The following is a 117721-nucleotide window of genomic DNA, read 5'->3' on the forward strand; positions in this document are numbered from 1 at the left end:
AAGCCCTTCCAGCAGCCTGAAATGGGAGTAGATTTATCAAGGCCTGTCTTGAGACCATCCACTTTATATTTTGCTTTGTAAAAGCATCTTGGGAGGTCAGCCACACTAGAACAAGCTGCGCGATACTGAACTGCAAAAGTTGTGACAATCATTTACCATTAGAAAATATAGTTTAATTTTAAAATGTAATTTTTAAACAAAAACATTTTTCACTTACTTTCTGACTTGATATGAAGTTCTAGAAGCATCAGCTTAAACTTTATATGGTTACAGTCATATAATCTGGTTTTGTCCTGTATCTTTTTGCATACACACAATTTCTTTGCTGTGATCAACACTTCTGTTTTATCCTTTAGAAGGCTGCTATGATACTTTATAGCACTACAAAAAATACATTAATTTAAAAGCTGTTATGTCCCCATACATGGCGGGGGCGGGGGGGGGGGGGGGGGGGGGGCACAACAACTACTACATACTACCATGAAGGTAGAAAAATATGTTGAATGCTACTCAAATAGGAATGTTATACTGGAATTTCTGAACAGTCAATAAAAACAAATTTAGCTTTATTCTGAATCAAAATGAAACATTCATAAAGTTTCCCATAAAAAATTCAATGCTTTGTTTTTCCAAAGTGCAAAAACAAATTCATAAATGAAACATTTCACAGCATTTCAGTAGAGGCACATATTATTGCAACTTATATTGGTAAATATTGCAAGTAACCATATGATTTAAAATATTATAATCCACGTTTTTGAAACTGAATCTTGAATTTCAAACTGACAGCACTAGTATTTTTCAAAGACAGTATGGCGAACATTTTTTAAAAATATCTTTGACCACCTCTGCTCTTGAACACCACAGCAGACCTTAAAGCTGAACACGAACAAAGCAACTGCCTGCCAATTCTGGTCTCCATAAAAAGCCTAGGGAAAGACATCGATTTATGTTAAAGGTAATGTGGAATTCAGAGTCAGTGTTGGGACTACAAAGCCATAAACAGTGAACCTATAGTATTTACACAGCTGCAAGTTCAGGTCCAACTTTTTATAAAACTTACTTATTTTAAACAAAGGGAACACTGATGGGATCTGGCTGTCAACCTGAGACAAGTATATCATCCTCTAAGATCTCCTTCAAATTGAGACTGTCTAGATCTATGTAAAAATACTGCATTTTTATGCTGTTAATAGAAGGGAAACACAAATAAAATGCTTGACTGTCAGTTTTCTCCTTCCTGTGAACAAGCACACAAAAAAGTTTGGATCATATTGAGAAATTGTTATAGTTCTACAAACTGAACCATGTCATTAGTTCTCCTGTCCCCTGCACACTATGACTTTTGCAGGTTTTGAATAATATGCGTTGAAGTAACTGCATTAAGACAATTCAACATCTCTTTCAAGCAACATGTGATTTCAGCCATTTAAGCTTAAAGAGCTTAAGCTTTATAGCAATGATGCAGATAATTGAGAAATACCTCTTCTGCTCACACGTGGTGCATTCGTGCACGTAGAACTTGCAGTCAGATTCCAGGACCTGTAAAAAGGAGGTTTTAAATGAGACATGTACACAACATCAGGAAGCTATATACCTGTTGCAATAGCTTAATACAACAGGTCTTTGAAATCTCGTGAAGCTAAGTAAGACAAGGTATGCTCCTGTATTACATTGACAGAACTTTCCAAGAGCAGTTGAACATGGTCCCCTTGCTGCCCAAACAGGGAATACTGAAGAGGTGAAACTTCTGAACCGAGTAGGCCAGTGTTCAGCTATTGTTTTGCTATTCCTTTACTGCACTTCTCTTGTTCTCCTATTTTGCTTTACATGGCACACAAAAGCTGAGCTTCTATTAGCATTCATTTACAAATTCAATTTCATTTCGCTCTGTAAGTTTCACAGCCTTCCTAATAGTTTTCCTTAGGTAAAAGTTCACCACCAAATTAAAATGAACCAAAGACGACAATGTAGTAGAATATATTTGTTTAGTTTCAGCACAAAAACACATCGTTTAGGCCCATTTTCTTTTTATTAATAATATAAGGTTCTATAATCTCTTAACATTACAACTGAAGTTTACAGTTAATCTCACACTAAAATGACAAACACTGTTTGGCTTTATTTGCAGAAAGTTAAATTACAACCTTGATAAACATACATTTCCAAGACTGAGAAGCAATTTATGTTTTCTGATGTTTTCTGGATTTCAGTGCTAATGTATCCCTGCCTTTGAAATTGGTTTCAGTTAATTAACATTACTATGGAAGAACTATTTGGCCTGGCCTCTGCTCACAGCTGTAAGGCAAAGAAGATGTCTCTAACTCAACCAATATACTCTAAGCCATGTCAAGAAGAGACACGTTTTTCTCTGACTGTAAGATTTAGACCCTGGATCAATTTCTAACAGATTTTCTTCTTTCCCCTCAAAACTTTTATAGAAGTCTCTCTAATGTAAATACATTTTGCAGTCAAGTCATACTCAGGCTGCACCTTTCTTCCTTCAAAGAGAGCGGAAGCTGTGTAATTGGAAGTCATGAAAGCTTAATTAAAACTGCTTGTAACTTACATATGGCCAAAATAGTCACGCAAATGAAAAAGTAATGTGTTATGCCAAGATACACTTCTGATCTGCATGGATCAAACTCCATTCTGAACAGGCTGCAGCTATGGGAAGTGAGGTCTTTAGAAAGAGAATAATACAGAAGGAAGAGTGGTGGAAGACTTTACTATCAGAGAAGGGAAGATTTCTTTTGAATAGATAATGATCTGTATGTATCTAGGTCTGAACTCGCACTACACTTTATTTTCATTAGAAACTTAAATGTGAAATTAAAGACAGTCAGTAATACATGCTTTTCAACTGCAGTTCATAAGATAGAAAAGTATTTAGGAAGACAGCAACAGGGTGGCCATTAGAAAAAAATATCCATTACATTTGTAGTTAATCTTTTCCTCAGAGCTATCCAGTGACATTGCTTTGGGACCCTTATAGCCTGTTATTTCACCTTCCCATAGGACAATGGACATGCAGTAAAAATCTTTACTGCATTTTAAATCACTTCAGAAGCCAGTGGCTATTTAAAGGTTAGAAATAGAGTATAAGGAGTTTTTGCCTGTGTAATTTCAGGACAAAAAGAAGGGATGAGGAAACTATAATCAGAAAATTATGGACTGAGAAGGATGTCATAGAGCTGTGCTGTACTTTAAGTCAAAATCTTGAGACAGGTATTACTGACTATGACTACTTGTTTTAGTTCTGTTTGCGCTGTCATTCTGCAAACAACTTCATGTACTTTCCTTCAAAATAGATTCTTCATAGTTAGACATATACTTTCATTGAACCCTTCATATTTACCAGCCCCTAGAAAGGTCTCTATACCAGTCATCAGCAAGATGCCAGCTGTAGCCATGTAGTCACCATCATGCAGCATGCGAGATGAGGAAGTCCCCAGCATAAACATGTACATATTCACTTTGCTGAGACACCATTGTGTACTTAAGGAACACTTAACCACAGTGCAAAGACTCAGTTTCCTAAAACAGACTATACCTATTGTTTTGGTTGCTGTTAAAATATGAACTCTGGGGGCCAAACCTCAAAATAGTAGATTAGTTGAAATGTTGTGAAACAAAGACCCTTCAAAATAAATATAGCTGCATTGCAAGTATCACATTAACATTCTGTTTTATAACCTGCAGATGATAAAAAGTTTTCCGTAAGTACCTTGACAGCATGCATTTTAAAGTGATGCTTTGAGTGTCCATGTTTTTTGATCATTTTAATTAGAATTGAAATCTGAACTTGTTTCAAGATTAAGTTGTCTGATATGCAGTATTTCTTTAAGCATTTTGTACTCTTTTGGTATATTACCAAACCAGAGCTAATTAGACCATACTCTAAAAGTTTAAAAACAAAAAAGCAATTTTATCTTTTTCTCCTCAATAAGGGAACTATCAATACAAAAGGTGTCCAAACTGACACTAGAGCTGTGAAGCAGTTGGCTAGAGACAGTGTCCTCAAAGGATAGTCTTTATTTTTTCTATCCTATGCAATCATACACATTAACTATCAAAAAGTTGGATAACTTGCTTTAAGAAAAGAACCCACCTTAAAAATGGATCATGAATATCGACAAATACTTTGTTTTACTGATTAAGATTCAAGTTTCAATGTAAAAACGCTTACTCATATGATACTGATCAAGAAAATATTTCATTTTCTTAAAGTTCAAGGGACAATTAAAATTGTGGCTACTAGTGAAATCAATAAATGATTCACAAAGGCCATAGGAAACTGTACAAAACTAAAATGGGAAATCTCACTTTCAGGATGACAGTATGTTGTCCATTTAAATGTTTTATTAAACTGTTGAGACTGTTTCAAAAGACAGTGCTGGGCAGTTCCATTTGAATAGCCAAAACTTTTTTTTTACTGAAAAAGATGTTTTGCATCTCTGCAAAACAAACAAAACAGGAGCAAAAACTATACACACTAGGACTGAAGTACAGATAAACGCAAAATTTTGTTACAAACCTGTTTTCAACATACAGTGAGAAATGTCCATTGTACAAAACTTATAGTGACTGACCTACAATTAATTTAAGATTATCCCAGCAATGCAAATACAACTTGGAACAGCTCAATTACATAAGATTTTTCCAATAGTACTACAGTAGGATACTAGTGAGTTTTTAGCAGTTTGACTTACATTCTCTTTTGATCAAAGCCTACATTTGTACTTCAAGTATTTGCTGGTTACAAGTCTGTTACACACTTAATGGTGTTCTTGGTGTTCTCTCATCTGTCTCTTAGCAGCTTTCCGTTAGCAAGAGGCTGGATTGAGCAGCTGCTTCTGTAGAAAACTGTTGTCAGTCTTTGTTCTCCTCGCAGGGGATGCTCTAGTAAGAAACATCTGGCAGTATCCAGCATTGAAAAATACTGTCAGCTGTGTTGCCTAACCAAACTTGGAAAACCAAATTTGCATTTCCTGGCTGGTAATACACTTTGTGCCCAGTGGGTTGTTTAAGAGTTTAGGAGCATTGTAAGTAAAAATCCATAAACATTAACAGTGATGTTTACACTTTATTGGGGGGAGGGGGAAGGGAGTGGCAAAAATCAGTGTGTAAGTTACTAGTTTTTAAAGTTTAGTCTATGTTATATTTGATTACTGGGATATCAATACAATGAAAGTGGAGGAATTTCAACAGTAATTTTGAAGTTTTAATACATCATGTTGCGCAGGGCTTTATAAAAGATTTTTGTTTCCAAAGATGTTATTGGGGTCCACATATTCTTTAACAGATCTCAGCATTCCCAGGCCAACATCAGAGATGCTCTCCTTCATCCAGCGCTTCCGCAATTTGCCTACTGGAAAAACAAAAACAAAGTGTTTCAATATATGGCAGGATTCTAGGAGCCAATCAATCTTGTGACCGTGAATGAATAAACACTGTGTGATAAATGCTTTTATTCAAAAATGAGAAATGTTTTGCTTTATTTGATTTATTGAGCCCACCAGACTATCAAGCTCATTAAGCTCAGCATACTCCCAGAGGAAGACTGTGTTCCACACTGTCTACTTTCTTTAGAAACTATGAAATTTAGATGAAGCTTAGGCTGAAATCACATGTTCTATTAAAATAGGGAAATTGGTAATAAGTTTTAAAAAGCCACCAAACTAATTTTAAGTAGGAAACTGTAGAGATTACTAAAAAGCAGAACCCCACACCTTTTTTTAAAGCGAAAACCTAACTCAGTAATAAACTTAAAAGAGTATTGGTTTAAATAGCAAAAATTGTTTTCTAAGAAGGCTTACAGCCTAGTTTTAGATCAACAAAATATCTTATTTCATTCAAAAACTTTTAGACAGGCTGGCAATTGCTCATACCATTACACAAGAGCTTAGTTGTCCATGTAAAAATAGATATTCACAACATATACTAAATACAAAGCAAAGCTGAAACACCAGCCATTTAAGAACTCATTTCACCAAAGTCTCACAATAGTCCTGTTAAATGGCCGAGCGTTCACATAATAATTAACCAAGTCATCAACTCTGATTTAACAGATCTTCAAAAATAAAGGACATTTTTTTCATTAAACACAGTATAGCATTTAACTTGTCATCCTGAAACACAATCCATTTGTCAGTATGATGCGATATAGTAAAGGTTTGAGAGACAGATGCTTTAAGAGTATCTGAAGCTAAATTCAAGCCATCTTTTGTGCCCTGTTCTCAGGGTAACCATCAAACTGTCATCAGAATAATAAATTACAGGGACACCTCTGGAGAACAGAATATATTTGTTTATACCTTAAGGAGTATGAGCTAGTCACAATGCCAACTGAAAAAGCAAATAATGTGAGAAAGAATGAAATTTGCAGTTTGCTAGAAAACAACTATTAGCAGCACGTGTGTCGAGAGCAAAGATCATGACTGAAGGACAAAAGAATTTGTCATGTGGTAGGAACTGTGGTTGTATTTTACAGCCCAGCTCAAGAAAAAAAAAATCGCCATCTATAAATATACCATCACTACAATTTGCCTGTGAGCAAGTTGATGTAGTTGAATTTTATCTGGGGAAACTTTAATACTACTGCTACAAAAAGAAGAATCATGGATGTGGCTTGACCATCACCTCAAGTCACTCACACTGGCTCTTACACAGGCAGCTGAAGAACAGTCATTACCATTCTCAACTGTTATCTGTAATATAGTTTCAGTGAATGTGTCCTGTGGTTATGGATGTAATTGTCCTGAAAAGACTGCAAACAACTGCTTCAACAAGATGGAGCACATTAGAATCACAGCAGGATGCCCAACAGCTAGCATGCCTGCCTCTTTTACACCTCCAGTAATAATGCAATTCCACAAGGAACTGAACTACTGTCTGAGCAGCACCAAACAGTCGTTGCATATTTAATGAAGTCGCTCACCAAGTGCTGGAAAACAGAAGGTGCTTGGAGTGCATCATTAGTTCTGTCAAAGTGATAATTTACACATCTATCTTGTCAAATTTTCTATGGTTTATACTTTTGCAATAATAAATCTAACATACATTTGATTAGTGAACTGGAAAGAAAAAGCTGTACTACAGTTACCAGCAGTCCTTCACAAACATGTTCAATGAAAAGATTTTAACCCCTTGATAACAGTAAGTTGAGGCCCTGCTCCTACTGTTCATGTCAGTAAGATATACATGGATTCTTCAGCTACTCAAGTTTTCATATTAAACAGCGTTGAAGCAATCGCACTCTTAGAATTCTAAGCTGGTCCATCTGATTAAATGGAAAATAAACCAAGTGAAGGAAAGGCTCTGTACAGATGAGAGCACCACTTAGAAAAACAATGTTTCTATTTGTTTCACTTCAAGTTAGTGCTGCCCTATAAGTACTCTGTTCCTCCTCCATAGGACAATCCCATTAGCTTCTACGATGAGAAGGGAAAAGGAGGAAGAAATTGCCACTTGGAATTATTTTTACATTCATGGCGACATCTTTTACTATTATGGCAAAGTTGCTTAACTCCACACTAAGCCTAGCCAAAGAACGGCTTTGGGCTCAAGGAAACCTTGACTTCCCTAACAGTAAAAGGTCTCAATTAAACCTGATCTTACCCCAGACTAGAGAAAAACACCTTTTCATTTCTAGCCTAGAGAAAGTAGACTTTTTAGTTTTAGGCCTAGATGATGCCATTTATCTAGAACTGACACGAGACAATGCACACAACCAGATTTTATCCAAGCATCTACCACTTACGGGCTCTCAACATGGTATATTTTTCTCAATTAAGAAAAAAAGAGATCAAATTGACCTAATTCTATATGCTACATCATAACATCATTAATAAGGTTCTCAAATCAGCATAACATTGTACAATCAATTTGTAGTAGCTTAACAAGTCACTACTTGTCAACCCAGCTATACACACCATTACACACACAATCCTTGTTTCCCTAACTGGAAACAAGTACAGTCCTTCCTTCTCGCATCTTCTTCCTCTGAAGATACCTAATCTTGCATCTTAATTATCCAAGATGACATGCAACAGAATTAGTTTTCAAGTGTTACAAGTGGCAAGTGTCCTGGTCCTGAGGTGTGCTGAGCAGTCTAATGCCTTAAAACATTCACTGCTAGGAAGCCAGAAGTCCTCAAACTGAAGCCCAGCCTATTACATAGAGTACAGACACCCTAGCGAGACAGAGTCTACCACAAAGTACTTCAGACCAGAAAGTCAAGAAGCTTGTTCAGTAGCAACACTCCAACACAGTCCAACATCAATTTTTGCAGGATTTTCAAGTTTTATTATTATAGTCCATATATGAAAGAAAAACATGTGAGCTAGCTGAATAACTTTTTCCCAGTTATGATACATACTGGTCCAGCCCTTAGCTGGTTTCATTAGAAAAGTTGTTCACGCTTCCAGTGCCCTTTTAATCTGTTAGGAAATAAAATACACTTTGGTGAAGTTCAATCATACTCTATGCTGCTCCCATAGAACCCACCCCTTGGGAAAAAAAAAAAAAAAAGAATCAAACAAGCAAACATGCACCAACATGACATTCTCTGCCAAAAATGACTGTAGTTTCCTAAGTGCATAGTTTTTCAAAGAGAAGTTCATTAGATAGGTAGCACATACCTGCTGGCCACAAAGAAGATAAAATGAGAGTACAGTTCTCCTGGCTCATAAAGGCTACACTTGTTCATCTTTGAAAATGCACCTGGATAGCCACAAAAAATCTGGCTAAGGATGGACCTAGCAAGCAGCAGGCAGCAATTGGTTTTCTTACTGTTGGAATATGAAGTACTCGGGCACACATAAACAGTCTTGTAAGGAAAGTTTTAATGTAGCTGACGGAACCCAGGAATAAGTCTACACCCATGCAGAACAGATTTATAGCACTGCGTGGTCATGGTGGAAATAGGCTCTAGTACATGGCCCTAGTCTTCCCCTACTCCAGTCCTTTCAACTTAGAGATAGTTATTGCAGAACAATAGCCTTGCAAGAGGAGAAGCAGTAGCAGGTCATAAGAAGGATGGGGCTCTTCTAGCTGTTTCATGCTCTTCCTGAAGCTGGTTATCTCTATGTAAAGCATCTCTCTACTCTTAGAAATTGCTTAATTGGTTACTACCCTTCCAGAAAGAGCTTTGCAATACTGAGAAAGGTCAGTGCGTTAATCTAATACTGTGGTAGTGCTGGAGTATATTGGACAAGTGGGGTACCTGAAGTCTACCACATAACTAACACTTACCATCACCATAACATAATGCACATTTTCACTTAATATCTAAACAACTTAACTACTTTCAAGTTCTGTGCTGATGAATCAGGAAGTCCTTTCCATTTATTTGGTGGAAAAGGCACTGAAGATGACTATTCTATTAAGACTTTCAGACCAAGGAGGAAAATATAAGTGTTATTTTATTTCACATAAGATTACTCTGTGTATGACAAATGTCACAGTTTAAACCCATTTTAATCTGTAGAGCAAGCACTAGTTGTAAGATGAAAATATGATCTGTCTCCAGTGCTTAACTTAAAGCTAATAAGATACTTTTCCCATGTAGAAGAGAAAAGATTGTGTTCAACTCCACCCATAAGGGAATTTTATAATTCCAGATTTTTTAGTTTATGCAAGTTAACTACTGCAGCATATAGCTTAAACCACAGCCTCTTAATGATGCCAAGCAGTTACAATGAATTGCCATGTCAAACTGCAACTGAATAGCAAGTAAGGTGTGTGGGTTTTTTGGTTATTTTTTTTGGGGGGGGGTGGGTGGGGTGGGGTGGTGGTGGTGGTTTGGGTTTTCGTTGTGTTTTGGATTTTTTTTTTTTTTTTTTAAGTTTTCCTACGTAAACTGCCAGGAAATTGATACTATACCTAAATCTGTGGAGCCTGAGCTACTTGCTTAACCTTTATTCTAGCCAATTTGTCTAGAAAGCAATTTGTCTAGAAAGTGGAAGAAAATCAGTTCTGTTAAGTGGCTAAATGGGGGTATTTTCCTCAAACCCACAAGCTAATAATTGTTTCCTGAAGTAACCAGTTTTAGCTAGAACATTCCCTGCAAGGGAAACAATCTATCACTAATTTTTACACTGTTCCTTAATTTTACATGGGTGCTTAGCTTGGTAATACAGAAGGAATCAGGCTCAAATCCAGCCAGCTCTCTTCTGACGCTGTACCTCAAAAGGGTTGTTACAGTTGCATTTATACACCAGTCATACCTACTGATACTTTCTCAGCACATGTTATTTTATGTATACAAAAAAGGCATGTATTTTATGAAAAGGAAATTCAAGAATGCAAGGTGTGACACATCATATGGGTGGTTTTAGGGCTTGCCCTAAATTAGAAGAATCATTTATCTAAATTTAAACTGGTATCTACAAGAAATTGTCATTCCTAGTGCTGCTTTTTAAATGTTCTGTTTCTAAAAGCTAACTGTGGCTCTAGCAATCCTTACTGGCATGACTCTCAAATCTAAAGGTACTTGGCAGCCAGAAAAGCAGAAGGATCAAAGCTGTGTTCAGAGATGTGCACTACCCCTTTCTAAAGTGTAGGATGTAGTCAAGGTAAGGTGAAAACTATAAGCAAGACTGTAAAATCTCATGTAGGAAATGAAGATAAGGAATGCTACAATTAGAATACCTAATTCCTGAATACCTTTCAAAACTTTTACTAAATCACAGATTATGTCGTAATATTAGTTAAAATGCTATGTTAAAAAAAAAAGAAGGCATAAGAAACCACTTGTCACACATTAAAAACTACTCTAAAACCACTAAGAAGCTTTTCAGCAGTTTGTTCACAACAAATTTATCAAGAAACAGACCTACCACATTTAGACAAGACTGCCAGGATCATAAAGAAAAAAATCTGATAACCTCTTCTGTAAGGGTCAATTTCTGATGCACTGAAGAATGGCTGACTTCCTTGTGCATAAGTGCCTATCTGATCAGCTATGTATTTTAGGTGTATTTTTATAACAACACGTATGCCTCAGATTCTTCCCATATGTAAACTCTGTTCAGTACATAATCCAGAAACATTTAGTGTTAAATAGTAATATTAAGGTAGGAAAACCATTCCTGACACCAACCAGATTTAAATATTCGAGTCAAGAGTGAGAAAGACTTCAAAAAGAAAAGACAATTTGATTAAAAGGACAAAGTAATTTAAGTTGCAGTATCACAGAAATTATATCCAGATTTATAAAAATAAAAAAATTCAGATATTCTACCCCAAAATACAAGTAATCGTTACATTGAAAGGATAAATTTATTACACAGATGTGTATGTCTGGCTTTGCTACAGCTTCTTGTCACCATGAGATGCTTGCTGTGCAAGGCTGGTATTGATAAACTTCCGCAATTTCTTTGCTGGAATGTTGTTGTTCTTACATATTGCAAGGTGTGATCTTTAATGTAATCCATTAAACAAATAAAAGTTATGCTTCTTATGAAAACTAATCGAGAGGGATCTTCTCACAGTATCTTTAGTGAGCCGTGCCTAAAAGTTACAATATCTCCCATTAGCCTGGAGGGAGGGGAGCAGAGAAGAGATACTGAGATTAAAACAGAATCCAAAGTAAGGTCCTTCTGAAGTTACTCTTCATAAGATTAAAAGCATCATGATTTCAGTTCTCACTGTAGATTTTAGCTATGTGTCTACCCGCAGGTAGTACTTCCCCAGATGTGAAGTAATTTAGAGCTTTACATATCTCAAACTGTCATATATGACCACTTCTTCACTCAAGGAGTGTATGAAGATTGACTTAAGCAGGCTTTGTATTTCCTATAGCCTCAAGTCCCAGACTACATCTGTTTTCTTTGGTACACAAAACCAGAGTTAGAATAGCTCCATTTATCATAGTGTGATTGTAGGCAGACAAACCAGCCTGTCTGTTTCCAGATAGTGAAAACAACTGTTATTAATCACAATTACAAGACAAATACTAAAAGAAACTGCACCAGTATTTTACCACACACAACAGACCAGTCTTAGCAGTGCTAAGAGTGACAAGGTCTGAAGGTCAGTAAATAAAACTAATACTATTAGGCTAATTCTCAGCAGCACATCCACTTAAGCACTGGAAAAAACAAATCTTGAATACAGTACACAATGAACTGCCAGACAAAAACACTTAAAGCAGAAAATATTTACCAGTATAAGAGGCAGTCATGCATACAACAGAAGCATAACAAGTCTAACAGAACCAAGTTTCCCATATCTGTGGTCAGAAAGTTAAAGTGTGCAAGGGTTTGAAAAAGCTGTATTTTTTTTTCTTGTTCAACATATGCCGCACGCAAGGTTTCATATGGTGAAGGCAAATACATCCAAACATGTGACAAGCTCCAGCTGCATGCAAGTTAATGGATGAAATGCTAGTCACAGTAAAATACAGCTGCCACAGCAGGGGAGAGCACAATAGTAGATCAAGGGGGTAATTCCACATCCCACGTGCAAGATTTGACCAGTCTACTATACCACCACATTAGAGATTTAATCAGAGGACAATAAGCATATTAATCAAAAAATACTGAAACTGTTTTCACTCATGTTATCACCACCTACACATCTTTCAATATCATGATATTGCTAAAGCAGAGTCCATTTCAGTTTCTATCAAACCTATATGCCTGAAAACAGCCCTAGCTAAAAGTTCGAAGTCCAGGAACTCACCAGTTTCTGCCCTTCAGTTTTTCCCCACACAGAGCTGTCTTAGAATTACAAAATTTTTATCTTGTTGATTTTTATCATGAGACTTCCTCTTTGCTCTTATTTCTGTGGCCAAACAGTGCCCCAAGAGAGTAGAGAGAAGTAATGCATTAAGTTAACCAGTTTCAAGAAGCTAGCTGCACAAATCAAACTGACTTCACAAGTCTTCCTGACATCTGAGTTTACAGCATTATATAGGACACATGCAATCAAATTAGGCTATCTGGATATGTGGGAAAAGCATATGTAAAGCATCAGGTATATGAAGTTTCACTTATACATTATATTAGTTCTTAAACATAATATAAAAACACAAAATAGCTTGCAAAAACTCAGGACAAGTAATTCCCAAACTCCAAGAGAAGAAACTGAATAATCAGAAGTTAGCAGATAGCAAGCCAGTAATATCAATACTTACATAACATCAAATATGCAACAAATGGTAGATTGCAACATAGCCCAGTTTAAAGTCACTAGCTCTTTTATGCAGATACTTTCACTAAGTGCTCTAGAATTATGGCTAATAGCATTCACATAGTCCCAAGGGACACTAAACTGTCTTAAAACTGTGAAACTCCCATTTGAGGTCTTTAACTGACTATACCTCTGCACAAGGTTCAGTAGAATTTGCTAATGACAAACCAATCGACTACATTTTCAGGTTCTCAGACAGCCTATAGACTTCCTATCAAAGGTTTGAAGCTGGTGCTCATAAATACACATTGTGTGACTCAACATTAAGCAAACCAGGACCAGGGACACTTTTCCCTGAAAGTCTGACAAACGGGTGATAAGTTTCTAGAAAGAAAGCCAGGAGATTCCCTCCCCCAGTAATTTCAGTTAATGCCTGTGAAATATTTATTCAAAGTTCTATTACAAACTATTTTATGTATTCATGAATATTTAGCAGTATCAAAGAGACTAATATTAGACTGAGAACATTACCTCCATGGTGATGTGACAGACTTCCTCCATTGGCGAGTATTTCTTCTCTAGCAGCCCTCTAAATTGGAAAGATAAGGTTTTTATTCAACAACAAATGCACAAGATTTTTGTTTTCAGTGAAATGCTTGCTATCATACGCATTTACACAGGTGTATGAAAAGTTTCAGAAGTAACTAGGGTACTCAATACAGATAAACATTTTGGCTCAAGTCTGCAGATAAATGTAAGTGGGGATTTTCCACATAAGCATTATCAAAGCCAAGACATTTCAAATGGCATCTGCTACAACAAATCTATTATTCCAGAATGGAATATTCCCCCTTGCCAAAACTAAAATAGTCTAGTGACTGGGATGCTCATCTGGAAGATGGTTAATGCCAGAGTGATTCAAGATTCTTACTCAGACCACAGTTTAGACCCAGATCTCCAAGACTGTGGTTGAGGAAATGAGGTATTTTACAACTGACAACCCTTTCATGGGTGAATTTTGTGACAGAAAACGAAATTTAGATTTTTATGTTAAGAAGTATATGAAAACTTTCAAGCTCCTTCCCATCCAGCTCTGATTATTAATATTTAGACAGCTTAGACGGTATAACTAAGCAAGGTTTCCTAAGCACAAGCACTAAATCCTTTTTCAAAGAAGCGTACTTTTTCTAAGAATAACGTATATAACCATACTGATGCAGTTAGAGATATTTTTCAGTCTGCCACAGAGTGCATATACTTGGTTGGCAAACTCACTTTGTTAGGTTAAATTTAGTCACCTACAGTGGAAGACATGCATCTAGGTGATCACACTACTACTACTGTTTATTGGAATTAGGTGGTATCTAAGTATTAATAAAGTTTCATTAAATAAGCACTCAAGTATGATGTTTTCCAATGCCCTAGAGTCAATAGCATGGAAGTCTCAGAACTTGTAGATAAAAACTTGCATCTGCTTGCCATGTTCAAGAGAAATTTCTAAATAGGCATGGGAAGAACAATATCCTAGTTATAAACATAGCCTATTTCTCCACAGTCCTATTAGCAGTTTTCTGGTGCTGAAGGTTGAGCATATGAACCAAAAGGCAGGATGAAAAGCAGTTTGGCCATAGTCCTTCTACATCTAAGTATTAAACCTTCAAGGTAACAAGGTAAGCATAGTGTTTCACCAGTCAAAGTGTTAAAGCAGAGTTAATCCAGAGCTTTGCGGTAAATGTCACAGCAGACTTAGACTGGCACCTATCTATGTTTAAGTAGAAATAACCACAGCAGTTCATTCTCCGAAATAGCACGAGACACACCCTCACACTCATTATTCTCTACATGCAGCACTATTAATAAAGGATAATCTTGACAGTTTTACCATGTATTTTAAAGACTAATCAAGTGAAAGAAGCAGCTTTGTAAACAATGGAACCAGGAAGTCTTGTTTCCCATGGATTTGGGTTTTATGATTGATAGTTTCTGCCATCCAAAAACAAACTCCAGTTCAAGATTTCCTATACTTTAGCCATTCATTTACTGATGAATACTCTACATAAGTATTCATTTACTGATGTCTAAAATAGTTACCTGGTAGTCTTTGCTGTACTTGATGCGCTATTAGTGTGCACCTCTTTCCCTAGCTGCTAATAATGAAAGCCTTATGAACAGATTTTGAGATCTTTCCTGCAAAATTCAGTTATCTTAGCCAATGGGTTCAGCATATATTATGGGACATCAGCTTTGCCCCCTCCCCCTTAACTACTGTTCTTACATACATTACCTCAATTTGTTCGTAGACATGAATAGGATCACTAATTCCTCTGTAGTTAAAAGCAAAGTAGAAGTAGACACATGCACCTGCATCATAAGTCTGTGTCACCCTGTTGAAGAGAACTGCATTATAAACAAAGCTTTATGGTATTAAGCCAGCCACTATGTGTCATTACACAATTCATTAGGTTACTCAACTTATTTGAAAGGGTAGCATTTTTTTTTTTAAGGAGTTTTGTATCCTTTTTGCTCATACTTCATGAGTGACCCAATGCTGACAGAGTTGAAGCTCTTAAATCATTACACTTGACTCGTGCACATAAGAAGAGTGTCAAGACTAATCAAGTGTTACTAATCCCTTGAATTACTCACTCTTACATGTAAGCCATTTGCATGTTAAAGAGGAAGGTCAAGATTACTAGTGTTTGCAATATATGCACTTTACCTACTAGATAGCATGTGTAATGACCTCTTCCTTAGTTCTCTTACTAATCAAAAATTCAAGAAAAATGATTATTTAAGGTTGTTACGTGGCTTACCTGCAGGTGGAAAGAGGAGCAAACTGAACACCCTTTTCTTTGCATTCTCTTACTATCCTTTCCTTCACATTCCTACAAAGATCCAAAACCCTGTAACAGAAAACATGCTAAATATAAAATCTTAGTATATGATTTTATACAACTTCCTAAAAAACACAACTTCAAAAAGTATAATCTAATAAAACAGAAGATTCCCTTCTAGAACTGGTTTTAACTAGCTTAGATTTTGTTCTAAGAATAGTCCTCATCAAGACTTCACTTGTATTGCTTTTTCTGTATAGAAAGTTTACTCTGATGCAGAGTACATAATGAAAGCTCTTTTTCATATGGAATAGGATTCAAAAGTGTTCAACAGAAAATGGAGGTTACCTACTTCTGTATGTCTTTACTTACCTTCTCAGTAAAACAGCCTCAAATTTTTGGCAAAGTAGTCGACAAATACAGCTCACAATAGAAAGCCTGAGAACTCTAAGGCCTTGTATACTCTGCTAATACCATACCTTTGTTATGTTGCAAGGCCAAAACTGGAGATACTGCAGCTGTGTACTACCTTGCCAGCTTGAAATGTTACAGTTCTAATATGGCAAAAAGCTATTAAACCTTGTCATAAGCCATACTTGTTTTGCTTTTATTATTTCTTTCTTCTAGGGCAGACCCAGGTGCATCCAAAGTGCTGAACAATTAAATCACTGTTTTTCAAATGATCATTTCTTCAGTTACATGTTCTCCCACAAAGGTCTGCGGTGCTATACTGTACAATTCAGATTAAGATATTTTACAGAGATTTAAAAATACTTTGCAGATTGATAGAAGTAATGCACAATAGAAATTTATCCATTCAGTGAGTAAGCAAGTAGAGTAAATATTTCATTCAAGTATCTTTAACCTGTCAGGAATAAGGTAGCTAACTGATTTATGGAAAATTACGTGGTTCTTGTGAGTTAGAGCAGAAGAAGGTTTCTGAAAACATTTGCTTTTATGAGGACAATTTAAAATATTCTCTTAAATACTTAGATAAAAATTCATTCTCTCCTGAAATGAGAGAGGCGCAAAACAAATTGGTGACTAAACAGCACACTTCAAAATCTATAAAGTTAAAGTAAAATAAAGAGCAATTTTGCTTTAAAATTGTCCTCAAATTTCTGATAGCTATTTAAGATACTATGCCAATTTTCAAAGCAGAGGCTGGAACTTACTACCGCCACTAATTTCAATAGTAAGGATACAGCCTTGCCAGCGTAAATCACCACACTTTGCACAATTTCCACTGTAAAGCTTTAACTCAAATCACCTTAGATCCTGCTTAAGAGGTTTCTGGCTTACCAAATGGACAGAAGCATCCAAAGTGATTTCATATATTAAACTGTTGTGATCAAGTGTTTGTCAACCATAGCTACCATAAAATAAGCTTAGGAAAAAGATCTTAATCTTGAGCAAAAGTTATCTTTTTAGTTTTCATTTCCCTGTATTACTGGGCAAAGAAAAAACTTAAATATATTTAAATTTTTTTTTTAGATCTTCACCACAAACTTTTCTGTTTGAAATACACTGTTGATCCCACATGTGTGACTGCTCATCACACAATACAGTTATTGTCACCATTGTCCAGCCTCCTAAGCTGGTGCAATTTCCAGTCCTGAATTTGTTACAGTAAGCTACCCTAAGTAGAAATATTACTGACTGCTTGCATACATTGCATTTACAAAATCCTGATATGTAATTTACTAAGAACTTTAGCAAGAACACACAGGTGCAAGATTTGACGCACATCAGGGAACCTCCAGTACATAAGGCCTAAATTAAATTAAGTTTCCCCATGAGCAAGCATGAGTTAGAAATAATTTGAATGAAGTCAAATACAAGTTTTAAGTAATTCTAAAGAATAATCACAGTTTACCTATCCCAAGGAACAGATGTCTCAAATGATTCTCCTATTACATAGTAATCCAGGCCCAGGTCCTAATAAATAGAAAAAGGAAATTATCAGCAACATTCAGCATCAACATCTGGAACTACGGTCTATGCTACACAGCTAACAGTTGAGCAATTTTGGTTTGTAAGAGGAAAAACAGAAAGTCTATTTAGCAAAAACACCCATCTGTCCCACTGACATTAGTTTATAATTATGGAAATAGGGTAGCCCTTCAAAGACACAGATGACAAACATTTTGATGTCGTGGCTATAGTGAGACAACTTGTCAGACTGTCAGTATGCCTAAACTAATCAAATATTTGTATCACTACAGCATCAAGCCAAGAGCTCCAATGTGCTAACCAATGTAATACCTAGTAGAAATATTTATTTGGAATGCAGTATCTATCTAGGTAGAATAAAGACAAACATTTTGTCCATTTTACATATAGCCTGCTGAAATAAAGGGAAAAATCAGGGATTTGTCCCTGACTATAAAAGCCAAATAAAATCTAGCACTCAGGATGTGCATACTATTCTGAAAAAAAGAACCAAAAAAAAAAAAGTCTCTTAAACAGACTAAAGTTCCCGAGAACAGCTGCAGCAGTTCAGACTAAAGGTCCATTTGTCCTGGAATTCTGAACTACAGCCATAAACAGATGTCCAAAGAAGAGTAAGAGCTGAGTGAGCACATGAGTATTTCAAGTACTCTCCCAGCCTCCAATTACATTCAACCTGTGTATTTATAGGACTGATCTGGTTTATTTAGAAACTGCTAGTGGATTCTTCAATCTAGTTTTCCCTACCCTGTATCAGAAACTATTTTCTTAATAAGCACATAAATTAATGTCTTTATGGTGTTTTGCAGATGAAGTTCCACGAGTAAACACTAACCAGAAATGGAAGAGATACAACCTCTGGGAGAAGGTCAATGTATCATCCAAGGCAACATGCATTTAGACTTCAGAGAAAGCATCTTCAAAAAAGACATCTCTGTTTTATTAATTAACAAAAGTTTCAGCAGGCAGACAAAAGGTGACCTACCCGAAGGTAAGCAATGACAAATGTCAGCATATACCCTCTCTGTCCATTATCTTCTCCTGCTGCCAAGCCACTGCAATTAACAAGAATTTAATTAACTTTCCAGCAAAGTAGTCACTGGTTTCCAAAAAGAATTAAAAAAAAATAATACTCTGATTATCAAACATATGTGCAAGTTTAGCTGTCTCCAAGCTGTGTTACAATAGTTGCAAATAGTAGGGTCTCTTCTTCACTAGAAATGAGAAGTTACTTCAGAACAGACCTCTAACTCTTTGCATTTCTCTTTCCATCCCATAATCTGAAGAGATGAACAATAACAAAACATCTGATGTGATCTTTAAATAGCAGTCTTCAAACATCACAAAAGAGCAGGGGAAACATATCTAGACACAGTATATCCTTGATGTTCATTCACAGGAATATGTGTATCTACATTTCTAAGCATGCTGGAGTTGTGCACTTGTATGCTCACAGTTCATGAGAGCAAGACTACTGCCTTAAGATCCCAAAAGTGTAAGTGATGTGAATGGATAAAAAAGACACAGCACTAAAGAAAAAGGAAGTCTTGCTTTCACCAGTCAATCAAGTTAGGAGCATTATGAAAGTCTTTGTTTTTAACTATTGGTTTCTGAGAACAAGAAAGTGCTATGTAACTATAATCAGCCTTCCTAGAAGCTCCTGTATATCCAGGGAGGGCAGGAATCAGACATCCTGAAGGACAGAATTAAAACATTAAAACATTTTAGACCATTAAATGGTTTAGCACTTTAGACCAGGTTAAACTATTAAACATTTATATTAAACACCTAACTAATAGCCTTAACCAAGCAGAACAGATAGCACCATCTTCTAACAGACCTAACATAGGAAAGTTCCCCCCCCATATCAATACACCATCTTGAAATACCAAAATATAAAAGGATTCACAGTTGAAGCCTTTTCTTGCATAAAACATTAAACTAAAATGCTCTTTAAGATCAAGAGCAATGTAATTCTTATCACTGAATGTTAGCAAGCTGCTCACGTGAAATCCCAATTTTAAGCTGTTTTAAGTGGTAGAACAAAAAGCACAAGGAAACCCCAAATTTCAGAAGAGGATAGCCTTAAAATGGATAAAACAATACTTATGTATATTTGAATAGTTGAGACTAATACTAGCAATAACTTTAAGAAGTACATTCTTGACAAATCACACTTTTAATGATGGTTTTCACTCAATCACACTTAATCAAACCAGGACAAACTATGTGATGATTACCGAACCTGCCACTGCAATGAATGTTTTCTGTTCCTTTGTAAGAATAGAAAACAGTCTGTGGGACAGAAGTTCACTGCACTCCTTTAACTGAACACAGATTCTTCTTTTAAACAAGCTTCTTGTATTCACATGCTCACATCAATTTTGTAAAGATTTAATATTACCCTTATGATTTTGTCTTCCAGTTCTGTAGTTAAAATACAGTCTGGCATTGCAAAACAATCAGCTTCCATGCCTATAAGCAATTACAAGGGCTAGTCTCCATTTTAATAACATCAATTCTATATTTAGTTGAATAGTTATTTTTCTGTAATACACAGACAGCATAAGTTTTTCAGTAAAGGTATCTGTTAAGAGTTAGCATATTTATCAAAGCCATATTTATCAAAGGGAACAGCTAATTGATTATTGCCACTTCAAACAAGTAAATTGAGAACATATCCATACAGTAATCACTATAAAAATATGGTAATCCTATTTTCTCCTGGACAGTTAACTCCCATCTTTTTCATATAAAGTTATTTGAAAAGCATACCCAAACTTGGTGGCAATATCATAGACTTGCTTTTCATGCTGAAGAACCTTCTCTCTGTCACCCTCAAAGAGCAAGGTCGCAACACACAGTATGTTGGGATCAAATCCTTTAAACTGCAAAGACAGAAAACCTTGTATTATGTCAATGTCTACGTGGCAGGATACAAGCAACAGGTTTACATAGCTTGTGCTCTGGTTAGTAAGTTGTTGCAACTAAGAGGAAAGGTTAGGAAAAAACATCTTTCAAAATTTTACTCCCAAAACAATCAAGATTTTCCTTGACAGGACAAACATTCACAAGCCCACTGAAATAGAGATTATCTGTCACCTTTTTTCTCCTGTTAAAAAGCAGGATAGACATAACAGTTGTCTACCTATGCTGAAGAAAGAACAGGCCTTAAAATCCTTTGAGCAATAGGGAGACATTTATATTCTGTCAACTATTCCTGTATTAAAGCAGGAAGATGACTACGATGACCGTAAATGTCACTGCTCTCAAAATAGTTGTATCAGCAGTGTGCCACAGAAAATCTCTACGCTGGGAAAAGCACTACGGAAGGAAAATAACTTCTAAACTTGTAGCAGGGAACATATCCCAGTGGAAATGGGGAGAACACTATTAAAGGTTTAATAGTAATGCAGTGAGACTATCTGTATGGCTTTGTTTCAGGAGTAACAGTGAAGAGTCATATCTTTGCAACTGGTCCAAAAAAGACCCTTAATTATTTTCTACATACCTTTTTTATTATTAATTAGCTCCAGTGAATGACCACTACTAAGAAGGTTTCAGACAGAATGGAGATGAATGCAGAGTTGTAATAAAGTCTAACAATTTTCCACAGTCAAAAAGGGTAAGAATTTATGATTTAGAACAACATATTCTTAATATGTATATTGACCAACAATTATGTTTTTAAAGCCTTTCCCTTTCCAGTGGCATTCATCTCCTCCAGTCTCCACTCTGATTGTGGTAACTTGTTACTTAAGCACCAAGCAAGGTTATATGAAGTTACATTAATAGACAAGAGATTCAAATTCATCCTTTATGTGCAACAGCTATGCTGAGAAAAATCCCAGTTAGTTGCTATTCCTTTTATTATTCCCTTAACTGAATAGATTAACTGTACTGGAAGTTAACTGAAGGTACCAGGATGGTCCAAAAAAACAGCAAGGAGGCAAAGTATCTTGGGGTGGCTCAGTCCTCCAGCCAATGAGCTCAAATCTGTATGGTGAACCCCAGTCAGAGACATCCAAGTTAGTATTTCTGAAAATTATATTGCATCCTACCACCCCAACAAAACGCCACCATGAAAAACACTGTGAAACAGAATATACCTCCCCAGGCAAAGGATCTGTCTTATCTATTAGTACTACAAAATCAGCATAGCTAACAAAGAAATATTGTTACTACAGTTATAAACTCCAAGGACACAAATAAAGGTCTATTAAAATGCTATTTACAGTCCCTTCTTGTTCTAAAACCACTTGTATTTGATCTAGTATGAATCCTTTCATCTATTCTGCCACCTTTTGGCTGTAATGCTCAGGTAACACCTTACAGTTCTCTTTAAGAGGCACTGGAGGAACTAGATACAGTGTGAATTAGTAGACAAACACCACCTAGAGCATTCATCTGTCAGTAAACAGTCCCAAACTACATGGAGTAAACAAGAAAGACTGTCCCTATCAGTTAACGACTACTCCATTCATTAAAAGAAGCGTTAGTCTGATGTGTTCTGTATTCTGATGTTTACTTTTTTTTTAAACATGGGGAGCAATTGACAGATGGAAGTAAATGTAAGATGGATTTGAGAATCTTGGTCCCAGTAACACCTGCAATATCAGTCTCAGGGTCATTAAATTTGCTCCTTTCTATACTCCTACTTCCTGTCCCAGCTGGGAGTTTCTCTGACGTAGAAGTTGCTCATATACACCAGGGGACTGAGCCCTGACGTAAGAACTGCAGATGGGTCACCAACCTCGAATCTCTGCATCAGTATTACATTGCATTTGCCATTTCTTCACATGTTCTTTTTCTCCTACAGAGCTGGAAGAATTGGAATTGGCATACAACATCCCTTGGTGATACAACATCCCAAGTAGTGATGCTTGTTGCTGACTACATAAGCAGTATACTGCCAACCAGGAGTGCTCCAAACTGACAGCAAACTTGTTGCCAAAACAGTTACTACTTTAGATATTCCTGCACTACAGCAGATCAGGGAGGGAAGGCAAAATTTTGGGTTCTCTGAGACTAATAGGTATTCCCTAGCAAAAGAAGTCCTAAAACACATGGCATCATCTACTTCAGTAGCACAAGAAAAAGCAGCAGAACCAACACCAGCCACTATCTCTCAAATAAGCCCGCTCCTTGAACACACTCAATGTTATCAGATCAGAATGGAATGTTTACCTCCTATCTAAGTTATATAAATCCAGGATAATACAATTTTCTAGATTTGAATACCCATATTTGCAGGAACTCTCCAGTTAGCTAATTTGGAGGAAAAAAACAGTAACAAGACAAATTATTTAATACAAAAGTCTAGGTGAAATCATTTTAGCAGCAGATAATTCCGGATTAAAATGGATATTCATTGAGATGAATTCTAGAAAGACAAAAAAGCCAATCCATACGGGCAATTCAAGAAAAATATCTTAAGGTTCTCCCAAAATTCTAGTCCACTGTAATAACAGGGTAGATCATTCCTTGACAAGATCTGAGAGAAGGAAAAGATAAAGTGGTAGCCTCGCTCCATCAGTATTAACTGATGCTCAGTGGTCTGCAAGTTAAACTGGTTTCAGTCTTGCTCTGTCACCAACTCACTGTTAGACAAGGCACATTAATTTCATCTACAGATATGACCAGTGAGAACAGCTCTCATGGAATAACTCCTCAAACAGATAACCTCATTTTGGATTGAACCACCTTGAGAATCTCGAGCTAACTAATACTACAATGTAGGATCTATTACACTCAAACTCAGCTGCATTAGAGACAGTATACCAGAAAAATCTTGAATTTTAAGAAAAGCATGCAGTTCCAAACAGTATTAAACCCCAAAAGTTACCTTCGTGATGTAGAATTTTTTCAGTCCATCCAAAAATGATGTAAAAATGGAAGCAACTTGTGGTTTAAGAGCATGACCTTTGGCAAAAAGTGGGAAAAGGTGTGTTAAGGCAAACAGTACTCAAAAACCCTACTTCAATGGGCAAATAAAAGAGTAGCTTCGTAGTCAAAGTTGCAAGAATCACTTAGACCACTTTGATTATCACAGACTTCTCTCTACTCATTTAGAAGATAATTTAAGAAAAGTTTATTAATTTTTTAAAGGCATATATATGTGCACAAATATTTCATTTGACACTAACTAAGGCTGACCTTCGCAAGTATATGGCATATGGAAAATTTTAAAAGAGCACTTCATTAGTTTTTATACTACAAAACTAAGAAAAATCGGTGGCTTTTTTAAAAGTTATGCCAAAACCACTGAAACCTATAGCCAAAATTGGTGCAAGTTAGGAGTTAAGCAATTATTTCCTTAACGGTTATGTCACTTGTGCAAAATTTTCTACATAAAGCTAGTAATTGCTTCCTTAATCACATACGAGGAACTAAAATCACCAGGATATATAAATGGTGTCTTGGAGTCTGTTAAATTAACATATCTGCCTCAGGACTGGGTTTAATTGAGATGAAAGTCTTTCAATGTTTGTTCCATTGTTTTCAGTCACAAGCAACTTCTGAACTACCATTACTGCTTCACTTTAACCGTCTTGCATCTGGCCTACATGCTGTGAGCCCAATTCATAAAAGTTATGCACCATTTACATGATACTTTGTGAAGTATTTTAGAAGGAAGTATTTCCTCCTGAATAAAGCATGAACTTCAGCAATTGATTACTCTCCTTCCCTCTTCAGTATAAAAGAACTCTCCTTGCAGATATGAACAAACCCCAAGGAGTACCCCTCCAAGCACACTCAAGTAAGCACATAAAAAAGCACCAAATAGCAGAAGGGCATGAATGTATTAAATCACAATCTGTAAAAATGATTGGATCTAAGCCTACTTAATAATGACTACAAGAAAAATCTATATTGACACAGCCAAAACTATGTTTTGCAAGGAACCGTATAAGCTGCAACCTCAGATCAAAGCTAAAAAGTAGAACAATTTATTCAACGTTGGGTTTAAAGCTTATAATTGGTCAAACTTCTTCCCAATTAAAAAGAAAGAAAAATGCATCTGCCTTCTGTTGTACGTGCCAGCATGACCAAAGCAAGCAGCAAGGCTTGCTGGGCTCTCAGGTCTTACAAATCCTGATTTCCTTGGTTTGAAAAACAAAGCTCAGCTTTCTTAACACCATCATATTAATGCCATTTGAAGTCAAGATTCATCACCGAGGCTTCTGTCCAAAACAAGTTTCAGAAATTCTGACTTGTTCAAGTGGTATTAAAATAGAGGTTTTCAAGGTAAGTCACAGTTCACATTTCCATCTTCTGGGTACAGAAATAGCATGGTCTCAGCAAGACCTTCAAGTTCTGTATTAGCTTTTGGGTAGTGGAACTTTGTGTTCTGGCCCAAGACACTCTCAAGGAGAACCCATCTTTTGCCAAATTTCCTACAGTTTAAAATTACAGCTTTCCCTAAGAACTCCTCCAAAAATATTGTCTGCATGTCTGACATTGTCCTATTTAGCTATTTGAACTAGTTGAAATTTCACAGAAATCTTTGTGTTCAGTAATCTTCTAGTAGCTTCACTGACTTTCTATACTTAAGCTGTAGGTTTTTAGTTCTATTTGCATACAGTTACGGCATTTACTACACCTGAGCTTTTTTAAAAATAGACAGCTCATTTTGGACAAGTATGTCATTGCCTCTCTCCCACCTAAACAATCATTGCCACATCAGAGTATTTTCAAAAAACCTGCTATTTCTAGGGAATCTGTACACCACTTCCGATGCTTTTATGAAATTTAAAGGAATCAACCAACTTATCTTCAAAGTAAGGTGCCTGCATTCTGATTTTTTTTCATACCTGACTTCTCATTAGTACTCTTAACAAGAAAACATTTCAAGTACTATACTGCAACACTATTATCTCTGCTCCTTTACAGCAAAATAGAGGAAGTGACTCCAGAATCTCAAACCTTCCAGTAGATTAGATGCCAAGAATGGAAAGGTAGCAAAAAAAAAAATCCTATGTATTTATATGCACAGCATGGCTCTTTACTGACTGTTGTAGCAGATACTGTTTTCCCAGAGACAAAGATAGGCTTCTGTTTTTGAAAGTCCACATTATGGCACTACCTGGAGTTTGAACTTTGGGTTCACTGCCTCCTTTGTCTAGTTTTGAGGAAAAGAATTACCACCCAAAACAGACTTAAGCTACTAAAAATCAAAACCCCCTGGAAAGAGATATTCGTCCAAGATGATCTACTTACTTACCAAACTGAAACTGTGCATTGTCAACAAGACGAATTGATGCAGGAGCACATCTCTTGGGGGCAAAGTCAAGGGAATGAGAGGGAGAAACAACAAAAAGATTATGCACACAGTTTTGCTGAAACCCATGACAATCAAATTTTCATTTAAGAAGAGCATACAAGAAAGCACACTTTGATCCCAGAGACCTATGGCCATCATCATCAAAAAGGGGTGACTATAAGCTTGTTTTCACTTGAATAGCAACACCTAGGTATGTCTAGATATAATGCACTGAGAATTTTGTTTAACCTCAAGCCAACAGAGGAACAGTCCAAAGACCTTTGACCTTCAAGTACTGAGTGTTTTTCTAAATTGTCATATGCATTAAAGATACCATATTTGATTAGAATATTAAGCTTATGTTGATGTGTGATCAAAGATACACATACATTATAAATGCATGGAAAAAGTCTAATTGTTGTGGGCTAATCCTGGCAGGCAGCTAAGCACTACACTCTCACCCAGTGGGATGGGGGAGAAAATCCAAAGGGCAAAAGTGGGAAGACTCATGGGTTGAAATGAAGACAGCTTAGTAAGCAAAGTGGGAAAAAAACACCAAGAAGTGATGCAAAAAGCAATCAATTACCACCAGCTGACCAGTATCCTGCCACTCTTCAAGCAGTGACAACTCCTGAAAAACTACCCCTTCCAGTTTGACCATGATGTTATATGGTATGGAACACCCCTTCGGTCAATTTGGGTCAGCTGTCCCAACTGTGTTCCCTCCCAGCCTCTTGCCCACTCCCAACCTACTTGCTGGTGGGAGGAGAGAGTGAGAAACAGAGAAGACCTTGACACTGTGTACACACTGTTCAACAACAGCTAAAACACTGGTATGTTAACATTGTCTTGGTCACAAGTACAAAACATAGCACCACTCAGGCTGCTATGAAGAAAATTAACTCCATCCCAGCCAGACCCAGTACACTAATGTTCTGCCATCAGACTGCAATTAAAATCCATATCTGGGTCCAATCTAGATTCTATACTGTATAGAAATCTGAAAAACAGCAAGAACAGCTGCCTTCAATTAGGCATGCTTCTGGTCATACATATGCCTACACCATGTAATCTGTGATGGCCATTTCCAGTCATACTGAAACGTATGGCCAGAGGAATATGACAAAAGCCTGAGTTTTAGGCTAGTCTTCATCTAATCACATGGATATGGAAGCACTCCTCTATCACTTGGATTTGACATGTTTACCTTCCAACATATCATTAATATATACTTGGTCACACGATAGGAAGGAAGAAAATGAAGAACTAAGATAGCTCACCAGGCAGGTTGACAGAAGAAGGCTGGATGAGTGGTTTTAAATGAGATCAACCCACCCACAACCTCCAGGTTGGTTATTCTTACATTAAAGTAGACCAATACAGACAAGAAACAGCTTTTCAGATAGCGATCACTGTAATTACTACCAAGATTGATGCGAGGGGCAACAGAAGAGAGGATATAAGTAGTTCAGGCTCAAGTAAGCAGTGAAACAGCAGCAGCAGCAACAGAAGCTTAGAAATGGAGCAACACTAAGTGGCTAATAGTGCCTTTTTTCCCTCTTCTAACTAAGCCCATAGCTAAGGAAAAGACACTAATTCCTTAATTAACTTAAAATGTAGATCAGCCATATGATTAAGCATTCCCAAACAGTCTGCTTAGGTACCTTTAACAGGAAGAACAAGCACTAGCAGTAGAAGCACGACAGAAGAACTGGCAAGTGCTGCTGACTAGCATATACATGTCATTCACATACCAGTTTGAACATCTGGCTTGGAACATTAAGTCATTAATTTAGACCAATCACTGGAAAAAATGTAAAGCTGTGTTTAGTTTGGCATTAATTAAAACATTTCTGAAATTACTTCCCCAATTCAGGGTATATTCTACCATTCATAGAAACAATTTAATATGTTTTGCACAAAGCGAAGAAAGGTTAGTCTAAGAGAGTGAAGAAAGAGGCTAGCCAGTGTAAGATTTGCTTGGAAGCAGAGCCATGAGGAAAAACGTTACACAATTTGGATACCCATGTCTGAGTTTTGCTACCTGAAACTATCTGACCACACCACTCAGAGGGCTCTATTTAAATACTACAGTGTAAGCACAATTCCACCTCAAAATATCCAGCTCACCTGAACGTGTCACTGTGCTTCAGAAAGTATTTTCTAAACACAGGTCATATCCTTCCATTGCATGACTTTTGTTCCTTTGTCACTTCAGAGCCATAAATTTAGCTGCCTTTTACTTGTATGCTGCAACTTCATTCCTTTAAATGCTGGTCCCTTTTGCATAGTCCTGAATTAATCTAAGGACAAAGCTCTCTGTTGAAGGAGATGCAAAGCCAAATTTTCTGTGCCAAGATATGCAAATAACTCCCACTGAAAAAAAAACTATCAAAAGGCACATCCACAATTTGGCTTAGAATCTCAAGCAAATTCAGAACATGCTTAATCCTCGACCACATAATTTCCAAAAGCCTCATGGACCATATACACTTACGAGGTTTGTATTATCTCAAACCCTTGGTTATCAATTGCCAGAAATACTGGACCATCAGCACAGGCCTAGTGCTAAAATTTGTGTTCTTGAGTGAAGCCAACATCCAGCTTTTCTTTACCTGCTTTGCCACTTCCCTTAAGCAGGCCACCCCTCTTTCAAAGTTGGGGAAGACCACAGAGCCATACTTCTGATATTCAGGGACTGGGCGAATCTTTATCGTAACTTCAGTAACTACTCCAAGAGTTCCTTCAGGAAAAAAGAAAAACTAAGTGTTGCAAGATGTACTTCACACAAGTAACCCAACTTCACAACTGTTTACCAGGACACTGTAAGTTAACAAAGCAGAAATACCAAAAATTCAGTATTGCATTAGCAGGTAATTTATTCCTGACATGGTGAGTTCTTACAAAATATCCTCTAAATCATGTTTGTCACCAGACTTGTAGGTTAACTCCACAGATCTGTTTCAAGCACTTTTCAGAGTTGCTTAACCTAACAGTCCTAATTAAGGTCTCAATGTGTTATCCCAACACAAGAAAATCATGCCTGCATAATGCCACCCATAGACACACTGGAAGTCACAGCATTAAAGATGCTCAAATCATCAAGCCATTACAGAACTTGAATTAAGATGCAGTTATGTGAAATTACTGTGTTTATACCTTCAGATCCCATAATGAAGTGATGGATATCAGGTCCTGTTGACATGCGAGGTACTTGGCAGTTTTTTTCTACTATTCCTCTAGGAGTTACCATTTTTATATGAATCACCTGTTTAAACAATATGCAATGACTATAAATGCTAGCATTAAGCACAGATTTTTTTTGTATGATATTTATTTTCTACAAAATGTTTATTAAGCTTGATACAGTTCAGCTTTGTAGACTTCAGACGTCCTGCAGGTAGCCCCAAAAACTTTTGAGATAATCTGAGGACTGTTATCAACAATTATATCTAACACAGCACAGTTTGCCCACACAACAGATTGTTTCCAGTTCTATGCCATATCAAATCAGCTGTTGGCTACATGCAGGCAATATCAGTTAAAACTGTGTTGTTTCTCAGTACAGAAGTACTTTGAATACTAGGATTTTAATTCAGAATACACATAGCACTTCAGAAGAAAAAAAGCATGGGTTTAAATTTTGCTTTAGAACTGCTGCTTGATAACCGATGACTGAATTATATTGGCTTTACTACAGAAATATTTCTATTAGGAGGAAAGATGGAAGTAAGCTTTGTGAAACAGATCATCAATACTAAATCTGCCGTAAGACTGATACATACGTAAGGCTAGAAGGTTGTTTTTTAAAAGTGTTTTTCAATGTCTTTGCTTCCAGCTTTACTCATGCTCATTCAATACAGAGCCCAAATTGTTTTTTTCTAATCCTTTATTCAATTATTTTATACCAAGGAAGGGTAGGGTTTGGGTTTTTAGTGAAGCCTTTAAATGAAGCAAGATTACTGAATTTCAACTAACAGCTTTAAAACTTTCTAGCACAGGTAGCTAATTAATTTTCATCCTGCTCCAAGTTGTTCAAGAATTTCATTATATGCATTTTATGAACTGTTGATTCTGCACTAAGTGGATTTTAGGCATCTTGTATAACACACCATTTGTAGATATAAAGTTTCCTCAAAAGATAAACACTTCCCTGAAACTTTCTTACCATGTTATTTTGAAACGCGTGAACTGTTCTGAATCAGTTTTCAATCCTATTTCCTCCTAATGAAAATTTCAGAAGCTGTTTTAGCCTGAAGTTATGCTTCCATGATAGAAAAGCCTTCTGCTTCACATCCCCCAGTACAAGCAAAACCATACCACTCAGTAACACATCAGGCAGTAGGGGACCAGTGACACTTTGTAAGTACTAGTAGTTTTAGTTCAGCCAGGTCTACTGAATAAAAACTGTGTAGTTTCTGCCAAGCTCAGTCACTTGATAGTAAAGTGTCACAACTGTGCAGAAAACAAACATGTCTGAACTATGAGCTGACCAAAATGCCTGAAGTGATGGGGATACCTTACCTTGCTGCAGGAAAGAAGGAAAAACCCACGTGTGTGGAAGGGCTACTGTACAAACTACAAGAGAAAGCTGGAAGTTTGAAGCAAAAAGGCAGGCAAAGTCTGAACAGTGATGATTTAACTTCAGTATACTCAATGTATTTGTTGTAACTGAAAAGGTGGATTTTTTTAATCAGAAAGTATGCTTCAAAAAACAAGTTACCTGGGTTAATATAAAGATAAACCTTTTTAATGCTTAAAACAGATTCAAGAGTAGAACCCTGCCATTCCTTCCTCAGGGTTCCTACAGACCATGTGGTGGACATTAGATTTCACCACATGGTAAATTAGACCACCCTACTGATTTGAAAAAACTACTAGCCTAGGGGGAGGTAGGAAGGTGGGAAGAGCTAGCTTGCTGTTAAGAGTTAGATAATCCAAGTAGACAACTTCAGGAACACACAACAGGTAGGAGAGAACATCAGCCTTTTGGAATCACCCTGTAAATTTGACAGGATTATTATACTGGATTAGTAGAGAGCACAAAACAGTGAAAGAAAACAGAGTGATGACATGGTGACAATTCCTTAAGGTAGCTAGTGATTACCAAAATGAAACTGACTTTTAAATCAGTAATAAGGATTATTAGTATTAATACCAAACACAAGCAAACAAACACTCAGTCAAGATCTGATGCCAGAACTGTTTCACTTGTTAGAACTGCAATTTACTATCCCTTTTCCCCTCTCATTGTGAGTCATTATAAAAGTTAAACCTCCAAACAGAATAAATTAATTAGAAAAACTATTAGAACTATTTACCAGATCTTCAATGTTTCCATAGATGTTTTTTTTCATGCCTGATGCTCGTGTTGCTACCCATCCTCCTAGCGAGCTGAACTCCATGGAGTCTGGTTCATGGCCTGTACAGAAGCCACTTTCAGCAAGCTAAAGAAAGAAAAAACCCACATTCTACAAAGCCTGCATTGCTTAGTACTCCAAATCTCTCCTAGGTTTTCTTTTTTAAAAAAAGAAGTATCCTGACCACATACCCATTCATTCAGGCACAAGTTTTGTCTTTGATAAGTAAATGAAATGCAAATTGATTCTGCTTCTACTGTGCATATGCTGTGCTACACATCAACTTATAACACTCCTCCCCCATATATTAAAACTAAAATCTCTATTGTTCATAAGAAGCTGCAAATTCAAATACATATGGAAAAAAATTATAACTAAGTAACTGCCAACTTTGCACAAATGCTGCCAATAAAGCTCTTAATCTCTTGTTCTTTCTACTCTAATGCGATATGCAGCAGGTCTGCAGAAAACATGAGCAAATTGCCTGTACTTAATTCTCTCAAGGAGTGATGTGTTTTAATATACAGCCATCTGGCTGGGCTTCCTGTATGCAATGGTGTCAGCTATTTGTGATGCAGATCACACATTCCTGTACATTAAGTAGTCACTTGTTTCTCATTTTTCTATATTAGCTTGGCTTTGCCATCTGCACAGCACCTGAGGTTGATTAGATGCCCTTAGAATCACAACACCAAAGCTGTTGGACAGGAAGAATTAAAGGCCCAACAGTCTCACATTAAGTGATAACTCTGTTAGTGCATTTGAGGTGATCAATTTGCACTGACCAGCTGATAAATACCTATGTCTAACTGGATTGTTAAGTATGCCACATAATGTGCATCATTAACTATGCTCTAACTTAAATTATTAAAAGTCACTTCTACGTAATGTCTATGGTGATTCATATAGCTCATGGTCCTCTTATAACAAAGGAGCTTGTGACTTTATATACTTACTGGTCATATATTCAGGAAGGGTTGGAGCCTGCACCCTCCTCATTCCCAGGACAACGAGAATTTTGCTTCAGTCACAACTTACCAATTTCTATGAGTTGTATAAACACAAGCACAGCAGAAAATCATGCTTTTGAAAATTTGGATCTGACTATGTATGTACAAAGTATTTTGTCTAAACTCCTCAAATCCTGTTATATGAACAGCATGTGCTAAAGGCACTTACAGGACACGGGAGAGATTACACTATGTACTTTGCAGATGCAAAAAGACAGCCTCATCCAGAAAATATAGGCATGTACTAGTTTTTTCTATAGAATCAAGACCTGATTGATAATGTTTATTACAAAAACCAAATATTATTCTATCTTCATTATCCTTTTGTCACCTTTAGTGCTCATCTGTTGGCTATTATTCCATATTCTGTTCCAACAAAAACAAGTAACTTGAGGCTTCTCTGTAGAGCCCACTAATATCTGGAGTTCTCCTCCCACAGAAAATAGTATCTTAATCACACTAGAGTGACTAGCTAAGGTAGACAAAAGTGTGAAGTGCACATTGATTTTGAATGTCTCCACTTATAACTTTTGTCAAATATTAGGTTTTCAAATCTGTTGTTTAGAATTCAGCTCTTGATTTTAGTTACTATAAAGTTTATGGTATCTGAAAATGAGATAGCCTATTAAGTAACTTCAGCACCCAAAAATGAGGAACACAGTAAGAGGCACCAAACCTCTTCACTGCAACATAATTCCTAGATAATGCTGGTAAAGTCTCTTAAAACAACATAAACTGGATTAGCCTCCAATCCAAAGCTTACTTAATGCTAGAAAGCTGCAATCCAAAAATACAACCAACCACTTTCAAACAGTTTCTTCTTTGCACAGTCCAAATGCATATCTGCATTCCACCTGTTCTTCAGTGGAAGTCTGTATTGTCATTAATATAATATTAAATCATAGTTATGCTCAGATCATACCACACAGAACAAGCACAACTTGGAGTCCTAGCTTTATTCACATCCTATTTGCTAGCAAGTGGAATTCCAGTATATGTAATAAGATTTTTAAAATATATACACACACACACAATGTAGATGATCTGATTTTGTATTCTTTGTACATTGAAGGAATTGCACAGAAGTCCTCACGTGCTTAGAATCACTCTGTATATCAAAATCTTTGCACAAATACTAATTTATATTCAATATTGAACAAATTGATAGCCAGTGCTCTCTTCATAGTCAAACGTGATTGAAAAAAGCTTTTTGATCAAAAATATTCAAAAAGAATAAACTGCAACAGTAGTATTTCAGCTCGTAAGAGCTATAAGCAAGAAGGAAATATTGCCCCTTACCCTAAGTGAAAGGAAAAACAGTGGCACTTAAAGGATAGGTAGTAGTGAAATATCAAACTATTACCACAGAAAAATGCAATTTAAATGCAGAGAATATTCTCTTTGCATTTTAATTCCAAGCTTGAAAGAAACAGATCTGAGAAGGTTAAAATATGACATCAAATGATATAAGGGAAAATAAAGTAATAGGCAGGAAAGTCCATCTTTCCCATCATAAACAGATCTGTTAGTCAAGTATGATGAGTTTTCTTCTAAGAAGTGTCTGGAAAGAACTGTTCAAGAAACCCTTCAAATCTCTGCATATTTGTAAAGTGTATTTAGACACTGAGAAAAGTTTAGACATCATTTAGCTATCAAACAAGTCAAGTCCTAGAATTATTTTTTTTTTTAAATAAGCGTAAGTGCACATCCTGAAGAATAGTACCAAACATCCACAACTTGCTTGATTATAGGGGAGCACCAAAAAAAGACCCTGAGAAGGGTGCTGTGGCTCTTCTGATAAACTGCAATTAAAAGCCACTAGAGGTCACTTCGGAATGAAGGTGATCTACATCTTCCACTGGACACTTGTTTTGGGCAACTCTCCATCCTTTCTGCTACTCTCCATCCTTTCTGCTACTCTCCTGTAGCTGGCCCTAAGAAGCAGCAACAACAGCAAATCTCTTACATGCTCTAACCTTTTTGAAGAAACTACCTCTGGCCAAAATGACCAAAACATGCATCACAAAATGACAATTTGAACTTTTCCTGGTAACCTGTACCAAGTGTCATGCCTTGCAACCACAAGGGTTTATCTAAGGTTTGAAACAGAAAGCATAGCATTACATCCTATGAATTGTCAACTTACTACTGTAATCACATTTTGTGGCTAGAGCTAAAAAGAAAAAAAATTAAAATATTCATTAAATACAGCATTCAATGTGATATAGTTCACAGCCATGCATATAATGCTTACCACACTAGTCTGCAGGAAAACACACAATGATTTACACAAGACATGAGAAACAGCTAAGAAAAATACAGAGAAATACTGGATGCTTAACAAGTTAATACCTGTTTTTCCAGATCTTGCCCAACAATGCCAGCTTCCACACAAGCCGTTAAGTTTTTCTCATCTATCCAGAGAATCCGATTCTGTTGAAAAGTCAATCAAAACTAAGAAACAGTGTTAAAGATTTTTGTTTATTTCCTTCCCTAATGCTATAGGATCAACATGCTTGGTCATAAAGTTTACTATTAATACAACTCCAGTTATTACAGCAGTGGAAGCTGAGCCCCCTCACTCCCTCAAACACCTACACAACAGGTTACAATTTATGAAGTCACCACTATAAGAAAGTAACATGCCTATTAGTCAATTTATATTAGGAATGTTTACAGAAACAATGCGGAAAAGCCAGAAATAATTAAGTCAAAATTCTCACAGAAGTTAAGCAATACAGTGATTTTCAACATTAACATGATAGTCCGATTCAAGCACCTTCAATCTGGACGTTAAGTATACACCAAGAAAAGTATTCTTAAACATACTCCATGGGTTAAAATAGACTGCATTCAGTTATTCCAGTTCAATTCTTGAATTTTGACACAGTAAGCTAGAAGCAAGATACACTACAGAATGTCAGAGTATGTACACACTTTAGAAATTCAACATAATTGGAAGGATTACATCATTTTATCTGATGAGACACTTACTGTCCCATCAGTATATTCTACTAATCAGGAAAAGTAGTAAACACAAGTTACATGGTCCACTAAGCATGAAGGATAACAAATATGGTTTTAGCTTTGTTTATAGTAAGGACACCACAGAAGCTTCAGGTTCCACTCTTCAATCTTTTTAAGTACACTTCTAGTGTCCTTCTATAATTTTGTGTACTAACATTGTATAGAAGGAAGATAGCTCTAACATCCCTTTGCCGTGATTTTTCAAATGACAGAAGTGTGGACATCATGTAGTCCAACCTAAACTATGTTTTAAAGCAATTGTCTCCCCTCACAACATCTGGACTAATTATTCGAAGCCAGCTATTTCAGCTCCTTTCAGACACCTTCAGTTTCAACATAAACTGCTTAACGGATCTAAGATGCTTATGTAAATCAGTTTTATGCAATATAGACCCTACATAGAAGATTAAGATACCCATTAAGTGTCTATTAAAATAGTAAAGCTTAGACAATCATCTTAACTGCTCTAAGACACACAGGTTTCAACTCTGACAATGCTTCTTTTCACCTTAATTTCCTTATTTTCCCTCCTTATTAATGGTTATAAGAATTGGCTGGCAGAGTCATTCAAGACACACGAAAGTAGTCTGTTTTCTGGCTTGGTGTATACTTACATATCTAGCTGACACAAAAGCATGATAATAAAATAGTTAACCACATTCCTTTCCCATCCCAAACTAAACAGAAACCAAAGCTGTTGGCTATGAATCTATGAGTTCAAATGGAGGACTGAGTCAGTACTGTAACTCTTTGGATTTCACTCCATGTAGACACCCAAAGAGCTTCCTTCAATATGCAACTACCACCTTTGCAGAAAAGATCACTCTGTAGACAGACACACTGAGAAGCGAGAAGGTTAACTGAACCACCACTAAGAGAAAATGGAGTCAAGACCCAGGTCTTGCCTCAAAGCTAAAGGAGTTAATAAGCTCAGCAGGTGCTTAGAGGCAGTAGTGTCCTACATCAAAGATAGATCTGTTTTAAGCATCTCATTACCATGTGATCATAAAACTATAATTTTAAAAGTATCTAAACTATAATTTTAAAAGCTTCTTCATATTGGAAAGATGAAAACTAGCACTAAATTTTACAAAACTTCTAGACTGCCATAAAGCTACGAACTTCACATTCTCAGGATGCTATCTACACAAAAATCTAGGTTTTTCTCTTTAAAGTTGCTCCCTGAAGTTGATTTATACATATTAGGTCAGCTTAACAACCTTTGCTTTAAGTGTTCTTAAGTCTGCAAAAACTAATGAAATTTGCAATAACAGGTAACTTCCTCCTAGCCTTTCATTTAACTTCAGAAACAAGTTCCAACATAGAATAGTAGCTTCCTCTGATTTTCACGCAAAACTGCTACAAGAAGGCTTAACAGTGACTTTTTTTTTTAATTAAATACCTGCAGGTCATATGAAGTAGTACAGGGCTAACATCAGCAAAATATCACTTAAACTGAAGGAGTACCAACTTAATCATTCACGGTACAGATTAATACTTCCATCCCTACTTTATTCTTGCAAAGAAATATCATTTGCTAGCGACCACCATTCAAAGTAACTGTAGGATAATTTAAAAAAATAAAAAATTGAGAGACATACCATTTGTGATGTATCCAGTGAGACAATTGTTCTTTTTTCTTCTTCAGGACATTCAAGGGCACTAGAGACACTTGTCCCTCCTGCAAATATGGGACTGACATTGTGATCATAAAATTCTCATGTAGCTTTTCTTCACATACCATCCCTCTCTCCCTCCTTTCCAATATTGCACTTAATAAAGATCACTGAAGTTAACTGTTTGAGGCTAGTGATTAGCTTTTTAAGGCCGTCCCTTCTCCCAAACTGGGTTTCAGAAAATCAAGGCAGCACCGGAGTTGACAATGCTTTGACAGCACTCAGTAACAAACCATGAAATTCTGTGACCATCTCAGCTGCTTCTGTTAAGTCCAGAATAGGTTTAAAACCAGGAAGGGTAAGAAATAACAAAGCTATCCAAGAAAGAGATACCTATGGATTTTTTTTTTTTTTTTTTGAGATAACTATGGAAGACACTACACATCTGCCTAGAAAGTTGGCTTAAGAAGTCTACCTAATACAGGAATGCAATACTTAGATTCATAGAATGGTTTGTGTTGGAAGGGACCTTAAAGATCACCTAGTTCCAACCCCCCTGCCATGGGCAGGGACACCTTCCACTAGACCAGGTTGCTCAAAGCCCCGTCCAACCTGGCCTTGAACACTGCCAGGGAGGGGGCAGCCACAGCTTCTCTGGGCAACCTGTTCCAGTGCCTCACCACCCTCACAGGAAAGAATTTCTTCCTTATATCTAATCTAAATCTACCCTCTTTCAGTTTAAAACCCTTGTCCTATCCCTACCCTCCCTGATGCAGAGTCCCTCCCCATCTTTCCTGTAGCCCCCTTTAAGTACTGGAAGGCTGCTATAAGGTCTCCCCAGAGCCTTCTCTTCTCCAGGCTGAACAACCCCAACTCTCTCAGCCTGTCCTCACAAGGGAGGTGCTCCAGCCTCTGATCATCTTTGTGACTCTCCCCTGGACCCACTCAAGCAGGTCTATGTCCTTATGTTGGGGGCCCCAGAGCTGGACACAGTGCTCCAGGTGGGGTCTCACAAGAGTGGAGTAGAGAGGGAGAATCCCCTTCCTCAACCTGCTGGCCACACTTCTCTTGATGCAGCCCACTTACCTGAAAGCAAGAAAGAAACTGAAAGGGTATAACTATAAAAAAAAAAAATGAGTAAAACCAAATGTCAGACTTCTCTGGATATTTCTAATGTATCTTTATAGGGTATCACAGAACAGCCTCCAAGAAGCCTCTGGCTTCTTGAAGAGTACCAAAGCCATAGGAAAAGAGATACTAGGATACTAAAGAGATCCACAGCAAGCTACCAGAGCCACCATCAATGGCAAGTACAGAGACTGTGACAACTAATAAAACACTACCCAAAAGCAGTAAAGCCCATCACCTTTGTTTCCAATGATAGGAAAGGTGGCATTTTCCTTAAACACCAACCCCTACAGTAATAACTCTAGAAGTTGACCCTAGTTCAGCATAAACAGACTTGGAAAACAATCTGAAGATCTTTCTGTATCCTGGTCAGTGAACAAGAGATAGTCAATATTGCTGCTTTCAGCTATATGAATTTACTAGTACCAGAGATGGCTTGTAGCAGTCTTACAGCTCTCCAGATGTATCTGGCAAGGGTGAGAGCATTTTAGGGAGAAAACAGCCTCATCAGTTTGATGTTGTCTTCAAGTGACATGCTCATCTTCTCAAACAGTAAATTCCCTTCCTACAGGGGCTACACTCCTACAGGATAAGGAAGTACCAAGTAAAACACGCAGATTTATCTTACCTAATTAAGAGTGCTTGACAAAAGCTTCTCACAGGATGAGCTCATGAAAGCCAACATCCCGTTGTTCCCTGACCTCCAAGTCAAACCAAGGTAGCTCACCATTCTACTTCAGCAGGCTTAGAGGAAAAAGCATCCATGACTACAAACCTGAAGTCCTTTAGGCTGCAAAGGACATAGATTATACAGGCCTTTACCTGTACTCTGTACCTGAAAACCCCTTGCCACAGAAGTCTCTACTCTAACCCTCAAACTGAACAATATCTAAAAGGAAATTAGAACTATGGTCAGCGATTTTGCAGTACAGTGTCTGACTACAATTCTCCCTGGACCTATGAGCTTCAACAGTGAAACAAAAAACCTAATTATATGTATCTGTGGGAACAGAGCACAAGTAATGCATCCAAAAACATGATACCTCTAACAAATCTCTTGACTTATTTCCTAGAAGACTTCCCAGGCACAGAAGTAGATTTCACCTTCATATAATCACTCCTCCCGCACATTCAATATCCAAGATGTTGATGTACTTTTACTGACTTCCACTAAATTGAATATAGCAGCTTTTAATACTGCAAGATCATAAAAAAATTAAGACCACACTTAAAATACTACTAAAAAATAAAATATCTAACTGTTGAATTGTTGGTACAATATATTACTAAGATCACATAATTAAATTAAATTCAAGTAGAATACATTTTTACTAGTAATGTCAAACAGATTTGAGATTTCATAACACTTACCACCAAATGGTATAATGCAGAGATTGTGTTTGCAGGCTAATTCCACAATTTTAACTACGTCCTCATGGCAAACTAAAAAAGTTCAAACAGTTAAAAAACAGGATTTATGCTTAGTACTGTTATTTGTGCTTAGCACTAAATATTGCAGTCTGAACAAGCAGCAGCTCATTTTCTGACACCAGCAAGGAAGACATTTCAAAAAGCTAGGCACTATGTAAGAGCTGGGCTCAGAAGTATGAGTTCCAGAGTAAAGTTTACACCTGAAACAATTCTACATTTCAAGAACTAACTACAGCTTTAGTCTCCTGCTCTACTCATGGATTGAGACCCCCTGCAAATTTTCAGGGCAAGATGGGCTACCAAAGAGTTATCAATTAATCTAGCTATCTTGGAGGACAAATCAAGTTTAAAACTTTTCTTGAAAATAGTCTGTCCAATTTATTTTAAGTGAGAAATGAGACTCTTCTGAGAGCTGAACAACACATCTTTTTCTTCCTAGCTGACATTCAGTTTCAAAACTAGAGTTGCTGGTGAAATTTACTTTTTCAGAATGCATTCTGTATCTGGTCAAACAGGGAAGCAGAAACACTTATGCAGACACAGAAAAGGAACAAAAAAGAGATCAAATACAGTACATACTGTATTACATTATACAGTTCATGCAACAGCAGAGAATGAGCAGGACTGAATAGGCTTATGAACTCTGTTTACTTTGCTCTTGCTATACAGAGCAGCTTTAAACAAAGGTAGTCAATCATTTTATTTCAGTTGCTTTTGGAGCTGCACAAAATAAAGCTGTGGCAAGTGCTGTTCACAGTCACCAGTGCTGTCATGTCAGTACCTGTCCTCAAGCAAAGTGATGTATCTTATAGTGCCTCTTTTTATGCTTCCCCTATTGTGATTTTCTCCCCTAAATAAAGGGAGCAAAACTGAGCTAAGACTAAGTTCTTATCAGAAGTTTGAGGGTTTCTAATGCAGTGCGGCTACCAAAGTATCAGAAAGAGTATAAAAGGTGAGGAAAGAGTTGGATTCAGCCAGCTGAACAGAAATGTGACAGGTACTTCGGTCAAATGACTCTTTGGTTAGCTACTGAAGAATGGCACGTGAAAAGTAGTTCCTAGTGACCAGAGAAACATGATTCAGATAGAAAATTCACACAACTATGCAAATAAAGTCATATCAGTTTAAGTATTTGTATCCTTTTACTAGATAGCAGCAAGCTTATTTTCTGCTACATATCTACAACAGCATTAGTTATTACTCTATTTAAAGTGAGCCTAGCCTGTAATCAGATCACACTGCTCTTTCTTCAAGTCAATGATCCTTTGTAAAGTGTTCTGATAGGAGTTACAGGTGTTATACTTTTTTTATTAAAGTACAGCATGTCATAAAACAAAGCTCTTTAATACAAAGATTTCACTACTCCTCTACCATCATGTACTCCTTTAAAAAACAAGATTGACTGCCATTTAGACAACTATTCTTGGTGAACATACAAATTCAAATTACACTGTGGTTACTTAAGTCATGAACTCTGCTGTCAACAGAAACTTTGGCTATATTTAATAATAAATTTGACTTCCCCAAGAAATGATGGGATTTCACAGGCACAACCTGCAGTCCAGATGTTAAACAATCATGATTACCATTCATGAGAAAATTCCTTCAGTTTCTATAAAGACAAGTGTAGTCAGTGAACCAAGCGACAGCTTCCCCATGACAAGAAAGCAGTTTAGTAAACAATGGCCTCCCAGATCAGAAGGAAGAATAAGATAATTAAAGCTTACCAGGCCATACAACTATATCAGGAATTCTCTTAAACATTCCTTCCCTGAGTACAAATATCTCATGTAGGCAGTGACCTGAAACACAAACAAGTTAACAAGTTCAAACAAGGAAACACTGAAAGCAGCAGTTACATAAATGAAGTTCTCTTACCGTGAGCTCTGAATACCCTATCTTCTGCATCCTGCGAATATGAGATTTTAGTGGCTCTAAGATCCTGAAGAAATTCTTCATTTACAATGGATGGAGGTACATCGCTAACATTTAAGGATGCCTACAATACAAGAAAATAAGTTCATTAAAGGTAGGCTCACTTACCACATTTCTGTACAACAGAAATAAAAACAGGTCAACACTAACTGATACCCAAACAGAGCTATTCAAGATCAAATACAGAAGTTCTCATCTCCATCTTCAGTCACTGATCCCACTTGTCCTACCTGGTACTCAGCTGACTAGATACACACAGGAAGCTTTATTTCAGTAGCATGCTTTTTTTTTTCCCTCAAAAATGGAGCCAATAAATTCAGGTATACTTTTCTATGGGTAATCTCCCTAAAGGAATATGTCTTCTATTACAAATGGCCTCTAATTAAGGAGTTCTTTAATTAGATATAAAGCTTGCCTTATGACTGAAAACTAACTTCGACTTCAGCTCCTATTTAGAAAGAAAATGTTGGTCAAGAATCTTATTTCTAGCTAAAATTCCCTCTCGTTTGAGAACAGAACTGAAAGTTTTTCACTATTACATCTTTTATTTTAAATCTATTCTTAAAAATTAGGAGTTGCACAAAAATTAGTTAAAACATAGTGCAGTGCTTTCAAACTTTTGTCATGAAAACCTTGCTGGCAAATTAACCAACACCACCTTCAACTCAAATAGAAGAACATGCTTGCAATTTTGTTATAAAGCTATCAAGACAGACTATGGGCTGCCTAATGATGCCAGAAAGAGCTTGCTTACAGCCCAATAACCAGAAAGTAGTTTGTATAAAATGTTCCCCATAGTCAAAGAAACTTAGACATGTCTTTGATGAACCTAGCCTATGCTGCTTCACAAGTACAAAGAGAAAACAGCAAAACTGAATTCACTTTTCTTTCACCTTCTGAAGTTTCAGCCTTCCAGGAAAAAAAAAAAAAGGATACTCACCCACCCAAGTTTTCTTTCCTGGAATGGAATTTTGCCTATCATTGCTCTATATAACCTCTAGAACAGCTGATACCTTTTGCAAATATGCATATCTTAGATAAAAGCTTAGAGGATAGCACTAGTTACCAAGCTAACAGCAAGGAAATTAGAGATTAATAGTCTCCCATCCACCACCATGGAAGCAGTCTATTCTGAATGAGTTGAGCCTCAAAGTTGTGAGAGCTGAAGGGAAGATTTAAACTTCAACAGGAAAGTTTTCAGGTAGTTAGAAGATCCACAGTGATAGAACTTGCCTACCAATGCCCACCATATAAGAAACAAATTGAGGTTCTGTAGAAATTAAGAGTATTTACAGGGATAATTCAGAAAGCAGTATCTGCATGGGATATGTTCATTACTGATAGCTAACAACATTTAGAGGTTCAAAAGGATAGCCAAATGTTTGTTTTAGAGTTTTCATATGAGACACATGACCTAATGAAAAATATAGTTTTAACAATGATTTGGCTTCTGGAAGGGGATATGTGCTGTTCTGACTTGCTTTAATGATAATATTATACTTCTTCAAATAAGGTGTCTGACACCTGAGAAAAAGACTTTTCCCACCAGCACATTTATTTTGTCACTTACAAACACAGAAATTGAGATTAAGTGTTGTTCAAGCAAGAGGCACACCGCCACTAAGAGATCATGATTTTAGGGGCCAGTCACAAGCACAGAGGAAGTCAGGTCTTGGATTGCTGCTCTTAGCTCTTACTATTCAGCTGTTAATGTCCATTTACACAGTGCTGTTTGCTAATCCAAAGAGCAGAGCTCTGACAGAAACTTGGGAAACATGAGAAACAAACAAGCAGGTACCAAATAAAGATCTTTAAACCACTTTAAAAAAAAAATCTTTGCTAGTTATGCTTACATTTTCTATTTCAAACTTTGGTTTCTCCATGGATTTCCATAGACAGAACTATTTCATATCATTTCAAGTTGAACACCAAGTACTTGAAGACCTTTGTTCTCTGTAAGAGGGACACAAACTACTTAAAGCTGTAACAATTCCTTGCAGATGGCTTTAAGTATCTTGATTTTTATCTCTTCCACAAGTATTTCAATCCTTTAGTTTTCATCTTCCAGATTGAAAAGTCAATATTCATCTATAAAAATTTTATGTACAATGCCAAACAAAAATATACCTTTATTTATTCTTATGGGACTGAAACATTTTAAGATTTGTGCACTAGACTAGACAGGAAGCCTGTGTGAACAAGGTCTAAACTGCTGTCTGCGGTAAGTCTAGTCTGAAAAAGGAAAAAATGTCATCAGGCCTTAAGCATCACAGAAGCAGACACCTTAACTATTTTTACTTATAACAAGAAAGTTGCATGCAATAGCAAACCCTCCAGTTTTGTACAACAGAGGCAGAAAGAGCTGAGATAGACAAATGGACCAAGAGATTCCTCTCCTACTGCTATTCCTATACCCAAGCTTCTTCATGCGCTGATGACAGAAGATGAAAAACCAATCTAGCATGACAACCTGAAATACAAACTCAGAACTACAACAGAGACATGAAAATGGGGGACCTGCAGTAGTAGTTGGGAATAGCTATGAGAAGTTCAGAGATATACTGGAGACTCCAAATTTGGAATCCTGTTCTGTGTCAAGGTAGTCAGCCCGTTTCAGATCGCAACAAGAACATCAGAAGCAGAGGAGGATGACATAACAGGAAAGCATTCAACATTGCTGGCAGATATCCTGAAGAGCTGCTTTGCAAGACATACTGTGGCATCAAGATACTATTCAAGAATCTGCCCTTCTCCAACTCCACATTGTTCTACATTTCCTCTACATTTAGAAAAGGAACAACAGCTCTCAGGACCTCTGGTCACAGCAAGTTAAAGCAGCTGCCAGTTAAGACCAATTCTGGTCAAGGAAAACTCACATAAAGATTAATTTTTTCAAAATATATTGGCAGATGGAGATCTTGCAAGTCACAGCAGATGAAAGAATGTCTTGATTAACAGAAGTCTGAAGAAACTGAGTTTTCAGGCCCTATGAGATTACCCGCTTCAGAGAAAATACAATCTTGAACTCATTCAAGAAATGGGTAAAACTGTCACCCAAAGCAGGGTTGCTACAGTCACTGTACAAGCACAGCCTGCTTCCAACACCTCTTAGCAGCTACCTAGTCAGGAAGCTGCAGCCTCAAAGGAATTCTTAGAGGGAAGTCAGGTCTCCTGACTAGCAGGAGTTACTCTTTTTAAAAAGCAAAATATGGATGCTTCACAAAACCTATAACATTCCAAATGTGTTGTTTTCCTGAAAACATTCTGTTCAATCTTGAGTATTCTGGTAGCCAGTTTTCAGCACACAGACATGTAAAAAAATTACTGTCAAATAAGAACTTTGATATCATTAAACACACTGAAAACAGCAGTTTAACTTCACTGTATCTTCTATCTTTGTTACCATAAACAACATTGAAGTTACATAAACAACTCCCTCTAGGCTACAATCTTGAAAAGCAACCTACAAAAAAGGACAAAAACCTCCCTAAGTCAGAACTTTTCATGCCAATAAAATTACTACTAGTAGTTAACCTGGAACCACAAGGCATGCTAAGTCATTGAAGGTTTCATATAGTAGTTCTACATCAAGTACTTTTTTTAAAAACTCCGAGGTATTAATACACTATATTTAAATCAATTATGTGCAACATGACCTTCAGGATAACAGCTGAATCATCTTTAACAGTGTGGTCTTGATTATCACCAAGACTAATGTTCAAAGGAACTGGTTCAGCTATTTACTTACTCTAGAGGTAGTTTTGTGCTCCAGACTTGCTCCAAAGGTTTTTTCTATCCATTCCTTAAAAGTTGGTAATACCATACCACCTAATCTGTACCTGAAAAGTCAATATTACATAGGGTCATTTTAAATTAAAAGAATGTATGTCAGATACACTTCTTTCAATTCTATGTATGCACAGACAGAAGTTTAAAACCAAATTCTTTACCTACAAGCCTACAAAGCTGCACATTTAGTTTTCATGGAACTGCACATTTTGTTGCATTTAACTGTTTTGTACTTCACACAAAATCAAATTGTCAACATCTTAGGTATTACTTTTCTTCATGATTTTTGGGAATTGTGGCATAAGGATTTTCAGATATCCCACCTCCCATCTTTATGTTTAAGAAGGGTCTCTCCCTTTCAGTAGTGTAGAAAGCAGTGTCACAGTTCACATGCTAGTTACAGGTAGAGGACATGTGTAAGGACACACTGCAATGTAAACAGCAGTCTTAAGACACACCGATCCAGCTCCATACACCTTACATGTTTTCAAGAGAAACAGTGAAAGGTTCCTCCCTCATCATCAGAATGCATCAGAATCCATCAAGCAATGTAAAATTATTTCTATGACAAACTCTTTGGCAAGAGTTTAGTCATGTGACAAAGACTTACAGACAAGGGACAGAGAAGCTGTTTGTGACCATGTGTACCACATGAAAACAAATAAGGCTGGGAACACACTTAAACAGATAGAAACTACTGCTATTAATTGTATACATATACACCACCTTGTGCACGTTTATGTATGCACAAGCACTCTCTGAAGAGTAAAAGGACCTTTCTTTGGTATTAACAGTTTCAGCATCTGAAAATCCTTTCTATAGTTTTCATCTGAATCACTGCATTAGGCCTAAAGGGTCTTCCTTCTCAGATTATTCAATCACTTAATCCAGTTAGGACCCTGTCCTTCACAGCTGGTGCAATCAACTCTACAACTAAGTCACCTATTACACAAATCAATTCTTTTTGTTTCTTCATCTCAACTACCTCCCAATTCTCCTATTGCAAAAAAACCCTACTCTGTTCCTAGGGATAAAAGGCTACAACCATATCTCAACTCAAGCTAGACTCTTCACCTTGGAAGGCAGCATTCAGTTGTTCCTCACGTGACAGCTGTTACTGTTTCATCATACCCATAGGAAACAGTTAATTCTATGCAAAACAAAACGCAGTAAGCAATGAAAGTTTAACACATTTGCATCAGGAACTTGCAACAAAGGTACAGATGGACTCAAGTCAGTGTGGTGTGTCTTCCTCTCCAGACATACTTTTTGGTATTGCCAATCTATCACTATAGCTAGCTTGCGAGGGTAGCCTTCATCACTTATTCAAAGGGCAAACTAAAGCTAATCAGAAAACCAACAACTTAAGTCAAGACACAGACATAAGTCACAGCATAGAGGGAGTTAGTGAGTTTACTGCAGAGAATGTAAAGCATGGTTGCTCAGGAAGCAAGCTTTGTATGTACACTGATGGTGCAAGAAGACCCCCTAAAAGACCTCCTTCCCCCACACGCCCCCCAAAAAACAGGTTTAGTTGCTCCAACTAGCAAGTATCACCTATCCCTGGAGAGATGGTAGAGTCTATAATAAAGAGATTATTTCACACATGGAAAAAGCATGGTTTGTTGGGAAAGTCAACATAGCTTTCATAAAGGGAAATCCTGTTTCACTAACCTTTGGAGTTCTATCAGGGTGTAAAAAAAGAAAGTGAATAAAGGGGATACAGTGAATATTAAATTCCACACTCCTTTATACTTCCACAGGTGTTCACCCAAAAAGCTATTTAAGAAACTACACTGCTACAGTACTGAAGGAAAGGTTCTTCTACAGGCTGAAGGATAAGATAAAAAGCAAAGGGCAGGGTTTATTGATCACTGTCCTAAGACAGACTCAGGACTGCAGATTGTCACACACTGGTACTGGGACCGGTTTTACATAATGTCTTCATCAGTGATCTGGATTCATCAGTGGATTCTCCAACTAGGTGACTAATATTAAGCTCTTTTGGGGAGACAGATACACCACCAATAGAAACTCAGGACCTTAAAAAAACCTGAGCAGACAAACGAAGATGGAAGATAGGATGTAGATAATTGCAAAAGCAAAAAAAAAAACGTTACCTGAATATGTTGCAGAATCAGACTGGTAGTCAGTATAGGAAAAATCATGACATTTTCACTGACAACATACAGCAGCCAACAGCGCTATGCATCAGCTGGGCAGGTATAAGAAAGAAAACCGTTCATCTCTCTGCTGCTCTGTAGAACCCTGGTGTATCCACACCTGGAGTACTGCATGCAGTTTTTGCCCCTGTATCTCCAAGAAGATGTCGTGGAGCTAGAGATGGTTCAGAGAACAGCAACTATAAAGACCAAGGGGCCTTACAAGCAGAGACTAAAGGGCCCAGGACTCATCAGCATGGAGACAGAGTGGAAGAGAGAATACAGTTGAGTCTTACATAAATCAATAAAGCAGTAGATAGGCTGAAGAACTATCATTCACCTCATCCTGCAACACAGTAAGGGATACCTGGTTTAAAACACAAGTACTTCACAAAACAGTGACCTGGAACTTGCTGCCACGGGATGCTATAGAGGCAGACAGTATCAGCAGACTTGAAAGCTATTAGACAAATTTACGGACAACAGATCTGTAGTGCATACTAAAAGGATGAGGCATCTACACATTCGCAGATGCCTATTCTCACTTCAAACCCTCTCCTTTTACCACTGTGACAAACTATTCCATAGGAACTGCACTGGTGTGGCCCAACAGGGCATTTCTAAGATGACCTATCAGTTAGAGAGAAAGAACGCAGATGGGGGAAAACTGCCGTTCTCCCCCCATTCTAGAACAGCAGCCTCGATGCTTCCTCCTAAAAAAAAAAAAATCCACATCCAGCCCTTTATCTTTTTTTCCTTCAAAGCACACTGCATAGATTCTGTGCAGCATAACCTACCCCAGATAAACTAAAAGTATCAGGTGAAAGAATGAGTCACAAAGTCACAAGAGTCAGAATCCTGGAAAAAGGCAAGAGATCACCAAGATCTCCCTAAATTTACACAGTGAACTCAAGTGCCTAAAATAAGGCTTTGCATTTTAATCTGGGACTAAAAATTAAGAAATTAAGGATTGAAGCACTCAATATCCCAGTTAGCTTTTTGCAGCTTTGACTCAAACTAGCTCATGCTAGCTTACACAAACTCAAAGACCAGGAGTGAATTTTTCTGAAGAACTGTACTTATTTCAAACTTGTTTCTCTTCCCCATTCTTTTTCTTTATTCTTATAAAAAGCAAATTCTTTAAACCAGGGAAGAGACTGGAAGACCACTTTCCACTGAGGCAGGAAAAAACCTAAGATGTCAAGTGACAGGCTTAAATCCCACTGGAAGAAAGTTAAGAGATCCCCAAGTAGACTTAAATTTAATGTTATTTCCTAAAAAAAAAAAATATTTCTCAGAAAAACAAGCTTGCTGTACAAAGGGTTAGTAGGCAATAAATCAGAAGTGTTTGAAACACTGAAGAGCAGTTTTTTATATTTAAGCTCAGAGGATAAAGTAGCTCCATGCACAATAGTTAAGAAACCTAAAACACAAATTGGAAGTTTAATAGAGCAACTTGTTGATGCTCAAGAGATTCTCAAAACTACACTAACCTGTTGCATGTTATCTAAAGCTCTAGAATTGGTGCAGATTTTCAGTCTGATTCCATTCTCCAACGGAAGTTTAATGCACAGAGTATATCAAGTTACAGAGAAGACTCACATTAATTTGTCCTCATAATACTTTTAATAAACCTTCCAATAAGCCACACAGTCTATTTTAGTACATGTTAGACTACTGTGTATTGAATTTGGTAAACTTTTTAAATACAGAACAACTAATAACCTATTCTATGAGATAAAGCAAGTTTTTTGCCTTCTTTGGATTAACTAAATAGTGCAGTTCTTAAACTCTTTTCAAAAAACTACTAAACAAGGTACTTCAGTTATATTAATCTTCAACTTACCTTTTTCCTGTGAATTCTGCTTGACCCTTCTTATTGAAGATGAATTTGGAGTCATTATATCCCCATCCATTCCACTTCAGAAGTTCTTGCCTTAAAGGAAGAAAAATATGTAAGTACGAATGTTAGCATATAGTAAACCCAAAGTGATTTACAGATACAAAACTTTAGAAAAAAGTCTTATCAGAAAGCAATTCAAGAAATCAAGTACATATCAAAAGTGCATAGCTTAATAGAGCTAAAAATAATTCTGCAGCAACAACCATTACTCCTTCAGATTGCACCTTAAGACCTGAAAAGACAAAATGTTTTATAAAAACAACCACCAGCTTAAATCAATGCACACTGCATGGCATCATTCTCAAATTGGCAAGAGTAATGTTTGAAAGATGCTTGTTTTTAAGACTATACATAAATACCAACACAAAAATACATAATAGCTGAATATTTTCAGAATGAAAAAGACAGCTAGCATTATTATTTTCTGTCAAGAAAATAATTCTAAATTTTAGTTTGACATCACTATGGTAATCCCACTGCATTCTTAGTAAGATTCACTTGATGAGGCACTCAGACACGTCTAAATTGAAAATATATTTTGAAAAGTCAAAAAAAACCCCAAGAACTGCAAGAATAACATACTAAATACGACCTGAATGTGTCACCATAAGAAAGGGAATACAAAAAAACCAAGCACACAACTGCCAAAATACAACCACAAAATTGAAACACCTTCAGCACAACCATACCAAAACAGAGGATCTCCATTATGATAAAGTCAGAAGTAAATCAGTGTAAATATATTTAAGACTTAGAGATACACAAAGAGTAATTACACATTAATCTAACTTTGCCTAAAAAGTTTGCCATTTATTTACATTAGAAATGAAGTACTGACCTAACAATTCAATTTTAGTTAATAAAAAGGCACTTAAGTCTGAAAACAGATGGACTTATCTCACTCCACTATATACAGTAAATGTAGCTCTTTTCTTTGACTGTATGATGTAAGAGTAAGATGATCAGGGGTGACCATTTCAAAAAGACCTCATGATTCAGAGAAAGAACTGCCTCAAGTCAGTTGTAACTCCAGTATTACATATGATATAACTGGTTGATGATTGATTACCAAAGGCCTTCATTATAAAGATAATATTAACATAGGCTGCTGACATACTGTCAGTGTTATAATTAAAAAGACTTGGCTTAATCAAAATTCATTTTCTTCAAACTGCCTGTACACAAGGTTTTAATCAGATGGAATGTATTTCATTACAATTGTTTGAATCAGACATTTCAACAAGCCTTTGACAAACTTAGCACTTTAAGCAAACTTTATAGAGTAGTTTCAGTACCCAGTAACTGATACACTTTTGTGAAATAGCCAGTATATGTTGTTCTTCCACATTGAGGAATTGATTCTAAAATTTCAGCCAAAATTAAACTGTTTGAGCCGACATCTGTCCAGATATAGCAGCCCCTCTGGCTGCGTCCTCTCTCGATAGACTTAATCTTTAGACACGTAGTGTTCACTCAAAAAAGGGCACGGATCCACTCATGTTCAATAGCACAGGAATGCCCTGTGCTATTGCACTGACATGACAGGTTATGAAGAAGTGTTCTTAATGCACATTATGCAGTTTGCCTATTTTTACACATATTCCTATACTCTATATACCTATATTTATAAATATTGTGGAATTTCTTATAAATATATACAAAGACACTAAGTTAGACACAATTGAGCTGTTCCCAGCTGAGAGTAAACTGACACAAGTGGGCTAACTCAAAAGACATTTTAATTTTTTAAACCAAATGTTTCCCTCAAATCCCCATCATTGCAGTCTTCCTCAAGGCAAGATTTCTCCCTCTGCTGACTAAATGTAGTATTTCTATATACCTGATCTCTGTTGAATCCTGTAAAACAAGGACTGACTTGATATTAAGCAAAATTTGAGGAAGGCTCAAGCAGCTTCCCTCCTAATTTAGAGGTAAGTCCTCTTGCAAGGCAGTGCCAAAATAAGTATGCCAAGTATGATGCATGAAACAGGCTAGAGAAACTAGCTGCAAAGCTGGAGACAATCAGACAGACCAAGACACAAAAGACCAAGCTCTAAAGGAACTGGTGACATGACTGATAATGCACAGCTTTGAAACTATCATTAGTCCTGATGTCGGTACAGATACCTCCCACAAAATCCAGAGGAGGTACTATTAAGGCACTGAAGACCCAGATAGGAGGTCCTTCTGCTAAGATGACTGCATTCCCAGTTGTTTGCCTTTTCTAAAGGCCTGCTTTTCTAGGTTGGTGTTAAACTGCCCAGGGCTTTCATCAGGCTTTAAAATGCAGAACACAGGTTAAGAGTTTTAACCCTTAAGCATTGATTTTCAGGTTGAACTATTCCTGAGTAAAGTAAGTATACAAAGGTTCACTCTGCCAGACAACATATCTCTTGTCATTGGTGTGATAAGAACAATTAAGTTAAAATCTAACATAACAGTTTGCATGTTTGTAGAAGAAAAGCTGGTTCTAACACATCTCAGCTGCCTCAAACACATCAGGAGATTTACTCCCCACACCCACATAAGGGGCAGTATTATATCTTGTGACAGGTAAACATCACAACAAAGTTAAGCATTTAATTTTTATATTCAAAACTATACTGAGCAAGTCTGAGGTTTCTGTCTGGAGACAGGAAGGGCTGGTTTTGTAACGAGACACCTTACATTTATTCTTTTGTTCCACCATACCAGAGTACTGTCAGTTTAAGAACTGCTGTTTGATTTACTTATTGTAGTTCCTAGCACTTCATGCCTACATGCTAAGGACAAGTTAGAGGAAATGCTCCATGCAGGTCCCTAAAAAAGCAGCCTAAAAAGACCAGATTTTAAAAGACAGACTGGTTAGTCAGCTCTGATTTGTAATTGACATGGCCTGCAGGAAGACATAGCTGTTTAAATCTTCTGGCATACCATTTGAAAGGTATGCTCTTCACGAACAGAGCTGGTGAACCTCAAGACTCAAGAGAATTACCTTCAGCACAGACAAAAGCAGGAGACATCCAAAGGAGATCTGCAAGCGTCCTTGACTATCAAGGCAATGGCAGTGTCATACTGATACAATTCAAAGACCGTAGCAGATTTTTTTTTTTTTTTTTTTTAGGAAGAGTGTTATTTATTAGTTGATATATTATTCAGAAGAGGTGCAAGCAGCTCTGCAATATAGAAGTCAGGGCAGGATGCTGTTCTTCCCCAGGTCTGCCTCACTACCCCAGCTCCCTCAAGTATGGGAAATACACTATAACATACACCTGCTCTGCATTTCCTCGTCTTTCCAGCTTAAATCTGGAAACTAAAACTGTAATTTGACAGCATAATAAGAAGCAGAAGACAAACAAGGAAAAAAGTCTTTTTCTAATCACAAGTGTTGTAACAGCATTCCTCCCTCTTCTTCATTTTCATACTGCCCTTTTGCAGCTTTATTATACAGTCACCATTCCTTTGAAAAAGCTTTTCACATCCCAGCTCCAGTGCAGCACTCCCACTGTCCTCTGTAATGCCCCGGTGTAGTAATTAGAGCTACCTGACAGATTAACATTATGCATCATGTTTACCTTGGCGTCCAAGAATGATCCAATCTGTGACTGAGCAATCTATGTAGCCTTCTACATTTTGCAAGGTTTTCATTCCCAAAATCTCAGTGTTAAACTCATACTCCAAAAGAGTATAAAGGGCAGAAAGAACTGCTGAGCATCTGCAGACCTAAGCACACATTAAAAAGCTTGCTCCATTACGAGCAGTCAATGTATCCAAGCCTGGCTCTGAGACAAGGGACTCAAACTACACATTGACCTGCAACTAGTATGTACCACCATTATACCTACCTAGAGGATACATAATTTGTGAAAGTCTAACACTTCGGTATTTTGTACCACCTGAAACAAAATTTTCCTTGCAGTAATAGTTTCCATCCTCATTCTTCAAAAAAAAAATAATAAAGAATTTGATGGCAAAACAACAACAAAAAACCCTGAATATCATCTGAATAACTCAAAACATGTTAAAAGGTTTCATGCCTCACCCTGAAAAAGGAAAGATGCTCATTTTGGCTTAGTCAACTGACATGTTCATGCCACACATGTTCTATGTGTAGCAAGACATCATTTACATATCCTTCTATTTTTCTTCCCAGCCCCTGCTCCAAGCATATATATAGGCAAGACAAGTTCATCACCATTTGGTATTATTCTTGCCTTAAACTCGATGCTACTCAGCTCTGTATTGTACCTTAACTGTCTCATTTAAAGACAACACCTTTCCTACTCAGCAGATTGGCTTCAACAAAGTATCAAGCTCACTAACTCTACTTTCAACTTTGACAGAAATATGGAATATTTTAGCCAGAAATACTAGGCAATGCCCAGTTCTTTCTTGCCTTCTAACTTAAAATCCACTACTGAAATGTATGAAGTACTGTAAAGCAAAGCTTGTTTAATTTTTTATAATATAGATTTTTATATATATATACACACAAAATTATATTGCCTGAAGGGAAAAAAACTGAAAGTAAGTTACCATGGAAACAGTGACAATAGAAGATAAAACCAGCATGACTAGGTTAAGTGAACTTAAATATTTCACTTTTGGCACAATGCCCAATACTAAAATACTAGTTTGACTTGATGCAATAAAGATTTCCACAGCAAAATATTTGTTCAACAAGTGTTTTCTGCATTTTTCTGGAAAACTGGCTATGGAATAATCAAGGAGACATTGGGCAGGACACTGTTCAGGTCACAGCACAAGGCACTATATTAAGCCCCCAAATGACCACTAAGGTGCCCACAAACTGGGCAGAGGCTTATGAGATAGCAGCGTGCCCAGCCCAGGGAGGGCAGGAGGGTGGCCCCTGGCTGAACTAGTGCTCCCGTGGCATCCAATCACTCAGCTGTGCAGGTGGAGGCCTCTGGACCTACACTATTGCAACAAAACTGTACCTGCCAGCACCCTCCAAATCTCGTGTTTTAGTGCGAGGCACTGTGACTGGCTGAAAAAGTTCTTGTCTATCCCTAGGAAACAGAAGAGCAAGCACAGTGTCTCCCACAGGTATCCAAGCTCAGCATCCGAAGTTCAACCCATGTGGAAATTAAACCATGGATTTAATTTTTCAGTAGTTTCAAATTCACAAGTACATATCAGACAGCTGCATACGCAATTACAACTGCCAGTCAAGAAAAGTTTTATACTGCAAAAGTATCACCAACAGTTACAGAGCCTTTTACTTTCCAAGGTCTAAAGCACATTGATATTATAACACCAGAAGTAAACAAAGATTTTTCACTTATGATGAAGTTATGAGATTATGTTCAATGAAATATCAGAACCAAGATAGAGTAATGAATGAACTCCAAACATTCCCATCACGTGATTTAACAAAGAACAGAATTGCCTCATTACACAGACATACCATCTAAGCGCATAAATATCAACAAAACTTCCCCCTTCTCCAAAATAATCTGAAGATCTGGTACTTTATACACAAAACCAAGACAAATGAGCTAATTTACCCCAACGACAAGTGACAGTTTCATGTATTTTCTTCAAGGAAAAGCAAAATGAAAGTGCAGTTCAACCCAGCTGAATCAATGCAACTCAGAGCACAGCCAAGATGCTCACATCAATTTCCTCACAATAACCACCAGCATCTTCAATTCAATCACCAGCTGATGCTCAGCATTAAAAGAACGTATGCACAAAATACAGACACTCCTGTTCCATGATCCAAGAACCAGCACATTCTTGAAAATGAGCTTACAGTGGCAGTTTTAAGGGCTACCACATGGGCTAAAGCACCAGTATTTGCCTAATGTAACACTGCAAAAAAGTCCTGCAGGTTGTAGAGTTCTTGCAGAGCTCAGCACATTGGTGCAGTTAAGACTGAGGCAGTGTTATGGTGCTAAAGGCTTACAACAACAAGACATCACCCACCAAACAGTGACTCCTCAAAGCCTACCTCAGCTGGACTTTTGGTTACCAATTCAGACCACCAGCTGGAAATTCAGAACCCTTTCCACAGGTGATACCAGAAGGTCACTCTCCCTCTCCTCTGGAGCAGTCTCTCTGTTGGGGTTATATAGTCACACTTCTCAACCAACTCAGCAAGCCACTCCAAGAGCATTTTTGAAGCCAGTAGTAAATTAGCATCAGGTTCCTGGAAATTAGGGAAGGGAATGCAGCCCAAGGAATCCCTTCAAGAACTGCTTTGTGAAGGCATGATTTATCTGGAAAAGAATGCAGTGCTGCAAGCAGGGAGTGTCTGCTGTGTTTGTCCTCTTGGAGGATCTTTCCTGCAGCAAACCAAATGTAATCACGCTCAAGTATGAAGTCAAATAACATCTGTTTTATAACCTTAGACACATTCAGGTTCTGTAACCCACACTTTCAGCTAAAGCCCTGCAGCTGCACATACACCTGATTCAGTTGCTATTCTGTTTGCTGAATATCCGATATAGCAACACAAATTGGGATCCATATTTACAGTTTAAGTCTACAGTAAGCAGCCAATGCAGACACAAGATTTTAGGCATAAAACTTCAAGGGTTTAGGAACTCAAAAGCACAGCGTGCTTTTTTTTTTTAAAAAAAACTGTTCTGATAAAACAAATGTTAACTCTCCTTACATACGTTCCTAACCTCAACTATTTCACTACTCTTCATTTCACCACACTGTAATAAACAAAGCCCCAAGGAAATTGGTGTTTCTCTAGTGTGCTTTCATAGAAAGCTTAAGTCAATTACGGTGTATCAAGGATTCAGGAAAGCCAAGTCATTATAACTACACTTCTCAGTATACACTTAGTCAAATGATGATTCTTATGCAACAGAATACTTTACTAGAAGCTATCTCTATTCCACCTACTACTTCAGTTGACACCAGTTTCATTTTTATCTTTTAAGAGACTGCTCTACTACAAAAATGCACATACATGGCTACTTCCAGGCAGTAAACAAACACTGAAAGATTCTTCAAACACTACAGACCAGTCTTTTGAGAAGTATTTTTTGAAAGCTTGCAAAACCAGGAAATCTGCTTCACTATCTCAAAAAAAACCCCAAGTTAATGAAAGAATCAGCTGACTGCCATTTATTTGCTCAAGCAAAATATGCTCCGTTCCCGAACATGACTGTTTTACTTATTGCATAGAAAATTTTTAGCATGCTCTGTACATGCATTTTTAGCATGCTTTGTACAAAACAGTTCAGATCTCAGTAGGTATCAAGAAGCCAACCTACAAAATTCTTTCAGTTTTTGCTGTAAACTGCTACCTGCTTTCATATAATTATCCATATTGTACTTTACATATTAAATGTATTTTACACTTCTATCTAGGGTTTTTCTAATAAAATTTAACCAATATATCCAGTTTGGTTTATTTGGTATCAAATGATTTAACAATATGTATTACTTAAATTCTTACAGATTTCTTACATTTCATTAGCCTTGACTAGCAATTAACTGCTTTGATGGCATCACAGAGCCTTCTGTGAACTGCCACATCTTCCTCAATACAGCAGGCTCTTACTCTTCTGATTTGTTAAGTCTCTCTAGTGGCACCAGCCCTTTCCTTCTTTGCCCTAAGCTTCTACCACCTTAAGCTCAGAAGTCAGCTGTACCAGGATTCAGTTTAGCATCAAGTGTTGCTTAAACACTGTTGTCTAAAGAGTTAAGTGTTTATAATAAAGATTGCTCTGAGTATTGGTAAGATAGGAAGCCTCTGTGATGTTACTTGTTAAATTCAAGTAGTATCAACTGTTTAGAAGTTAATTCACATTGCTGCTTAATAAAGTTATAATCATTACCAGCAACTGTAGCAAGAATTGCGAGTCTGTATGAGGGCACGGCGATATTAATACATTACCCTAAGCAACCTGGGTGTGAACTTCACACAGAGCAGGCAGCTGGCTATACACTCACCCCTTGGTTTACTCCAGATAACAGTAAACCCATAATAATTAAGAGACCCACAAGCTTCTCTTCATCCCACAGGAAAGAAGCTTCTCCACAAAGAGATAGGAAAATCAGGAAGTCCTGCCCTGCTTTCTCTTGCTCCGGGACAGAAAAATTTTAAGCCTACAAGCTACTGAGTCAACATTTAGTTACACTAAATCAATACTCCCTTTTAACAAGGACTAATTGTTTAGAATAAGTTATAATACAAGCTTTTATGGCAAGATTAACATCAGTGCATGCTCCACCTCCGAGGCACGCACTTTCTAGCATTCATAACGGTTTACTCTGGTACAATCGTGTTCCTGGAAGTTGTAGCACCTTACTGTTTTCAAAGCAGTACAAGTTGAACACTTTGCTTACTTAATCTTCAAAATAACTAAGTTTTTAACTCAAGTCTCACCAGCAAACTGAGCTTACTAATAACCCGTCTACAGAAGTCAACAGCATAACATAAGATTTGAGGAAAAAGTCATTTCAAGGAAGAGTTCTTTTCCAACTCAATTTTTTTAGGAAAGTTTTTCAGCATGTGCATCATCCTGTTAAGGCTTCAACACACATTGTATAACTATAATCCCCATCTTCCACTGTAACACTGAATTAAAATACAAAATTCAGGCCAGGAATGCCAACAAGAAATAGTATCTCCGCACTCTTATAGTACCTAAGGTTCCCCTCAAGAGGATACTCAGATGAGTATGGAGTTGCTTGTCTTTTTAGGGGACTTTTCCCATCTCAGTAACCATCATTTTAAAAATTAGGAAGCATATTACAATCTTTAAATACTTCAATTGACAAACACATTGTTTAGCCTTCAAAGGCATTTTTATATGGAAACAGGAACAGTTAGATGAGCACCCACAGACTCTCAGTCAATTCCACACACTCTCCTTCCTCCCCTCACTGGTGATGAGTGTCTGGCTAAGATCCTCAACAGTTTGGTCTTTGAACTATCAACAAGAAAGCCATGCTTCTGGCAGGTCACTGTCTAATGACTATTGGCTAAAATTTTCTGTGATCAGAGACATACACCTAAAGGACTACAAAGGGGTTTTTTTGGTTTGAGAAAGTCTTCTATTCTGCAGAAGAAATGCAACATGAGGCGAGTGCACCTAAATCTGGTACAACAGTGTCTGTAGCTCTGACACAATTTCAAACACCACAAGAAAGATACAACTGGCATAATGAATGAAAATTTTGCTTAAGGTACTTTTGGCTGCAGCTTTGCTAGGAAAAATTAAAGTAATAGTTCAAAAGAGGCAGAAAAGCTGAATCATCATACAGAAGACTGCAAGAAAAAAGCATCTGGGTTTGGATTGTCCTAATGTTGCTGATAAAAGCCATGCAGTATCACTGTACCCACCTATAGGTCAGTTATTTTTACCAGATTTTTCAATCAACCTTCTACGTCTCATTAATAGACCAACCAGCTCCAGATTAGCTTGAAGTCACTAGAACAGGACTCAGGTGTTCACCACTTGCCACCTCCAAAACAGTACAGGCAACAGAATTGTCTTTCTCCCCATCACTCACTTCAAAACCTGGGTATTATCCTCAAACACAAATTCTACCTAGATCCTCATATCCAAGCTATATTTAAGTATCAGAATTTTCACATGCAACATCTCAAATGTGTTTCAACCTAATCTCAGATGTTTAGAGGGAATCTTAAAACAGAGATACAGCTCCCTTTAAGGTTTCTTTTGTTTCTATACATACAAAAAGGCTGGGCTCTACGTTTATCAAGACAGTTGTACCTATGGTGTGAACCAAGCTTTCCAGCGGCTTCCTTATACCCACAGCAAAGTATCCAGCAACTGTACCATTTTGATTATAAACTCCTTGAAGCAACATAATTTTTATTCTTAATCCAGAACAAGTTATTCAGAGTAAAAAAAGCAATCCATTATGATCCTATAGCAAATCCTACTATGGGAGAGCAACGCCAATAACTTGTAGAAGTACAGTTGTTAAATTCACTATGCCTGTGTTTCCACAGAGAAAGAAGCTGCCCTTGGGTTATACACATCTTCACAAAAGCCTGTCTCTCCTGCTCTTCAAGGATGCAATGACTGGCTGTAGAAAATATGCAATAACCCATTTAAAATAAAGCCCTGAAAACTAGCTAAACTGGTATTTTTTTCAGAATCAGTGATTTCTTCCTAAATTCAAACCAAAGAGAAACTCAATATGGAAGGCAACAATTTTGGAATGACCCATCTCTCCCAGTGAGCTACGCTGTTTGACACGCTTCTGCAAAAGCATCAAATGCCCCTCAGCGAGAACTAAAGGCTTTCAAAGTTGTTAACATCTGACTACGTGCCCATGACATTTCAGTCCTCCCAAAGCAGGCAGGCTCAACTTGTGGCCCTGGGCCACAAACAGCCTGTTAGAATAATTCAGGCTGTCCCTTGCTCTCTTGCTGAGGGCAAACTATGGGCTGAATGGATTTTCCTCAAAGGAGCAGCAACTCTCTTATCCACTACTTGCCCTATCTGTCTCTTTACTGCCTCCATACACTAACATACTAGTCCCTGTATGCAGCTCGATGGAGGGCAGTAGGTCATCTATAACCTAAACCTTAAAAGCAAGCCAACACACATATAGAAAACCCACACCTGAGAAATGGGAAATCACAAAACAAATACAAGTCCACCCCAGCAAAAAAGTGGGCCTCATAATGATAAATTACATGAAACTATATCGTGGTATTACAATTGTAGCATTTAAAAGAATCTACTAAAAAGATAAATCCGAGAGCCAGTGAAACAGTTCTGTACTATATGATTTGACTATTTGTCTTTCCTTGGTCCCATATGACCTGAGATTCCTTACTACAAAATATGGTAAGAAACAGAAAAGGTAGTTAATATGCTTAAAACTATTCATTTCTAAGAAACTTGAGTTAGAGCCTAACAAACGGGTACATTTTCAGCAGCATTCATATACAGCGAAGGTTTCGTATGTCTGTGAACAGAGGAGGACTGACAGCCCATACACAACCCTCGCTTTCCACACGTGCTGCATTCTTCACTATAGCAACCTCAAAGCATTTTACAAACACTGAACCTCTTCTCCAGTTATTAAGGTGACTACGAACCACTTCCCATTTTAACACAATTCCACTTACTATAGAAACAAGGAAGAGGCTGAAGACCACCAGCAGTGAATCGTTCAGCACTTGACCCGCGTTCGGGCTGGCCCTCGCCCTCCTCCCCGCCGCTGCCTTCCCGACCCCTCCCAGCCCTGCTAGCCCCGCAGCTCCCCGCACAGCCCAGCGGGGCCTCCCCCGGGCCCCCTCAACCCACGTCCGGCCCCGGGCGGGAGCGAGACCGCCCTCCGCAGCACACGCTGCCCTAACCCCGACCCGCACCGACAGCCGAACGCTCCGGGAGACCGCCCAGCCCGGCACGGACCTCCCCGGCGCGGCCCGGGGCCCGCTGCCCCGCGGGGACCCCCGCCCGCACCCACCGCTTCCTCGGGATGGAGCCGGAGGCCGGCCCGGCGGAGCCCCCCTGCGCCTTGCAGGGGTTCGGGGAGAGCGCCTCCCGCCCCGGAGCCCGCGGCGAGCCCCGCAGGTGCCCGGAGATGATGCGCAGCCGCCGCCGGGCGGAGGACGGGGAGCCGCCGCCGCTTCCCGCTGCCTCCTCCGCCGCGGCCGCCATCGCGCTTCCGTGTTGTGCCGCTGATCGCCGCCGGGTGAGAGGTCGGGCGGGCGGAAGGCGCCTCCCGGCGCCCCCCTCATATGGGCCGTCCCGGCAGCACCGCCGCCGCGCGCCTCCCGCCCCGCCCCGCGGGCCCGGCCCCGCGCGGCTCTGTCCCCTCAGCGGCGGCGGAGGGCGTTGCTTCCAAGCCGAGGCCTGTTTCCGTAAGCAGTCGTGCAGCCCGCCAGAATAGCTGCCTGCCTCAGCACTTCAGGGCTTACGTGACGAAACAAGAGAGAAAAAAGACTTTATTGGAGATTTCTCACATCTCGTGCTATAATTACCGCCCCTTTAGATCTCTTGATCGCAAAGGTGCATGCTCTGTAAAGATGAGGATTGCCTAAGTTAATGATGAAATGCTAATTAATGGCAATAACATAGGTGGGTTACTTAAGAAATAGGTTGGTGAGGTGACAGATAATCCTACAGGAGTTACAGGTTTTATCATTTTTGTTGACAGGGACACAAGGCCCTGTTGAGTGGAGGGCTGCTGAGCCAGGTGCCTCCGCCTGCGCAGCCCGGCTGTGCCTCCCACCCCAGACATGGCTAGAAGAGAGGCTGCAGGCTGCCGGTGACCCACTCCCCCGTGTAAACCCACACCACAAAGTGATCGCTGACTGACTGGTGGGAATATATCCCCTTCTGTAGCCAGGGCAGCCATCGCTGGGCACAGAACTGTCAGTCCTGACCGTGTTTGAGCCCTGTGGGAACAGCTGGGAGTCACCCTGTAGCATCACTGAAAAGGGAGAAGAACTGGGATTTAAGGAGAGATCCTGATGTGATGGCAACCCCAGGTGCTGCCTGCTACTAGGAATTTACCTTCATGCACCAGAGTGCTGTGGTCAGGTTTGAATTTCCACTTGGGAAAAGATGCGGAAACTGGAAAGGTTTTAAAGGAGAACAGATGTGAAGAGGGTTTTTTTCATCAGAGAATGAAAAAAGGTTGAACAAACTGAGTCCGTTCAAGAAGCCTATGGAACATAGGCTATCAGTCTTCAAATATGTAAGACTGCTATGAAGTGAAAGGGAGCAAGCAATCTGCCTTTCATGTCCCAGCTATGTTGGTGAGAAGTAATGAGCTCAAACTGCAAGATACAACTTCAATATTAGCATTAGACTACTTTCTAATGGCAGCGAAAATGAAAAACTGTTGTAGTCTAAGCAGAGAGTGAAGTCAACTCCATTAGCGTTAAGAGCAGACAACTTACATCTATCAGAGATGATAGCATTATAAACAGTTCTGCTCAGGGCAAGGTGATGGGCTAGATGACCTACTCAGAGTAATTCCAACTTTTTCCCTGTGACATGAAATACCTCAGACAGTTGGAGCCTACTCAGGTGTCCCACGGGACCTACTTTCATGATCAGCTTTTGCAGTTGGATGGCACCGACCAGCTTTTTGGAAGTTTTGAAGTGGAATACTAATATCTTTGTGTGATTACTAATACTTTTGTAATGACATTTTGCCTGGCGTTGATTTGTTTGTTCATTCATTCCTCATACACCCCTATGCTTGTTATGTATATGAAATAAAAATCACATGAAAATTCATAAAACTCTTACCTTACCCTCTTTCAAATTTCTCTCAGGGAACCTATTTCTCCCATGATACTTCAACATGATACCTTTCCATCAGCTAAGCAACTAGCAGAAAGTTCTTCAGGGAGCAGCATCTAGCCAAAAGTTCTCCAGGGAGCAGTACATAGTACACAAGCAGTGAGACTGTGGTTCAGTTCCCTACTTCACATGCAATACTGGTGGCTCTTTGAGTCATAGCTCCCCATTTATAAACCAGGGATAACAGCATCTCCCTAGAGAGACTGATTTGAAGATAAATACACTAAGGACTGTGCGACAATACAGGATCAACCCCTATAAGACCTACCAATGAAAAGCAGTACATAAAAGCCGCCCAGGTATTATTATATTGGTTTTGCTTTTATTCTCACCGTTGTTAATTGATTTTATGCCCTTCGTGTACTTTGACTAGAAAATAGTCTGTAGTTTTCCTGGGGCAGGAATTGCACTAGTTGCAATGGGGTCTCAGCTTTAGGTTAGGTTTCTGGTATTACTGCAACATAAACAGCTGTTCCGGCAGTTTGATAGTTTGGTTATGGAGTTAAATTTCTCCCCTGTGAATAATTTGTATACTACTTTCTGGATTAACTCATGCATATCCACATTTAACTGTCTGCTGCTGTGGAGGCAGCCTGTAGGGAACAAACATGAGTCTCTTGACTGAGTTTCCATTCACATTGTTTACTGAAGTTCTGGATATAGCTGGGGGGACTTCAAGCCACAGTCATCTAAATCTTTCCACATTGCTGAACGCTGGCAAAGAGATACTGGAGTCATTGTAGTAGGCTTCAGATTTTTCTGGAATGTTTCTTTGTATCACAGTCACTTGTAAGGAACAATAATGAGCCCATTGCTCATTTATGTGATCGTAGTCATAGTGGTTCCCAGTAAAAAACTGAATTCACCTCCTATCTGATAAGCAGTATTTGTCACCACCTCAGAACTCAATTCTCCAAAAAGTTCCCAATTAATTGTCAAATGTGTGTGTGGCTGGAGATTTAATGCGGTGGTAGAGGCATGGTGGTAGGGTTTGGAAACCAGTGAGAGCCCTTGTCTTAGGCAGAGCAAAGGTATAGCTAAGTGACACCTCGTTTTTGTGCAAGAAGGGTCTTTGTTTACAGTAAGAATGCTGAGTTCCTGCCAGTGCTCTGCACACAACCCTCAGCTCCCCTTGGAAGGTTGGCAATCTTCATAAAAAGAAGCAGTAACATAATGTACTGGCAAATCGTGAGGTCTCTGTTTCTCATCGTTTGCCTGAAGTGAACCACTGGCATATTTTCAATAAATATGTCTAATTGATTCATGTAAAGTCTATCTGATAAGTAGAAGTGCTGAAAAGAAAACTTAGGAAATGCAACAATTTTGAAAGTAGCATGGTTGTGACACCAAAGAAACTGATTTTGGTAAAAATACCAGCAGATCTACAATGTGGTAGTTTGAAGTATGCTGATCGTTGCTGAGCCAAAGCGGCAGCACTCACGGTTCCATGAGCTGTCCTTCCCACCTACCTGAGTGCATCTGCAAGCATCACTGAGATGCCAGCTCAATGTAACACTCCTCATGTCATCAAAGACCTGCATTTCCAGAATTCTGCACATTGGCATTTTCAAGAAACATAGCTTTAAAGAGAGTTTACAATGTAATACATAAAGTAGCCAAAATACTCCAAATTTTCAGAGAGGTCTTCATAACATGGTGTCTCAGAGCTCTATTACCCAGTAATCCCGTGGGAAAGCACCGAGGGAACATGCTGGTAAGGACAAAGGCTACAATCTTGTGCAACCCATACACAGACTGTGAAAAGACAAGACTCTTCTGATAACTTTTCTTGCCTTGAATGAAGTTCTTCAACAGATTGTTGAAAATCGCCTAATGTAGCATGAGGGCCATTGAGATGTAGGTATCAGATGTGGAAAATTAATTGATGGGATACACATCCAGCCTTAGAAGCTTCAGCAACTTTTAGGCTGCTGAAATAGCAACTGTACACATATCTAGAAGAGAAGGTAGAGTACTGTATTCAACTTAAAACTGTAAGAAGAATTTTGAAAAATTTCAAAGTTTTATTGAAACCTGAAAAAGTTCCTGGTCCCAGCTGAAACCAGCAGGAATTGCCAGTGCTGTAGTAAATGCCTGTGCTGTTCCTTTACTGACTAAATATCAGGAAAAGGTTGTGGGATTTTTAATTTATTTTTCACTTTTAAAGTATCACAGCTTTGAGTTATGAGATAATTCTTAATTCACCTCACTGCTTCTGAGGGCAATAGAATAACATTGTCATAACAGTAGCCAATGTGAAAATGAACGTAAAGAATCCTTTGCTTTCTAGAAAGATGGGAAAACAGAAACTGATTTTTTTCAAGAGTCTTCATTTCATAGCAGTACTTGCAAGGTCAGAACAGAAGAAAACGCCTACTTGAATAAGGTGTGGTTTAGATGTTCTTGCTTTCTCCAGTGCAACTACTATTCAGATGTGATTGACACTAATATATTAGAACACTTTTTTGTTCTGTACCCCTGTATAAAAATTCACCACCTACAGAAGAGGTGGGGTTTTGGCTCCCCTAGGTACAGGATGGGTGTGGGACACCACAGCTGAATCATGGGCTCAGAAGAAGCTGATGAGGCAATAAAAGGGGGAAAAGGACATAAGCCCTTGAGACCACCTCTGGATTAGTCATTTTTTCACCAGAGAAAAAAAAGAAGAAGAAAGTTTACACCCATTCATTAAGATGTCATTCAACACCAAGTAATTCATGCTCTGGGAGGAGTTTTGTTGATATTTGAATGGGCTAAGAAGTTTTCCTGAAAGGAACCAATTTGTCTAAGACCTACTTAGGCTTTGTGCCATTTTTATAGATTCAGCAGAGACCCTGGGGGACAGGCACTGCATCCATCCATGCACCACCACTTTATGGCATTATGAGGCTCAGCTTGCAGGCCTCAGTGCCACAGAACAAGAAAGGCCCAGGTCTCGGAGCTTACCGTTAGGGAGAAGCCTGCAGGACCTCAAGCCACTGGCAAGGATCAGCCTGGATTTGGAAAGGTTACACAAGCATAGGAGGAACTGAAACTAGGAAAAAGGTGATAAAAGCCTGTAGAGCATGGGCTGTGAATGAAACCTCCTATCTAGAGACCTCCAATGAGAAGTTGACCTTTTTTATATGGCATAGGTTAGTGGGCAGCATGTTCTCTCTTTAAACATACAGAAAATACAGATGCTTTTGTATACAGTGGTCAACTCTTTCCTGGTAAAGGGAGAAAGCATCAAAGATGATCACCTGTTTCAGCTTTCAGTCAACAAGATGATCTGAACAGCTTAAGAAATGCTAGACCCTAGTCTGTATCGGAACAAGAGCTGATCACTGAGAAGCAAGTGCTAAATCCTTGTCCATAATATATTAAAAAATGCATATCGACTCCTCTGTGTAACTGCTGTGACTTCACTAAGCCTTCCACTGGTGCCCCAAGGCAGAGTTATTAGTAATATATTATCTACATACTAGTGATAACTCCAGATCTGACTTTTCTGTATATCACATTTTGCATGAAAGAAAAATACTTGCTAAATTGTTAGCTGTATGCACAGATGCGTTTGTGCATCAATCAGTTCAAGGTTGGCCTTTGAAAACTGAGTAAGACACATATTCCTTTGTTTCTTCTGTTTACTTCTGGTAGTAAAACCAGTTAAATTCTATCCCTGGTAGCAGTAGTGGCAGATATGTTTATCAATGTACATGCTTCACAGGTTCCCAGTAAACTCATTTCACTTTCTTCATCCTACTGTAATGACAGTCCTGCTGCATCCAAATAACTGAAGGGAAGAAAGCTTCCCAGAAAACTCTGTGTAGAGATGTATAGCCCTGCCCAGTTTCAACTCTTCCGCAATGTATGGCAAAAGCCTGTCAAGAGAAAAAGTTTTCATATTTATTTATTGAGGCAATTCAGTAAAACCAAACATAGTTCCCATACATGGCTTCCCACAGTTTTGCTGGTGAAAGTAAGCATAATTTGACGTTTACAGACAATTAGCTTTCAAGGTGTGTATCCTAAAGGAGCTCAAGTGTGGTCTGCACACTCTTCCTCTCCTCCTCCTTTTGTAAGAGAGATGTCAATTAAAGTGAAATGTAACTGCCCAGCATGACAAGGGAGCTTCTGTAGAAGCTATTTGCCTCTACACTTGCCTGGTTGTTGCAACTCCAGTACACCTGCATTTTGTCTTGGTGACTTAATCTCATAACTATTCTCGGTTCTCTTTATTTACTTTCAGAACGTCCATTTTTCATTCCAGCTTTATGCCCTCCTGTGGAAGAGTCTGGCAGGAAGTGTTGCAACTCTGAAAATCCCCTTCTGAGAAGGAACATTGCCTTTTTCAGCCATTTATTAATTTCTCCTGAATAGAGTTGGTAGTTTCGTTTTAAGACATTTAATTCATCTAATTATGATACTCTCCTCATTTGGATAGTTATGTATGTTTGGAAAGGAAAGATATCCTTCTATATTTTCCCAAAATATATTGTTCTACTGTCAGCAGACAGTAGAGAAATGTTCCATGGGGAATTAAGGCAGGAAAAGCTGTATGTAGTAAACACTAATCATGTTCAACAATTTGTCCTGATAATCCTATATCCTAGTGCTCTCCTGTCCCCTGTGCTCTAATGCATATGGAGTGTGAGATCAACTCAGGATACTGCTAGGATTTCTATGTACATCCGACCCTCTGGGGAGATACTGGAAGCTAGATTGTATTGCAGCATTTTGTTAAATAATCCTTTCTAAGTATATAGTTTGATGCACTAAAATTCTTGCACTAAAATTCTCCCAATCTGCTGCAACTTCTCAGAATTTAGAGGAGGAAGAAGAAATTACTTAATAACGGCATTTGCTTGATTCTGTATTTCCCTTGCTTATGTTCCTATACATATCATTGGTTCTAATAACCATTGTTTTATTCCTAAGGGTATATAATATATAAACTGTGTCATGGAAGAGAATGTTGCTTGGGTTTTAATTAGAAACTCAGTCCCTGTCTATCCATATGAGAAGATTGTAGGTATGACAGCTCTACAACTTCTGGGTGAGAAATAGCATCTCAGAAGGAGGAGAAATACAAGGGTACGGAGAGGGCTGATTGTGCTTGAACGCAGTTTAAGTCTGTTGGATTTTTACTTGCTTAATTAAAATATGAAATGCTGATGAAAAGCCTAGTGTATTTGTGCAGTTCTTGACTGAATCTTGCTACAAGATTCTTTACTGCTGGAAAATGGATGTTTATCAGATAACTTAGCAGAAATCTTTGACATAATGCAGTTAAAGCTGTAACACTTAACTGTTGTGGCCAACTCAAAACAACCCCTTCCTAGATCAGATAGCACAGCAGCTGAACAAACAAATCAGCTATTACAAATCCTTCCTCAGAGTTTAATGAGAAGGAACAATTTCTTCTAGTGTCTATTACATTTTAAGACAATTACCTGAATATGCTCTAGGGAATACCAAGGTATGCAACATCAGACACACAATTAAGCAATGTAATTGCGTAAACACCGTATTCAGGACAGGCAGAGTGTTTGAATAGACCGTGCAAAAGCTAATCCCAAATGGAAGCTGACAAATAATCATGTGACTCTTTAAAGTGAACAAAATGCTCTTTAAATGTGAGTTGTATTTGACTGAAGTGTTTGATTCTACTTTTAGGGTTCCCTTTGCATAGTGCCATTGTTTTGGTCACTTTTCACACAGAACAATTTTTTTTTTTCCTTTGCTAAAAACAATAGGTTTTTCCATGATCTGGAGGGAACTAGATGTCAAAACAGAATGAAACATCTACAGCTTAAATTAAAACTGTTAACACCATCTGAATTATATTACCCTCATATGATCTTATATTACTCCATAATTATCTCCCACACAATAGTACAATTGTCCTGTAAAGGTAGCTACTAACAGAAAGTTAAGCTTATATAACTAATAAGAGAGAATTTTATTAAATCTGAATTTCCCAGTGCATGATAGATGCTTTGTGAAAATGGTAGGCAGAATACAACTACCCTGAAGCCTCTGCATTTGTTCTGATAGGCATGTAGGCACCCATATCCTTTTATAATTCACATCCAGTGTCTTTTAACACACAGCTAAGAGAGAATACTATCCCTGCCGTTCAGGTCGTGGGGTAAGCTGTGTCCTTATTGAAACAGCCACCATTCTTCTGATCCACAGTACTTGTATCTTTGTTTAGCACTCGGTGAGGTTCACTTCCCTCTTAGTCTGTTCCCCCAAAGTTTCCTGCAATGCTCTATTATTCCTTCTAGTTTGGCCCAGCTTTCCTCTGCATTGCCAACTCAGAGGTGCCTTCTAACAAATCAAAGATGTTTTCCTCTGTATGTGCTAACTAGGTATAGGGGAATAATACAATTCACCTTCATTTTTAGAGACATGCTTCAGGATCGTAAGTTTAGAAAGACATTCAAGAATACATGCAAAGATGATGAGAATAGATAAGAGTCGGGTAGAGTGTAGACAGAAACTGGTGGTGGTACTAAGCATCTAATGGTCTCTCTTCACATACTGTGCCAAGAGGGGATCAAGCACCCTAAGCAATTATGCAGCAAGATAGTGGAGGCAAACTGAACATCCAGCAATGGCTTTTTATGTGCTTGTGCCACAGAAAGCTTAGCAGGAGACTGCCAGTGCCATGAGCACAAGATCTTCTGTGTCTTTATACCAGGTTTCTTTTCTACCTCTGCTGTTCCCAGAGGAATGGAGTAACGGGAAAGGAGAATTGCAGTCACCAGAAGAGGAACCGGAGGCACAGAGCTGTGAACAGGGAACTTAATCACAGGCTGGTGAGCGCCATCCACCACATGGTGTTCCACTCATGGCTAACCACAGCAGAAAGGGAGTGAGTTCCTGGTTCCCATTCAGCTACATTATCATTATGTCAATACTATGGCATTTGCGTTTGGTTTGAGTGGAAGCATGCAGCTCCCACACCTCATTTGCATTCTCCTTTTCCTGGACCTTGGTCTAAGCTCTTCAGTTTTGCCCCATATGAGAAACAAAAGGCAGAAGGAGGAGACAGGCTGAAGTAATAATAATGAGATCAAGTAGTAAATCAAGGAAGTTTGAACAAATGTAGCTAATGCTGTCATTCTGTGAAACAAATGTTGATTCGACTATAACTTAGGCTGAACAGAATATTTGTACGAGTAAAAGCAACATTTCTGCTCAGATGCAAATCTGTTGCTGTTTTTAAAATACAGTTTTAACATCAGAGATGCTAGTAAAAAGAGATGATTTTCAGGATTTTGCAAATTACAGCACAGTATATTAAGAGGAATGAGTGGCAATTTATCTGAATATGCAAGGCTATAAACTGGTGCAGTTCAGCAGCTGCTCCACAGGCAGCTAAACTGTCTTTGTGATGAGAGCGAGAGCCTCCTGGAGAAGGGTAGAGTGGACAGTCATGGGTAGGAACCGTTAAAAAGCATCATTACCTATAAGTAAGCAAACACTGCTAGAGCAGACTGAATCATGAGAGTCACTAGCAGGCAGCCTGGCAAACTGTCTCCACTTCTGGAATTATTGGGTATTTGTTGATTTTAACTTTTTAAAATTTTGTTTCCTTCCTGATGATGATGTGATTTGAATTAATCTGCATATTTGATTATTGTACTGTAGAAGTCTAATTAAGTATATAAAATCAAATAGCTTCAGCTCATCCTGCAGAATTTGAACCAGCAGGACACCTTAAATGCTCCTGCTGCTGCTGCCTTGCCAGACCTGAGGACTCCAGTCTCAGGCACTGTCAAGCCAACGCTGTTCACCAGTGCTTTGTTTCAACAGAGAAATGTGGTGCATACAAGGGATAACAAAGGCAGCTCCTTTTTTGAAGAACACAAAATAGATTAAGCTGGTCTCAGCTGAAAAGGATGCCATCAATTTAGACAGCAGCCTGCTCTTTCAGCTGAAAACATGGGAAATGGAGCAGCACAAATGGGTGAACTGCTTGATTCTCCAAAATATTTGTGAGATAATTAATCTCTACTGCTTTCTTTGTTTGATAGGGGACCAGCTTACTGCTCCATTACATGCAGTGATATTGCTGAAGAAGGTAGGCATTTTCAAATGAAGACAAAACCAGAATTTATTTTCTCTTTAACACAACATTCTTTGTGTGTTGAGAAGTTAAAAAAACAAACTGTCCTTGTGTTCACGGCTCCTCAGCACTGCAGCACTGGAAGTTTAGGGGCAAAGGAACAGTTGTAAAACAGAAAGTAGGGGCAAAGAAAGCAGTGCCAAACTTTAAGGAAGAAAGTACTACTGTAAATATACCTAATGACTAGGCATAAAAAGAAGTACTGAGTGTTTCCTCATGCTCTTGTGAACTGAAAGCAGCTTGGTGAGAAACCTCAGGGCAATCATTCCCAAGCTTGCTGGAACAGCAAGACTCTAGGATAATAGTGTTGGCTCCCCTGCTAGAGCACTCCCTCCTGGCCAATGTATGGATTAGTTTTAAGAGGGCAGTTAAGGATAATAGTACAACCTTGTGACTGAAGGAAGAATAAAACCATGATAATAATTCAGCAGAGGGAGAGTTAGAAAATTGAGACATTTATCAGGACAATTGTCTTGCTGTGAGAATAGTAGTAGTTACCCTGAACATCTTGGTACAAAGTAGCTTGGGCCAAGAACATTAAAACTGCCTTACCCCTATTTAAATACCAAATTTCAGTTGGAATGGAGAGGGTGAGACTTCTGGTACACAGGGACACAAGACAGATCTGAAATGCCTGTTCTTCAGTCCCTAATTTGAGTTTTTCTTCCATGTTTGAATTTTTCCTTAAATGGCTAAAGATCATTTCTCTATTATTCTTCCAATAAGGTGTTTAAATTCCTCATTTACTGCTCAGGACATCATTCAGACTCTCCAACTATCAGAGCAGAAAACACTGCTTTTGGATATTCAGTGGAGGGTTCTCTGCTCGTGAAGCAGAAATGCAGAGACACAGCATATTCCTTCTACAGAAAGCTTTTTAGCAATTATTTGGTAGTCAACTGAAGTGTGTATTTGTTTATCAGCAAAGTATTTTCTAAACACTTTTGTTATAGTGTCTAAATATATTTTATTGTAGCTTCTAACCAGTTTCTAAACACCATTAAAAAATTAAAAAGGAAAAATTATTTGCCTCAGATTTCTTTTCCTGGTGGTACCATGTATCCCAGAATTGCCGAGCAATCCTACCTTCTGTAGCTTTTACTTGACTTGTTGGCTGTGTTAAAACAGGCAGACTTGGTCCTTATGCCTTCTCAATGTTACTTGAGATTTCAGTCAGTTATGTTTTCACTGGATTTAATAGAAAAGCTTCCCAATTTTTTTTTCCCCCTGTCAACCCTTCATTTTTCCCCTCCATCTTACCACGTACACTGCCCCAGGACTCTTTAAAATGTACTAAATGTTGGAGCAAGACTCCAGAGTCAGCAGCCCCTGCGCACAAGCATCTCCCAGACTTCTGGAGTGCTGAACTGTGATGAGCTGATTCAAATCAGCGCCTCTGTGTTGAGCTTTTGATGCAGTGTCCTCAGCCCTGCAAACCCCTGCAGGTAGTCCCAGCAGAGGCCAGACAGAACAGGCAGTGGGTCCTGGAGTCCTAGCTGGCACAGACATCTCCACATGTGCTGGAACGCAGAGGCTGAAGCTGTACCCCAAAATCTGGTGACATCTTTTCATTTGTCCTACCACATCTGGCGACAGCAAGAATCTTACGTAGACAGCATCTCTATGTGAAAGCCATTTAAAATTGCACAATACTGAGTTCTGATCTAAGGAGATCTGGTAAGCTGAGCAGGGTGGTTTAACGAGACATTTTCCAATCAGACACAGCCTAAACGTGTCATTGGCAAAGGACTGGGGTGTGCTATTTGTGACCTTTGCTTCCAAATGCACCAAAGCACAGCTTTCCTTTTACCCAGCAGATGGCCAACTGCTCTTGGTAACAGAAAATAAACCTAAGCAAAGGCTTTCTCACTAACATTTATAGCCCTGCAGATGGACACTTTAAAGGAAAGGCAGCTTTGTTAAAACATAAACCAAAAACCTATGATAACTTTAAATTCAGGGCCTGATTATTTTGTGCTCTGCTGTGGATCTCTTTTCTTCACTTCTTTACTACTTCCTCGAGTAGTAAAATACATGCAAGGCCTCTGGGAAGTGTAGCGTGTGCTCCAGGGATGTGTGGTGCTTTACTTCTACTAGGAGTGCAAAAGGCTGCAGTAACAGAAACAGTAGGCTTTGTATCCCTGGAAAAGCTTAGAAATATTAAGCTTAATTACAGGAGAAAATACAAATAAATGCTTTGAAGTTTTGTCCAATTAAACTTATCCGCCATTCCTGGATCTTGTTCTTTCTCTGAAAGTTCATTGCTGTTCCCAAGGGCACTGCAGGTTTAGCTGGCCCCAGCTGCACCCAGGAGTAGCAATTCTGCCTAATTCCTCTGACTTCAGGTGGTCGGAGGGTGCTCCCAGATGGAAACATGAAAGTCTAAACTTGAGGATTCAGGATTAACCCAGCAGCTCAGACATGGTACTGCAACATACAGTTATTCATCTGGAGGGGACAGGTTCAACTCACACGTTTGGAATTATCCCTAATGTTTTGTCTCCCACCATTAACTTTTAGACTGTAGGTAGTTACCAGCATGGGCAGGCTGATGGACAGTCATCTTCTAGCATCAGTAAAGGTCTTGCAATGGCAAAATGAACTAGCTAATGGAAAATAAACTAGGAATGGAAACAACAAACTTTCATCCACTGCTAGGACATTATGCAGTCTAACGCAGTATGGCAACCATAGGCTCAAAAAGCTCAAAAGGTGGAGCATAGGGTGCTTGAGAGGCTTAGACTGACCAGTCATGGGCTTTGTCAGCCTACATCTCTAGGAACTGAGGACACAGTAGACGTCAGTTCTCCTCCCAGACCTGCTCTGTTTGCAGTTTTCCCTCTTCTGCTTTTCCCATAACTGTTACAGCCAGTGCTATTCAGTCACCAGGGCAGTATATGTACACCCCATCAGAGATTACTGTAGTACAGAGATTACAGAAAACAGCTTCCTGCTTTATTTGATATAATTTCTAGCACAATTTGAGTTACTGTTTTATTATTCCTCATATGTAGCTAATTAGCTTTTTCTGTCTGACAAATCTCTCAGATGGCAACATAGCAAAGAATATAAATCAAGGAAGTATGACTATGCTAGAAAACCAGCAGGAATCTTACAGGCAGATAAAGCAAATAAGATAGCATCAACAATCTTAGCAAAACATTCCAGATTTTGAAATGACAAAGTCCTTTTCAATAAGCTTTTTGCATTACTTAAACACTGACTGCAATGTGTTGTGCAAACAGTTTTAACGTTCTCCTCTTACTGAAACAGGAGGTTATGCAACCAGACCGCAATACACACATTGCCTTTTGAAGACAAGTTTAAAAAGCAGTAAAGGATTGTAACAGTATCATTACAGGAGCAAAAGCTCTTTTGGATCATTCTAACTGCTCATTTCACAAGAGAGGGAAGGTTGTGATATATTACACACGTAAGCCATAAAAAGTAACCTTGAGAGACAGAAGCACTGCCTGCACCAGTCAATAATGGGTGCCACAAGCATTTGCCTTTCAGAGGTGGCAAATAATACTGTAAGTTCATATACAAAGTATGTGCAAATGAGCTAAGAGATGCCAAACAGGTGGAATGAAAGGTTTCTGGCATGGAAAGCAACTAACCTGAGGGGAACTTCTGAGCAAGTAAGGCCAAGTGTGCTTCTCTCCCGTGCTAATGTTCTCTGCCATTCTGCCCTTCTACCTTGGCATCTGTTACCTTGATATGCTTCTGCTATTTCCTGCCCTGCCCCAGGTGTCTCTAAGCTTAGTATTTGATTTTTGGCACCCTTTTCCCTATCTGGCTTATGCTTGTTTCAGGCAACAGCAGCTGCATGGAATAAATCCTTTGGGTTTTATAGAGCCATTGTTCAAAGCTGTGTTTAAGAGTGCTCCTACATGTTTGCAATAGTAAACAACTATAGAAAGAAGCTGGAATTAATAAAAACATAAAAAGGCAGAGCTAAATACTGTTATACAGTGAAAACAATTAGAAGTATCCACATACAAAAAGACTTCTTTGATTAGTACTTTATGAAGGAATTATCATTTTTAGAGGAAGAGCATGCAGTATTTATTTCATCCACCAAGATGTGTCATTGGGTTTGTGTTTTGAATCCAGTTTTGAATAAACACCATGGGGCAGAGATGTTAGATTCACTTTCTTAATTTTGTAAGTAAATGTAACTTTAGGTCCTCTTTCAACCAAGGGACCAGTATTCTGGTGCATCCTGAAACAGCCTCAGGGATGATTTAGCTATGTTCGGACTACAGTTATTCCAAATGGAGAGAGATTCCAGCTAAAAATAAAAGTCTTCCCTCTTTTCTATCATACCCCCTTTTTGCAGAAGAGAAGCGTTTGGCATACAACTCCTCTGGCAACTCCACACCTGCTCACAGGCTGCCTTGCAATAGAGCTATTCCTTGGAGTCCGTATTGGACCTTATTGCTGGAAAAAGAGAATGGCTTGGTTCTAGCAGAATTTTCTCTGTAGGTTGTTTTTTTTTTTTTTTTACTGGGTTACCCACAAATCACTAATTAAAAGAAATGGATCCTTAGAACAAATTAATTCAGATTTACCGGTGAGACTTGACTATTTTACATTTTACAAGAAAGAACATTACAGTAAACATCTTTTGATAAGCTTGCATGCTCCACTCATATAGCCAAGTCCTATCTTGTGAAAAGCTGTGTATGTACAGTGTGCATTTTTATATTATCTAGAACTTCAGAACACAAGATGGCAGTGTACATTGTAGTGATTTCAGGCTTCCAGCTGCCTCTGCTACTCAAACAGAGCATATAACATTTTATTCAGTCCTATATTAATCTGATCATGTACTTGTATTAGAAATAAACCTAAAAGTATTTGTCAACAGCTGAAACAAATGCAATTTGCCAATAAATGAATATTGCATGAACAAGTGTTAGGTAAAGCTTAATTCAAGATTTTATCGTACATAACAACACTCTGGAGACATTAAAAGCCTCTTATGGAACTCCTCAATTGCAATAACAAGAGGGTATCCCTTTATAAAGGAATGGAAGTTGGCTCAGGCGTAAGAGCTTCAGAGTAAAATTGGCTGCTGGGGAAAAGCACATAAGAGAGCTGGCAGCCTCTTATGTGAAAAGCTCAGGGCTCTCGGAGGAGTAGTGCAGACCACTGAAGTGGAACAGGCTGAACAGTATCTAAAATTGAACAGGTGCCTTTCCATGAAAAAAAACCAACAAAGCAGACAACTATTTGGCATGACAATTCAGAGAAAAAAATTCCCACTGAGACCATCAAATTAGAGGATAGGTTTCTGGCTGAGGACAAAATTGCTCGAAGAGCTTCAAGGAGTCGGACCTTTCTGTGCGTAACTTCAGAGAAACCTCCTTCAGAGTCTCTCTGGGTACCAGTGAGCAAAGAGAACTGCAGTAACAAACTTTGTAGGCAGCTAACCCCCAGTCTCTTTTCTTGGGTTGAACTGAATATTGGAATTATTAGGTGTAGCTAAAAAGTTGTCTTGGCTGCCCTTCTGAGCTGAACGCATAGTATTTGGTTATGCAAACATGGCCTTATTAGAAAGGCCTGCTACACAGTAAAAAAAGCCCTAAGAAAAATAATAATACTTCAGAGTGTAAAATAATCCTGGAAAACATTATCCCTGTGGGATGTGTAACACTGACAAAGTTCTAGGCAGTCCTGCCTTCTCCCTGGGGGATGTTCAGGTGATATTGCCTGCCTGCACCTGAACTTGTGGCACGAACACAGAAGATCAAAACTCAGCACCAAGGTTCATCATTTCTGGATACAGCTCTTAATTTAACATAGTTATGTGAAATTAAATCATGAAAATATATGTATTTCTCTCAGACAGGTGTGATATAACTATTTTCTATTCTTCTCTCCAGAATGGGAATATTTGTCATTGCACTAAGAAACGGAGAACCTCACAGCAGTGTGAGTGGAGCACGGCATACAGAACTTGACCAGCGTTTTTGATAGAAGGTGAAATTGGGAATGCTGGTCCCTGAGTCTACTTTTCTTGTTGTCATTAACCACGTGTAAAAATATCACTCTGTTCCCAATCCGTCAGTCACGGTCGCTCCAATGAAAAGTTGTGAGATTTTTCATGGTGGTCCACTCCTGTCATTACAATTGAATCAATTGCTGCTTGTATTGCCTTATGTTCCCACGCATAAATCACTGACTTTATTCCAAGACTTTTTTTCCCTCTCTCTTTCTGAGTTTGCATAAGATTGAATTTGGCATTGACTCAAATCAAATAATTCAAGTGTCATTTTTGCCTGGTATTTAAACTATGGCTGGGTGTGGGTTCGTGACTAAAATAAAGGGTCTTACCTAGCAGTTTCAGTCATTTGGTCCATTTATCACAGTAGATTACAGAAAGTGTGGCATGCACAGAATTATGCATGCACTTTTCAGCCATCTAAAATGGAGAATAAATTGAACATGTTATGGTTCTAGGGCAGTAATTTATATTGAGTACAAGCTGGGAAGGGACCAGAGCCAAAACCTCAGATCTAAATTACCTCGAGTTTCAGGGAAATTTTAATCCAAATAAAAACTTCACAGCTGTTCATTATATAATTAAGTGAATCAACAAGAGACCATGTCTCAGCACTCCCAAACTAAAGAATTTACACCAAAATTGAAACTTTGTGGTCAAGTCCACAGATGCTCTATACTGACCCGACCACTGAAGTTCTCTGTATGCAGTTACTGCCTCTTGACTTCTGCTGTCTGTTGTAACCACTCCACATGTCTCTGTTGGCTTTGCATATATCCACGTTCTCTGTAAATTAACTTTTTCAGCCCGAGTATTTCCTCACTGAGATTGTGTTATGAGGATTCACAAACACAAGATTTTTCATATATGGCCTACTGAAGTTGGTCTCATGCCCTTCTTTTTATTACAGGTGCTTAGTCGAGGTTTGATTTGCAAGGGTGCCTCTTCCCTTTGGCAACCCTGGGAATTGCCTGCCTTTCAAATTTCTGTGAATGCAGATACCACCAGTAATGTCCAGGTTTGAGAGGAGAAAGGAAAACATTGTCTTTTCTTGCTTCTTTTGCATGGTCTTCCCTACAGTCTGTCCAATCTTCTTTTGCTTCTAGTCAAAACCTGACCACTTTTTTATGGCAGTAATCAGCCCACATACAGTGAAATTCCTTCTTTAGGTAAAATAGTTCCTACTTTTCTATTCAGAATCATTCCTAATTCAACCTTCATTTACCAGGTGTAAGCAATTTCCCCATAATCAAAGCTAAGCTACCCTCCTCCCACAAGAAAATGTAGCTGTAACAGCCCACCCCCAGATTAAGCCCTCCCTCCCCAGTATTTCACGAAAGCACCTCTCTGACCTGACCCAACACAAATCAAAATTAATTTCTTTCCCATAGTCCAAACCAAATTCTTCCCAAAAATAAACTCTTGACTTTAAATTGTAATGATACTTGCAAATTCAGGAAGTCATCGTGCAGCAGAATGATAGTAATCCTAGAGACACTTTAACCTTTTTCATCATCCTTCTGACTTTCATCACAGAATCATCAAGGTTGGAAAAGACCCTGAAGATCATCTAGTCCAATCATTAACCTAACACTGACCGTTCTCAACTCCACCATATCCCTAAGCGCTATCATAAACCCATAATGTAAAAGGCAAAATCTGGTCTATGAGGGGATGGAGCAGGAAATGTCATCAGGCTGGAGATTGCTACCCTCTGGCCCAGCGCAGGCACCCAGGCTCCGGCTGGGGATTCAGAGCTGTTCAGGACAGGGAGTCACTGGGGAAAAGGATATTGAGGATTTTTGCTACCACTGATACATTCCCCAGGTAAACTCTGATTGTAATAATGAAAGTAAAAGGCAATATATTTAAAATTGGAAAAAGTAATACGCCTGTGAAACATGCTGGCAAATGGTATCATTGAGGCCAACTGCTTAGCAGGATTCAGTAAAAGGTTATACATACATATTCATACATTTATGTGGGGAATTAGATTGGACCTGATAAAAATTCATAATGGATATAAATGTTCGCAGTTCAGGGCATAAATCAGCCACCAGCCTGAGGTTAGAAAATAACTTCCCCTATAGTCAGGTTGTTATATAATTATCCATTATACTTGCGGAGGGGGGCAAGGAGGTTGAAGAATAGGGCAATTTCCTCAGAGACATCTGGGAATTACTATTGGCAGACAACTAATTTAGATTTGATCTGGTATGGAAGTTCTTATTACATCAAATAATGTAATTTAGAATTAAAGCATATGATTTATTTTGTATTTCTTACTCTTCATGTAATCAAGTTCATGCCTGAGGGTAACTACAACCCTTCCCCCTATAAGCCAGCCAAAGTTAGTGAAATTCACTGTGCTGCATTTTCTCACAGAACCTCCTTAAAATCAGCTTCAAATTTTCCAAGGAAGTCAGGCAGAGTTCCAGGAATTTAGTTTGTTGAAAAACTAGCCAACGAATATAGCCAACTTACTGTCTGTATTAGCAGAGAAAAAATGGCATGCATGAGCTGCAGTAAAAATCTTATATTCTGAAAAGTTCTCATTCTTGTTAAGTTTGCATAATAACCTAAAAAGACTTGCAGAGCTCCTGAACATCACACATTATAGCACATGGGCTACTCCAGGCCTGCTTTTTCTGCTTGGTATTGTCAGCTCATCCAAGCAAAACATAGGTGTTCAGTGGACTTATTTTCATCAAGCAACATACCTCCAGCTCTCTTGTTGCACTTGCAAACAGCCTGCAAGCTAAAATAACACATACCACACTCTAATAAAAACAACTTTCGTGACCTTGCAAACAGCTTGATTTAAAATCAAATTCTTAATTGATTAAGAAACTGTAAGTGAATACAGGAAATCATTTACGTTCACTGCAGGGGTCAAGGGATACTAGATGCATTCTGCTATAGTTTCTGGAATGCTTGTGATACACTTACTGTAATTACAGCATAAATTATCATCACAATAGATGTGGGAAACTGAGGAACATTTATTAACCAAATATCTCACCAATTTTCATGAGAAAAAAAAGAGTGGTACTTAGCATCAGTCTCTCTTAAGCATAATTTCTGTTCCTAGTGAGTAATACTAGAAACATTGCACAGTGATCGCTGAACATCTGGAAGGTTCTAGGGCCACAATCAACAAACACTCTGGTCTTATTAAAAAAATCTTGCTGTGCAAACTTGAGTGATCTGTTCAGACAGATTTATAAAAGGCATGTCTGAAGAGAAGGCAGCAGATGTAATGTAGCAGATTTTTTTAAAGGTTTCAAATCATATTCCATAAAAATCTTACTTGAAAAATGAATTCACGCTGGCTTTGCTAGGGAAGCTGTGAATTTGTTGCAGAGCACCTGCCCACTGACAACGGGCGAGGATGCCCCCTCCCAGCCAGGGCTCCCCCAGCTCAGTGCCAAGCTCTGGAGGTGTTGGAGGCAGGAGGCTTTGCAGGCTCTAGTTACCAGGCTGTCCTCGTTTAACACACAGGATCTGCAGAAGTAATGCGACTGCTTTATGTCTTTCTCGGAACAAATAGGGCAACTCCCTTAAGCACAATTAACTCCTAACAGTGGCAACGTTAACAGCCCTGCAGCTGAATCTCAAATGAGGGTTATGATCGTATGGGGTGGGCCTTGTTGAGACCATTTGACACCAGTCTTCTGCCAGTCACATATGCAGTTTTGTTGTGTCTCCTGCCTCCTTATGTCCTCCTGCTGCTACTACTGACACCCTGCCAGCAGCAAGCTATTTCCCTGGGAAGCTCTCGGGCTGCTTACAGCCCAGCTGCTTCCTTCTGCCAGCTACCAAACTGCTGCTCCAGCTCCCACATAAGCTTTTCCCTCTCAAAAACGGCTTACAGTAATGCTGGAAACCCCAGTATATACTGGGAACCTCAGTACAGTGTTGCAGAAACATGAGATGTGGATAGGCTGGAAGAGTGGGCTGACAAGAACTTCATGAAGTTCAACAAGGACAAGTGTAAGGTCTTGCACCTGGGAAAACATAATCCAGGAGTGCAGCACAGACTGGGATCTACCTGGCTGGGGAGCAGCTCTGTGGAAAGGGACCTGAGGGTCCTGGTGGACAACAAACTCAATATGTGTGACCAGTGTGCTGCAGCGGCAAAGAAAGCCAACAGGATTCTGGGTCGCATCAACAAGGGCATCGCCAGCAGAGATAAAGAAGTCATTATCCCACTCTGCTCAGCGCTTGTCAGGCCACACCTGGAATACTGTGTTCAGTTTTGGTCCCTGCTATACAAAAAAGATATGGACAGACTGGAGAGAGTCCAGAGAAGGGCCACAAAGATGATCAAGAGACTGGGAAGACTGCCATGAGAGGAAAGACTGAGAGAATTGGGTTTGTTCAGCCTTGAGAAAATAAGGCTTAGGGGAGACTCTGTCACCATGTCCAGTATTTAAAGGGTGGCTACAAAGAAGATGGAGACTCCCTTTTTACAAGGAGTCACATGGAAAAGACGAGGGGTAATGGGTACAAGTTGCTCCTGGGGACATTCCATTTGGACACAAGAGGAAAATTTTTCACAACGAGAACAATCAGCCACTGGAATAATCTCCCCAGGGAAGTGGTGGATTCCCCAGCACTGGACACTTTTAAGATTCAGCTGGGCAGGGTGCTGGGCCGTATTGTCTAGATTGTGCTTTTGCCAACAAAGGTTGGATCAGATGATTCTTGAGGTCCCTTCCAACCTGGTATTCTATGATTCTATGATTCTGTGATTCTATGATATATTGAACTGTGAGGATATGTTTGGGGTATGATAGATATGGGTGTGAGGGCTGATTTTTTAAAAATATTTTCATCAGGAAAATAAAGTAAACCAGCATACTGCTGGCATTTACAATTGTACATCACAAAATGCTACAAATACCAATGAAAAGAGAATTATAGATGGGGTGTAAAGAAATGATGCACTCAAAAAGTAATAGTAATGATCTAGAATAAGGCAAATTGGTAAATAGTGTACAAATAATTCAAATATTTTTTCAATTAGAAATAGCCTGAAAGGCATGAATTGGAAAAGAGAATGATGGGAAACTCTCCGTCTTCTCCTCTGGCAACTACCTGCGAGTTTGCACAGGATATGGCAAGGCAAAAAAGCAATGTCAATTTGGCCTCCACATGAAGAGCTGTAACAGCATCAGGTTAAGTAATTTTCTTTATGGTTTTGGCCTAAAAATAGTCAGTTCTATTCACAGCACTATCAAAAAGACAAAAGATAAATAAGAAAGAGTTCTGAAAAAAGCCAGAAAAACAATTAATGGCTGGAGACCAGATTCATTTGGAAATACATGTGTATGTTTAACTTGTCCAAACCTTTGGGTGATTAAGGGGAACTCATAATGGACAACTTCTTCTGGAACAGAATACTTAGAAATACAAAGTAGAAAAAAAAGGGTCAGCAGGTCATGGTCTGCCAGAGATCCCAACACTGCTTTGTTAGTTGCTGCTGCTGAGCAGCTGCCAAATTATTCTAGCAGCAGATCCCAAAAGAGTGCGTTTATATTCTGAGAATCGTGCTTAGTTTTTGTTTCCTCAGAAACTCACTTCCAGAGACAAACTTTCCTGTTTCTACTACGTATTTAAACTAAAAGTAGGCACACTGTCCAGTATAGTGCTGAGGATCACACCGATTGCTTGATACTGCTTCCTATTCAAATACAGTCTTTGTTCATCCCTAGGCCTATGTGTTACCCACTCCCTATAGCCCACTAACCGAGACGAGATTAGGAGTGAGGCTAATGGGTGGCAAGACCATGTACATAATGATATATTTAGGAGAGGAGAAAGAGATGCAAGTTAAATTAGAAAGAAAAAAAAGAAAAACCAGGCAAAATACCAACAGAAACATCATGACTCCAGGGCTTCTGCATTTCTGACTGTTGACTTCATACTGAGGCATAGAGGACACATTGACACTGGAAGCCAGTCTGTGCAACTTGTTCAAGATATTACCTCTGCTGCCTAGCTAGCAGTGAGGCTGCACGAGCATTCCTGTGCAGCACTGGCATCTGCCCTCCTGCCTGTGCCCATCTTCACAACCCTGAGCACATCTGGAAATCAGCACCCCACCAGATATATCACGACAGGCTCAGCACTGACGGTTGCTGATAGCTAACAGGCTGCCTGCATAACAGCCCCGCGGAGGAGAAGCAAAGCATCCTGTGCGTGCGGCTGCTCCAAGAGCAGCTCTTGCAGAACAGTGTGAATAGAGTCAGCAGGTTGCTTACATTTTAAACATGGTAAGTAAGGACTGCTTGCTGGGTTAGCAGAATATATGGGGCATGACAAGAGGCTGAAGGAGTAAACAACATATTATGTTCCCGTGTCATGCGACTATCAGGAGGAAAATCTCAAAAAAGAGAAAAGGCAAGAAAAAAAAAGTGGCAATAAAGCAGCCAGCTTCTTCCTTTCTCTTTGAAAATCAGAACAGGAAATAACTTGGGGTTTCCCCTACTTAGCAAACGCCTTTGTTATAGCAGAGGACATACAGGATCATGAGTTAGAGGAAGGCATTTTCTAGAAGAGATTATGAATGTATTACAGATGAAACACTATTTGAGTTATTAATTCTATTTGTATAGATACTACTAGTATACTAAAATCCTTTGATAGGACAGATATTCTACCCAATGTTTGTGTTATCTCTTGCATCAGAAAATGAAAGTCAAAGAGACGTCAGTATTATTCTTGTTTTCACACTCTGGATTTTTTGGGGGGTGAAAGGGGCAACAAAAAAATCCATGAACAATTATAGTATGTATTTGAGAAATGTCTAGGCTCTCAGAGCTCCTGGGAACACTTGAGAATTTAAAGGGCAAGATAGGCAGCTCACCTATGGCATAAATATATTCCAACACTTCAGGATGGTGGGGAGTTTCACAGCATATCAGACATGGGGTTCTGACTCCAAAGCACATGATGCACTTTAGACTCTTTGTAATATGTTTATTTATAGTTAGTCTGGCTTCAGCAATTGAAGTCACAAAACTAAGTCTTTTAAAACTATTTCCAGTATATTCAGTGCAATGCATGTTGCAAACATTTCTATTCACAGAATTTCACTTGGATTTTAAATCTCTCTATATATGGGGTCATTAATTCTGGAATAAGTTCCTTCATATATTTTAGCTTATTTCAATATTTAATTCTAGAACAGTTATTCTGTTCTAGAATTATTCCAGAATTGTCTTGGCTCCAGAAGGTCACAGAGGTATCTTTCGTCAAACATACTGATATTGTAGTATGCCCTGGGTAAAACAAGAATTAGGATTCTAGTTGAGTTAGGAGCACAGATCATATCATTTATTATCTGCAGATGCCAGGACATTAAAACTTTCAATTGTTTTCCCACCAAACTGAATGAGGCAGTTTGTTAATACAATTACCTCTGTATAACTGGAAACTAAATCAACGATGACTGCATGATTTGAATATTACTTTAAAAATAATTTCATTTTTATGATGCTATTTTTTTGTACGTGGTATCACCAAATAGCTTATTCATTTTCCTGCTGACTGTGATTTGAGTTTGTCCCTTTCTTTGAGAAGGAAAAAGCACATTTTCAACCTCTCTAGTTTCCTGGGATACAGTCTGTATTGCTTTTAATTATTTAGGCTGACACATGTTAACACTAAAAGTTCATAGTCCATAGTGACTGAAACAAGAGGGAAGGACTGGGTGGATTATAACTGCCCCAGGAAGAGGAGCAGACACCGGAGGTCTTTGGCAAGGCCCTTACAGGAAAACAGGAATTTGGGGTAGACAAACAGCCCAGAACTTGAGTGTTGTGAAGGATTTTCCCCTGCTCCTTTCAGAGGAGCATCCCTAGTCACTGCCTGCTCACTCTTTTGGAAAGAAGACGTTTTAAAGTATTTGGACAGGTAATAGGGAGAAGGGCCACAGGCCCTTCTCACTCTGTGTCACTGTCTGTTTGGATCTCTCATATTTACAGGACAACGTACTCTGTAAATTAAACTTTATTTTATGAGCTCATTAGGAGAGAAAACACTACAGACAAGGGCTCAATCCCTTTTGCACAGGCTAGTCTAGCACGTGAATTCACTAATTAATCACTTAAGTCATGAGGTTTCTAACTCACAAGTTCTCTAATTCATAACTCGCAATTCATCAACTCATAACTTGTAACTTGTGCACCTATGAGCTAAATAATTACCTAGCCAATGGTGAGAGCGCTCATCCTTCCTCCTCCACCAGGGTGCAGGCATCCCCTGTATCACACTAGGAAACACAGACATTAGTGCTTTATCAACACTGTTTTCATCACAAATCCAAAACGTAGCACCATACAAGCTACTATGAAGAAAATTAACTCTATCCCAGCCAAAACCAGTACAATTTCCACGCCTTATTCCATACAATTTACATCACGCTCAGGTCCCACACTATCCAGTAGATCCTCATTAGCCACTTTCCCCCTTTCCATCCTTTGATGGAACACAGAAATCATTCCTAGTCTGTCGACCACCCCTGTAAAATGTCCGTAAAATGTCCATGAAATGTCCATTGAGTTCATTAGTCCATGACTTGGATTCTGTCTGTTATGGTGGTCACTCAGGACAAGAGAGGTGGTGTGTTGCATGGAGTTATTGGGCACCAAAGTCAGCCAGGTTGGGTCACTGCTGCACTTGCACTGCTTCTTGTAAGGCCTGTTCTCCATTGGTAGAGGTTCCTACTATAGTAATACTATAACATGTAACTCAAATCATAGGTTACAATTTAAAGGTATATCCATTACAGTCTCTGCCTCTGGTCCCTTTGGACATGGCAGTGTACTTCTCCCCTTGCCGCTGCTCCAGCGTGGACTTAACCACAGACCCCAGTCCCTAAGGGGTGTACCTGCTCTGGTGTGAACTTACTCATGGGTCACAGTCTCTTCAGGGGCATACCTGATGTGGCCTAGACTCACTCACAGCCACAGTCACTTTGAGGCATACCTCCTCCAGCACAGCCTTATCCACGGGCCACGGTCCCTTCAGGGGTGTATCTGCTGTATTGTGGACTTATCTGTGGCCACAGATGCTTCAAGGCGTACCTCCTCCAATGTGGACTTATCCTTGGGCCATAATCCCTTCAGGGGTACACCTCCTGTGTTGTGGACATATCCGCACCCACAGATGCTTCTGCTCTGACATGGACTTACCCATAGCCACAGACACTTTGGGACATCCTGTTCCTGTGTGGACTTATCCACAGGTCAAGTCCCTTTGATTCAAGTTGACACTGGAGCTCCAGCCTGTCCAGCACAGCAGCACAGGAACAGCAGTAATGCCTTGGCTGTCAGCCAGCCCAGGCACATCGCTACTGCTGTTATCAAAATGCTCCCAGGCACAGCTGGGTAAGATGATAAGCCCTACAGCAAACAGCAAGAGCAAAAAGCAGCCACCAACTCTAGCACTAGACTCTAATGTACAGCAAGGCATAGCAAGCGCAGGACCCTGACAATTAATAGCTAAACAGCTAAAACAGCTATAAATTCAGTCTAGAAAACTCCAATCAAATCTGTCATTACCTTTGAGCCCCATATTGGGCACCAAAAAGGTTTAACCCCAGTGGGTAGCTAAGCTCCATGCAGCCACATGCTCACTTTCCCCCAGTGGGATGGGGGAGATAATCGGAAGGGTAAAAGTGAGAAAACCTGTCTGTTGAGATAAAGACAGTTTAGTAGGTAAAGCAAAAGCTGCATGTGCTAGCAAAGCAAAATAAGGAATTCATTCACCACTTCACATAGGCAGGCAAGTGTTCAGCCATCTCCAGGGAAGCAGGGCTCCATTACATGTAATGGTGACTTAGGAGGAGAAACACCATAACTCTGAAAGTGCCCCTTCTCTCCTTGGCTTTATATGCTGAGCATGACATCATATGGTGTGGGATATCCCTCTGGTCATCTGAGGTCAGCTGTCCTGGCTGTGTCCCCTCCCAGCTTCTTGTGCACCCCCAGCCCGCTTGCAGGCAGGGCAGCCTGAGAAACAGAGAAGGCCTCCAGACTGTGTAAGCACTGCTCAGCAATAGCTAAAACATCTCTGTGTGGTCAACAGCTTTCATCACAAATCCAAAATATAGCACCATACAAGCTACTGTGAAGAAAATCAACTCTATCCCAGCCCAAACTTTTTAAAAAAAAAAAAAGTTTAATTGACCAAAAAGTCAGCATGAATTTTCACTGCATGAAAGACACAATAAGCTCAACTAAGAAATGTACTTTATCTTGTTTTTTATCAATCTAACTTAATAGGAGGTGTATTCTTAATGTGTAATGTTGGTAAAATGTGCACCCAGAATTGCCTGTACATAAGCATCTGTACATTACAAAAAGCTCTTCTGAAAATCATTATCTGTTGAGTAGATCAGGCTGCTGTTGCAAAATGAAGGACACAGAGTGATACTGTCACGACAGCAGTCCTTCTCCTCTGTGAATGAAAAGGGGGGTCGTGCAAAGTGCCTCTGAAGGCTTCTAAAATACTGCTACAAAGTGGCTAAATCATCCTTACAAGCTCTTTTATCTGTTTCAAATGCCTTGTTCTCAAGAATTTTTCAGCTTGAAAGGAAATTTCTAAGGTTAAGTCATCAAGTCATAATATGACAGAAACTCTGACAATCATGCATTCAAAGCATTTCAGTGTCAATTTGTCCTATAGGGTGAGACAAGTACCAGCAATAGAGAAAACATTCCTGATTTCTTGAAGCCAAGTTTAAAATTGAACTTTCCTCCGGAAGAATAAGGGTCTATATTCTACATGTTCATACTCATGTACAAAGTCCTACCACTTCTTGTATTTCCATGGTTCCTGGGAATGAGATCATAACCAATACTTAACGTCTGGGATGTGGGAAAAGGTTGTAGGCATATGGTTACTATTGCACTAGTGCTAGAGACAGGGTCTTCACGAAGTGAAGAAAGAACCAGCTACTGTACTTTAGACTGTATGTTAACCTCATCTAACTTTTAGAGGATAAGGGTTAGGGAGGATGAATTCCAACCATCATGGCTGAGAACATACCATCTTATGCCAACAACCATGCAGGGATCCATGGTCCCTCTTAGGACTTTGCTTGTAAGAAAGGAACAGAGCTTGTGCCACGCGTGATGCTGATCCCAGGGTCCTTGGTTTACATCTCATGCAGAGCTCTCTGTAAAATAGAGGATGTCTCCTTATCACTGAGTGAAAGATAAATTTAGTTTCACTGAATCCTTTCATCAGTGTTTTTCTAGTGACATCACAGGGACTAATTTTAAAATTAATGTTCTTATTAAAATTGTAACACTGAAAAAACTTCTAGTCAAAATCCCAGATCCTCAGAGTCACTTCTCATTACAGTCTCAGTTAAAATAGTCACTGGTTCAAAGTTCAGAAATTCAGTGTAACTGAAATTCACTTGGCAAGTCAAGACTTGTCTTCAACATTTTTCAGAGGTTTGAAAGATATTATTCCAACAGATATTTTCTTTCATTACTCGTTTATTTGAAGGTACCCAAAGTAGCAAGGTTTTTAAAATGTGTATTTTCAGCAGTAGGTGGCACTATGAAGTTTCTATCTTCATAATTATTCTAATATAAAATAATATAAAATGTTATGCAGCTACATTAGAAAGAACCTCATCAAAATGTTGTTTATAGACCATTATCTGAAAATATGGCCAGATCTTTCTAATTTCCTATCATTTTAAAAAGAGCATGAAAATATTTTAGAATAAATTCTGATAATAAAATAAATGTTTTTCTAAATATTACAATTGACAAAAAGTCTAATGCAAGAATAGGAATAATGACACTAATATAAAAATAGGCAACTAATAGAATTTAAAACCATATGTGTTATAAAAAGTTCTCTATACTCTTTGTTACTCTTCAGTAAAGTACCACCATGGGTCGTTCTTGAATATACTACTTCAGCTATGTCAAATTTCCTGGAAATTACATCTATCTCATTTGCATATAAGCTGTAATATTGCAATAATGGGTATCAATACATATAGACTAGGTATGTAAGTTTTATAAGGTAAATGAGTGTCTACTAATGGGAATACAGCAAATCGAAAAGCATTTGGCTGTGCTTGGCTAAAAGCTCATATTTACAAGTGGAGACCAAAGCATTACATGTGGGCCTATATTCCTCTATGTATACCATATGGAGACGTTACTATATCCCAGATAAACCCCAGGATTAGAAAGATGCAGTGTTAATTGAAAACATTTTCTTCAAAACTTTACTATACAAAAAGCTATAAAGGGCAACTAACAAACAAGGCTGTGTTTCCAGGTATTTCAGGTTATCTAACCAATTGAAAATAACAATATTGCAAAAGTATTGCTCATACTTTGTTTCAGAAAGCTCCTAGTGCCATACACCTCATTTGTCAGTAGCGTATGGTGGAAATAGTGCAGTGAGATACAGCATTTTCATTAAGCTGATTTTTGGATGGCTGCCTTCTCATCAGAAATGAAGCGCTGGTCTGCCTGAGCTCAAGGTGTGAAGATAAGGAAAGGAGAAAAGAAATTAAGCAAGGAACACAAATGAAATATATAGTCAATGCTCTTTTATCTGGCCTGGCCAGAAAGTGTCCTTGCCTTTTTTTTTCACCTCAGGCTCCAAGCAAGCTGCTTAGCTTTGCATACTATTTCTGCACTACGATACAATCTATGCCAACGCCTAGGATTCATGTTTGCTTTTATTTTGCTTTCTATTAAATAAAGCATGTAGAAAAGACACCTTTATAGCTTCAGGGCAATTTTTCATGAACTGACATTGTGTATTACTCATTTTGTGCTAACGTGGTCTGCTTGCTGTTTCTTTTATAATACTGAAAAAGTCAGAAACTGATACTTAATAAAAACATCGTTTGCAAGGAGCTGCCAGCAGCCTTACTGAAAGAATTTTTAACTTGTGATAGCCCACTTCTGTTTCTCCAGAGTCTCCAACAGAGCCCTTTCCTTTGGATTCAGTTGGGTTAATTTTAAACCACAGAATAAAGTAGTACTACAAAAATAATATGCAGGAATATACCTAAAATTTTGCTGCTGGTTCTCCATTACAAATGATTTATTGTCACCATGAATTTGCCACCCATGGAATCAAAATCATAGCATCGTAAGAGTTCCTCCAACGCACCTAGCTCATTCAGTGATGCAGCACATGTTCTGCTTAGACCTCCATAATATGTTCAGTGGCTCTGTGGATGTGTTTTAGCTAAACTTTCATTGTAAGGCAAGTGCTCCCACTAGATCTAGTACAGTTTTCAAACACGCGTATAATAAAACAGATTACAGGCTCTTCTTTCTTCAGAGGGATATATCAATTTCATGTAATTACAGCAAGCAGTATCTATGGGTAGACACCCACCCACAATACGATAGTGCAAAGAATTTTTTTAATTATTACAGATTTATCAAATTTATACACTTGTGCTATTTTTTGATCTATAAAGTCACACTTTTGTATCTTGAAGGGCAAATGTAAAAATGAGATCGTCACACTAGCCCAGTTTAAACTGCAAGGTGCACTAACACAGCTCAACGACTGTGAATACCCGAGGCAGGCACAGTGCACCAGCTGAGAGACTGTAGCAGCACTCCAGCTGCAAGCCACAGAAGCTAAATAAGCACTTACAAAGTAATAGTTACATCTTCTATTATGGCTAGTGAGAGTGTCCTAATTCTATGCTATTTGGTTATATCAGATCATTGAAAGTAGCGGCAAAAATGGGCTCCAGGAGTGACCAAAGGATCATTTGAACGGTTATATTGTCATATACTGTCAGCCAGGCTCCAAACACAATGGCAGCGGTCATACCCTTTTCAAAGCCATATGCAGTGCGCTGAATTAACTATTTGACTGCTACTCCTATTTCCATGTGGAATTCAGCTTGGTCTCTGATTAATGTCATTTACCAGATAATGACAGGTGATTTAAGATAAGACTCTCCAGTAATTTGGTAACGATGACGCAGGGGTGGGGATCCAGGCCTGCGGCCCACCTGCCCTAAAGCATCGCCTCCCGCGGGCGGGCTGCTGCCGCACGTGCTCTCTGTTACGCCCGAGGAACCCCGTTAAATAGCTGGAGGAATCAAAAGGTGGGTGGAATGTCACCAGGGTCAGTGACATTACTGCTCGGGGTGGGGAGGGCGGGACGGGACACCTCGCCTGAAGGTGTCAATTCTAAGCGACCGGGGTGCACACACGGCGGGCCCGGGGCTGTGCCTCCGCGTCAGCCCCCGCGGGCCGCTCCGTCACCGCCACCTGCCCCGCCCGGCGCTGAGCGCGCCCGCCGGCCGCGCCCAGACCGCCACATCTCTGAAGGTGTGACTGTGACCCACCGATGTGACCGTGACAGGCGCGGACACAGGCACCTGCGCTAAGGCGCGGGAAGGAACGGGCGGCGCCGCCCGCGGTTCCGGAGGGCTCTGCGGGAGACACCGGCGCCTGCCCGCGCCGACCGGACCACGATGCCGCCGGCCATCACCGGGGGCAGGGCGGGGGGCGGCCCCTCAGGGAGGGAGGCGGCGGAGCTGAGGGTCCCGGGCGGCGGGGCCGCGGAAGCGCCGGGGGCAGGCGCGGTTCCCGGCACGGCCGCCGCCGCTGCCGGGAAAAGAGCCGCCTCCGCGGGCTCCCGCGGCCGCTGAGTGGCTGGACGGCGGCGGGGCGGAGCACGGGGGCGGCCGCTGGACCGGCCCGACCCGGGCCGCCTCCGTCCCCAAACCGCGCCGGAGCGAGCGGGCAGGCGGTGCTGGGCCAGCCGCCACCGCGGCGTACCGGCCTCCCCGTACCCCCCCGGCGCCACGCGATGGAGATCGAGCTGCCCCCCGCCGCCCAGGTGAGAGCGCGGCCCGCGGGCGCAGGAGGGGGCGGCGGCACCGGCACCCCCCGCCACCCCCCGCGGGGCCCGGCCCGGCCCGGGCGGGTGTCCGGGCGAGGGGCGGGGCGGGCGGTCACGAGGCCGGCGGAGCACGTGGCGCCGCCCCGCCCCTGCGAACGCGCTGAGTCACGGTGCGGGCGGGGCGGGGGGGCGATGTCTGCGGGGACGCCCCCCCCGCCCCGCTCTGCCGGGGGGGGGCCGGGTCTGGTCTCTTCCTGCCCGCGCCGGTCGCGGAAAGGTCAGTCAGGGCCGCCGGGAGCCGCCTCTGCGGCAGCTGCCGGCCGCGTGCTGCCTCGGGCGGGGGCAGGCGCCCGGAGCGGCCGGGGAGGGGAGAGGCCCGGGAGCGGCCCCTGAGGGAGCGGCGGGGGAGGCGCCCGCTGCCGCCGGAGGGGCTGCCCGCGCCGGGCGCAGCCTCGCACCGCTGCCCCCGGCGTGCCCGGCGCCCCTCGCTCCTTACTCGGGTGAGTGACCGCAGGTTTCCTTCTGCTGTAGCGCGGCTGCCCGTGGCAGGGGCCCCGCCGCCGCCCCGTCCCCGCTAGCGTGCGGCCCGCGCCGGCCGGCGGCAGCTGTTGCACAATCATGCACCTCCCTGGGGCGGCTCTGGGCTGGGCTCAGCCTCACACGCGGCCGGCGGAGCCTTCGCCGGGACGGCGCTGGCCTCGGCCCGGGCCGCTGCTGAGGGGCGGTGAGGCGGCTGCGCCCCGGCTCCTCCGCCTGCTGGAAACGCCTCCCGAGGGGCCCGAGGCAGAGCGCTTCTCCGGGGCTTTCACCCAGGAGGAGATGGAGGCTCGGTGGTTTCCTGCAAGACGCAGCTCTTGGAGGCTTAGGGGTATTTGGGTGTCTCTGTGCTTTGTACTCTTGTGCTACGAACCCTCTTTAAAAGCTTGGGCAAGTTCCGTGCTCTTGTGCTGCAAGCTGGTTGCACAAGAGCAGGGTGAATAACTGAAAACATAATCGAACTCCGCTTTAAATTTATATAAGCATTACATGTTTGTCTTGGGCTTTTAAATGGCAAACGTACCCTTATCAACTAAGTATGTGGTTTAAAGAAGTAATACTTGAAGCTTAATCTGGAGCTGTTTTAATTCTTCTAACGCTAACAAATTTAAGACCTGAGAGTTTTGAGGCTCTTTCACTGTATGTCACTACAATATATGCTATGCAATAGAGTTTCTTTTAACATTGTCCATTTTTTAGGGTATTTAAGTGGGTACTTCCTATAGGTAACATCACTTTAGCAGTGTTGAATATACCTTTTCATGTTCATTGAATGCTGTTGCTTTTCTGGCTTAGGCCACTCATAGCTCTGCCTGGCCCATCAGTTTTTCTAGCCCTGCATAGTATGGCCACGACCTCCACCTTGCCTCATCAGTTTCTTGGAAAATACTGTGACAAAAATCAGGCACTTGGCCTATGCTACATAAACACCCTGTGAATTTTCTTTTTGCCTGTAGTATCCAGCTGTGGCATTTTTGCTCTCATTTCTCAGAGTATCTTGACAGACTGATCCCTGCGTACCTGCTTTTGTACCACCTTGCCTAATTCACCGCAACTTCTCTACCAGCAAACCTAGCTTTTATTACTTGTTTGCCTGCTTTGTCAAACCCTTTCTACCAAGCCACCTGTTGCAGTTTTCCTGAGCTCAACAGCTGCTGGTTTCTCCTCTTGCAGGCCTAGCCTGAAAAGGCATTGCGTTTTTTAGATAGTAAATGATTACCATCTTTGTTGTATAGTTTTAAGTGTGTTTATGAAATAGAAAATCCAAATACCCTTTCCCATAAAATGTTGACTCAAAAGGAGAGGCGGGGAACAGTCTTCATTTAGCCCCCTCAGATTTTGCAAGCGAGCGGATGGGTGTGCAAATACAGTACAAACTCTTAGTCTTTTATGTGCCTGGTAGCAATTGTCATAGCAGTAAAGGTGAATGTGAAGGACTGGGATTGATCTCACTCCTTAACCAGAACATAAAATTGCGCCTTTCTGCTACACGCTTCTGTTGGAGTTAGAAGTGCTATTGCCTGCAATATTCTTGAAAAAAGTATTCCTTTCTTGTACCTCTCTCTGTATGCAGAGGTGAAATGGGATGTTGCCTATCACACACAACACAGACATCAAGACATCTAAACCAGAATGCAATGGAACAAGTGTCAAGATGTTTCAAATCATACTTGTGAAAGCATGATATTCTCGTAGTAACTATTCTCCTCTTCAATAAATTTGAAGTTATTGAAATAGTTGTTTGTAACCTTGTAAAACAGCTCAACAAAGCCATCAGTTATTAAATTTTGAGCCTCACAACAAGGAGAGAGCAACAAGAATTCACTGTCCAACACAAAGGATGAAGCTGTGGGTTGCACTTAGGTTGAAGTAAGACCAGCTGTAAGAACTGGCAAAACCAAGAAGGCAAGTAACTGAGTGCCTGGGTAAGTGTGTCTGTTAGGGTTTTTCTACTCAGAGAACTGCCCTGAAGAGTCTCCAGCTCAGTTAGTGTGATCTCTTCAGTTGAAAGGGCTTTAATGAGGAATTACACATACTTTTTTTATGACATGCTGCATTACATTGTCAAGTGAATGGGTTTATGTTTTATTCCCTAATGGCCTATTGTTTCCACATGAGGTGTATTCTGCAGGCAAAGACAAACAAGTGCACTGCTCGGGCCTGGCAACAAGTCCTCGGTTTTTGGGTTGGTTTTTTGGTTTGTTTTCTTTCTTGGCAATGAGGTTTAACCCTGTTGAATAGGAATATTTGATCCAACTATCTGTAGAAATATCTATCTATGTATGTAGATAAACTCCAATATAAGAAAATATCCACATTTCTGAATATAAAGCCATCTACTAAAATTATGGACAAGTTTGGAGGAAGTAGATAAGAGTATCGCAAGCTCTAATCTTAAGTAAACATGTATTTATTTTCACCCTCTCAGTTCTGTGCTGTGCTCACCTTGATATCAGTCTGCACTGATAGAGCTTTCTTTCCATCAAAACTCACAAAAGAGTATCTTTCAGATAAGCTGGTGGTAGATGTAATGCAATGTAATGTAGTATGTTTGGCTGAAATGAATGTAGACTAATAGGAGCTGACTGTATCAATCTCTTCAGGAGAACAGCTAATTGGATATTATTGTAGTAAATATCCATCATATAAACGCTGTTCCATAGTTTGTCTTTAAAATGTGCTAAGAATTTACAATTGTATTGGAAATCGATGGAAGTGCAAGAAGTTAACTGCCTCTGAAAATCTGACTTGAAGTTTGTGGTTAGCACTCAAAGTTGGAGAAGAGTTTGGCTTTGAAAGTTTGTTGGGAAATGTTTGAAAGAGACCAAACTGGAACAAAAAGAACATTCAGTGTAAGCAGAGGGCAGCTGGATGATGTCGTGTGCTGTAAAGAACTTGAGACATTTTTATAGCACTCTGTGGGTGGTTAGGAAGGTTTGTGTACACTTCCTACTGAGGTTCATGGGCAAGGGTAAGTTTTGGCTCTGTCCCTTTTTCTTTTTTTTTAATTGAAAAAATAAAGATAGTATAATTCTTATCCTGAATAAGAATTCAGCAGATTATGTATAAACCTGAAGGACAAGGATATTGTAAAAAATGTGTCAGATTACTGTATCTATTGTTGCACCTGAATACCCTTTTGATTTCTTTTGGTTTCTTTTTCTCAAGTTCTATATCTTAAATTTGCTAAGCAGAAAAATACCTGTTTGATAGGTGTTGCTACTTTTGTGATCCTGACTGAAGTGAATGTAGCAATAGCATGTTGAACATACTTATTTCATTAAAGAAATCTTAGATATGTTTGTGACATGATGTTGAGGAACACTAGAGGTGGAAGGAGCCAAGTGAAGTATTTGTTCATTTACATTCTCAGTAAAATCAATTCATACTATTCTTTACTATAATTTTTCCTATATGGTTGTAAAATTTTGTTATATTTGGTCCTTCAGTAGAATCGACAAACCTCAAAACAGCAAGAGCTGTCAGAGTTTGTAATTGAAAATTATTGAAATTATTAGACTTTTAAAGGAGGCTTTTAGGAGAGTCAATTGCAGGCTCACAAAAGGATGAGCCTAGGGGAGAAGGAGCAAATACAGAAAGTACAGGTGATGACAGTAAATGATGCCATGTGTGCTCATGCCTGTAACACTGGATGTGTGCTTCATTGGAAAGAAGAAAATTGTCTGATTTTTTTATCTAGAACACTACTTCTTTCCTTTTTCTCTTTGAAATTATAAAGATAAGCTTTAAAATGACTAAACCATTCACTAAAACTAGGCCAATTTGTGAAAGCATGATGTATTTGCAATGATTGTGTTGGCTGAGGCTAGTGCAGTACAAGTCTGGGCAGTAACCTGTTGGCATGAATTAAATATTAATCCCCTGCTGCTGTGCTTGAGGTGCAGCCAGCAAAAAGTCCTCCAAAATCTCCAGGTTAATCACCTAGTTAAAGTTTGTTTTGGCCTCCATCTCATTCCAACCCTAAGTAACCTATTATTTTAATATAGCACATTCCTAGAGAACTTGAAAGGGTTTGAAGTCTGTTCAGTCTTCTGATACAGTGTATTACACCAAAGTTGGACTTTGTGCCACAGAATACAGCTTTAGGTGAAGGGAAAAGAATACAATGCATTGGCCAGATTAGTTCTTTTTCGGTAATAATCTAGTTTAGCTGGATTTGGAAACACTTCATCTGCTACCTGTGCAAGTCTTTCCAGATAGACCAACGGAAAGTCAGGTAGGAGGAGCTGGAAGTCATGGCTTTGAATATCCAAAGATGACTGATACACAGCGAACTGAAATCCTGCTCAGGATTGCCCAACAGTAATACTTTTATAGCATATTTCTTTTATTAAGGTAAACAATTAAACCAGCCAGTAAGAAATGAAGCCAGAAATGCTATCTGTGGTGTATAAAACTGCTTTAAACCATGGAAGGCTTATCTGAAACAGGTAACGGCAAATACATTTCAAGTAAAGATAGGCATTGTGTACTTTTATCTTTCCTACCCAGTAACTGCTTTCCGTACAGGAAAAGCAAAGCTAGTGACAGTCACGTATTAATTGGCAGTAGCAAGAAGTTAACTGATCATATAACACTTAGTTTTTTCTAAAGCATAAGAACAGTATTACCTTTCTGAGAAGCACAGTACTGAAGAAGCACAGGGGACAGCTCTGACTCAGGATTACTTTCAGTGATTTTTAGACATATATTTCCTAACTTTTCTTTACCACCTTTTAAAATAAGTAAATTTTAAAAAATACATTCCCCAGCAGAATATCTTGTTTTAATATTAGTTTAGTTTTACATTGACATGCATAGTCCAACAGTGTCTATTTCAGACAGAAGCAAAGTCTCTCAGAACCATACATTTAAATATTAATTTGGCACCATACATTTAAATCAGATACTAATTTGGATAACCAAGTGGTCTGTAACAACATCAAGTAAGGGTAAAAATGTTTAATTACTTGACTGCTTTCGTGAAGAGGATTTGTCTTCACGTTATGAAGCATCTTCTGTTTTCTGTCTTTAGCCATTTTGAGTTCTTGGTGAAATATTTGCTCAGTATTCTTCAACTGACACATTCATTTTCAAATGTTATGTGTTGATACACATGGCCTTTGTATTTGGCTCTTAATTTCTACTTGAATATTCACTTTAAAAGAATTAAATGTGTTGATATGTTGATCATGGAGATGTTGGAAAGCTAATAAGAGTTAATAATAGTGTTAACTCAAAGTTAATGTTGCTTCACCAGCAGAGTATAACTGCTGCTCAGTGGTATATTAATAATACCTAGCACAAGTACTAATTGACAAGGCTGTAGTAGAATGGGTATAGCTTAGAAATAACTTACGTGGATGCAATTTATATACTACAGATCTAGTTTAAGTTTTTTGTTATGTCAGTTTAGATTTCTGATTTTGGCCTGATAAGCTGCAGTTTGTATACTGGGAAGAAGGAATATAAAATAGTGTTTATTTTTAGCTAAGTTATTTTGGAGGTGCTGTAAATGACTATTAATGTTTCCTAACTTGACAGTTAAACCATTTCAAGAAGTATGTCTTTGTTGTTGATGCTGTTGCAGTACTGAGGGAGCTGAGACCACCCAAACTTGTACTTGTCTTGCACTGTCTTAAGGCTTTTAGTCCAATTTCTGCAGTATTATTATGAGCAATACAATTTAAAAAAAAAGAGAAGGGAAAGGAAAAGAAAGTTCCTTTAAGTTTGTTGGTGCAGCAACGAGTTATGTAAGACCAGTTTGAAACCATCTCTTTCAAACCTTTTAAGGAAGTATCTTTTGCATGACTATGAAACATAAAGATATCAACTTTTCCCTCTTTGCCCCCACCTGTCTCACAGTTTCAAAGTTTTATTGCTGTTTGCTATGTTAGTTTTACATGCTGTCTCTTGTAAGTACAAAAAAATCCACTCCTGGAGACTGCTTGCAAAACAAAGTTTGCATACTTGAGAAATTGACTCAGAAGGAGCTTGGTTGATAGCCTGCCTTTCAGAGGTTTGTTTTATGATTAAGGGTGTGCTTATTTGCTGTGTTTGAAATTAATGCCCACTAAATGTTGAAGCAGTGACAGCTGAGTTATGTGAAAAGCTGCTGTGACTTTGATTTGCTTACTGCTCAGATCATCACCACCATTTCGCCATAAAGGGCTAAGACAGAAAGATCCTGGGGGGTTTTGTTTGAACCCTTGTGGTAAAATTAGTACCTCCCTACTTACTGCTATAATTAGAGTGGAGCAATTCCTGTGCTGCTGGGGCTGTTGGAAGATCCCCATTCAGAATTCCCAGGCAGCGCGCGGTCGATGTGGCTCTGCCACTCTGAATGCTGCCTGCTCCCATGTAAGATGACCAGTCTTTCTGTCTGCTCTGCAGCTGACATTTGTGTTTTGTGCCGCCTGGACACTCGGTCATTTCTTTCCACCTTCAGGAACAGTTTGCTTGAGTTATGTGCTGTTGGGTAAGAAGGCTGAAATTTGTCCTAAACCAGGGTATTTCCAGTTAGATTGCGTGCAGTTATGTGACCGGATGACATGTTCTGCAATCAGCTGGGTAATAAAATGATGGGCAAAAGAGAGTGGCAGGTGTGGGCGGGCGGCGCTGAAGGTTGGTGCAGCTCAGCTCAGATGGGTAACAGTTTTTCAGAAGTTTCATATCTGGAAGGAGAACGTGGAGACTTTAGCAACAGAGGTCATCCGAGATGTGTCAGTGGGAGTATTCCACCCCAGCTTGTTACACTAACGCTTGTCTTCACTGGTATTGCAGCAGTAGTGACTGATACGTATGCACTGGTGCAGATAATACAGTCGTTAAGGTTCCTTGGAACAAGCGTACCGTAGACCCTGGTGCAACCTTCTGTGAATTATTTGACATGAGATGTACAGACATATTTTCTGGTTTATAACACTGAATTATATTTTTTCTACTGTAGATGGGTCTTGAGCAGATCTGTACCAGCTGAGGAATTTCTGGGAGATTGTCCCATGGGTATTTGTAAAATAAATCAAACCAACCTGAGTAAACTTTTGAAACAAGTAGGATTTAAGATACCTAAGGATGAAAATGGAAGTACTTCAGTAATAAAAATGGTACTGTTAAAATAGCATAATATGAAAAAACAGAACTTATATTTGAAACTAAGTCATAACTTCTGACAGCTGGTCTCCCAAATTATTTAAGTTGAATTCCTTGGCTGTGGAAATGCATGATGTTTAGGTGCTTCATAGCTGAGTATGCTGTAACAGAGAGAATTACAGCACAGTGACTTCTGATACTGTGCTTTCTAAATATTTTAGTTCAATCACTAAAACCAAATATCAGGTCAATTCTTCAACTAGTATAAATTGTTGTGACTCACTGGAATGGTGTAGTTCTGTGGAATGTTTTCCAGCTTGATTTGTGATCCTTTATCATCTGCCACTTCAGGAATCTAGTCTGCACCTACCACTCTTGGGAATCATTGCTCAGCTGATAACCAGTGTGAACATCTCTAGACATCTCTCATCTTTTGAAGTTTGTCTTTGCTGGCAAAATGAAGAATGGAAGCCACTTAAATAATGAAACTGTTAATGGAGTGCTTTAAATTATTCTGAAAAACTGTGTTACTAAGGTCAGAGCGATAGAATTATTTTAAATTCAAAATGAAGCTTGGGATGAGGGTTTTTGATAAATTGTGTGTATATGTGACAGAGATGATGAACAAGGTCTTATAAAATGCAAGTAGTAATGACAATTAACAGTTCATAGCTGACTCTGAGTAGTGATTTACCCTAACAAGATCTCTATCTCTCATTGTGTAGATTAACTGTGCTGTAGAGAAATTTTAGAATCTTGCCATTTTTACTGATAATTTGCTATAATCTGATTTCCCCCCCCCCCACCCCAGTATCTACTGAGGCATAAGGAAGTAAAGTGCTTTGGTCAAAGGCAGAAAGCTGTTGTAAGATCCAAACCTGACATTTTCTTGCCTTCTGTATTGTCTTACTTTACAAGTGATCATTTTAACCTTTTTGCTCAACAAATCGATTCTAATTACATCTGGAAAGCAATCAAATCTTCTGTAACGTCTTCTACTAGAAAAATCATCTGTATATGCTGATTTTAAACAGTCTGCAAAATATACTGTAATATACTTGCAAACTGGATAGTGTGCCCCCCCCGTATTGTTTTGTTAACCATATTAACAGGCCTGGAGTATGCTGCTTATTGATGGAAGAGGTATATTGACATGTTCATTATTTGTGGCAAACAGTCTTGTTTTAGCCATTGTAGGTGCTGGTAGAGTGTGTGAAGGGACACAGGTCAGGCAGGGATTGGCCTCTGCCTTGATTTCTCAGGTACATCTGTCCATTTAATCGGAAGGCTGAAAGAGGCATCGCTGTGGTAATCAGCTGTACAGGCTGTGAGCCTCCAGTGTACTCCAAAGGGACAGACATGGAAGCTCCAAGGAAAGTGGTGGGTGGTGGAGGCTCTTGATTTGGATAGAAGAACACAACTCCTGATGGTTGAGTTTTGGGGGGTTGTTGCTCTTTTGAGGATATCGAGAATTACTGCTTTTATATAATGGGGTAAGAGGTATAAAACCATTTACCTACTCTGGTTCATGCCTTGGAAGATGAATTGGCTCCTTTTGCTTTTACAACTTATAAACTGAATACTACACAGGACTTTAAAAAGTGAGGGCTGGATTGCACCACACAGAAACAAAGCTTTAGTTTTGTACACAGTGTTGTTTGGTTCCTCAGTGGGTTTACCTTTTTTTAAGTAAAAGCTGTCATTGTGTACAAAAACAATAAAATGGCATGTGGATGCCTGACATGTTGGTGCTTCTTGAGCTTTCTGGTTTGGTTGTTTAACTTTGCAGGACCTTCAAGTGGAAGAGCTTCATGAAACCCTTGTGGGGGTTGATGGCTTTTAGAGGATTGCTTTTTGCTGAGAAATATGTGAATTACAAGTGCTTAAGAAAATGAGTAAAATCTATCCTTGCCTCATTCTATGGAAAAACAACTCTCATCATATATCTTGGTGTGGCTGGAGAAAGGGGAAAAGCTATATATACTCCTTTCATGCAAATTAAATAACGATTTCTATGATGTTTCATGTAAATTTAGGGAGAGCATTTTTGGTCATCAGTGCACAGTTGAATGGTATTGTTATTTACTGAAGCTTTTCTGTAGTATGCCACTAATGAGTGTCAAATAAACCATTTAACCATGAACTGCTTGTTTGGGAAGACAGTGTTACTGCAGCAGAAATTTGCCACACTGGGCCTTCCTTCCTCAAATCTGTTACAATCTTGTACTGTCCAGTGGTGAGCAGTTGAATAACAGTATATTTTTAGCCTTTTTTCTGTTGTTTTTTTCTCTTTCCCCTTGTAGAAACTAAATAACCTTTCCAAGTATATTTGAACATTCAAAAAAAAAAAAATGACCCTACTCATTTATTCAACACTCTGCACTGACACTGAATTCTCAGCATTATCTATATAAATTATGTATGTGAAAAGTGCACGTTAATTGCAAGACTCTGATCCACAAAGGTATTTAGCACCTGTGCCCCCCAGACTGCAGTGGGAGGTAGGCACCTACATATGCTGTCATATGTGTGCCGATGTATACAGAACATGTCACAGCTGGAGCAAGCTCTATTCTCTGCAATGTAACTGTATTCTTAAGCTGGCAGTACAGTTAGTGAACCTCATTGCTTTCTAACCCACACAGATATTCCTGTTGCTTGCAATTGTTGTCTGCCCCATGAACAATAGCAACAAAGTTAGTTGCTTGCGAGGTCAGTGAAGTGAAACTTGGTGAAACATGCTTCTTGTGATACTAGAGCACGTTGTTTCCACATCCAGGCTGTAGTGCAGCTGTAATGCCCCATCTGGTGCTTGTCCCCATAATTTGCCCAGCCATCAGCAAAATGACAGCTAAAAATGGGGGCTTTACAGGAAGATCCCAGTGCAGTGACAATGTATAGTACAAGGAAGATTCTAAATAATCCCCGAGAATATTTTGACTCACAAACACACTGTTTTCCTGTCTGGTTTGAAACATGCTTTTCCAAAAAGCATGTAATCCAGATGAAATCAAAATAGTGGCTAATAGGTTATAACCCAAGGTTGATACAACCTAGTAAGTGTGTTATTTGCAGTTCTCTTAGGTTCTTTTCTCTGTTTCTACATCCATCTTTTCTTGTTTCCTGATTTGTTTCATTGGACATAAGAGCGTGCTATAATTTGATTGGATCATGTTTCCCAGATGACTGAGCCATTATTATAAACAAATCCTCTTGTAGATAAACTAATGAGTAGCCTGTGGCAATGTCCGCACACAGCACATGCCTGGCTGGGTACAGCAGGATAGCTTGAAGATAATCATTTAACAGGTAATTGTTTTCCAAGTACTGTAGGTTCAATATATAAAATGAATTGGGACACAAAGGCTTTTGTATTCCTATGGTTAAAAGATACAACATCTGAAAATATTGCTGATATTTTCTGTATTATTTGTTTATGTGTAGGGTAAGTATTTGTTTTGTTGTATTAAGGACAAAATTCAATAAATGCCATGTTTTTTTATGATACAGTTTTGACTTGGGAAGAAAAAAAGAAAACCAAACACAAATAAAGCCATTAAGATCAGCTTTTTCTGAAATGAGGTAGACGTATTCAAATAGCCATCTCAGACAGACCTTTCAAAATGGAGTTACGTGGTACAGTGCATGGTGATTAGACAACAGCTAGAAAGTCAGCCACAACAGAATCACTCCGTTTACCTGCTGGGGCAACACAGCAGAGTTTTGTTGATACATTAAGCATGTAAAAACAAATAGCCTAACCCACTCCTTTATAAAACAAGCCTATGTTTTTGCCAGCCTTCCAATTTCATCATGCAACTTGTGTAATAGATTGTAACTTAAATACTTATTAACTTTGTGTGCTTATTGACTTAGTCATTTTGTAATGCTGCTGATGCAAAATACAGTAAAGAAGTAGCAAGTAATGGCTCTGTTAAGCTGAAAGAGGGATTCAAAATTTGAGTAGAAGGGACCACAACACTTTTATACCAGCCAAATATACTGTGGAAAAGTGAAATTTAGACTTAACACAATATAATTAAGACCTAAAAGGGAAGAATGGAACCCATCTAACTGAAGCAGCAAAGCTATGAAAACATGTAAGATTCATTGCTTTAGATACTGATGTTCCAGAAAGCACTCTGGGATGTCAAGAGATTTAGGACTAAGTTTAAAGAAGTGGGATGACACCCATGACCATTTTTGGCTTTTGCTTAGCAGCCAGGGTAGTGCTTGTAAATATGAACATAGTTAAATTTATTCAAGTTGATTGTCATTGGCTCACAACATTCGACCTCACTGTGTTTTCCTTTAGGCTAAGGCAGAAATAGGGGAATTTGGAGCAGATAAAATGTATGACAGATTTGGCCATGAATACTAGAGAATGACTTCTGAAAAATGAGATGTTGTACAAAGAAAGCAAGTACCAGTGTCAGATTTAAGACTCTGCTTTATGTAAGCCATGCAGATGAGATGGGTTTTAGCTTTTTTTTTCCCCTGATTTTTTTTTTTAAGATGTTGAGGCAGGATCAGTCTTGGGACAATTCGGCCCCTGGAAATGGCATGCTCTATATTACTCTTATTTTAAAGCTACCTTCTAAAATACATATTGATTAAACAATTTAGAAAAACACAGGTACTTCTGGAGTGCCTGAGAGAGAGCACCAAACAATCTTCTGCAAAAAGATCTGCAGCACTGAGCAAGAATTCCCTGATCTGTTGTACCAGAAATGGTCACCTCAAGGCAGACAGAATGTATGGTGGGAAAAGGATATATGTACGTATTCCTGACTCCAGAGATTAATGAGCCAGAGAGGAGAACGTTGCCCCTGCTGCTGTGCCCCAGGCTGGAAGGGACTGCTGTGAGGCTCTTGCACACATTCAGTATTTTAAGGATTGGCATGGAGGTGAGGATTGATTGATTTTGCAGAAAAATAGAAAACTATCGTCAAAGTGAAGAAGTAAACTGCTCTTTGCGTCTCTCCTTTTCCTTCTCTTTGCTGTCTTTCTGATGGGGGTGTTTTTCTTTACCTGCTGTGGTCTTGCTGTTAGCATTAGGATTTTGCAGCTTTTAAAGTTGGAATGAAGTTAGTACATTAATGACTATAAACAGCCTACAATGGCTGTTCTTTATTGCAGTTACATTCTTGCTCATTTTATATTATTCAGCCTTAAAGAAACCTGTCTTTTCACTATTACTGGAGAATATATGAAGTATATGTTTTCCCTGGCAGTTTGGAAAGCTTGCTTGCAATAGGATGTATCATATGGGAAAGCCATCATGTTGGGAGCTGTATGGATCTTAGTTGTAGCCTTTGTCGATACCATTCCTGGAAGATGACGTTTCAGGTGAAATACATAAATCATCCACCTCTCAAGGGAGCTATTTCTGGAGTGAGGGCTGGGAGAGTAGGTGGGTAGTGTCCCGAATTGCACTTGTAGGGGAATTTTGTCCTCCCAGCCAGCCAGAGTCTCTCCCTGTCTTTGTCAGAATAATGCCCAGACCAAGCTTGCAGTGAAACTTTCTTAAGAATGCTGGACAATCCAGCCAAGGAGTCTTTCAACTAATCTAATTTATAAGAGTAGTTCCTGACAATTTGGCATTTATCAGGAGAGCCTGCTGGAATACAGTGGGAGGTATGGTCTGAAATACGACATGTGTGTTAGGAGAAAACAGAGGCTAAACACTTTTAGCTAATGAAATACCAAGACTTCGTCTGTTCCTGGCCTCGCAAAGCATTCCAGTTTTATTTCTTCAGTAAGAAAATTAAATCTGCCTACAAACACTTGGATTTCAGGGACTAAGCTTATCTCATATGACTCTGTTGGGGCAGAATAATGTCCCAAGACACATGGTCAGCATTTTTCAACAGGCTTATTTATATAGACACGGAGTCAAAATTCTCTTACAACATTAGTTCTTTAAAGCTGGGGCTTTCCAACCCTTTTAGAGTTCTTTTTCAGGTAAGTTAGCCTGTCAGGGCTTAAAAAGAGTTTTCTGACCAGGATACCAGGCATCCAAAGACTCTTTAGGGCCAGGAAGAGCAAAAGGGCATCAAGAAGCAGAAGCAGCCTGGTTTAGTGTCAAGACGTACTGGTTTAGCGTCAGTCTAGTCACACCAGCAGTAAGTGGCACAGGTATGAAAGAAAAAAAGACACCCCCTCACCCACCCAAGCATGCTGTTTCCTCCTAGATTGCCTGGAATGACGCGGTGAAGAATGTGGGACAGCAGGCGGCAGCTCCTCAGGACAGTCAGGGATTTGACCTTGTGTATTCACAAATCACAGGTTGCTGTCACGTGGCTTTGTTTGACAGCTGTCTGTTCTGTCACATTTCCAAATCCTAAATCCAGACATCTAAAATTGCTATTGTACCCTTCTGCCCTGCAGCGTAAATAGCTTCTGCCATTCCTTTTCCCCATTCTTCACATAAGGGCTGCTGCTTGTTCAAGTTTTTCATGGCCTCGCTGTCCTTTCCACATTCTGGAGTTAACCTTTGTTCTTCAACTTCCAGTTGTAAGGGATTGAAAATTGTGGGTCAAAACTCAGTTGTTTTTAAAAAGAGTTATGGTGTTGGGCTAACTTTATCTGCTTTCTGTGATTTCTTTGAAGCATGAGGCTTATGTGTCTAGGATTTTTTCCGGTAATTATGACTTGTAATTAAATAAGTAACCTACCTTGAAAAAGATTTAGAAAATAAACCACTAGTTATGGTGATTTCTGAGATCATCTGAAAACATCAAATAGTTTATAAATCTTTCTTAAAACCTACTTGAACAAAATCAGGTCCCTTGGAGGACAGTGAGGGGAAGACATGCAGCTGTTGCTTCCACAGCCCGTGCTTTTCTTAAGTGGTAAGATGCTTCCAGCTCCTTCTCTTGCACTTGCGCTATTACTTGATCCTCTCCCTTTCATTCTTGCCTTGGAGTATCTCAGGTCCATGATCCTTACTTCCCACACACTTTTTTAATAAAGCAAAAATTTAAGATGCTTTTTTTCATGCCTTTCACTTTCTGAAAAACAAACAGGAATTGAGGGATACGTTGCCATGTCTCTGAGTAAGCTATAGGAGTGTTTTCCTGCTGCTTGTGGGGTCCTGGTCTGAGCTCCCTGCTGGATGCAATAGCCATTGATTCTGTTGCTCTTGCCTTTATTCATGCTGGCATGTGAAATCTTCTCTCTTCTTGGAGTTAGGTACTAAGGGATCATGGGAAAGAAAAATCCTTGTCTGGTGAGAGATTCTGCTAGCATTATCCTAATTTATGTTGCAAAAGACATGACTTTAAGAAGTCAATGCGCAAAACCCATGATGTGCTCTGTATTAAGGAGATAGCTAATAATGGGTTGAAAGCACTGTCTGAGATAACAGGTTGTTTCTCTGCTGACACTTTGGCCACTGGATGTTTCCATTTTACCAGTCCTACCTGAAAATGGCTTATATTTCAAACAAAAATAAAACCAGCCAGATAAACCAAACAGGGATGAAATGAAAGATTAGCATTTTGTTTAAAGCATAAAAGTCAGTCTATGAAAACAACATGAAAACAGGGTCTCTTTCCTTTGTTTACCCTACTACAAATACGTTTGCTTAGGAGCAATAAGAGTTAATTGTCAAACTTTACAATGTAGTCAGAGATTTTCTCATAAAATGTATAACAGACTCTGCCCAGATGGCAAATGCTGATATGTAAATCTAAAACATGAAAATTTCCATTGGGGGCCAGATGGTGGCTTAATGTGAATTGTTTAACATTTATGTTTATCTTATTAAAAGTGCCTTTATATGTCCAAAGTAAGCTATCAATGTGGTTGGAAGAGCATATCACTAAATGAACAAAAAAATCTAACCATGGGTACAAGGCACCTCCTGCTTACATGGATCATGGGAAAGCAAAGCATGTCCTCTGTTGAGAGAAGTTCTTTCTTGATAAAATTGTGAAAATACTATAAACAAAATCAAATCACTGTTTGTCTGCTTGGAAAAAATATTAAAACCGTATTACTTTTCCAGAAGTTAGAAATGTTGGACAATGGTAATACAGACACAAAATACCATAATGTATTTCCCCTCAAAATAGGTGTTGGTGTTCAGTGGGCAAGAGCTGAGCAGTAGCGGTGGGGGAAGCGTGGCGGCTGTGGTCCTGCCGGGCGTGGGTCCTTCCTCCTGCAGCAGAGGCCTGGCTCTGCCTGCGCTGCCTCTGGACTCTGCCAAAACCATCCTTTCCTCTGATGCAATTCAAGAAATTGCACAACGGAGGAAAGAACAAACGGGTGCTTGTGGACGCCGTCACATGAGGGACCGCTGGCGCCTTTACAGTAAATCACATCTGATGTTAAGGGAAGTGGTTAGTGTGGCTCCAAAGGGCAGCGACGAGCCCTGGGTCACATGAATCTTTCACAGGACTCTCAGTGAATGTGCTCCAGTTCGAATGTGAATCTGGGCTTGCTCGTCCCTCCAAATGAATCTTTCTGAGGCCGGCACATGGTGTTGAGGCATCTAAAAATCAGAGGGTAGCTGTTGTACAGGCGAGAAGTAAAACACCTTTTAATAGTTTTAGTTAAACACTCCAGGCATCAAATACACAGTTATTTTTGTGATGCTTTCACAGCGGAAGGGGAAAACTGCTTCAGTGATAAACCTAGAATAGAGTGCCTGCCTGTGTCTGTGGATACCTCTGTGTATGTGTGTGATAGTGTTCAACAAGGCAGAGAAGTAATTTAAAGAGGAAGGCTGTGGGGAGGCTGAAGGAACAAAATTGCAAAATATTTGCTTTAGACTGCAATTTTAATTTTTTTTTTTTTTTTAGTTCCTTGCCATCACCTTGTGCTGGGAGTTGTGATTCACTCCTTAGTGAATCACTGGTCAATGTTGACTCCATTAACTTTGACCTGAGGCTTTGGACTAATGCCCAGAATTTTTTTTTTTCTTGAAAAGGGCAGCATTACTAAAAACATTGGCTGAAATTATAGATAAGTGTTAAATGGCAGGTTAATATTTAAATCAGTGTGCTGTTTGATGGTATTACATATTAGCATATTGAACAGAAGAACACTTCTTCCATGCACATGAAGAGTTATTACTCGAATTGTTATTTGAAGTTAAGGCTAATATTGCTGTATTTATATAGAACTTTTCAAATTGAAAATAGGAGGGCTCTTTTCCAATTATGGTGATAAAATAAACAAACCACCCTTTTGGTTTCAAGTGCCACAAACACAACACTAAATAAAATTAAAAAAGGTGCTCCCAACAAGCATCTCTCTCCAGGGTAGAGCACAGCACTGTTTAGCAAAGCTCAGCCCTTTGCCAGGTCCCTTGAAATAAATATGGTCCCTTGAAGAATGGTAACAGGAGCCAATAAGTGCTGTAATATTTCTCAGACAACAGCCCAAGATCCTGAAAACCATGCTAGCATATTCATTCAAAAAATAATCTTGCCTGCTGAATTGATTGCTGCACACACGCAGAGGTGGTAGTATATAGCCACAGCATTTTTTTGGTCCAGTTGCTGGCTTCCCACAAATGATGCAGCACTGAAAGCTACTTATTTTGATAACGAATATAGCCAGTAGTATGGCTGAAAGATTTAATAGCTGTGCCTTAAGTTTTTGCACTAAGACTATGTGGTTTTTCTTCTTAAGGAAAACATGTTATGCCTTCTGTACCTCTTTTTTTGATCACTTTTGTTTTTCATGGTGTAAATTGAAGCTGAGCACCCGTTCTGCTATTTTTTGTGCTGTAGTCTGTTGCAACTTGGGGAGGAAACCAGCTCTGTTACTTCACAGCGTGCATTATACACACACAAAAAGTCTTTTGAGTCACATTTTTAATGGTGCCTTGTAAATGAATAATTCAGAAATGAGCCCTAAAACCCAGATCCTGCAGTTTTATCCAGAACATATTGCAAATGCTCTGAGACTAGGAAACAGTTTTGAATCTGCTGCAGAAGGAGACAGTGAGCAGCTGGTAAACTACTGGCCCTTAATGAAGCTATACCATATTGCAATATCTCCAATTACTGCAGAACTTAATTAGTTCGTTTTACCCTGCCAATCTGGAGAGACCAAACATAGTCTTGGGCAGCCACTGTGATTATTTTAGCTTCTTCATTGCTGGCCGTTAAAGCTGAGTTTGGTCTCTCCCAGCAAGGTGTATTAAATATGTCTTAGATTTGGGAATGCCTGCATTGTGTTACACACAGATATTTTATGTAACTGCCCGATTTTAGAGAAAAGTAATTTTTTTAGTAACTGGTAGAAGTAGTTCATGCCATGTGTAAATATGAGTGCTAATGGTATAGAATTTTTAACAAAGAAATGAGAATACTGAATTGGTTTGTTCAAAAGTGGACCTGCCCTAAAGCTTTTTGCCGTAACTGGTATACAGAATTGATTGTTCTGAATGGCAGCAGGAATTGGCGTTCAGGTTACTTTGCTTCTCTATTTGAAAATAGTCTTTAGAGGTAAGGGAATGTTTAATAATGGCAAAAAAATGTATCTTGGGTGTAGAAGTGGTAACTGAAGCAGTAAAGTTCTGTTTAAATGAAATGTAGTATTCCATATATTATTTGTAGTGTGCTAGCCTGATGAGAATGCCCAACACTGAACATTATTTTTGTGTGCTGCCGCTAAAAGGTAATTTTAAGAATAATGAAACATGCCATGAAATCAAGACTCCAAGGCACCAGCTAGAAATTGTTGGCATTTACCCATCTGACAAATGTGGCTACCAAGTATTAAAATTCTGTATCAGCAGACATCCAAATTGATCATTTTTTGAGTATTAGGTTTCATTTACAGGAGGAAACCTAACAGACTTCAGCCCTTAAAAATATTGAATATTTGAACAATAAAAACCCAAAACAATCCACTAACCCCCTCCCCCCAAAAAAAACCCTCATGCAATAAATTAAAAGAAACTGTAGCCAAATCAAATAATATTAAACTAAACTGCTATTTAGGGAAAACCAACTGGTTATCTTCTGAAACACTACAGGTGCAAGGGGTAGCTCATTTCTAAGAAATTTCGGTCGTTGTTAGCTGTCTGATAATGATTGACTCTGTGATGAGCCAGAGGCCAACTGATTAATAGTATTTGAGACCTGTTGACCCCTAGTTTATACTCAGCTGCTCCAAACCAACTGCACTTAGAACATAAACTTAGACTCAGTTTTTAATTACAATTTTTTAGTAGTAGTCTTAATAATTGTGTTTAGTGCTACAGTGATGTTATATCACTTGGTGACTTTGAAACCAGGTTATCCTGTGACTCTGAAGCCCTGTTCTGCTGATCTTTAAGATTAATACTTAGTATCAGGATGGAACATAAATATTTTAAAATACATTTTGTAGTATGGCTATTATAGTTACTTCAGACAGCCCCCGTCATGTTTTTAGTCAGCTTTTACAGTTTTATAAGACCATCTGAAAAAAATTTATATGGGCAAACTTTTCAATTTCTGTTCTTTTCTCCTAAAAATGACTTTCTTAATGTGGTATAATTAATTCTATAGCTTCATGTTTTCTGTGAGCTAACTTAGGCAAAAAGAATATATTTATCCTCTGACTAGTTTGTGTATTACCTTACCAATTGTAATAAATTGCTTAGTTTCTATGAGCCTCTGTGCCGGTCACAGCAACCAAGCCATCAGTTCACACACTTCAGAAGGGTCATATAGAGCCATATTTTATTTAGATAACTTTGCAGGATTAAGAGAATAAGCCTCAGTTACATGACTCTGTTTAATACAGAAATTACAAGCTTTGCTATTGTTCTAAACCAGTTTTGCTGGGGAGGACGCTTGCTTAAAAAAAGCATTTCTATTGCAGGACATGAACTTGATTGACATCCTTTGGAGGCAAGATATAGACCTTGGGGCAAGGCGTGAAGTTTTTGATTTTAGTCAACGACAGAAGGAGTATGAACTCGAGAAACAGAAGAAACTTGAAAAGGAAAGACAAGAGCAGCTCCAAAAAGAGCAGGAGAAAGCCTTGCTGGCTCAGCTGGAGCTAGACGAAGAGACAGGTGAATTTGTTCCTGTTCAGCCAGCTCAGCGCATTCAGTCAGAAAATACTGAGCCACCAATTGTTTTTTCACAGGTAAACTCTAATATGTGTTTGTGAGTGTGTTTAAACCTTTTTCCATTCACAGGAAGACATAATGTTAGTGGTTACCTAAAATGAATTTGCATTTGTTGCTGTAATGGAAGATTCTTCAGTTATTCAAAGATGCAGTAACATTTTTTTCATAACTTTCCTATTTAGACCACACAGACTTCAAAACCAGAAGCAGAGGCCTTGTCCTTTGATGACTGCATGCAGCTCTTGGCAGAAGCATTCCCATTTATAGACGACGATGAGGTAAAAATGCTCAATACAGCGGTTTCATGGGTGGTCTTCTAGGGGATCAGTCTCATGTTTTCTCTTATTAGTATTTGTCTTCAGCATAATATTAATTTGTGATACGATTTGAGTTTTGTCCTCAAGCTGACTCCCAGCTGGAATAAAGCAGTATAGTAGGCTTAAACTAGGGCTGTGTCTGGAGGGAGTGGAGTGGTACTCTTGTGTTCCTTCTGCTTACTGAATCCTGCAGCCAGGATTCAGTGTATAATGCCAGCTGATGGCAGCCCTTGCACTTACTGCAAATAACAGTAGTGGACTTTGTCAGTTTGTTACAGTGAACTTAGTGCAGATCTCTGGAGTTAGTGTGTTTGAGTTGCTTTATTTCTGTGTGCTGACCTAGACTATTTGATGTGTAACGATAAGCCCTTCACCACCCAGTTTCTAGATTAATTTTTTTCCCTATTTTTTCCTTAATATGATAGCACCTTTCATGAGAGTATTTTTATATTATCCCATTGTTTACAAAAAATGCTTTTGTTAAGAAATATCTGTTTGTTCTGCAGAAATGGTATAATGCCAAAAACCAGATTTTGCTTTGGAAAATTAAAAGTTGTTTTTCTGAGTGGGGTTTTTTTATGTGTGGCAGTTTTTTGTTATTGTTGTGTTGGTTTGGTTTTTAAAATTTTTTTTTTTAAACACTTCAGGCTTCTTCAGCTGCATTTCAGTCACTGGTTCCTGCTCAGATCAATAGCAACCCAGTCTTCATTTCTGCTGATCAGACTCAGCCACCTGAATCGCCTGTCCTAGTTCCACTTACTGATGCAGAGAATATGCAGAACATAGAGCAAGTTTGGGAAGAATTATTGTCGCTTCCAGAGTTACAGGTAAAGGTTTAGTATAAGCACCTGAAAAAAATAGCATGATATTTTGGAAGAGTGTGGCATTTCGGAGAATGCAATACAATAGCATACTAACAGATGGTGATTGTAACTATCATCTTGGATCCTACACCTGTAGGATGTCTGTAACTCAATAGAAGCTTTAATTTTTAAAAAATAATATATTGAAAAACGTAGGATGAAGGAAATTAGTTGTTTATCAGAAGGCCTTAATAAATCACAATCTATCTTCCCAATCGGAACTTCCTCATGATTAGCAAATCATCGTTTGCCTCTGTATGGAACTTGTTACAGCACAGAATCATAGAATCGTTCAGGTTGGAAAAGACCCTTTGGATCATCGAGTCCAACCATCAGCCCTACTCTACAAAGTTTCCAACCATGATCATGGTTGAAATTTCAGCTGCTTAAAAATGGACACTACTTGATTATGAATGTACAAGAGGAATTGTTTCCACAAGCTTTCTTGTAAATGTTGGGGTTTTTTTGGAAGTGTCTGATTATGCAAATCATTTATGGTTACTTTTACGTTCAACTTCTATCTAAGGAAAAGGTTTTGTAAAGATGGTTAATAGAACATATATATGGTACATAGAAGAGTCAGGTACAGTTATAACTACTGTTTATGTATGTTCAGTAAGAACTAATTATGTAACGTACATGAACTGAATATTTCAAAGGAACAAAAAAATCACATAGCTGTATTTCTAAATTGTGCATTACAGAGGAGGTCTAGGGCTGCTTTTCCTCCTATCCTTATGTTTCTATTTATATTTTCCTTAGACTATAAAATTGAGTATATTTATTTTCAAATATATTACTGTAGAATATCACCATGCTTCAGCATGATGCTGCTCTACTTTATGCTGTTAACACTAGAGATGAATGCTTGGTGGAATGCCTGTAGATCTGAAAATTAACAAAAAGCCATGTTTGCAGTAACTGCGTTTTTCCTGCTACTCTACATTTTCCCTTCATCTTTTTATATTTTAGAAAGTTTTCCTAGCTTCCTAACCTTTACTGCTGTGGTAGGTTTAAAAGCCCCACATAAGTAACAAGGGCAATTGGCTGTGAAAAGGCAGCAGTGATGCTGAAAATACATTAAGGAACCAAACCAAAATTACCTACTGCAGTAATTCTGACTAGTAATTGAATAATTTTCTCAAAGAAGTGAGATAATTAAATTGAGGGGTATCACCTTTTATGAATTATATTTGAAGGAAAAAAAAAAAAAGAGCTCTCACATTCAAAACCTTAGCTTAAGCCTTGAATGATCTCTGGTTAAATAATCAGTGTGTGGTCCCTTCTTGAGAGAAACAGAATCATTTTGGTAATTGCCCAATTCTTTGGGGACAGCAGGCACACTTATTTCAGCTTCAGTTAAGAAACTGCCACCCCGTTGGAAAGAACATTGGTCTTGTAGCCAATGAAAGCCCATCAGTGTAACGGTCTTCGACAGTCACGCTGGTGTTAGCCAGATTAAATAAAAGTATGTGGGGTGAGTTTATGTTTGCAAGGCTTCATGTTAGTACTCTTTTTACTTCACTGAGAATTACTTTTCTCTGCACTGAACAGCTGCTTCATTCAGTAAATCCTAAAAGAATCTTGTTTTTTGAGGAAATCTATTACATAACATGGGTGCTGGAAGTAATTGTGTGCTAGTAATGCTCATTGAGTCTTATTCAGTAATTCTACATTTTCTGTACTCATGCCATTCCTAGCAGTGGTGCTTGTGAAAAGTTCAGACCTGGCAGCTCCAGGATCCCCACTAGCAATTTATCAGAACAGGAGGGCTCTGTGCAGCTCCCATGTAGCATTGGAGAGGGTCTCTTCAGCATCTTGCTATGAGTTTAAGAGGCTCTGCTCTCTTAATCTGAACAGCTTTGTCTAGAACAAGTTGCTTCATACCCTTGCTTAGGGTATCTAGTCTTCTTCCTAGATTGTCTCTCCATAGTGTGTTGTAGTCATCTAGGTTACAGCAATGTTGTAATACCCATTTTATGTCCACGTTGATTGCTAAAACAGTTGATGTTTGTGCATTATAGAAAAAGGTTTTATCAGTTGGAGATGTGTTGCTCAAATTCTTTCTTGCATTTCCCATGTAGTGTCTTAACATTGAAAATGATAACCTGGCTGAGGTAAGCACGATCGCAAGCCCTGAAACCAAGGCAACAGAGATGCCCAACAGCTATAATTACTGCAGCTCATTACCCATCACGAGAAAAGATAACTGTGGTCCAGATTTCCTGGATAGTATTGAGGGCCCCTTTTCCAGCATTTTGCCACCAGAAGACACTAGTCAGCTGAGTGTGAACTCTTTAAATGACATGTCCCCTTCAAACTCTGATTTCTGTGAGGATTTCTACGCCACCTTTATCGATACAAAGGCGAATGGTGACACAGCAACGACACACGCTATCAGTCAATCACTCGCAGAAATTCTAAGTGAACCTATCGATCTTTCCGATTTCTCACTGTGTAAAGCTTTTAATGGCAACCACTCAGGAACCGTACCAGAGTGTAGTGATTCTGACTCTGGTATTTCATTGAATGCAAGTTCTAGTGTAGCATCGCCTGAACACTCTGTTGAATCATCTGCCTATGGAGATAAGACTTCTGGTTGTAGCGATTCTGAAATGGAAGACATGGACAGTGCTCCTGGCAGCGTGCCGCAGAGCAATGCTACCATGTACTCTTTGCAGTTCCAGGATCAAGTGTTTTCCTCCATGGGGCCAAGCACTCAAATGCCTAGTTTGCAGTGTACAAACACACCAAAGGAAGAACCCCCTGCCAGTCCAGGCCACCCCAAAGCTCCGTTCACAAAAGATAAACCTTCAAGCCGCCTTGAAGCTCATCTCACAAGAGATGAGCAAAGAGCAAAAGCTCTGCAGATCCCTTTTCCTGTTGAAAAAATCATCAATCTCCCCGTTGATGACTTCAATGAAATGATGTCTAAGGAGCAGTTCAGTGAAGCCCAGCTTGCACTTATTCGAGATATACGCAGGAGAGGCAAGAACAAAGTGGCTGCTCAAAATTGCCGTAAAAGAAAACTGGAAAATATAGTGGAACTGGAGCAAGACTTGAGTAACCTAAAAGATGAGAAAGAGAAATTGCTTAAGGAAAAAGGAGAGCATGACAAAAGCCTTCGTCAAATGAAAAAGCAACTAACCACCTTATACCTTGAGGTCTTCAGCATGCTACGTGATGAAGATGGAAAGTCTTACTCTCCTAGTGATTATTCACTGCACCAAACTAGAGATGGCAATGTCTTTCTTGTTCCTAGAAGCAAGAAGTCAGAGACTAAACTTTGAAGGGCAGCACAGCTGGCTACTGTTCTCAGAGTTATTATTTTTGTATCATTATCCTGATAGTTTTTACTGTGAGGTGGAATGCAGAATTAGGTAATGTTTTTCAGGTAATTCTATGCAATGATAATTTTAAAGTTAATAATTAGTTTATGGAAGATTTAAGTTTAAAACTAATAGTGTAATGCAGATGGATATATGCAAAATTTGTAATCTCACTTTTATAACAGACATTTCCATCTTATAGCACCACTTTGACTAGTTTCCATATAGATGTAAATATTTAAAGATACCATATTTATATACTGTTCCTATCTCTTGTTATATTCATAGATTTATTTGATATATATAAAAAAATGATTTTAGCCTTCTAAATATAATTTCTTGCAAGACAAACAGTATGGCTTCTGATACTTTTTTATAAATATGCAATAGAGTTTGTTTCCCATTTTTCTTACACATTTATACTTGCTTTATATTTAATATTAATTTAGTATAAAAGTTGATACTTAGTGTTTGATTTTGATTTATCAGTTCATTAATTTTTTTTTAACTCTATTTCATACACCTTTATTACCCTAAAGGGAAATCCTCACTAGTTTTCCAAGGCTAAGTCTTCATGTAACAAATATGCTTAATAACCAGAGATGTATCACTCAGCATTGTCAGCATTACTACTGCTTGTTCAGCATAATTTTTAGTCTGCCATTTGGAAGGGTTGTGTAACACAAAGTTAAGTTTCAAGTCTGTGCTAAATTTACATAACTTTTGTTTTGCTCTTTGAACACTACTTAAATTCATGATGAGATCTTTCCCTTCAAAGGCATTTAAAATCTGTTAATTAAGACACTGTCAGCATTATGCATTTTTCCAGCTAAAAATTCTGTACACTTTAGAGTAATTGTTCTAGAAATACACTGTGCATCTCTGACTCCAATTAGTGAGCATCATTTGTCACTGCTGTTACTTCGGAGCTTATGGAAAAAGGCACACCAACTGCCAACCAACTGTACTGTTTGGAACCTGCGCTCAATTAATTGAAAAGCATTGTGGAGTTTAAATTACGATTTATAAGAGAATAAAAATTGGGCAAACAAATAGCGTTGGTTTTTTTTACTCTTCACATGGACTCATTGTACTTGATCACATTTTGTAATTTGAAATACATGTTGATCTGATGAACATTAAAAACTGTATCATCTTCCTTCATCTTCCCTATGAAACTTCTAAAAGACATGTTTAATATGAAATATTTTTCTGCTACTGATACTCTATGTAATTTTAGGAATAGTGTCTATTACAATATTACGCATAATTTCATTTAGTATAATAAACACCAAGTTGTTTTGCAAGACCTTATGGTACATTCTTTTAAAATAAAGAATTGGAGATACTGAAAAAGGGTAGAGTGGGACCTGCAAAGATTGTTTAATAATATTGTAGGAAAAAGGGTTTAAAGAGGGACATCAGAGTAGGAAACCAGCCTTCCATTAGCTCATTATTCACAAAGTTGGAGTAACACTGAATGAAATGATACAGTGGTTAGTGAATTCTGTCTTGAGATTTTTATTTCCTAAACTTTAAAACTGTGCTGGAGTTGCATACCCATCAGAAAGCATCTCCTCTCATGGCTGGCCATGAAAGCCAAAGCAATGATTTTAGATTATCATAACCCCAATTCCATACTATATTGCTTTTTATGGACCTTCTGAGTATGCTCAAAAAAACCCAAA

General features: G+C 39.0%; 2 protein-coding genes and 1 long non-coding RNA gene across 18 annotated transcripts; 2 read left to right on the forward strand and 1 right to left on the reverse strand.

Annotated features, from left to right (window-relative positions):
• Positions 1 to 2013: 2013 nt before the first annotated feature.
• On the reverse strand, positions 2014 to 88121 carry AGPS (alkylglycerone phosphate synthase). 14 transcript variants are annotated; one of them, XM_074873110.1, is made up of 23 exons: positions 86512 to 86959; positions 85156 to 85220; positions 80253 to 80446; positions 77275 to 77362; positions 49489 to 49578; positions 45440 to 45530; positions 41635 to 41755; positions 41484 to 41558; positions 39697 to 39768; positions 37183 to 37262; positions 34907 to 34987; positions 31506 to 31631; positions 29344 to 29452; positions 28800 to 28927; positions 26146 to 26197; positions 23767 to 23843; positions 20697 to 20809; positions 18907 to 18976; positions 17848 to 17909; positions 15951 to 16040; positions 15422 to 15521; positions 13669 to 13726; positions 2014 to 5371 (listed from the first exon to the last, which is right to left on the reverse strand). In XM_074873110.1, exons 4-23 carry the CDS (start codon positions 77298 to 77300, stop codon positions 5250 to 5252), a joined length of 1743 nt encoding a protein of 580 aa, XP_074729211.1. In that variant the 5' UTR covers positions 77301 to 77362; positions 80253 to 80446; positions 85156 to 85220; positions 86512 to 86959; the 3' UTR covers positions 2014 to 5249. The 14 variants fall into 14 exon arrangements, with proteins under 14 accessions (XP_074729211.1, XP_074729214.1, XP_074729205.1 ...); XM_074873113.1 differs by lacking the exons at positions 80253 to 80446; positions 86512 to 86959 and adding an exon at positions 88001 to 88121; XM_074873104.1 differs by having other exon boundaries at positions 85156 to 86959.
• LOC141945249 (uncharacterized) lies at positions 66706 to 77133 on the forward strand. The gene is made up of 2 exons (XR_012629468.1): positions 66706 to 74573; positions 76824 to 77133. It is a non-coding gene; the product is annotated as an uncharacterized LOC141945249 (long non-coding RNA).
• Positions 88122 to 91592: 3471 nt separating the features above from the next.
• Positions 91593 to 117342, forward strand: NFE2L2 (NFE2 like bZIP transcription factor 2). Of its 3 annotated transcripts, none has more exons than XM_074873118.1 (5): positions 91593 to 91810; positions 111272 to 111541; positions 111707 to 111802; positions 112489 to 112668; positions 114789 to 117342. In XM_074873118.1, exons 1-5 carry the CDS (start codon positions 91781 to 91783, stop codon positions 115992 to 115994), a joined length of 1782 nt encoding a protein of 593 aa, XP_074729219.1. In that variant the 5' UTR covers positions 91593 to 91780; the 3' UTR covers positions 115995 to 117342. The 3 variants fall into 3 exon arrangements, with proteins under 3 accessions (XP_074729219.1, XP_074729221.1, XP_074729220.1); XM_074873120.1 differs by lacking the exon at positions 91593 to 91810 and adding an exon at positions 92112 to 92313; XM_074873119.1 differs by lacking the exon at positions 91593 to 91810 and adding an exon at positions 92534 to 92681.
• Positions 117343 to 117721: the final 379 nt, after the last annotated feature.

Source organism: Strix uralensis, chromosome 6 (genome assembly GCF_047716275.1).
Source record: "Strix uralensis isolate ZFMK-TIS-50842 chromosome 6, bStrUra1, whole genome shotgun sequence".
NCBI classification, from domain to species: domain Eukaryota; kingdom Metazoa; phylum Chordata; class Aves; order Strigiformes; family Strigidae; genus Strix; species Strix uralensis.

What these genes read in the sequence shown, in the direction of transcription:
- AGPS (XM_074873103.1), bottom strand. Translation starts at nt 61,157, where the DNA reads ATGGCGGCCGCGGCGGAGGAGGCAGCGGGAAGCGGCGGCGGCTCCCCG. An exon ending in CTTCATTATGGGATCTGAAG is followed by an intron (nt 28,928 to 29,343) that starts GTATAAACACAG and finishes TTTTTCCTGAAG; the next exon opens with GAACTCTTGGAGTAGTTACT. An exon ending in TAAGGGAAGTGGCAAAGCAG is followed by an intron (nt 26,198 to 28,799) that starts GTAAAGAAAAGC and finishes TTTGCCCCCAAG; the next exon opens with AGATGTGCTCCTGCATCAAT.
- NFE2L2 (XM_074873118.1), top strand. Translation starts at nt 91,781, where the DNA reads ATGGAGATCGAGCTGCCCCCCGCCGCCCAG. An exon ending in AGCTGCCCCCCGCCGCCCAG is followed by an intron (nt 91,811 to 111,271) that starts GTGAGAGCGCGG and finishes TTTCTATTGCAG; the next exon opens with GACATGAACTTGATTGACAT. An exon ending in CATTTATAGACGACGATGAG is followed by an intron (nt 111,803 to 112,488) that starts GTAAAAATGCTC and finishes TAAACACTTCAG; the next exon opens with GCTTCTTCAGCTGCATTTCA.